At 43.7% G+C, this 144,179-nt stretch overlaps 1 protein-coding gene and 1 non-coding gene across 2 annotated transcripts; one reads left to right on the top strand and one right to left on the bottom strand.

Annotated features, from left to right (window-relative positions):
* The first annotated feature begins 36,485 nt into the window (after positions 1-36,485).
* LRRC38 (leucine rich repeat containing 38) lies at positions 36,486-87,063 on the top strand. Its single transcript, XM_038746919.1, has 2 exons — positions 36,486-37,202; positions 85,246-87,063. The coding sequence occupies exons 1-2, from the start codon at positions 36,575-36,577 to the stop codon at positions 85,497-85,499; spliced, it is 882 nt and encodes a 293-aa protein (XP_038602847.1). The 5' UTR covers positions 36,486-36,574; the 3' UTR covers positions 85,500-87,063.
* On the bottom strand, positions 56,652-56,768 carry LOC119929110. Its single transcript, XR_005451250.1, has one exon. It is a non-coding gene; the product is annotated as a U5 spliceosomal RNA (small nuclear RNA).
* Positions 87,064-144,179: the final 57,116 nt, after the last annotated feature.

Here is a 144,179-nt window from a genome sequence, read left to right as displayed (position 1 = left end):
TGTTAAGCACTTGCTGTGTGCTAGGCACTGTACTAAGCGCTGGGGTGGACACAAACAAATCAGGTTGAACACAGTCCCTGTCTCACGTGGGGCTCACAGTCTCAATCCCCATTTTACAGATGAGGTAACTGAGGCCCAGAGAAGTGAGGTGACTTGCCCAAGGCCACACAACAGACAAGTGATGAAGCAGGGATTAGAACCCATGACCTTCTGACTCCTAGGCCCGTGCTCTATCCACTTCGCCATGCCACTGCTCGATTGAATGAATAAATGAAGTTATAGTGTTATAGTATACTCTTCCAAGCATTTAGTACAGTGCTCAGCACACAATAAGTGCTCAATAAATACCACTGGCTGACTAACTGGGTAAGAGATAAAATACTGCTCTCTCTACTTCTTTCACTGGGGGCCCAATATTGGATAGGAATTATGTTTAATCTGATTTTCCTGTGTTTAGCACAGGGCTAAGCTCAGAGTAAGGGCTTAAAAATACCATCATTATTATTATCATTATGGGACAGGCAGGCGACAAGGTGGATATTTTTCCCAGTTGAGATCAGTGAGGCTTGATATATACATAAGAGCTCTTTCATTGGTGTTTTCAGAAAGTCTGCTTCATAATAATAAAGAACTAGCAACTCCATCATAGAAAAAATACTGAATGAATGCATCTCAGTGTAAGAAATGCATATTAAATTCATTTGGCTTCTTTTGAATCTCTAAATGTCCATCATGTACTTAGCCCCAAATTATATGTTTGACCCAGGTTTTTCTTAGGACTTGGAGAGGCTTGTCTCTAAGGCAGGTTAAGAAGGAAAGCAGGACCACGAAGCCAACAAAATGTGCAGTGTTTTTGCCTCCTGAGCCTGTTATTTATAGGATGGAGCTGTGTTTACCATCTAGGTTCTGAGTTGCTTAGAAACTTCTCAAGACTTTGGCATGAAAAAGTCAAGGAGAAGAGGCAGATCAACTGTAATAATAAAAATTGTGATTTCTGTTAAATGTTTACTATATGCTAAGCATTGTACTGAGTGCTGGGGTAGATAAAATGCAGCTAGATCAAACGTAGTAGCTATCCCATGTGGTGCTCCCAACTAAGGGAGGGAGAACAGGTATTTCATCTACAGATGAGGAAACTGAAGCACAGAGAAGTTATGACATGTTCCAGTTCCCACCACAGACGAGTGGTGGAGCAGGGATTGGAACGCAGATTTCCTAATGTCCAGTCTTTTGCTTTTTCCACTAAGCAAAATAGCTTTTCGGTATGTCCAAGTACCCCTGTCTTTCCAGATCAATCATTTCATTTTCTATCTCAGACCATTCCTATGAATAGGAGGAGACAGAGGTATGATCTCCACTTTACACGTGGGAAAACTAAGGCCTAGGTAGGTTTAGGATTTTTTTTTAAATGGTATTTATTGAGCACTTGCTATGTGCCAGGCATTGTACTAAGCACTGGGGTAGGAGAAGCAGCGTGGCTCAGTGGAAAGAGCCTGGGCTTGGAAGCCAGAGGTCATGGGTTCTAATCCCGGCTCTGCCACATGTCTGCTGTGTGACCTTGGGCAAGTCACTTAAGTTCTCTAAGCCTCAGTTCCCTCATCTGTAAAATGGAGATTGTGAGCCCCACGTGGGACTTCCCAAGCACTTAGTACAGTGCTCTGCACATAGTAAGCGCTCAATAAATACGATTGAATGAATGAATGAACCTGATCACCTTGTATCCTCCACAGCGCTTAGAACAGTGCTTTGCACGTAGTAAGTACAAAACCCTCTCTTGACCCCACCTCCCCTTCTAGTTATCGCCCTATCTCCCTCCTACCATTCCTTTCCAAACTCCTTGAATGAGTCGTCTACACCCGCTGCCTCGAATTCCTCAATGCCAACTCTCTCCTCATCCCCCTCCAATCTGGCTTCTGTCCCCTACATTCCACCGAAACTGCCCTCTCAAAGGTCACCAATGGCCTCCTGCTTGCCAAATCCAACGGCTCCTACTCTATCCTAATACTCCTCGACCTCTCAGCTGCCTTCAACCCCCTTCTCCTCAACACACCATCCAACCTTGGCTTCACAGAATCTGTCCTCTCCTGGTTCTCCTCTTATCTCTCCGGCTGTTCATTCTCAGTCCCTTTTGTGGGCTCCTCCTCCCCCTCCCATCCCCTTACTGTAGGGGTTCCTCAAGAGTCAGATCTTGGTCCCCTTCTGTTCTCTATCTACACTCACTCCCTTGGTGAACTCATTCGCTCCCATGGCTTCAACTATCATCTCTACGCTGATTACACCCAAATCTACAACTCTGCCCCTGCTCTCTCTCCCTCCCTTCAGGCTCATGTCTCCTCCTGCCTTCAAGACATCTCCATCTAGATGTCTGCCTGCCATCTAAAACTCAATATGTCCACGACTGAACTCCTTATCTTCCCTCCCAAACCCTGCCCTCTCCCTGAATTTCCTATCACTGTTGATGGCACAACCATCCTTCCTGTCTCACAAGCCTGCAACCTTGGTGTCATCCTTGACTCTGCTCTCTCGTTCACCCCTCACATCCAATCCATCACCAAAAACTGTTGGTCTCACCTCCGCAACAGCACCAAGATCCACCCTTTCCTCTCCAACCAAACCGCTACCCTGCTGGTTCAATCTCTCATCCATCCCGACTGGATTACTGCATTAGCCTCCTCTCTGATCTCCCATCCTCCTTTCTCTCCCCACTTCAATCTATACTTCACGCTGCTGCCAGGATCATCTTTGTGCAGAAACGCTCTGGGCATGTTACTCTCCTCCTCAAAAATCTGAGTTAACTCCCAGTACAATGCTCTACACATAGTAAGCTCTCAATAAATACTATTGATTGACTGATAAAGAACTCAGTGGCAAGGGTTGTGGTAAACGAAGTCTTGTCATGGAAAATTTAGAAGTCGGGCATTGAAGGGAGCCGGGCATTAAAGGGCACAGTTAGTAGCAGACAGGGGACAAAAGAGCTAATAACCAGCCTGTCCAGTTAAAGCTTAGATGTTCATCTCTGTGATTTGTTGACCTGGGCAGAACAGTCTAGAAGGGGGAGACAGACAACAAAACAAAACAAACATATGGACAGGTGTCAAGTCATCAGAACAAATAGAATTAAAGCTAGATGCACATCATTAACAAAATAAATAGAATAGTAAATATGTACAAGTAAAAGAAATAGAGTACTAGATCTGTACAAACATATATACATATTCCTTCTACAGCCCAGCCCGCACCCTCGGCTCCTCTGCTGCTAACCTCCTCATTGTGCCTTGTTCTCACTTATCCCACCGTCGACCCCCGGTGGACATCCTCCCCCTGGCCTGGAATGCCCTCCCTCCGCACATCTGCCAAGCTAGCTCTCTTCCTCTCTTCAAAGCCCTACTGAGAGCTCACCTCCTCCAGAAGGCCTTCCCAGACTGAGCCCCCTCCTTCCTCTCCTCCTCTTCCCCCTCCCCATCCCCCCGCCCTACCTCCTTCCCCTCCCCACAGCACCTGTATATATGTTTGTACGATTTATTACTCTATTTATTTTACTTGTACATATTTACTATTCTATTTATTTTATTTTGTTAATATGTTTTGTTTTGTTGTCTGTCTCCCCCTTCTAGACTGTAAGTCCGCTGTTGGGTAGGGACCGTCTCTATATGTTGCCAACTTGAACTTCCCAAGTGCTTACTACAGTGCTCTGCACACAGTAAGCGCTCAATAAATATGATTGAATGAATGAACAAATGCCATTAATCAGATTGGACACCGTCCATGTCCCCAGATATGGTAACTGAGGCACAGAGAAGTTAAATGACTTGTCCAAGGTCACACCACAGGCAAGTGGCCAAGCCAGGATTAGAACCAGGTCCTTCTGACTCCCAGACCTGTTCTCTATTTACTTGATGCAATGGTGGAAGACTGGAACCCAGGTCTACTGACTCCCATTTCAAGACCCTTTGTCCTGAGCTGTGACAGCTCTCAAATGTCTTATCCAGAGCTGAACTTCTCCGTCCCCACTGCACAGGTAAATATTTTCGCTGATAATCCAGGGCCACCTTCTCCTTTAATAATAATGATAATAATAATGGTATTTGGTAAGCACGTACTATGTGCCAGGCACTGTTCTAAGCGCTGGAGTAAGTTAAAAGATATCCCAATCAATCTGCGCATCAGGCAGAAACTCCTCACCCTGGGCTTCAAGGCTGTCCATCCCCTCGCCCCCTCCTACCTCACCTCCCTTCTCTCCTTCTCCAGCCCAGCCCGCACCCTCCGCTCCTCTGCCGCTAATCTTCTCACTGTGCCTCGTTCTCGCCTGTCCCGCCATCGACCCCCGGCCCACGTCATCCCCCTGGCCTGGAATGCCCTCCCTCTGCCCATCCAAGCTAGCTCTCTTCCCCGCTTCAAGGCTGTACTAAGAGCTCACCTCCTCCAGGAGGCCTTCCCAGACTAAGCCCCTTCCTTCCTCTCCCCCTCGTCCCCCTCTCCCCCTCGTCCCCCTCTCCATCCCCCCATCTTACCTCCTCCCCTTCCCCACAGCACCTGTATATATGTACATATATTTGTACATATTTATTACTCTATTTATTTATTTATTTATCTTACTTGTACATATCTATTCTATTTATTTTATTTTGTTAGTATGTCTGGTTTTGTTCTCTGTCTCCCCCTTCTAGACTGTGAGCCCGCTGTTGGATAGGGACTGTCTCTATGTGTTGCCGACTTGTACTTCCCAAACGCTTAGTACAGTGCTCTGCGCACAGTAAGCGCTCAATAAATACGATTGATTGATTGATCCCTGACCTAGATAGAGTTCGCAGCTAACTGGCAGAATTCAGAGTTATATCCCAGGTAGAGCCACAAGAGGGCGCTTTAGGCTCACAGTTCACCTCCGTGTGAAGCAGTCATTTGGTTCATTCAGTCGTATTTATTGAGCGCTTACTGTGTGCAGAGCATTGTACTAAGCGCTTGGAAAATACAATTCGGCAAAAAATAGAGGCAGTCTGGTTCCTTTCTCCACAAGACTGGATAACCCAGGTGCAGAAGCAAGAGGGGGAAACGATACAATCTTTCTTTTGTTTCCTTAATAATCTTTGTTAAGTTCTTACTATGAAGCACTGTACTAAGTGCTGAGGTAGATACAAGATAAACAAGTTGAATATTGTCTCATTCATTCAGTCGTATTTATTGAGTGCTAGAAGCAGCGTGGCTCAGTGGAAAGAGCATGGGCTTTGGAATCAGAGGTCATCAATTGTATTTATTGAGTGCTTACTATGTGCAGAGCACTGTACTAAGTGCTTAAGGTCATGGGTTCGAATCCCGGCTCTGCCACGTGTCTGCTGTGTGACCTTGGGTAAGTCACTTAACTTCTTGGATCCTCAGTTACCTCATCTGTAAAATGGGGATGATGACTGTGAGCCCCATGTGGGACAACCCAATCACCTTGTATTCCCCCCCCCAGCGCTTAGAACAGTGCTTTGCACATAGTAAGCGCTTAACAAATGCCATTATTATTATTATTATTACTAAGCACTTGGAAAGTACAATTCGGCAACACATAGAGACAATCCCTACCTAATGTCTTGTTCTCCACATGGGGCTCACAGTCTAAGAGGGAATAGGATTTCATCCCCATTTTACAGATGAGGAAACTGAAGCTCAGAGAAGTTAAGTGACTTGCCCAGATTCACAGAGCAGACAAAAATTGCCCGGCAAACAAAACTGTGGAACTAGGAGTAGAACTCAGGTTAGGCACATCTCCTCCAAGAGGCCTTCTCTGATAAAGCCCCTTTTTCTTCTTCTCTCACTCCCTTCTGCACGGCCCTAACTTATTCCCTTTGTTCATCCCACCGCCCAGCCCCATGGCACCTGTATATATAACTGTAATTTATTGATTTATACTAATGTCTGTTCCCCTCTTCCCCACCCTCTGACTGTAAGCTTGTTGTGGACAAGAAATTTGTCTGTTTATTGTTGTATTTTACTTTCCCAAGGATTTAGCATAGTGCTCTGCCCACAGTAAGAGCTCTATAAATACGATTGAATGAATCGAATGAATGAACTCAGGATTTCTGATTCCCAGGACCATGCTCTTTCCCCTATGCCATGCTGCTTCACACTGCCGAGTCAAAGTATTGAATCCCCATTTCACAATTGAGGAAACTGAGACACAGAGAAGTTAAATGACTTGCCCAAGGTCACACAGAAGGCAAGTTGCAGAGAGGGGATTAGAACCCAGGTCCTCTGACTCCTAGCCCCTTGCTCTTTCCACTAGGCCACACTGTTTCAAAGCAGTATGTGTCTGTAAAGCTTTTAAAACTATTCGTATTTCCATTAAAAAAGGGTGTCTGCCCTATCGGGGAGCAGAAATCAATCGATCAATGGCATTTAGTGAATGCTTACTGGGTGTAGAACATTGTGCTAAGCACTTGGGAGAGAGCAATACAACACAGTTGCTTGACATGTTCTTTGACAGCAGCAGGAGAAATCCAGGAATCCACAGCCACCTCTGCTTTGCCGCCAGGTCCTCATTGAAAACGGTCAAGGCCTTGGGATCACACTACAGGGGCCAGTAGGCCGGCGGACAGAGAGGGTGCTTTCCGAAACAGTCTTTTCTGGAATTTGCGTGGAAGGTGCCGTAGTAGCCAAATATCTGTTTCTGGGTCTCCATGGTAACCCAGAAGGCTGATCATGGCCTGGCCTGATTGGGAGTGTGCTGGGAGCTGGAACCCAGAACCGGGTGATTCTACCCTCGGTATTCCTTTGTCAGTCAGTCAATCGTATTTATTGAACGCTTACTGTGTGCAGAGCACTGTACTAAGCACTTGGGAGACTACAACATAACAAATGAAACAGACATATTCCCTGCCCACAACAAGTTTATAATCTTGCTCAGCCATCGGGCTGAGGACCTCAGAGATTTGGCAACACTGAATGAGGGGGATAGGAGGAGGAAAGCTAGTGAAGGTGGGATGGGAGGAGGAGGATTGAAGGGGGAGGGAGGAGAGGGGGAGGAAGGAGCAAGGGAGGGGAGGAGGGGGGTAGCCCTTTTGAGAGCAAAGACAGGAATGAAGGGGCTGTAGAACAACCAGCCATAGGGTGGTTAGAGTTAAGGTTAGGGTTAGGATTATATTTTTGTATTAAGGTTAGGATTAAATTTAGAATTAGGGTTGGGTTTAGTTTATGATTAGGGTTTGGGTTAGAGTTAGTATTAGGGTTAGGTTTGAGATAGGATTTGGGTTAAGGTTGGGGATAGGTCTAGGGTTAGGAGAAGGGTAGGGACCGTCTCTATATGTTGCCAACTTGTACTTACCAAGCGCTTAGTACAGTGCTCTGCACACAGTAAGCACTCAAGAAATATGATTGAATGAATGAATGAGAAGGGTTAGGGCTGCAGCGTGGCTCAGTGGTAAAGAGCCCAGGCTTCAGAGTCAGAGGTCATGGGTTCAAATCCCAGCTCCGCCACTTATCAGCTGTGTGACTTTGGGCAAGTCACTTAACTTCTCTGGGCCTCAGTGACCTCATCTGTAAAATGGGGATTAAGACTGTGAGCCCCACGTGTCACAACCTGATCACCTTGTAACCTTCCCAGCTCTTAGAACAGTGCTTTGCACATAGTAAGCGCTTACTTAATAAATGCCATTATTATTATTAGGGTTAAATATAGGGTTAGTGTTAGGTTTATGGTTCAGGTGAGGATTAAGGTTAGGGTTTAGATTAGGGTTAAAGCTAAGGTTAGCATTAGGGTTGGGTTTAGGGTTAGGATTCAGGTTAGGACTGGAATATTCTGCCAATTTATGCTTCCCAAGCTCTTCGTACAGTGCTCTCCACACAGTAAACACTCAATAAATATGACTGATTGATTGACTGAATGAATGAATAATGATTAGGGTTTGGGTTAATTTTAGAGACAGGGTTAGGGTTAGGGCTAGTTTTATAGTAAGTGTTGGGTTTAGGTCTAAGGTTCAGGTTAGTATTGGGATTAGGGTTTGGAAAAGTGTTAGGATTAGGTTACAGTTAGGGTTGGGATTAGGGCTAGGGTTAGGAATAGGGTTAGGTTTAGGGTTAGGGTTAGGTTTTGGTTTATGCTTCAGGTTAGGATTAGGGTTAGGTTTAGGTTTAGGGTTAAGGTTAGGGTTCAGGCGACAATTATGGTTGGGGTGGGATTAGAGATTAAGTTAGGATTAGGGTTAGGATTCAGGGTAGGATTAAGGTTGTTAGGGTTAAATTTAGGGTTGCGATTAAGGTTACTGTTAGTGTTAAAGCTATGGTTAGGGCTATGGTTAGGTTTAACACTCTCCCAAGCACTTAGTACAGTGTTCTGCACAGTAAAGCACTCAATAAATATGATTGACTGGCTGACTGATTAGGTTTAAAGTTTGGATTGGGTTTAGTGTTAGAGTTAGTGTTAGGGTGAGTTAGGATTAGAGTTAATGTTAGGGCAAGGGTTGGGGTTAAAGTTAAGATTAGGATTAGGGTTGGAGGTAGGGTTTAGCTTTAAACCTAATAAATGTTAGGATTAAGGTTAGGTTTCCAGCTAGGGTTAGGATTCAAGTTAGGATTCTCTTTGTGGTTTGGATTAGAGTTAATACTAGATTTTGGGTTTAGGGTTAGGGTTCAGGTTACAGTTAGGTTTAGGTTTAAGGTTAGGGTTAGATCACAGTGTGGGGTAGGTATAAGCACTTAGTACAGTGCTCTGCACACAGTAAGCACTCAATAAATAAGATTAAATGAGTGAATGACTAGGGTAAGGGTTTCAATTAGGTTTAGAGTTAGGGTTGTGGTTAGGGTTAGGGTTACAGCTAGGTTTAGGTTTAGGGCTGAGTTTAAATATATGGTTCAGGATAGGTTTAGAATTACCTCCTCCAAGAGGCCTTCCCAGACTGAGCCCCCTTTTTCCTCTTCTCCTCCCCATCCCCCCGCCTTATCTCCTTCCCCTCCCCACAGCACCTGTATATATATTTTTTACAGATTTATTACTCTATTTATTTTACTTGAACATATTTACTATTCTATTCATTTTGTTAATGAGGTGCATCTAGCTTTATTTCTATTTTTTCTTACGCCTTAACACCTGTCCACATGTTTTGTTTTGTTGTCTGTCTCCCCCTTCTAGACTATGAGCCCGTTGTTGGGTAGGGACTGTCTCTATATGATGCCAACCTGTACTTCCCAAGCGCTTAGTACAGTGCTCTGCTCACAGTAAGCACTCAATAAATACAATTGAGGCGTGGGTTCGTATCCCACTTCTGACACCGAAGACTGAGCTCCTTGTCTTCCCTCCCAAACCTTGTCCTCTCCCTGACTTTCCCATCTCTGTTGACGGCACTACCATCCTTCCCGTCTCACAAGCCCGCAACCTTGGTGTCATCCTCGACTCTGCTCTCTCATTCACCCCTCACATCCAAGCCGTCACCAAAACCTGCCGGTCTCAGCTCCGCAACATTGCCAAGATCCGCCCTTTCCTCTCCATCCAAACTGCTACCCTGCTCATTCAAGCTCTCATCCTATCCCGTCTGGACTACTGCACTAGCCTTCTCTCTGATCTCCCATCCTCGTGTCTCTCTCCACTTCAATCCATACTTCATGCTGCTGCCCGGATTATCTTTGTCCAGAAACGCTCTGGACATATTACTCCCCTCCTCAAAAACCTCCAATGGCTACCGATCAATCTGCGCATCAGGCAGAAACTCCTCACCCTGGGCTTCAAGGCTGTCCATCACCTCGCCCCCTCCTACCTCACCTCCCTTCTCTCCTTCTACTGCCCAGCCCGCACCCTCCGCTCCTCCACCACTAATCTCCTCACTGTACCTCACTCTCGCCTGTCCCGCCATCGACCCCCGGCCCACGTCATCCCCCGGGCCTGGAATGCCCTCCCTCTGCCCATCCGCCAAGCTAGCTCTCTTCCTCCCTTCAAGGCCCTGCTGAGAGCTCACCTCCTCCAGGAGGCCTTCCCAGACTGAGCCCCTTCTTTCCTCTCCCCCTCGTCCCCCTCTCCATCCCCCCGTCTTACCTCCTTCCCTTCCCCACAGCACCTGTATATATGTATATATGGTTGTACATATTTATTACTCTATTTATTTATTTATTTATTTATTTTTCTTGTACATTTCTATCCTACTTATTTTATTTTGTTGGTATGTTTGGTTCTGTTCTCTGTCTCCCCCTTTTAGACTGTGAGCCCACTGTTGGGTAGGGACTGTCTCTATGTGATGCCAATTTGTACTTCCCAAGCGCTTAGTACAGTGCTCTGCACATAGTAAGCGCTCAATAAATACGATTGATTGATTGATTGATTGATTGATTGAATGAATGAATTAGGGTGATGATTAGGGTTAGGGTTAAGGATAAGGTTAGGATTAGGGTTTGGCATTAATTTAAGGTTAGGGATAAGGTTAGGATTAGGGTTTGGCATAAATTTAAGGTTAGGGATAAGGTTAGGATTAGGGTTTGGCATAAATTTAAGGTTAAGGTTAGGGTAGGTGTCAAGTGTATTATGGTTAGCATTAACATTTGGGATAAGGATGGGGTTAGGGTTAAAGCTAAGGCTGAGTTCAGGTTTAGTGTTCAGTTTCAGGTTTGGGATAAGATTAGCATTAGTTTCAGGGTTGTGATTAGGGGTAATTTTAGGGCTGGTGTGAGGATTAGCATTAGGGTTAGAATTCAGGTGAGGATTAAGGTGAGGGTTAGAATTGGGGTTAGTTTTTGGGTTAGGATTAGGGTTTGGGTAGGCATTAGATTTAGGATTAGTGTTAGTGTTATCATTTGGTTTGGGCTTAGGTTTAGGACTTAGGCTAGCATTATGGTTAGGATTAGGGTTAGGAGGGGTTGGAGTTGGGGTTGCAGTCAGGGTCGAGTTGGGGTCAGGGTCAGAGTTAGAGTTAGGGTTAAGGTTAGGGTTAGTGTTAAGGTTAGGGTTAGAATTAGGGTTAAGATTCAGGTGAGGATTAAGGTTAAGGTGAAGATTAGGGTTAAAGTTAGGGTTAGGGTTAGAGTTAGGGTTTGGATTAGGGTTAGGGATAGGATTAGGATTAGGTTTAGGGTTAGTGTTGATATTAGGGTTAGAGTTAGGTTTAGGATTAGGTTTAGGTTACAGTTAGGGTTAGGGTTCAGGTGAGATTTAGGGTTAGGGTTGGGTTGGAGTTAAGGTTCGTATCAGAGCTAAAACTAGGTTAATGTTAGTGTTATAGGACAGGTTAGATTTAGGGTTAGGGTTAGTGCTATGGCTAGGGTTAGGATTAGGTTTTTGGTAAGGGTTAGGGCACAGGATGGCTTTGTACATGACCCCTCAGCCAAACTCCCTAAATGTAGTCGTAATAGTATTTATTAAGGCCCGACTCTTTGCAGTACACGTTACTGGGAGAGAAAACACAAGTGTGAAGTAGAGATGGTCCCTTTTTCTTGGGTAGAATCTAAGAGTCTAAATGTGGGGAAGAGATTGTAAACAGATATATTGGGGGTTTTCAAACATTAAAAAACACAAACTTGTCCACAAAGTAAGTTCAAAGTCTCAGCGAGGATGGAAGGGTCAGTGAGAGTGTGGGGTCAGGAGATCATGGGTTCTAATCATTTATTCATTCAATCGTATTTATTGAGAGCTTACTGTGTGCGGAGCACTGTACTAAGCGCTTGGGAAGTACAAGTCGGCAGCATACAGAGACGGTCCCTACCCAACAACGGGCTCACAGTCTAAGAAGAAGATGGTATCACATGTGCTGTTATGGGTAAGCATATCAATTTCATGGGATCCCAGAACAATTTGGGGGGATCTCCACCCCCTACATTTGCTCCAGAGACGTTAGTGTTCCCCTCCCAGGCCCATATGAACTCCGGAAACCCATCTGAGTCACACCTGAGTTAACTCCCAGTACAATGCTCTGCACATAGTAAGCTCTCAATAAATACTATTGATTGACTGATAAAGAACTCAGTGGCAAGTGTCGTGGTAAAGGAAGTCTTGTCATGGAAAATTTAGAAGTCGGGCATTAAAGGGAGCCGGGCATTAAAGGGCACAGTTAGTAGCAGACGGGGGACAAAAGAGCTAATAACCAGCCTGTCCAGTTAAAGCTTAGATGTTCATCTCTGTGATTTGTTGACCTGGGCAGAACAGTCTAGAAGGGGAAGACAGACAACAAAACAAAACACGTGGACAGGTGTCAAGTCATCAGAACAAATAGAATTAAAGCTAGATGCACACCATTAACAAAATAAATAGAACAGTAAATATGTACAAGTAAAAGAAATAGAGTAATAGATCTGTACAAACATATATACATATTCCTTCTACAGCCCAGCCCGCACCCTCCACTCCTCTGCTGCTAACCTCCTCACTGTGCCTCGTTCTCACCTGTCCCACCGTCGACCCCCGGCGGACGTCTTCCCCCTGGCCTGGAATGCCCTCCCTCCGCACATCTGCCAAGCTAGCTCTCTTCCTCTCTTCAAAGCCCTACAGAGAGCTCACCTCCTCCAGAAGGCCTTCCCAGACTGAGCCCCCTCCTTCCTCTCCTCCTCTTTCCCCTCCCCATCCCCCCTGCCTTACCTCCTTCCCCTCCCCACAGCACCTGTATATATGTTTGTACAGATTTATTACTCTATTTTACTTGTACATATTTACTATTCTATTTATTTTATGTTGTTAATATGTTTTGTTTTGTTGTCTGTCTCCCCGTTCTAGACTGTGAGCCCACTGTTGGGTAGGGACTGTCTCTATATGTTGCCAATTTGTACTTCCCAAGCGCTTAGTACAGTGCTCTGCACACAGTAAGTGCTCAATAAATACGATTGATGATGATGATGTTGCCAACTTGTACTTCCCAAGCGCTTAGTACAGTACAGTGCTCTGCACATAGTAAGCGCTCAATAAATACGATTGATGATGACGATGATGATGCTCTGCACACAGTAAGCGCCCAATAAATATGATTGAATGAATGAATGAATGAATATACAGGTGCTGTGGGGAGGGGAAGGAGGTAGGGAGGGCCCACTCAACCACTTGTCTGCTGTGTGACCTTGGGCAAGTCACTTCAATTCTCTGGGCCTCAGTTACTTCATCTGTAAAATAGGGATTTTTTTTTTTTGTTTGATGGCATTTGGTAAGCGCTTACTATGTACAAAGCACTGTTCTAAGTGCTGATTGAGACAGTGAGCCCCAGGTGGGACAGGGACTGTGTCCAGCCTGATTTTCTTGTGTCCTCTGCAGCACTTAGTACAGTGCTGCACTCAACAAATACCATTATTATTATTATTATTATTATCACCAACAGAAAGGCCAATCTAGGCCTGGGGAAGACTGCTTCCCTGTAGACCACATGGTCAGGACAGGTCCCAGCTGCTGGTGGCTGTGCTCCTCAATCCTTCCCCACCCTCATCCCAGCTCTGACAACATATGAGAATCAGAAACTACAATCTCAAGATGGCAGCCTCAGATGTAGTCCTGTTTCTGATCAGCTTTTTGACAGTAGGAAGTGTTCTGGACCTTAGTTCCTGTCATACCTCATCTTTTCTGCTCAATTTATCTTTTATGAAAAAAAAGACCAAGCACGAGGAAATATATTTGTCATGGAAATGGAATAGATTTGACTGGTATAAACCTCCAACTGCATTATGAATTTCATTCATTCATTCATTCAATCGTATTTATTGGGTGCTTAGGTGTGCAGAGCACTGTACTAAGAGCTTGGAAAGTACAATTCAGCAACAAATAGTGACAATCCCTACGCAACAATGGGCTCACAGTCTAGAAGTGGGGAGACAGACATAAAGAGCATGGGCTTGGGAGTGAGAGGTTGTGGGTTCTAATCCCAGCTCCACCACTTGTCAGCTGTGTGACTTTGAGCAAGTTACTTAACTTCTTTGTGCCTCAGTTACCTCATCTGTAAAATGGGGATTAAAGACTGTGAGCCCCACATGGGACAACCTGATTACCTTGTATCTCCCCCAGTGCTTAGAACAGTGCTTGGCACATAGTAAGCACTTAACAAATATATAGAGAAGCAGTGTGGCTAGAGAAGCAGCATGGCTCAGTGGAAAGAGCCCGGGCTTTGGAGTCAGAGGTCATGAGTTCAAATCCCAGCTCTGCCAACTGTCAGCTGTGTGACTTTGGGCAAGTCACTTAACTTCTCTGTGCCCCAGTTCACTCATCTGTAAAATGGGGATTAAGACTGCGAGCCCCCCGGGTGGGACAACCTGATCACCTTGTAACCTCCCCAGTGCTTAGAACAGTGCTTTGCACATAGTAAGCACCTAATAAATTCCATTAAAAAGAAATCCCGGCTCCGCCAATTGTAAGCTGTGTGACTTTGGGCAAGTCACCTCACTTCTTTGGGCCTCAGTTACCTCATCTGTAAAATGGGAATGAAGACTGTGAGCCCCCTGTGGGAAAACCTGATCACTTGTAGCCTCCCCAATGCTTACAACAGTGCTTGGCATATAGTAAGTGCTTAATAAATGCCATCATTATTAAAAACAAGTAAACAGGCATCAATCAATAATGATGGTATTTGTTAAGCTCAAAGGCCCTTAAGTCCAGGAGAGGGTGATAGGTTTTTTTCCAAGGAATGACTGAGCACGTGGAAGAACAAGCCTGGAAATCTTAAGCTCTGAGCCTGGAGCTGTTTATCCTGAACTGAAGGGTGCATCTCTCACTGACTAGCGACATGTCCATCCCATGGGGATGATTTTCAGGCACCATCAGAAGTTTAGATGTTGGTGGGCTGGGGGTAAGGGTAGAGGGTAGAGAGCAGTGTGACTTAATGGAAAAAGCCTGGGCTTGGGAGTAAGAAACCTGGGTTCTAATCCTGGCTCCAACACTTGTCTGCTGTGTAACCTGACCTTGGGCAAGACACTTAACTTCTCTGAGCCTCAGTTCTCCCATCAGCAAAATGGAGATTCAATACCCATTCTCCCTCCTACTGAGACTTTGAGGCCCATATGGGACCTGATTCTCTTGTATAATAATAATAATAATGATAGCATTTATTAAGCACTTACTATGTGCAAAGCACTGTTCTAAGCGCTGGGAAGGTTACAAGGTGATCAGATTGTCCCACGGGGGGCTCCCACTCTTCATCCCCATTTTGCAGATGAGGGAACTGAGGCCCAGAGAAGTGAAGTGACTGGTCCAAGGTCACACAGTTGACAAGTGGTGGAGCTGGGATTAGAACCCATGACCTCTGACTCCAAAGCCCGGGCTCTTTCCACTGAGCCATGCTGCTTCTCATGTGTCTTGTATCTACCCCAGCGCTTAGTACAGTGCTTGACACATAGTAAGCACTTAACAAATGCCACGATTATTATTATTATTACTAAATATCAATTTAAAAGCCCCTATTGTCCCTTCTACACTGTTTATGTAGATATCCTTATACTCTGCTGCTTCCTCTAGCTGTAATTTTTTTAAAAATCTGTCTCCTTTAGGGCAGGGACTGTGTCTACCAACTCTGGTACTCTCCTAAGTGCTTAATACAGTGGTCTGAACATAGAAGACTCTCACTAAATTTGACTGATTGATTTCCAACCCAGTGAATCCTAGGTTTCTCTGCCCCTTGCCCCACAGTAAATCAGAAATAGACAAAAGATAGAAATAAGGTAAAAAGTTAGAAAAAAAGATATAAATTAAAAAAAGAAATAAAAAAGATAGAAATAGAAATCAGACTAAAGGTCCGATGCCTAGACCAGCCTACGTCCAGATCTGTGTCAGCACTTCAGCATATGTGCACAAATTAACACATGCTGGCAAGCCCAGGGTCTCAACAAAATCAGGCAGTGGGACTAAATTGCAATTAATTAGTACTATTAACTTGGGTTTTTTTAGCTGTGTTTGGGAACTTCTTAGACCGTGAACCCCATGTGGGACAGGGACTGTGTCCAACTTGATAAAAATGTATCTACCCCAGTGCTTAAACAGTGCTTGATACACAGTAAGAACTTAACAAGTATCATAATTTAAAAAATTAACAAGCCCCATAATGAATTTCCTTTCTGAATTTTGGATGTATATTTGACAAGCATCTAGAATAGGCATTTCTCCTAAAACATAGAAATTGTTTTCCTTGTTCATTTTCCTATAACATAGCATTGTGTACCTTGTGGACTACCCAGTTCTTGTTGACTGATTCATTACTTGATGGAAGCAGAAAATGACCACTCAGTTTGTACAGGTTGGAGAGTCCGGTATGGGTTATTCAAAGGTATTTATTGAGAGCTTTCTGTGTGCAGAGAATCAGCATGGCTTAGTAGATAGAGTATGGGCCTGGGAAGTCAGAAGGACCTGGGTTCTAATCCCAGTTCTGACTCATGTCTGTACCTCAGTTACATCACCTGTAAAATGGGGATTAGGAGTGTGAGCCTCATTTGGGACAGGGATTGTTTCCAACCTGATTAACTTGCCAGTGCTTGGCACGTAGTAAGTGCTTAACAAGTACCATTATTATTGCAGAGCACTGTACTGAGCACTTGGGAAAGTATGATACAACAGAGCAGGTATGATGTCGCTAATCCTGCCAGAAGGCAAGCAGGATCAACCAGCAGCTCACTTTTGGTGGTGGCAGCTGTCTGGTGAAATCAAGGATTACAGGGAGCCAGAGGCAGTTCAGAACCATGGGGTAGTGGCAAGGGGAGGTAGATGGTTGCACAAACCACTCCCTTTTATTATAGTGCTTTTGTCCCCAAAACACTACCATTTTACATACCTCATTTGTGCCCTCACAAACAACCCTGTGAGGTAGGCTAAAAGGCAGGTATTATTATCCCTATTTTGCAGACAAGAGATAGTAATTGTTATATTTGTTAAGCACTAACTATTTGCTGAAAACTGTACTTAACGCTGGGGTAGATAATAATATAATAATAATGGCATTTATTAAACGCTTACTATGTGCAAAGCACTGTTCTAAGCGCTGGGGAGGTTACAAGGTGATCAGGTTGTCCCACCCGGGGGGCTCGCAGTCTTAATCCCCATTTTACAGATGAGGGAACTGAGGCACAGGGAAGTTAAGTGACTTGCCCAAAGTCACACAGCTGACAATTGGCAGAGCTGGGATTTGAACTCATGACCTCTGACTCCAAAGCCCGGGCTCTTTCCAAGATAATTGGGTCCCACATTGGGCACACAGTCTAAATTTAGTTTTAAATCTCAATTTTGCAAATGAGGGAACTGAGGCGCAGAGATGTTAAGTGACTTACCCAAGGTCATACAGCAGACAAGTGGCAGAACTGGGCTAGAAACTCAGGTCCTCTGATTCTCAGGCCGGTGCTCTTTCCACTAGGCCACACTGCTTCTCAGCAGAGCAATGAGGTTAAGTGACTTGCCCAAGGTCACACAGCAGGCTAGTGGTCCTCCAGCTTCTAGATTAGCACCCTTCCACTATATCATGTTGCCTGCCATTTCCAACCTCTTCCACATCTTGATTAGAGCTGCCTTCCAGAGACCCATGTTGGAAATCAGGGTAGCAGAAGCTGTCCTTAGCTGCTGTTTATTTCATAGTCTAACAACATTTGCTTGTTTCCATATTGAGCATGTTCATGTGTGTATGTGTGAGAGAATGTTTGCATGTGTGTCTCTCTCTATTTGTCTCTCTGTCACTGACTTCCTGTCTTTATCATTCACAAGACTGCAAGTTCCTCACTAATTGTAAGCTACCTGAGGACAGGTATCACATCCACCAATTCTATTGTGCCTCAGTTCTCTCATAATAATAATAATGATGGCATTTATTAAGTGCTTACTGTATGCAAAGCACTGTTCTAAGCACTGGGGAGGTTACAAGGCGATCAGGTTGTCCCACGGGGGCTCACAGTCTTAATCCCCATTTTACAGATGAGGGAACTGAGGCACAGAGAGGTGAAGTGACTTGCCCAAAGTCACACAGCTGACAACTGGCGGAGCCAGGATTTGAACCCATGACCTCTGACTCTAAAGCCCGGGCTCTTTCCACTGAGCCATACTGCTTCTCTCATCTGAAAAATGTGGATTAAGACTGTGAGCCCTATGTTAGGCAAAGATTGCGCCCAACCCGATCATCTTGTATCTAACCCAGCAAGTAGAATGGTGCCTGGCACATAGTAAGCGCTTAACAATTACCACAGTTATTATTATTATTGTTATTATTATTGTTATTATTATTATTATTATATTGTACACTCCCAAGCAGTTAGTACAGTGCTCCTAACGCAGTAAGCACTTAATAAATACCATTGACTGGGTCACTATTTTTGTCTGCATTATTGCATTCCCACCCATTTCTCTCCCTTAGCCATGTTTGGATTTTGGGCCCCTTCTCTAGTAATCCCACATCCCACGAGGGAGGAGCTGTTTATTTTTCCAGGCCTGTCATTTTATTAATGCTTTCTTCCAATCCATCCTGGAAAACGGGTGAAAAATTTGCCAGTCTACTCTTCCAGCAAGAGACACACAGGAAGCAAAATCACTGACCTCAGTGTCCTTGACTACTCTCCTGGGAAAACGATTTGCACCCAGAAAAGATATGCATAAACTCCTACTATGGGCCAAGCGCTGGGATAAGTCCATCAATCCATCAGTCAATGGTATTGAGCATTTCTGCCAACGTTCCCAGCCCATATGCAAGCTAATCAGATCGGTGGCAGTACCTGTTCCCCACAGGATTTGCATTCCAAGTGATACAAAAAGGAGGTAAGGAAACAGTGTAGCCTAGGGGGAAGAGCACAGGACTGGGAATCAGGAAACCTGGGTTCTTATCCCGGCTCTTCCATTTGCCTACCTTGTGACCTTGGGTATGTGACTTCACTTCTCTGTCCCTAAGTTCCCTGATCTGTAAAATGGGGGGATTCAATGCCTGTTTTCCCTTCCCCTTAGACTGTGAGCCCCTGTAGAACAAAGACTGTGTCTGATCTAATAATAATAATAATGATGATGGCATTTGTTAAGCATTTACTATGTGCAAAGCACTGTTCTAAGTGCTGGGGAGGATACAAGGTGATCAGGTTGTCCCACATGGGACTCACAGTCTTAATCCCCATTTTACAGATGAGGGAACTGAGGCACAAAGAAGTTAAGTGACATGCCCAAAGTCACACAGCTGACAATTGGAGGAGCTGGGATTTGAACCCATGATCTCTGACTCCCAAGCCCATGCTCTATCCACTGAGCCACGCTGCTTCTATCGTACCTACTCCAGTGCTTAGTTCAGTGCTTTGCACAGATTAAATCCAATCCCTCCTATTAAGACTGTGAGCCCCATGTGGGACAGGGGCTGTGTCCAATCTGATTAGCTTGTATCTATCCCAGTGCTTAGTACAGTTGGTACAGTGCCTGGTGCATAGTAAGCACTTAACAAGTTCCATTAAAAAAAGCACTTAAAAATGCCACAATTATCAATATTATTTACAATTGTCATACACTTTTTACAGATGAAGAAACTGAGGCACGGAGAGATTAAGTATCTTTTTCATTCATTCATTTAATCATATTTATTGAGCACTTACTGTGTGCAGAGCACTGTTCTAAGCACCCACGTCATTCTGCATTCCCACGTCATTCTGCAGACCAGGTCCAGGGCTGAGATTAGACTCTGCACTCCCTGGCTCCCAGGTCCATCTCTTTCCACTAATCACGCTGCCTCCTTCTTTCTCCTCTAGAGTCCTTCAGAAGAAAGAGAGTCATCCCCCCAATGGTGGGTTCCACTGGGCAATGCTAAGCAGTCGTGAGGAGGAGTGACCTAGAATGGTAATCAACCGGAGCTCTGAAGCATGACAGAGGAGGTCTTGATAATTTCTTACCTCTTCGTGAATCTGCAGATGCTCATTCAGAGCCGGAAGGTGGGGCAAGATGTCCAATCAAAGAGATTTGCATCCCGACTGAGTGCTCAGCAGTTTTAAGCAAGTTGTCAGGCTTAGTTATAGAAGTCCTATCACAAGTTAAAATGATGTTTCTGAGAGGCAACGCAAAGGGAATAAACTCAGCAGCCGAAATGAACCATAAATGTTTGTACATTGATAACTGATGAATGTTTTTTTCCTAACACCTCCATTTCCCACCCATGGCTTTAATTCAAATATTTTAACTGTTTTTACGTCTGTCTCCTATATATATATACATATGTATATATATATGTATACAGTTATATACATATATAATCTCCTTGTGGGCAGGAAATGTATCTCGTGCTTCTGTTTCAAATTCCCAAATACCTAGTACAGTGCACTGCATCCAGTGACCATTTAAGTCGTTACTACCACTAGTTTTACTACTACTACAACTACTAGTATTAATGGGAATTCCAAAATCATAAAGTAACTGACTTTATTAGAATTATAAACTATCTTGAACTGTTTCCTTGCAAACCTCTTCAGTGTTTCTGGTATATCATTTGTTAAGTGCTTACTTTGTGCCAAGCTTACACTAAACATAAAGAAAAGACACAAGATGATGGATCTGAACAAAATCCTGGCCCTAAGGGTAGGGAAGGATGGTATGTCACAGTATATAAAACTGTAGGAAAAGAGACATATAGAGAAAGACTCTTCTGTTCATTTTACATGGGGGTGATTTTCCATATTTTGGTCAATCGATCAATTGTATTTATTGAGCACCTACTGTGTGCAGAGTACTGTACTAAGTGCTTGGGAGAATACAGTATAACAGAGTTGGTAGGCACATTCCTTGCCCACAATCAGCTCACATTTATTGAGTGCTTACTATGAGCAGGGCACCATACTAAGCACTTGAGAAAGAACAATACAGTAGAGTTAGTAGACAAAATTCCTGCTCACAAGGGGCTTACAGTCTACGGGGGGGACAAACACTAAAGTAGATTGAGTGCTTACTGTGAGCAGGGCACCATACTAAGCACTTGAGAAAGAACAATACAGTAAAATTAGTAGACAAAATTCCTGCTCACAAGGGGCTTACAGTCTCCGGGGGGGGGGGGGGGGGGGGGCAAACACTAAAGTAGATTAAGGATTGGGGAAATAGTAGGGTATATAGATATATACATAAGTGCTGTAGTGTTGGGGTAAGTATCAAATTGCTTAAGGAGTCTTGTCTTGTTTTATGCTCTCGAGTCATCTTTGACCCATAGCGATGCCATGGACACATCTCTCCCAGAATGCCCCATCTCCGTCTGCAATTCTTCTGGTAGTGTATCCATAGAGTGTTCTTGGTAAAAATACAAAAGTGGTGTACCACTGCCTCCTTCCATGCAGTAAACTTGAGTCTTCACCCTTGATTCTCTCCCATGTCGCTGCTGCCCAGCAAAGGTAAGTTTTAATGTGTAGTTGGCCTTCCACTCACTAGCCACTGCCCAAGCTAGGAATGGAATGGATAGGCCTCTGCCCGACCCTTCCTCCCGTAGTTGAGACTGATAGAGTACTGGGAACTCTCCAGGTGTGACCCTGAGAAGGGGCTTAAGGAGTACACAGTCAAATGTAGTCAATACAGAGGGGAGGGCAGATACGGGGAAAGAAGGTTTAGTCAGGAAAGCACTCTTGGAAGAAATGTGATTTTAAGAGAGTTTTGAAGGTGGAGAGAGTACTTCAGACCTCTGGGTCTCAGAGCCTGGAATCTACATGTCACATGTGCTGCCATTTATGAGACACACCTCCTATTTTCAATACAACAGTTTGGGCTTTGGTCTTGTAAAATGTAAAACATCTCTTTTTGAGCATGATGCTCTCTCTCCTTAAGCCTTACAATGTGGAAAACTTCCAGGTTTCAATGGCAGGCATCACTTCCAGTTAGCACTAAAATAAAAAATCACTATGGTTAATCATGACCTCATGTGTGATTCATATAATAGTCTGTGCTTCTATGTGTGGGAGAGTCGGTTTCTTTCTATGTGTGTGGCTAGATGTGTGCACACTGGGAAATAGGAAATAAAAAAAGCAAAAACTTTGCATGTCATAAAATCACTTCCTGTGAACAATTGCACTGTGCCATTCTCATAAAGAGGAGCTCTTGAAATTTCACCTTTGCTGAAGTCATCTGGAACAAAAGAGAGGAAAATTAGGCTCAGTTCAGGTAGTTGGAGAATTTCCAGATTCAACTGTTCCCAATCAGATTTGAGTGTCTCTGCTTAGCTGCTTTTTCTAGGTCCACAAATCTAAAAGTTTGACTTTACGTGCCAAAGTTACTGAGTTCAAGGTCAACCCAGAACAGGACTCTATGGTACCTTGAATACAGGATTCTCAACCTCTATATCTGAGCATAGTAGTAATGGTATTTATTGAGTGCCTATTGAGTGACGAACATCATACTAAGCACTTAGAAGGTACAATAGATGCATAAGGGAGCCACCTTCAGAGAACATGTCCTTCAGTGAACTGCAAATAGAAAAGCTAGGGACAGGTGTAGAATTCTGAAAGGGTAAGAATGGAAATTTCCTTTTTATTAACAGTCATAAAAATCATGACTATGAATAATAATCATATTGTATTTTTATACTTCATATGCAGAATAGGGGCCAGTAGGCTGAATTATATAAGGGGTGTTTACCCTCATTGGTGTGCTGCTTTTCCACAAGAGGGTGCCTCATATGAGAGTAGTAGCCGAAGCAGTAATAGTATTTATTAAGTACTTAGCTGAGGTGGAAGAAGGCTGGGTGCTTAAAGTAATACTGCACTTAAAGCTGTCCTTGTGCTGTAGTTAGGTTGGGCAGGGAGGGGGAAAGAGGGGAACAGGCCAGCTGAAAATTACCAGAGGCCCAGGTGGGCAGAAGCTGAGCTTCCCTCTCAAGACTGTAAGCTCCTTGTGGACAGGGAATGTGTCTACTAACTCTGTTGCATTATATTCTTCTGAATGCTTAGTATGGCACTCTACACACAGCAAGCACCCAGTAAATACTGTTGATTGATTACTCTGTGCGCAGGGCACTGTCAGGAGAGCAGAAATTGAGCCTAACAATCTGCAATGGGCCTTGAAGAGCCTGGTTTCATTTACACACAAAATGATGCTTGATGTTGATGAAAGACCCCCAGGAGAAAGGAGAGGGCAGTTGCCCATCCAATTGATGGCATGCGAGTACTCTTGCCTGAAGCTCCTCATTTATTTCCATCTGCCAGGTGAGCATCCTTCATTCCTCCCTCTACTGGGGAGGAGACTATTATTCCCATTAAAATGATCTCACCTCACAGAGCCAAAGCTGGGGATCTGGGATGTTTGGAGTTAAATAATAATCAGTAAATCAAGCAGCACCTTGGTGGCGGCCGAAAGGAGCAAAATCAAATCAAAAGACCTTGGAGTTCCATTAAACACAATGCCCTTGTGTGCCAGTGAAGGAAAATATTTTAACTGGGTATATCATTTGGCACCAATTGCGTAAAAGGGCCAGTATAATATATCCTCTCCTTCAAGCGCCAAAGGGCATTCGATCCATTTAATCTACCATATTAGAGAGTGAAAATAAGCTAACAGAAGAAATTAGCAGTATCTAACTTTCCTGTTTTTATGCTTAGGGGTAGCCCAGGGTATCACTATGTTCAGAAAAATGAACTTCTATGAATAGATTTTTAAGAACTGAAACAGATGCCAAAAACAAGATTTACATTTTGCTCTTTTGGAGCAGAAATCCACAAGATCCATTCATATATATAGGGAGAACCCTTGATGTGCTTAATAATAATAATAGTGGTATTTGTTAAGCACTTACTATGTGTCAAGCGCTGTACTAAGTGCTGGGGTGGATACCAGAAAATCAGGTTGGACACAGTTCCTGTCCCACGTGGGGCTCACAATCTCAATCCCCATTTTACAGATGAGATAACTGAGGCACAGAGAAGTTAAGTGACTTGCCCAAGGTCACACAGCAGACAAATGGCAGAGCTAGGATTAGAACCCATGACCTCCTGACTCCCAGGCCCATGCTCTATCCACTTCGCCATGCTGCTCCCCATGCTGCTTAACAAAGCATAGAGCATGCAAGAGACAAATTCTTTCAATGACGGACTTCTATTCCACCTCGGCTGGGTCTCCTTCAAACAGTGGGGAGGACTTGAGGGAAGAATAGGGAAAGAGTCCAGAGGGGATGGCCCCTTCCCAGCCCACACAACAAGCCGGAAAAAGACCTGGCCTCTCAATGAACCAGTTGCCTCCTAACTCCCTTCTCTCCCTGCCATTCCTTCCTAAAATGCCTCTGGGCCAACTGGGCAGATGGCTTTCACTCACTTCATCTGCTCTCTCCCTCTTATCTACTCTCCTCACACCACTTTAATACAATCACTCATCCTATCCTCCCTGGTTTACTGCAACAGCCTCCTCGCTGACCTCCAAGCCTCCTGTCTCTCCCCACCCCAGTCCATACTTCACTCTGCTGCCTGGATAATTTTTCTACAAAAATGCTTAGGACATGTTTCCCCACTCCTCAAGAAACTCCAGTGGTTGCCCACCTACTTCCACAATAAACAAAAACTACTCACCTTTGGCTTTTAAACACTCAATCATCTTGACCCCTCCTACCTCACCTCACTACTCTTCTACTACAACCCAGCCAGTGCACTTCACTCCTCTAGTGCTAACTTTCTCACTTAGCCTCCATCTCGTCTATCTTGCCATCAACCCCTCACCTACTTCCTGCCTCTGGCCTTGGAACACCCTCCCTCTTCATATTCAACAGACAATTACTCTCCCCCTCTTCAAAGCCTTGTTGAGGGCACATCTCCTCCAAAAGGTCTTCCCTTACTAAGCCCCTCTTTTCTCTTCTCCCATTCCCTCCTCCATCACCCTGCCTTTCTCCCTTTTTTCATCTGCCCTCCCAGCCCCACAGAACTTATGTACATATCTGTAATTTATTTATTTATATTAATGTCTGTCTCTCTCCTCTAGACTGTAAGCTCATTGTGGGCAGGGAATGTGTCTTGTTTATTGTTGTACTGTACTCACCCAAGTGCTTAGTACAGTGCTCTGCACACAGTGAGCACTCAACAAATATGAATGAATGAATGAACTTTGTCCCAGTTTTAATCTTCATCCCTCTCAAATTAACCTGCTCATCAAAACTCTTTCTCATCTCTCCCTCCTCTAACTCTTTTGCTCACACCATTCCCCTTGCCCGGAACTCCCTTTCTATTTAAATCTGCCATATCACTATGCTCTCTCCATCTTCAAAGCCCTTCTGAAATTTCATCTCATCCAGGAGACCTTTCTCAATTCTTCTTTCTTTTTCCCAGGTTATATCCTCTCAATTATTTTCGCGCTGATCTCTCCAGCTAAATTGTAAGCTCCTTGATAGCAGGTATCATATCTACTTATTCTACTGTACTCTCCCAAGTGCTTAGTGTCTGCCGCTCCCACAAGATTGTAAGATCCTTGAAGGCACAAATCACATCTAGTAACTCTATGGAACTTTCCCAAACACTTGCTTTGCACTAATACATGCTCGGTAAGCTCACAGTTGGCAGGGAATATGTCTGTTATAGGGTTATATTGTACTCTCCCAAGTGCTTCACCCAGGACACCCAGAACACACTTAATAAATATGAGAAATTATCAATTGATTGATTGATTGCCCTGCTCATAGGCATTCAGTGTGATAGGATACTTTGGTTCACACTCTGTACTTTTGTCACCTTTGCACTCAAAACCACCCATATTGCTTCTATACATCTCTCTGTTATTCAAGCACTTTCTTAGCCACATAGCCATCTTTTCTTTTTCTTCTCCTTCCTAGCTATAAATTATTTTGTGAATATTTCCCCCACTGAACAGTAAGCTCTTTGAGGACAGCAATTTTATTTTCTAAATCTATTGGACTCTCCAAAGATCATAGTACAGAACTCTAATCATGTAGGTGCTTAATAAACATTATTGATTAATTGATTGCCTTGCTTGGTTGAAAACTTCTGATGTCTTCCCTGGAGTTTCTGATAGCCAGCCAACATCTTTGTTGTGCTAATTGAGCAGATAGATAGTTCCGTGGAATTATTATTTTCTTTGTACTTTAAGACCATTAGGTTGGAATGTTCTACCTTTCCTTCACCCTGCTTAAACAAAATTAGAGGTTAGTTCTGGGTATTAAATAATAGGAGGAGAAGAAGGGGGGTGGAATAAGAGGAGGCAGGAGGAGGAGGAGTAGTCATAGTGTTTACTAATCTTCTAATGTGTGCAAAGCACTGCACTAAGTACTGGGAAAAACATATACTGATAAGAATTAGACATGATCCCCAGCCCTCAGGGGGCTTACAAGAAAGAATAGGAGTGGGCCTGGTGACAGGCACATAAGGGAAGGTAAAACAAGTAAAGACTTTAATTTCCCCAATCTGTCCTCCTCTCTGCATCAACTATGAACACGGTGGTATACCCTTTAAGCACTTTGGTACTCACCCCAGCCCCACAGCACTTACATAAATTTTCTTATACTTTTCCATTTCCCCTATCCCTAATCTACTTTTATCTCTTTCTGCTCCTGTAGACTGTGAGATCCTTTTGGGCAGGGATCAAGCAGGGAGGAGCAGCATGGTTCCATCCCCTACATTCCACGGAATCTGCCCACTCAAAGGTCACCAATGACCTCCTTGCCAAATCCAACGGCTCATACTCTATCCTAATCCTCCTCGACCGCTCAGCTGCCTTCAACACTGTGGACCACCCGCTTCTCCTCAACACACTATCCAATCTTGGCTTCACAGACTCCGTCTTCTCCTGGTTCTCCTCTTATCTCTCCGGTTGTTCATTCTCAGTCTCTTTTGCAGGCTCCTCCTCCCCCTCCCAGCCCCTTACTGTGGGGGTTCCCCAAGGTTCAGTTCTTGGTCCCCTTCTGTTCTCGATCTACACTCACTCCTTTGGTGACCTCATTCGCTCCCACGGCTTCAACTATCATCTCTACGCTGATGACACCCAGATCTACATCTCTGCCCCTGCTCTCTCCCCCTCCCTCCAGGCTCACATCTCCTCCTGCCTTCAGGACATCTCCATCTGGATGTCTGCTCGCCACCTAAAACTCAACATGTCCAAGACTGAACTCCTTTTCTTCCCTCCCAAACCCTGTCCTCTCCCTGACTTTCCCATCACTGTTGACGGCACTACCATCCTTCCCGTCTCACAAGCCCGCAACCTTGGTGTCATCCTCAACTCCGCTCTCTCATTCACCCCTCACATCCAAGTCATCACCAAAACCTGCCGGTCTCAGCTCCGCAACATTGCCAAGATCCGCCCGTTCCTCTCCATCCAAACCGCTACCCTGCTCATTCAAGCTCTCATCCTATCCCGTCTGGACTACTGCATCAGCCTTCTCTCTGATCTCCCATCCTCGTGTCTCTCCCCACTTCAATCCATACTTCATGCTGCTGCCCGGATTGTCTTTGTCCAGAAACGCTCTGGGCATGTTACTCCCCTCCTCAAAAATCACCAGTGGCTACCAATCAATCTGCACATCAGGCACAAACTCCTCACCCTCGGCTTCAAGGCTCTCCATCACCTTGTCCCCTCCTACCTCACCTCCCTTCTCTCCTTCTACAGCCCAGCCCACACCCTCCGCTCCTCTGCTGCTAATCTCCTCACCGTGCCTCGTTCTCACCTGTCCCACCGTCGACCCCCGGCCCACGTCCTCCCCCTGGCCTGGAATGCCCACCCTCTGCCCATCCACCAAGCTAGCTCTCTTCCTCCCTTCAAGGCCCTACTGAGAGCTCACCTCCTCCAGGAGGCCTTCCCAGACTGAGTCCCTTCCTTCCTCTCCCCCTTGTCCCCCTCTCCATCCCCCCGTCTTACCTCCTTCCATTCCCCACAGCACCTGTATATATGTATATATGTTTGTACATATTTATTACTCTATTTATTTATTTATTTATTTTACTTGCACATATCCATTTTATTTTGTTAATATGTTTGGTTTTGTTCTCTGTCTCCCTCTTCTAGAGTGTGAGCCCACTGTTGGGTAGGGACTGTCTCTATATGTTGCCACCTTGTACTTCCCACGCACTTAGTACAGTGCTCTGCACACAGTAAGTGCTCAATAAATACGATTGATTGATTGATTGATTGAAAGAGCCCGGGCTTTGGAGTCAGAGGTCATGGTTCAAATCCCAGCTCTGCCAATTGTCATCTGTGTGATGTTGGGCAAGTCACTTAACTTCTCTATAGCTCAGTTACCTCATCTGGAAAATGGGGATGAAGACTGTGAGCCCCTCAGGGGACAATCTGATCACTTTGTAACCTCCCCAGTGCTTAGAACAATGCTTTGCACATAGCAAGCACTTAATAAAATGCCATTATTATTATTATCACAACTACCAACTTTGTTGTTCTGTGTTTTCCCAAGTGCTTAGTACAGTGCTCTGCCCACAGTAACAACTCAATAAATGCTAATGATTCATTGAACATAAAAACAAGCACAAAGAGAAATTAAAAATATGAAAACAAAATGATCACTACTGTAGGTAGTGGAGCAGAGTTTCAATAGTGATCTTTATTCTTTGTGCCTCTGTTTCCCCATCTCTAAAACAGGGATTTCTCTTTTTCCCTCATAAAGAAGACCCAGGACTTAACTCATGTTAGTAAAAAGAGATTTTGGGTGAAAAATGGGGACCAGGGAACATCGCCCTGGTTAGAGTAGAGGAAAAATGGGTGACCCGAGAAGATTTAGATAGCCCAAATGCTCTGAAGACGATGAGCAAAAAGATGTTTTATTTTTCAAGAATTAACTTTAAAAGCAATCAGGTAGCATATTGGTATGCTACGCTTATGGCCGAATGGGGAGAATGAGAAAGCAATATGACCTGGTGGAAAGAGCATGGGCCTAGGAATCAGAGTAATAATAATAATAATAATGGCATTTATTAAGTGCTTACTATGTGCAAAGCGCTGTTCTAAACACTGGACTGTTCTAAGTCTGCTACTTACCTGCTGTGTAACCATGGGCAAGTCACTTAACTTTTCTGCACCTCAATTTCCTCATCTGTAAAATGGGAATTCAATACCTGTTCTCCCTCCCACTTAGTCTTTGAGCCCCATGTGGCACAGGGACTATGTCTCACCTGATTATCTTGCATCTAACCCAACACTCAGTTCAGTGCTTGGCACATAATAAGTGCTTAACAAATGCCATTATCATTATTTATGACAAAGGGACATAATTCTATCACATTATTAATGGCTCATTTCTTGAAATATTGCAAAGCTCAGATTTTTATACTTTGATTTGGAAATAGGTGGGTGACTTGGAGATTTGTTTCTCACTTAGATTCACTCACTCTGATAAAGAGGAAGTGAGAACTTGAAATGCTCCTGGAAGCCCCTAGGCTGCTCCTGAAATATTAGACTCACTTGACTGGTTGCTTCTGAAAGGTGTGATTGTCTGAAACCCATTTTTAAAGTGAATAGGATCAGGTGAAGGGTACCAGCACTCCTGACTGTCCTGGCTAAAATGATAAACTCAGACAGCGTTTTAGAATCCCTCAGAATTCTATAAATCTAACAAGAGTCTGTTGGTACTGTTAAGCAGATTTGCAGATAAATACTAACATACAGCTGGCCACAGGCATCCTTCCCAGCTCACACTGCGCCATGAAGAATTTGCTATCAAGATCAATTAAATCAACTTTTTCTTCCCCTGAATCAGCACAAACAGCTCTTAGATGAAGCTACATTTCAAATAACCAGTCTATCAATCAATTGTGTTTATTGAGTACCTATTGTGTACAGAGCACTGTACTAGATGCTTGGGAGAGTTGGTTGATACGTTTCATACCCACTGTAGAGGGAGAAACATACATTAACATGAATACATTAATACTGGATATATACATAAGTGCTTTGGGGCTGAGGGAAGGAGTGAATAAAAGGTGTAAATCCAAGTGCAAGTATGACACAGAAGGGAGTGAGAGAAAAGGAAATGAGGGGTTAGGTGGAGAAGACCTCACGGAGGACAGCTGCTTTTAATAAGGTTTTGAAGGCAGGGATGGTGATGGTCTGTTCAATAAGTAGAGGGAGAGTGTTCCAGGCCAGAGACAGGATGTGGGGGAGGTAAAGTGAGTAGGCTGGGATTAGAGGAGCCAAGTGTGAGAGCTGAGTTGTAGTAGGAATTCAGGGAAGTGAGGTAGGAGGAGGCAAGGTGATTGAGCACTTCAAAGCTTATGGTAAGGAGTTTCTGGTTGATGCAGAGGTGAATAGGCAACCGCTGGAGGTTCTTGAAGACTGGGGAAACATAGACTAATTTTTTTTTTAGAAAAATGATCTGGGCAGCAAAGTACAGACTAAAGTGGGAGAGACAGGAGGCGGGGAGGTCAGCAAGGAAGCTGAATCAGTAATCAAGGTAGGATAGGATAAAGATAAGGATTAATGTGGTAGCAGTCTGGATGGAGATGAAAGGGCTGATTTTAGTTACTTTGTGAAAGTTGAACTGACAGGATTTGGTGACAGACTATATGGGTTGGATGAGTGAGAGGAGTTGAGGATTCATTCATTCAATTGTATTTATTGAGCACTTACTGTGTGCAGAGCACTGTACTAAGTGCTTGGGAAGTGGCAACATATAGAGACAGTCCATACCCAACAATGGGCTCAAACCTCAAGAAGATGGTGTTGCCATCTACAGAGATGAGAAAGTCAAGGGAGGATAGAGTTTGGGTGAGAATATGAGGCATTCTACTTTGGACATGTTAAATTTGAGGAGTCAGTGGGAGATCCAAGTAGAAATGTCCTGAAAGTAGGAGAAAATACAGGACTGCAGATCAGGGCTGGAGATGTAGCTTTGGGAATCATCTGCATAGTGAAGGTAGTTAAAGCCATGGGAAAGGATGAATTCTCTAAGACAGTGTGTGTAGATGGACAATAGACAGGGACTCAGAATTGAGCCTTGTAGGATTCCCACAGTTAGTGGGAGGGATGGATAGAAGGATCCCGTGAAAGAGTCTGAGAAGGAGCTGTCAGAGAGATAGGAAGAAAACCAGGAGAGGACAGTGCCAGTTAAGCCAAGGTTGGATAATGTTTCCAGAAGAGGATGGTCAGCAGTGTCTAAGACAGCTGAGAGGTCAAGGAGGATTAGGATGGAGTCGAGTAGGTTTGTGGAGTAGATTTGGCAAGAAGATTATTGATGACTTTTGAGAGTACAGTTTCTGTGGAGTGAAGGGGGCAGGAGCCAGTTTGGAAGGGGTCAAGGGGAGAATTTGAGGAGAGGAAGTAGAGGCAATGGGGATAATAATGATAATAATAATAATAATTGTGGTATTTTTTAAACATTTACCATGTTCCAGGCACTGTACTAAGTGCTGGGGTGGATACAAGCAAATCAGGTTGGATACAGTCTCTGTCCCATGTGGGGCTCACAGTTTCAATTCCCACTTTACAGATGAGGTAACTGAGGCTCAGAGAAGTGAAGTGACTTACCCAAGGTCACACAGCAGATAAGTGGCAGAGCTGGGATTAGAACTCATGACCTTCCAGCTCTCAGATCCGTGCTCTATGCACTACGCCTCACTCAAGGAATTTGGAGAGGAATGGTTGGAGGGAGATGGGGCGCTAACTGGAGGGAGTTGAGGGTTTTATTAAGAAAGGGGAGATATAAGCATGTGTGAAAGCAGTGGGGGAGAAGCTATTGGAGAGTGAACAGTTGAAGATGGTGGTCAGGAAGGGAAGAAGAGAAGGGTCAAGTACTTTGATAAGGTGTGAAGATATAGGGTCTGAGGCACAGGTGTAGGGGTTGGATTTGGAGAGGAGATGGAGCTCTCCTTTTGAGATACTACTGGGAAAGTTGGAAAAGTTGAAAGAGTGGAAGTTAAAAGATGGAAAAGATGGAAGAGGTGAAGGTGAAGGTAAGTGCATTTCTACAAGAATTCAATGGATGGAAAAGATCAAAAATCAGTTAAATTCATTCATTCAATCATATTTATTGAACACTTACTGTGTGCAGAGCACTGTACTAAGCACTTGGAAAGTACAATACAGCAATAAAGAGGGACAATCCCTGCCCGCTTCAAGGTCATTAAATGCTCAAACACAATGGACTGATTGACTGGATAGGAATTTGAGAACATAGGAGATTTTTACCCTATACATTTGCTGGTGGAGTGCTCACCTTCACCTCATTGCCCTTTCTAAACTTCAGGATGGAAAACTGGGAATTCTTGCCCAGGAACTATTGCTCTTCCCTCCATTTCTGAGCCTGAAAATCCAAGTCCCAACAGAGGGGTGAGTATGTGAGTAAATACGGTAATATGGTAAGGAAGCAGCTACAGGATCCTTTCCCTCACCCCACCCCACATTCCTTGTGCTTGGAAAGTTTTTCTTCTGCCACCCAAGAGTTACAGTGGAACAGTTAACTTTCCTAGGAGGGAGTGTAGTGACATAAGCCGTGCCCTGGGAGATAGGATTCCTGTGTTCTATTTGCAGCACCCATTCCTGACTCACAGTGTGACCTTGAACAGATCACTGGCCTGTGAGAAGCGGGAAGTGGGAGGGTGGGGAAGGCAAACAATAGAAGTTTGCCAGCCCTCTGCTTAGTGGGCAACTGGAATAATAATCTTTTCCTAGTGAGCTTGAGGTCAATGACCTCTCTGAGCTCCAAAAGGTTTTGGAGAAACTTGAGGGATAAGAGAGATAATAATGATAATAATAATAATGGTATTTGTTAAGTGCTTCCTATGTGTCAAGCACTGCTCTAAGCACTGGGGTAGGTACAAGATCATCAGGTTGGACACAGTCCTTGTCCCACGTGGGGCTCACAGTCTTAATCCCCATTTTACAGATGATGTCACTGAGACACAGAGAAGTGAAGTGACTTGCCCACGGTCACACAGCAGCCAAGTGGCGGAACCAAGGTTAGAACCCAGGTCCTTCTGAATCCCCGGTCTGAGCTCTATCCACTATTCCATGCTGCTTTCTTTTATGATTGATTCTTCATGTGATCAATCAATCAGTGGTATTTATTGAGCACTTACGGTGTGCAGAGCACTGTACAGAGTTGGTAGTTTAATCTTCCATTAGATTATAAGCTCCTCAAGGGCAGCGATCAGGTCATCTACCTCTATGATACTCAAGCGCTTAATAAATGCCATCATTATTATATCCAAATGCTTAGTATGTGGCTTGGCACCAGGAGGTATTCAATACATATGATCGATTGATTGGTTGATTGACACCAAGTGAAATTGACTGAGCTGGGAGAGGGCTTCAGGTCCAAAAGAAGAGGGATCAGGTGGATAAAAGATGGTGAACCTGTTAGGGAATCATGCCAGCCGTGATTTGGGACCAGCTGGGATGGGGTAGGGTTAGGGGGTTTCCCTCCCACCTCTAGTAGAGAGTTGCACTTACAGAGGCTAGAAGAGCAAAAACTGGTATAGGGGATCATGCTGAGGGACCCTAGTGGAGCAGCATCAGTGAGAGACCTGTTCAACTTGTCACCTGCTGGCATTTAGTCTGACTCCTAATTAATACCCTCATCTACATCCAAAAATAGCCCCCCCCCCCCCCCGCCTCCCCAATTCTGTTCCCATTTTCAGACACCTCCACCCATTGTCTTCCAGGATCTTTGTACTTTCAGCAGCCCTTGCCTGATTGTGCAGAGCTGGGCTTAGAGGGAGCTGATGCTTTTAGGATTTGAACCCAGAACTAATAATAATAATTGAGGTATTTGTTAAACATTTTCTATGTGCCAGGCACTGTACTAAGCACTGGGCTAGATACAAGGATCCCCCCTCAGGATTGCACCTGGAGAGCTTCCAGAACTCTTCCAGTCTCGGCTATAATAATAATAATAATAATGGCATTTTTAAGCGCTTACTATGTGCAAAGCACTGTTCTAAGTGCTGGGGAGGTTACAAGGTGATCAGGTTGTCTCACGTGGGGCTCACAGTATTAATCCCCATTTTTACAGATAGGGAACTGAGGCACAGAGAAGTTAAGTGACTTGCACAAAGTCACACAACTGACAATTGGCAGAGCAGGGATTCAAGCCCATGACCTCTGACTCCAAAGCCCGTGCTCTTTCAGAGTCAAGCAGAGGCATACCCATTCCATTCCTAGCTTGGCCAGTGGCTAGCGAGTGGAAGGCAGTCTGCTACAAATCAAAACTCACCTGTGCTGAGCAGCAGCAGCGTGGGAGAGAGCCAAGGGTGGAGATTCAAGTTTACCGTGTGGAAGAAGGCAATGGTAAACCACTTCAGTATTTTTACCAAGAAAACTCTTTGGGTACGCTACCAGAATGAATGCAGATGGAGGAGGGGAGCTCTCAGAGAGAAGTGTTCATGGAATCGCTATAGGTCGGAGAAGAATCAGCAGCAGATACAAGATAATCAGGTTGGACACAGTCCCTGTCCTACATAGGGATCACAGTCTTAATCCCGTCTTCCAGATGATGAAACTGAGGCCAAAAAAGTGAAATGACTTGACCAACGTCACACAGCAGATGAATGGTGGAGCCGGGATTAGAAGTCAGGTCCTTCTCACTCCCAGGTCTGTGCTCTATCCACTAGGCCAGGTTGCTTCTCAAGTGAAGCCAGCCTGTAGGAGATGAACTGGGATACCTGAGAGGGGAGGGGTCTTGCTCCTAGACATTTTGGAAGACATCCCTTCCAGAGATTCCCTTTGGCTTCATCCAGAAGAGGCTGTCCGGGCTCAGAGCTCCAAACCGTTGAAAGTACCAAACCAGGCTGGGTTTAGAAGTGCCCTTGTTAAATTTTCTTGTTTAAGAATCTGGTCCTCGTTGAAACAAGAGTTCTCAGACCCTGCTTCTCCTTCTCAAGAGTTGTGAGGATGGGTGGGGCTGGTCCCGGGGGATCCTCAGTCAGACAACTTTTCCATGGTTTATTTCTGTCCTTCAGGAACAATTAAATTCCCGGTGTTTGGTCCAAAATAGCTGACAGCATCACAGCTTTCAGTAGGCACTGATAGGGCTTCCCAAAATAGGATTTTCAGAGCTGGGGGGAGGAGGAGGCTGAAGGGGAGTGGTGGGAGGGAGAAGGTGGGGGTGGGAAGGGGGAGAAGGGAGGGTAGTCTCCCTAGTAAAGGGAGCTTAGACCAGCTGTTTGAGGTTGCAGCCTCTTGCCTTGCCTCCCCTGCTCAGCTTTATAGCATTGTGCCCTTTAAAATAAAGCTCTTGGGGTGAGGGAAGGGTACCCCTACCCTCTGTTTTGGGGAGGGGAGGGTTAGGCCTAGAAGGAAGAGAAGACAAAATTAAACACAAATCTGCCCAGTTGCAAACATTTGCGCCACAAGATCAACCCCTGGAGTTGCTAGAGCGGAGAAGTCTCTGAGGCTCCCACCTTCCACAACTGTTTGTAAAATGACCCAGGTGGATTCTGGGGCAACTGAAAGTTTGACCCAACCTGTTCCTCTTGGGAGAAGAGACCATCAGGCTGAGGTACCCTGCTGCTTCCACTGAACAAGGGAGTAACTGGGAAAGTCAAGTATCTCTGCCATCCCCTGGGGGTAAAGTCAGTCGGTCAGTCAGTCAGTTGTATTTATTGAACACTTACCGTGTGCAGAACTGTACTAAGCACTTGGGAGAGTACAATAAAATATAACAGAAGCATTCCCTGCCCACAGTGAGCTTACAGTCTAGAGGGGGGGACAGATATTAATATAAATAAAGGAAGAATAGGAAGCAAAGAGGAGCATGGGGGAAGCTGCATTGCCCCGTGAATAGAGCCTGGTAGCCAGAAGGACCTGGGTTCTAATCCTGGCTCTGCCACTTGTCAGCTGTGTGACCTCAGTCAAGTCACTTCAATTCTCTGTGCCTCAATTACCTCAGCTGTAAAATGGGGATTAAGACTGTGAGTCCCATGTGGGACGGGGACTGTGTCCAACCTGATTAGCTTGTATCTACCCCAGCACTTAGAACAGTGCCAGACACATGATAAGTGCTTAACAAATACCATCATCATCACCATCATCAGGAGGATGCCTTGAATTAGCCCATCCCAAGACCATACCAGTGTGGATTACACTTCAGCATACTAATAAGATGTTTGAGTAACAAGGCAGCAGTTTATGTTTATGGCCCAGTTTACGTGGTTTTGGAATTGCTTTTAGGGATGTTTAATGGAGGGAATGAAGATAAGACTCAGCAATGTCTCTTCATCCTCTCAGTGAACAACCAATAATATGGATATATTGGAGCTCAAACTCCAGAGTGCCTCAGAAAATAAATAATTGTTGTATGTATAATGAATGCCCAGTAATGAACACTTAGGACATTAGGGTTCATTTCGTTAACTACTACGGAATCCTAAATTGCTCTTGGCCAAACTATGGGAATAGAGACTAATTGACTTTTACAGAAAAAAAATAGATGGAGAGGGGAGAATGCATTGCCGCTTTCTGCCAATTCAGGGAATTCACTTGTTTAATCCACTCCATTTATCCCCTTACAGCTCTTCCCCTTACATTTCCCAGCAGAATAATTTCCTGTCTGAAAATACCCACAACTGCCCTCCTCCTCCTCCTTCTGCTTTGCCTCCCTCTCCCTCCCCCTTTCCTCACGGCCCTACCTCCTCTCCAAGTCGACTGCTATCTGATCTGTGATGATATGTGATCTCTTGGATACAACCATACACGCGCAGCACGCGCGCGCTCGTGCGCACACACACACACACACACACACACACAACTAGGCACTGCTGCTCAGCTGAGCAAAATGTTTCTCCCTTAGTGTGCTTCATCTTTGCCCAGAAATCTCTTAAAATGAAGCTATGCTTTCCTCTCTGCTTTCTGCCTTCCTTTCTCTTTTCCTGCCTGCTCCTCCTGCCCCAGGGACAGTTCTGTCCATCTGCCTGTGTCTGCGTGGACTATCACACCGTAGACTGCAGAGACCAAGGACTCCCCAGCGTCCCAAATCCATTTCCTCTGGATGTAAGGAAACTTCTTGTGGCTGACAACAACATCCAGACCATCCCAGCGGATTTCTTCATATTTTATGGAGATCTGATTTACCTGGACTTCAGGAATAACTCTCTGACCACATTAGAAGAGGGAACATTCAGTGGCTCGAACAAGCTGGCGTTTTTGGACTTAAGCTACAATAACCTGACGCAGCTTGACGCGGGAATATTCAAATCGGCGGGCAAGCTGATCAGATTGAGCCTGGGGAACAACAACCTAGCAGATGTGGACGAGGCTGCCTTTGAGACCCTGGACTCTCTCCAAGTGTTGGAACTGAATGACAATAATTTGCAGAGCCTCAATGTGGCTGTACTGGATGCCCTGCCATCGCTCCGGACCGTCCGCTTAGAGGGTAACCCGTGGCTGTGCGACTGTGAATTTGCCAATCTTTTCTTCTGGATCCAGGAAAATGCCTCCAAGCTGCAGAAAGGTGAGCTTCCGGCTGACTGGGGGGGGCAAGAGTCTGGCTTGCTCTTTTATTTTTACTTTAATGGCATTTGTTAAGCACTTTCTATGTGCCAGGAATGTCCTAAGCGATGGGGTAGATAAAAGAATACAAGGTAGATGCAAGATACAAGATACAAGGTATGTCACTGTCCCACTTGGGGCTCACGGTCTTAATCCCCATTTTACAGGTGCGGTAACTGAGGTTCAGAGAAGTTAAGTGTCCTGCCCAAGGTCACACAATAGACAAGTGGTGGGGCCGGGATTAGAACCCAGATCCTTCTGACTCACAGGCCTGTGCTCTAACCACTAGGCCACGCTGCTCCTGTTGATCTGAATGTGTATGGGCTTCTGGATGGGACTGGTGGTGTTTTAGCAGGTGCTTCTCAGGATGTCTTTGAGGCAGAGAGGGTTCCTTCTGAACAGATATTCCAATCGGGGCGGCATGCAGAGTTTCTCTTTCGGGGCCCCAGCCTCTGAGAACATTTACCAGAGAATAGAAATTCAATGTAAAAGAGAAACAACCATGAATCATAGCCAGATAGGCTTGCTTTTGGTCATTGAATAACAAAATAACCTCTTTAGAAGTACTGCACTGGCTAGACTTCTTTTCCACACTGGTCTTGGAGAGGGCCCTCCCACTGATCTCTGCTCTTTGTCAAGAGCTGCAGTTGTTAACCCATTCCTAAGATTGTTCTACTTCCTAAGTAATGGTGGCATTTGTTGAACACTTAGTATGTGCCAAGCAATGTACTAAGTGCTAGTGTAGATTCAAGATTTTACATATTTACTATTCTATTTATTTTGTTAATGATGTGCATCTAGTTTTACTTCTATTTATTCTGATGACTTGACAACTGTCCACATTTTTTGTTTTGTTGTCTGTCTCCCCCTTCTAGACTATGAGCCCGTTGTTGGTTAGGGACCATCTTTATATGTTGCCAACTTGTACTTCCCAAGCACTTAGTACAGTGCTCTGCACACAGTAAGTGCTCAATAAATATGATTGAATGAATGAATGAATGGATGGGTGGACTCGGTCCCTGTCCCTCTTCAGGTACGCAGTCTAAATAGGAGGGAGTAGGACAATCCCCATTTTACAGATGAGGAAACTGAGGCCCAGAAAAGTTAAGTGACTTGCCCAAGGTCACACAGCATGTAAGTGGCAGAGCCAGGATTAAATCCAGGTCCTCTGACTCCCAGGTCCATAATCTTTCCACTGGGCCACTCTGCTTCACAAGTCTGAGGTCCCTGACCATTCTTCCCATCTTCACCCTTTCAAAGTTTTGAGGGGTACAGATTTTAAATCTAGTTTTGTACAACTGCAGGCATTAAAAACCTGAGCTACAGCCTAAATGCATTTCTTCCTTTTCATCTTTCCCAGTCTCTCAGAAACTGAAGGAATTACAATACCAGCACTTTGCTTTTAGAGAGTTGCTCTCAATCAGAAATCTCAGAGCACTTTGCAAACTGGAACTCTGAAATCCTCCCAGCATCACTCTAAGATGCTGGGGAGCTATATGCAGCAAGGATTTGAAAATGACCTCTGCTGTGAGTAATGATAACAATAATATTTGTTAAACGCTTACTTTGCAAGCAGCGTGGCCTAGTGGAAAGAACATGGACTTGGGTTCTAATCCCAGCTCCACCAATTGCTTCACTTCTCTGTGCCTCAGTTCTCCTGTTCTCCCTCCTTCTTAGACTGTGAACCCCAGGCTGGACAGGGACTGTGTCCAACCTAATTAACTTGTACTTACCTCAGTATATAGAATGGTGACACATAGATAGCGCTTAACAAATACCATTAAAAAACCGCTCTATGCTAAGCACTGGGGTAGATACAAGATAATAAGATCGAACACAGGAAGGGGCTCACAATAGGCAGTGGCTTCATACCTAATTTTCTGGGGATCCTGGACTAGGTTCTTGACTTCTCTGTGTCTCATTTTACTCATCTGTACAGTGAGGATTACAGGCTGGTGGTTTGGATGCATTGCTAACCTACAAATTCTTTATTATCCTTGAAAACAGTGTAGGCTTGCCAAAAATTATTTGAAAACATTGTTCCAGTCCAAAACTACTTTTACCCTGCATAAGAGGTCCTGGGGTCAGTTAGCCATTGGTGGTGGGTCAGGAATAAACAAATATTGATTTTTTTTCCTTTTTTTTAAATTACCTGGATAGTGACTACTACTGCGAATTCCTGGATGACAGGGATCGTGTCTTCAACATCTACCCTATTTCCCCAAGTGCTTAATGCAATGTTCTGCACTCAGTGCATGCTATTAATTGATTGATTATGAAAGGCAGGGTGTTATAGATAGTTGCGGGCTGATACACTTTTATTTAATACCTATCTGAGAGGCTGCTCTGATAACAACCATGATGAACATTCCATGCATTAGAACTTCCAAGGAACAGTAACAATCCCATTTATCTGGTGGGAAAATTCAGGCCCAGAGAACCAAAATGGCTATCCCTGGCACAAAGTAAGGAAGGGGAGAACTTGGTGTGAAAGCCAGGACTGTTGATTAATAGGTTCCAATCATTAGTAGTGTTTCTGCTCTCTGCTAATGGTCATGGTTATTATTATTATTATGGTATTTGTTGAGAACTTACTATGTTCCAGGCACTGTACTAAGCACTGCAGTGGTTACAAGCAATTAACAAGAGCTTAGTACAGTGTGAGAACTTAGTATAGTGCTCTGCACACAGTAAGTCCTCAATAAATGCAAATAAATGAATTCATTGAGCATCTACTGAGTGTAACACACTGTACTGGGCACTTGGGAAAGTGCAAAAGAAGCAAAAGACACATTTCTTTCAATAATAATAATAATAATAATAATAATAATGATAATATTAGTCAAGTGTTTACTTTGTGCCAAGCACTGTACTAAACACTGGGGCAGATACAAAATAATCAAGTCCCACATGGGATGCACAAAGTAGGAGAGAGACAGATATTGAATCCCCATTTTGCAGATGAGGGAACTGAGGCCCAGAGAAGTTGGTGACTTGCCTAAGTTCACACAGCAGACAAGTGATGGGGCTGGGATTAGAACTCATGTCCTGTGACTCCCAGACCTGTGCTCTATCCTGTAGGGCACACTACTTCCCTATAGCAACTGTCCAGTGGAACTTACAGTGTAATTACAAATATACAAGGCACATACATTTGGATGTAACACAGCATGTACTCTTTGTGGATTTTTTTCCTTCCATTGCTTTGAAAATAGTATGAGTCTCTTTGTTACACTGTCTATGACGAATGAGTCTCCTGATCACGAGCAATTCAGAGATCTTGTGACTCTGAGCAGTAACACGGCCAGCCAGAAGTTTCCTTAGCTGTTGGCAATTAACTGGTGGTCTCTGCTAAATGGAGTTAACAGTCGGTGCACATAATTTTGGGAAAGCGGGAAAGGAGGGGGAAAGGAGGGAAGAAGGAGCAAGTAGAGATAGGCCAGACCTATGTGTCAGAGAGATTCATGAAGTAAAGAGCACTTCCATAACCTAACAGGTAGAAAACTGGACTAGAGATAGAGATACTTGGGTTCTAGTTCTGGCTAAGATGCTGTGTGACCTTGAGAAAGTCACTGAACTACTCTGAGCCTAATATTTTCATCTACCATCTATTTCTCCCTACCTAAAAAGGATGCAGTAAGGATCTCTGGAACTGTACGTGTCAAAATATTTTGGGTTCTTTGGAAACTGCTATGGAAATTCAACAATAAGGAGAGAAAGCAAGTGAGATATGAAAGCTGTTCAATGTTTCTTTGTCTCCCTGTTGTCAATTTCCAGACCCCTTCTTTCTTTTCCCCTCACCCCTCTTTCTTTCCCATCTGCGATCCTCCGACTTTATCTGAGGTCTCCCTTTGACTTTGAGTGGTTCATTTAGCTTTGCAAATTTGTGCTTGTTTGACAGATCAGGTTTCCCGTGTCAAATCTGATTATCTTATGCCTACCCCAGCACTAATTACAGTGCTTGGCACATTGTGCGGACTTACAAATACCATTAATCAACCCTTCTCTCCTTTAGGGAGAAGAGACGAAGCATTGTTCCTCTATTTTAATTTGTCTAGCACTTGCACACCATGGTGATTATTTTCCAAAACACCTTCACATTTATTGATATTATCCTCACACATTCCTGTGAAGTAGGAGGGATCACTATTTATTATCCACATTTTACAAATAAGGACACTAAGGTCCAGGTTAGTTTAGTGCCTTTCTTCTGGTCACAGAGCAAGCTAGAGCTGGAACCAGGAGCCCAAACCAGAACCCAGTTCTTCTGATTCTTGAGACCTGCACTCTTCCTCATAGAGACCCATGATAATGCTAACGAGAATTCCCAGAGAAGGCAAAACGTGTTTGCCCTTGCTGTTTTCCAACTATGTCAGAGGATGCTAGGATTTCTCTGGGATGAGCAGAATGCTAAATAAATAATAACAGCAAGGGAGCATGGCTCCCTTGCTATTGACTGCTCTATCACAACATGATGCAAAGTCACAATAATAATAATAATGACATTTATTAAGTGCTTACTATGTGCAAAGCACTGTTCTAAGTGCTGGGGAGGTTACAAGGTGATCAGGTTGTCCCACAGGGGGCTCACAGTCTTATTCCCCATTTTACAGATGAGGTAACTGAGGCACAGAGAAGCTAAGTGACTTGCCCAAAGTCACACAGCTGACAATTGGCAGAGCTAGAATTTGAACCCATGACCTCTGACTCCAAAGCCTGTGCTCTTTCCACTGAGCCATGCTGCTTCTCTAATAGGATTCAATAGGATTCAAGCAAGGTCAAGTGCCCAGGGGACAAAGCAAGGAAACAAACATTGAGTTAGACACTCCAGTGTGCTGGTTGTCAATCAATCATATCTACTGAGCACTTATTGTGTGCAGAGCATTGTACTAAGTGCTTGGGAGAGTACAACACAATAACAAACAGATACATTTCCTGCCCACAATGAGCTTTGCTTCAGTTCTTCAGGACAATCACTTAAGCACTCACTCTTGCCTCTTGGTGACTTTCTCTTTTGAACATTCAGATCAGGATCTAGCCATTCCTGCCAGTTCTTCTATTGGTCTAGAACATGATAATAATGGCATTTGTTAAGTACTTACTTTGTGTTAAAAGCTATTCTAAGCACTGGGGTAGATACAAGTTAATCAGGCCAGACACAGTCCTGGTTCCACAGGAGTATCACGGCCTAATAATAATAATAATAATTATTATTATTATAGTTGTTAAGCACTTACTGTGTGCCAAGCACTGTTCTAAGCAGTAAGATAGACACAAGGTAATCAGGTTGTCCCACGTGGAACTCACAGTGCTAATCCCCATTTTACAGATGAGGTAACTGAGGCACAGAGAAGTTAAGTGGCTTGCCCAAGGTCACACAGCAGGCAAGTTGTGGAGCCAGAATTGGAACCCACATCCTCTGACTCCCAAGCCCGTGCTCTTTCAACTAAGCCACACAGACTCCCTAATGGGGAGGGAGAACATTTATTGAATCCCCATTCCACAGATGAGGAAACTGAGGTCCAGAGAAGTTAAAGGACTTGCCTGAGGTCACCCAGCAGGCAAGTCGTGGAGCTAGGACTAGAACCCAGGTCCTCTTAACTCCCAGGCCCATACTCATTCCACTAGGCCATGCTACTCCTCTACGACCTACAAGTAGGTTTTTGGTGTCCTCTTTCACCTACTTTATTATATTTTTTATTTCTTCTCCAAGTTTCATCCATTTTTATGCCCTGCTTTGCATTTCCTCTGTTATGTCTGTATTTCTTGTTTCTCAGATAGTTTGTCACTGGTCTGCAATCACTCATCATAACCTGACTGGATTACTGCACCAGCATCATTTCTGATCTCCCAATCTCCTGTCTCTCCCCACTTCAGTCTAAACTTCTACTGCCCGATTTATCTTTTCACAGAAACTCTCTGGTCATGTCACGCCACTCCTCAAAAATCTCCAGTGGTTGCCTATCAACCTTTTTATCAAGCAAAAACTCCTCACAATTGGCTTTAAAGCTCTCCATCACCTTGACCCTCCTACCTCACCTCCCTTCTCTCCTTTTCCAGCCCAGCCTGCACACTCTGCTCCTCTGGTGCTAATTTCCTCACTGTGCCTTGTTCTCGCCTGTCCCGCCGTCAACTCCTGACCCGCGTCCTACCTCTGGCCTGGAATGCCCTACTTCCTCACACCTGCCAAACTAGCACACTTCCTCCCTTCAAAGCCCTAGTGAAAACTCGCCTCCTCCAGGAGGCCTTCCCAAACTGAGTCCCCTTTTTCCTCTGCTCCTCCTCCCCTCCCCATCACCCTGACTCCCTCCCTCTGCTCTATCCCCCCCAGCCCCACTGCACTTGTGTATATATGTACATACTTATTACTCTATTTTATTAATGATGTGTATATATCTATAATTCTATTTATATTGATGTTATTGATGCCTGTCTAGTTTTGTTTTGTTGTCTGTCTCTCCCTCCTTCTAGACTGTGAGCACATTGTTGGGTAAAGATTATCTCTATCTGTTGCCAAATTGTACTTTCCAAGTGCTTAGTACAGTGCTCTTCACACAGTAAGCACTCAATAAATACAATTCAATGAATGAATGAATGGTCTGGGGGTCGTGTCAGATGGTGGTGGGAATTCTGGAGGGAGGGGGCAAGAGAAAGGAAGGAGTCACAGTGGCAGTAGAGAGAGAAGCATCTGGGAGAAATGGATCCCAGGAGAGAAAGAAGGGTCAAGATAAATCTCTCTTGGGCCAAGTTAGTTTTTTTGGCTTCTCCTAGGCCTCTCTCTGTGTGTCCCACTTTGATCTCCAGAAACTGGTCCTCCCCTAAGCTCCCCCAAGTTAGCTCTCTACCTGGCCTCTGGAAGGATGTTGGTCAGAAGCTTCTGGAGCAGATAGAAGATCATCTGATAGGCGATAGCCACCTTGATTGCATTAACACAGGAAATTTAATCATCCTAGGAATTGCTAAGCAGATCCTTGTATATACGGTTTTCTCAGCAGCTTCAAAGCAGTTTATATACCTGCATCCTCCTTCACCCCAAAAGGGGGAAGAAGAACAGGGAGGCTGGAATGGGGTGGGTACAATCTTGCATCCCTTTCTTTGACCCCCTCCTCCTCCTCAATGGTGTTGCCTATACTTCCTGGCTCCCAGCCACCACTGTCAATTCTGCCTCTTTTCCCATCAACCCAAATCTGCACCCCCCCGCATAGTCATGATATCTGGTAAAATGGTTAATGAGCCAGGGTGAAGGTAGAGGAATGGGGAGAAGGGATGGGAGTAAGTGGAAAAAATCTCATTTCAGTACTGGAAGAAAGCAAGTCCTCTTGTTCTCATGACCAATAAAGAGAAGATAGGGTTGAAAGTATGCAACTCTCAGAGGTAGATCTTCACATGGTAAGTGTAATCTGGGGAGAGAATTGTTCTGGAGAATCCATTGTTTAGGCCACAAATCCCCTTGGGAAAAAACATGCTCAACATGGACAAGCCCTGGGTGTGTTTGCTCCAAGGGTGTAGATCATTATAGAGAGTTGTCCTTTGGATTCGAAGGGGGTGCTAGCGGCAGTGAAGTTCCCCTATGAGTTTGCATTAGGATGAAAAGGCCAGTGTGGGATTCACAGTCCCAGCCACACCGTGCCCCCAAAACCCCTGTCCCTTGTTGTCATATGTTTAATGTTTACAGTACCTGGTCCTGTTTCCTTTTTTACTCAAACAGAGTCACTCCCTTCTTGATGGTAAGCACATCTTCATCATCATCATCAATCGTATTTATTGAGCGCTTACTATGTGCAGAGCACTGTACTAAGCGCTTGGGAAGTACAAATTGGCAACATATATCAGCAATTGACTCCCACTTTTCAGCTAGGATGTGGTGTTATCTAAGGCTTTGTTTATTTTGTCCTTAATACGATATCTGTCCTTGCCTTTGATTTCCCAATTTCAGTTCTCCATATAGCAGTCGTTTGGGTATTCTGCTATGCTTCATTTTCAATCAGTAAATCAAGAAATCAGTCTAACATAGTGAGCTTTTACTTGTGTGCAGAGCATTGTAACCAATCAATTGCATTTATTGAGCGCTTACTGCAGAGCTTAGTACAGTGTTCTGGGAGAGTACAGTACAACAGAATTAGCAGACATGTTCCCTGCCCATAATGAGTTTATATTCTAGAGGAACTTGGGAACTTGGGAGAGCACTTGGGATAGTACAATACAATAGAGTTGGCAGACACAATTCCTGCCTTCAAGAAGCTTATACTCTAGTGAGGGAGACAGACATTAAAATTAGTTACAAACAGGGGAAGCAGCAGACTATAAGGATCTGAATGTAAGTACTGTGGAGCTGGAGGTGGGTGAGTAACAAAATGTTTTAGAGGAAGAGACAAGTGCATAAGTGATGCAGAAGAGAGGGTGAATAAGGTGGGGAAATGAGAAGGCTCTTGAAGAAGGGTGAGAAGGCTTGTTAGAAGTATGATTTTAGTAGGGCTTTGAAGTTAGGGAGAGGGGTAGTCTGTCCAATATGAAAGGGGAGGGACTCCAGGCCAGAGGGAAGATGGGAGCAAGGGGTCACTGGTGAGAGATGAAACTGAGGTACAGTAACTAGGTTGGTGTTAGAGGAGCGAAATGTATGGGCTGTATTGTAGCAGGAGATGAGCAAGACTAAGTAGGTGGGGGGAGTAGATTGAGTGCTTTAAAGCCAATGGTAAGGAATTTCTGTTTGATGCAGAGATGGATGGGCAACAGTTGGAGGTTTTTGAGGAGTAACAAGATGTGTGCAGAATGATTTTTTTTTTTAGAAAAATGATCCAGGCAGAAGAGTCAAATATGGACTGCAATGGAGAAGGAGCACAGGTTAGTGGATAGATCACAGGCCTGGGAGTCAAAAAGACATGGGTTATAGTCCCAGCTCTGTCACTTGTCTGCTGAGTGAACTTGGGCAAGCCACTTCACTGGGCCTCAGTTGCCTCATCTGTGAAATGGAGATTAAGACTGTGAGCCCCATGTGGTCCAGGAGCTGTGTCCAACCTGGTTAGCTTGTATCTACCCCAGTGCTTAGAGCAATGCCTGACACACAGTAAGCACTTAGCATATATCGTAAAAAAAGACTGGAGGGAGGTCAGTAATAAGGCTGAATCATTCAGTCTCTTTAGGTGTCACAACCAGCATAGCTGTGTTAAGGTAAGCATAGCTTTGTTGTTAAGAGATTGCTTTATGTTCCAGAACTGCACTGTGCTACCAGAGTTTGTAGAACCATAGGGGCCTGACTCCAAACCCATCCCATGTTTCTTGAGGTCGTCATGTCAACTTGGCTGGCCAAGACTGGCTCAGGTGTTTTCACATCTTCAAGGTCTTCTTGTCCACCCCTACCCCCCTGCTGCCCCATTTGGTGTCAGAGTAGTGGCATGATGGCTGAGTGCTGCCACCATTTTACAGATGAGGTAACTGAGGCCCAGAGAAGTGAAGTGACTTGCCTAAGGTCACGCAGCAGACATGTGGCAGAGCTGGGATTAGAATCCATAACCTTCTGACTCCCAGCCCCGTGTTCTATCCAGTACGCCATCCTTCTTCTCTGTATTAATCATTTGGGAGAGAACAACAGACTTAGCAGACATATGCCATACCCACAGCAAGCTTAATAGCTGTCATTCCTGCAGATTCCAGAACCAATTAGGAGAGCCCCTCAAGGAGGCACCTTCCAAGCACCTGCTCCCTGGATCACTGTGGGCAAGGAATGTGTCTGTTTGTTGTTCACTCACACTCCTTTCCCCTGTAAATCCGTATTACTCCCTCACAGAGATCTCCGCTCTCTGGACCCCACCCATCTTTCGGAGCGCCTCACACCCCACCTCGCCGCCCTCTCCTCTCTACCCAGTCTTGATGATCAGATTACTGCTCTCAACTCTACCCTCTCTACTCAGCTAGACTCACTCGCTCCCCTTTCCCTTCGCCACTCTCGCACCACTAACCCACAGCCCTGGATCACTGCCACTGTCCGCCTCCTTCGCTCTTATGCTCGAGCTGCCGAACGCTGCTGGCGAAAGTCTAAACACCATGCCAACCTCGTTCACTTCAAGTTTATCCTTTCCTGCCTTAACTCAGCCCTCTCTTCTGCCAGACAAAACTATTTCTCCTCCCTTATTGACACCCATGCCCATCACCCCCGCCAGCTCTTCCGTACATTCAACTCCCTTCTCAGGCCCCCGGTTCCTCCCCCTCCTCCTTCCCTCACCCCCAACGATCTGGCCTCCTACTTCATTAACAAAATTAAATCCATCAGGTCCGACCTCCCCAAAGTCTCTTCCCCCCTTTCTCCATCCCCCCGGCTCTCAACACTCTCTGCTACTCTCCCATCCTTCCCAGCGGTATCCTCAGAGGAACTCTCCTCCCTCCTCTCAAGTGCTACTCCGGCCACCTGTGCTTCTGACCCCATTCCCTCTCATTTTATGAAATCTCTCGCTCCATCCCTTCTCCCCTCCTTAACTTCCATCTTCAACCGCTCACTCTCCACTGGTTCCTTCCCCTCTGCCTTCAAACATGCCCATGTCTCTCCCATCCTAAAAAAACCCTCTCTTGACCCCACCTCACCTTCTAGTTATCGTCCCATATCCCTCCTACCATTCCTTTCCAAACTCCTTGAACAAGTTGTCTACACGCGCTGCCTAGAATTCCTCAACAACAACTCTCTCCTCGACCCCCTCCAGTCTGGCTTCCGTCCCCTTCATTCCATGGAAACTGCCCTCTCAAAGGTCACCAATGACCTCCTGCTTGCCAAATCCAACGGCTCATATTCTGTCCTAATCCTCCTCGACCTCTCAGCTGCCTTTGACACTGTGGACCACCCCCTTCTCCTCAACACGCTATCTGACCTTGGCTTCACAGACTCCGTCCTCTCATGGTTCTCCTCTTATCTCTCTGGTCGTTCTTTCTCAGTCTCTTTTGCAGGCTCCTCCTCCCCCTCCCATCCTCTTACTGTGGGGGTTCCCCAAGGTTCAGTGCTTGGTCCCCTTCTGTTCTCAATCTACACTCACTCCCTTGGTGACCTCATTCGCTCCCACGGCTTCAACTATCATCTCTACGCTGATGACACCCAGATCTACATCTCTGCCCCTGCTCTCTCCCCCTCCCTCCAGGCTCACATCTCCTCCTGCCTTCAGGACATCTCCATCTGGATGTCCGCCCGCCACCTAAAGCTCAACATGTTGAAGACTGAGCTCCTTGTCTTCCCTCCCAAACCTTGTCCTCTCCCTGACTTTCCCATCTCTGTTGACGGCACTACCATCCTTCCCGTCTCACAAGCCCGCAACCTTGGGGTCATCCTCGACTCCGCTGTCTCATTCACCCCTCACATCCAAGCCGTCACCAAAACCTGCCGGTCTCAGCTCCGCAACATTGCCAAGATCCGCCCTTTCCTCTCCATCCAAACTGCTACCCTGCTCATTCAAGCTCTCATCCTATCCCGTCTGGACTACTGCACCAGCCTTCTCTCTGATCTCCCATCCTCGTGTCTCTCTCCACTTCAATCCATACTTCATGCTGCTGCCCGGATTATCTTTGTCCAGAAACGCTCTGGGCATATTACTCCCCTCCTCAAAAATCTCCAGTGGCTACCAATCAATCTGCGCATCAGGCAGAAACTCCTCACCCTGGGCTTCAAGACTCTCCATCACCTCGCCCCCTCCTACCTCACCTCCCTTCTCTCCTTCTACTGCCCAGCCCGCAACCTCCGCTCCTCCACCGCTAATCTCCTCACTGTACCTCGTTCTCGCCTGTCCCGCCGTCGACCCCTGGCCCACGTCATCCCCCGGGCCTGGAATGCCCTCCCTCTGCCCCTCTGCCAAGCTAGCTCTCTTCCTCCCTTCAAGGCCCTGATGAGAGCTCACCTCCTCCAGGAGGCCTTCCCAGACTGAGCCCCTTCCTTCCTCTCCCCCTCGTCCCCCTCTCCATCCCCCCATCTTACCTCCTTCCCTTCCCCACAGCACCTGTATATATGTATATATGGTTGTACATATTTATTACTCTATTTATTTATTTATTTATCTTACTTGTACATTTCTATCCTATTTATTTTATTTTGTTGGTATGTTTGGTTCTGTTCTCTGTCTCCCCCTTTTAGACTGTGAGCCCACTGTTGGGTAGGGACTGTTTCTATGTGTTGCCAATTTGTACTTCCCAAGCGCTTAGTACAGTGCTCTGCACATAGTAAGCGCTCAATAAATACGATTGATTGATTGATTGATTGATTGATATTGTGCTCTCCCAAGTGCTTAGAACAGTGCTTTGTACACAGGAAGCACTCAATAAATATGAATGAATGAATGGTTCTCTGGGGGTCCCCAGCCTGCAGTTTACCAGGCAAACTGGCCAGAAATGCAACCAGAAAAATTATGACAATCAAATCCTTTTTTTCTAGATTGCAAATAAAGTTGCCAATAGATGTGCCTTTAGGTAGAAGGTGAGATCTGCTAAGGCCCTTTTCATTTCTTTCTGTTGGCCTAGTATAAAGAGGCCCAAAAGACAGGTCAAAAATGGGTATAAGTAATTTACTGCTGAATTGTTGAAAATTGACTGGGTATGTTAAGGAAAACTTCTTAATAGATGTCCCAAACCTGTTTATCAATTAGTCAGTGGTGTTTATTGTGCACAAAGCACTGGACTAAGCACTTGGGAGAGTACAATACAGTAGAATTGGCTGGACGCAATCCCTGCTCTCAAGGAGGTTACAGTTTAGAGGGTCTTTTTCTACAAAAAGAAAGTGATGTTTCTAGATTTTAAGAAGTCTTTTTCCTTGCTCCTGAAAGCCAGCTTCAAAGTTCTGATTTGTTTTTACTGGAGGATTTTTCTATTCCCCAGGTGATGCTGAGGCTCTGTGCAGTTTCCTTTTGAGTTGCTGTCACTGACTTTGATTCACATGAACTCAGAGAGATTTGAAGTCTCTCCAGAAGCCTTCCTGTGGAGAACAAAGGACAGGCATGCTTAACAATAATCCACCGAACAGGGACTCCTGAAAAGCCCGAGATCCCCAGGACCCAGAGAGGAAATTAGGGGAAGGTCAGTGACTGCGCTGAAGATGTCTGCAACATGTATATATATAGAAACAGATTCTGTTTGCCAACAGCAGGTTACCTTAGTTCTGCTCGGGCAGAGAAGGTTTGGAATACAAGAAACAGCTCAGAATTTTTTGTTTCTTTCCTGCTTCTACTTAGTATGTGTTGCATGTGTTTGGTTTTTGAGGCAATATTGAGCTGCTCATACTGGCCATGGAGGGACAATTTGTTATTTGTTTTATTCTGTGGTGATTTGGTCTGCTTTTTCCTCTCTTAGTCTCTGCTGATGAGGGAAAGGCCCTTTTTTGGTTTATATTCCAAAGAGCAGGTTCCAGTGTTGGTGAGAGACTCAATTTAAAATTCACCCCAACGCCAATTCCACCACTTTGTGGAGGAAGAGATTTGAATAAGAGGACAGGTATTCTGGTCAAGCAGAGCTGGATTTCTGACATTAATATCAAAGTTTTCAAAAAGAGAGGGATATTGACATAAGCAGAGTCCAGCTCAGAAATTCCTAGAATTCTGTATGGGTCTAATACTGATGCAGTGATGCCTCATGGAGAGGGCAGGGACCTGGGAAACAGAAGAGCTGAGTTCTAATTCCAGCTCTGTCATTTGCATACTGTGTGGCTTTGGGCAAATCACTTAACTTCTCTGTTACCTTATTTGTAAAATGGGAATTAAATAGTCCTCCTCCTTCCCCCTTAGACTGAGAGCCCCCTGTGAGATGGGGATTATGTTTGATTCTCTTTTTTATAGTATTTGTTAAGCATTTACTATCTACTATGCAGTGTACTCTTAGAACAGTGCTTTGCACATAGTAAGCACTTAATAAATGCCATTATTATGACTTGGGTTGGTTCTTGAACATGCCAGTTTGGCATTTGGCACTTGAAAAGTAGAGTTTGCTTCAGAAAAGAACCACAAACTATTTCAGTTGGTGAATCCAGGGATTTCATTCATTCATTCCATTCAATCAATAATATTTATTGAGTGCTTACTGTGTGCAGAACACTGAACTAAGTACTTGGGAAGTACAAATAGGTAAAATACAGAGACGGTCCCTACTCAACAACGGGGTGTGTGTGTGTGTGTGTGTGTATGTGTGTGTGTATTATAGCATCTGCTGGTATGAGGGAACTTTGAAAGGCCATCAAGTCCATCCCCTTGCCTTCAGGGAAAATTGCACCAAAACCATGCCCAGAGGATGAGTAGCTGTATTTTTACAGACCTGGAGATGAACATGGTAAGCCTTCCTCAGTCACCCATTCCAATGTTGAACAACCCTCATGGCTGGAAAATCTCCTTAATCTGGATCCCTTGGCCCCACTTCAAATTTTTAAGGTCAGTTTGGCTTTTAGTGTCTGAAATAAAGGTGTATTGGGGAGGAATTTGGTTATCATATTTAGAGGTCAGATTTTAAGCACGTCAGGAAGCATTAGATACATTTTTGGTTACAGACTAGGCAAGACCCACTGCTAGTCAAATAAAACCTACCAAGCAGGGAAGGTGGAGCCAACAATTATTTTGAACAAGACAGTTTAGCAGGGGACCAAAACCCACAGCAGCCAACAGACTAGTCTGGCATGCTGTCATTAGGAAAATGGTTACCTGTCCCTGAGCTGAGACTTCAGGAAATGATCAGGACCTAGAAGCAGAATAGTAAACAAGCCAACACAGCCCTGCCAATTCCTTGGGAAAGTCCCATAATTTCTCTGTGCCTCAGCTTCCTCAACTGTAAAATGGGGATGAAATCATACTCCCTCCTACGTAGACTTGAGTCCCAAGTGGGGCAGGACTGTGTCCAATCTGATTTGCTCTTTTCTCCCCCAATACTTCGAACAGTGTTTGACACATAAGGGCTTAACAAATATAATAATAATAATCAGCATAGCAAGGAGGCAGCTTGATTTTACACACAGGGTGGAGTGGATTGTCAGTTCTGTTGGTGGCAACCTTGCACTGGGATAGTGTCACCTCGGGACTTGAAGAACAGCTGTAAATAATGAGACACAAGAGACAATGGGAATTTTCTCTGCATTGGAGTTTCTGGGATTCTTTCAAAACTACAGTGAAAACTTGTACCATTATGGGTGGAGATTTCTATTCAGAAAACTGAGGTTGATAGAGACTGTTGTAATTCCTAATCAGTGTTCTTCAGCTCATTTGTTGTCATGGTAATCCCATTGCACATGGAATCACGTAAACCAGGAAAAATGCTTCTCTGCTGTCCCCCCTAGCATGAGTGTTGGAGGTCAGGCTGCAGAGTATGAGGGAATTCCTCCAATGCAAAGTCAATCAATCAATCAGTGGTACTTATTGAGCACTTACTACATGCAGAGAACTGTACTAGGCACTTGGGAGAGTACGATAATACAGAGTTAGCAAACATGTTCCTGATGCACAGAGAGCTTACCATCTAGATGGGAGACAGACATTAATATAAGTAATTTATAATATGTAATTTAAAGATATGTACATAAGTGCTGTGGGGTTGAGAGTGGGGTGAATATCAAATGCCCAAAGTTCACAGATTCAAGTGCGTAGATGACACAGAAGGGAGAGAGAGCTGGGGAAAAGAGGGCTTAATCACAGAAGCCCTCTTGGAGGAGCTGTCATTTTAATAATGCTATGAAAATGGGGAAAGTGCTGATCTGGGGTATATGGGAGTTACAGGTTAGGGAGACGATGTGGGAAAGGGGTCAGTGACCAGATAGATGAGATCGGGGTACAGTGATTAAGCTGGTGCTGGAGGAGCAGAGGGTGAAGGCTGGACTATAGTAGGATATTAGTGAGGTGAAGTAGAATGGGGTGAGCTGATTGAGTGTTTTAAAGCCAATGGAAAGGAGTTTCTGTCTTATGTGGAGGTGGATGGGCAGCCTTTGGAGGCTCTTGAGGAATGGGGAGACTTAGCCTGAACTCTTTTTAGAAAAATGATGAGTGCAGAAGTGTGAAGTATGGACTGGAATGGGGAAAGACAGGAGACAGAGAGGTAAGGGAGGAGGCAGAGGCAGTAGTCAAGGTGGGATAGGCTCAGTGTTGGGTAGGGACTGTCTCTATATGTTGCCAATTTGTACTTCCCAAGTGCTTAGTACAGTGCTCTGCACATAGTAAGCGCTCAATAAATACGATTGATGATGATGATGATCAGTGTGGTAGCAGTTTGACGAGAGGAAAGGGTGGATTTTAGCAATGTTATGAAGGTAGAACCAATAGGATTTGGTAACAGATTGTATATATGGGTCAAATGAGAGCTATGAGTCAAGGACAATGCCAAGGTTGAGGGCTTGTGAGACAGGAAGGATGGTGATGTCTACAGCAATGGAAAAGATGAGGAGGACAGGGTTCGAGCGGGAAGATAAGGAATTCAGTTTCAGACATGTTTAGTTTGAGGTGTTAGCAGGACATCCAGGGAGAGATGTACTGAAGGCAAGAGGAAATGTGAGTTGCAGGGAAGAAGAGAAGTCAGGGCTGGAGATGTAACTTTGGGAATCATAATAATAATAATGGCATTTATTAAGTGTTTTCTATGTGCAAAGCACTATTCTAAGCACTGGGGAGGTTACAAGGTGATCAGGTTGTTCCCTGGGGGGCTCACAGTCTTAATCCCCATTTTACAGATGAGGAAACTGAGGCACATAGAAGTAAAGTGACTTGCCCAAAGTCACACAGCTGACAGTTGGCAGAGCTGGGATTGAACCCATGACCTCTGACTCCACAACCCGAGCTCTTTCCACTGAGCCATGCCACTTCTCTAATCATCTGCATAGAGATGATAGTTAAAGCCATGGGAGCAAATAAATTATTGCATGTAGATGGAGAATATAAGGGGACCTAGAATTGAGCCTTGAGGGTGGGATGCAGAGGAGCAGCCAGCAAAAGAAATTTGAGAAGGAGCTTTCAGAGAACTAGAAGGAGAATCAATTTAACTTGTGCCTACCTCAGGGTTTAGGACAGTGTTTGATATATAGTAAGCACTTAATGAACACCACACACACAAAAAAAAAACCCGAGAGGATAATATCAGTGAAGCCAAGGTTGGATAATGTTTCAAGGAGAAGGCAGTAGTCTACAGTGCTGAAGGCAGCTGAGTGGTCTGAAAGGATTAGAATAGCGCAGAGGCCATCAGATTTGGTGAAAAGTAGGTCATTGGTTAGACAGAGAGGTTTCTGTGAAGTGAAAGGCATGGAAGCCAGATTATAGGACAGCAAGTGTAAACAACTCTCAAGAAGTTTGGAGAGGAATGGTGGGAGGGAGATGGTGAGATAACTGGAGGGAGCTTAGGGGTCAAGAGGGGGTAGTTTTCTTTTTTAGTATAAAGGATATGTAAACATGTTTGAAAGCAGTGTGAAAGAAAAGCCATTGGAAAGTGAATAGTTGAAGAGGAAGTCAAGGAGGGAAAAAGAATGGGGGAATATTTTAAAAAGGTACTGAGGGATGGAATCAGAAACACAGATGGAGGGGATAGATTTAGAGAGGAGGTGAGAGATTTCCTCTTGGGTTACTACAAGGAATGAAGGGAGAATCAAAGGTGGTGGAGCTGGGTGGAGGATTGGAGAGGTGCAGGGGGGATTTTAGGGATATCACACATAATGGTTTCAGTTTTGCTGATGAAGAGTGTGGCCAGACATTTCATTAGGGGAAAGAGATGGTGGGGGAAGGGGGACAGGAAGTTTGAGGAGGGAGTTAAATGTCTGGAACAGCTGGTGGGGGTAGTGAGTAAGGGAGTGAATTAGGAGGGAGAATCTCTCCCCCGGCTCTGCAGGGGTTTGGTTCTCCACTGGGCCTAAAAGGGAACATTCTGGGGACAGAGATGGAGAGTTCACCCTTCCATAAATTATCTATGGCCTGCTTACCTTCTTGCCTGCACACCATAATCTACATTTGAAGTATGCTGGCAGGTGGCATATCTCACTAGGCTGCTGGTCCCTCCCAAGCAGCAGAGAGCATGGCTTCAAATGGGCCAGCTGAAGCTGAACCTGAGACTGGGTAAGGAGAATTGGAAATATGTACAGAGAGGCTCTGGGCTTGCCTAGGGGCCAGGAAGCCATGCCTTACACCCTAGCTCCTGGACAATAATAAATGAATCAATTTTTAAAAAAATATTATTTGTTAAGCGCTTATTACGTGCCAGGTACTGTACGAAGAGCTGAGGTGGATACAAGCTAGTCAGGGTGGACACAGTCCTTGTCCCACATGGGGCTAACAATTTGAATCCCCATTTTAACGATGATGTAACTGAGGCTCAGAGAAGTTAAGTTCATTCATTCAATCGCATTTATTGAGCACTTAACCGTGTGCAGAGCACTGCACTAAGTGTTTGGGAAGTACAAGTCAGCAACATATAGAGATGGTACCTACCCAACAATGAGCTCACAGTCTAGAAGGGGGAGACAGACAACAGAACAAAACATGTAGACAGGTGTCAAAATCGTCAGAACAAATAGAATTGAAGCTATATGCACATCATTAACAAAGTAAATAGAATAGTAAATATGTACCAGTAAAATAGAGTAATAAATCTGTACAAATATATACAGGTGCTGTGGGGAGGGGAAGGAGGTAGAGCTGGGGAGATGGGGAGGAGGAGAGGGAAAACGGGGCTCAGTCTGGGAAGGCTTCCTGGAGAAGGTGAGCTCTCAGTAGGGCTTTGAAGGGAGGAAGAGAGCTAGCTTGATGGTTGTGTGGAGGGAGGGCATTCCAGGCCAGGGGAAGGACGTGCTGGGGGGTCAATGGAGGGACAGGCGAGAATGAGGTACAGAGAAGTTAAGTGACTTGCCCAAGGTCACACAGCAGACAAATGTTGGAGCTGGGATTAGAACTCAGGTCCTTCTGACTCCAAGGCTCATGCTCTATCCTCTAGGCCATGACACTTTGGAATTTCAAAAAGGGATCTCAGACCCTTGAAATAACAAGGTCCTGAATAGCAGCTGGAAGACCCAGCTTGGGGTCCTCTCAACTTTGGAAAAGCTCAAGATCCAACAGAATCAGCATGGACAGCAGCATGGCCTAGTGGAAGAAACATGGGCTTGGGAGTCACATTCATTCATTCAATTCATTCAATCAATCGTATTTATTGAGCGCTTACTGTGTGCAGAGCACTGTACTAAGCGCTTGGGAAGTACAAGTTGGCAACATATAGAGACGGTCCCTATCCAACAGTGGGCTCACAGTCTAGAAGGGGGAGACAGACAACAAAACAAAGCATATTAACAAAATAAAATAAATAGAATAAATACATACAAATAAAATAAATAAATAGAGTAATAAATACGTACAAACATATATACATATATACAGGTGCTATGGGGAGGGGAAGGAGGTAAGGCAGGGGGATGGGGAGGGGGAGGAGGGCGATAGGAAGGAGGGGGAAAAAAAGGCTCCACCACCTGGGAGGCCTGCAAAAATTGCCTTCAGTTTCTCTGTTACTCCTCTCCATGGAAATCTTTAGTAAAAGGCAAAAGATTTGGGACCTGAGATTAGAATCCAAAGGTCACCCCAAAGCTTGTCTGCTGTGTGACCTTGGGCAAGTTGCTTAACTTCTCTGGGCCTGAATTACCTCTCCATAAAACAGAGGTTAAGTCCTCTTGCCTCTGACTTGGTCTGTGAGCCCCGAGTGAGATATGCACTGTGTTCAACCTGATCATCTAACTGGCTCTGAGTCAGTGCTTAGCACATGAAAAACAGTTAGGTACCATAAAAAAATCAATCAGTTGTATTTTTTGAACATTTACTGTGCAGAGCACTGTACTAAGTGCTTGAGGATGTGGGTGAAATCAGTCACCCTTTCACTTTGCCCCAGAAGTCCAAAGGATGCCACCCTCTTGAGCCACTGGCTTCAGGGTTATCTAGAGATTGTCCTAAAGCTTCCCAGCTTCCCCAGATCTCTTTCCTGAGGAAGAAGGACCTCATCCAGAGAAGCAGTGTGGTCCAGTGGAAAGAGCACAGGCCTGGGATTCAGAGGACCTGGGTTCTAACCCCTGTTTCACCCCTTGCCTGATGTGTGAGACTTGGGACAAATCACTTAACTTCTCTGTGCCTGAGTTACCTCATCCATAAATGGTGATTAAGTCTGTGAGCCCCACGGGGACATGGACTGTGCTCAACCTGATTATCTTGTATTTACCCCCAGTGCTTTATACAATGCCTGGAACAACAGTAAGTGCTTAACAAAAAAAAAATACAAAAAAGGGGAAAGGATGAAAGATGTTTCTTTCAGACGGCATTAGGGTCGGCTAGTTGTAATCTTCATTCACTTGATATCTCTCCTGGTTAATCTATGGGGCAGTAACCCCTCTGCATCCCCAGCCCATCAACCCAAGGAAAGTACACCATCCACAGAGTCATCAGACGTTCTCCCAGAGTCAGGGGGGTAGGACCTGGGCTGATGCCACTCCCTTCAGTATTGTTGCCATCGTATTCCCAAAGTTGACCTGGGTCATCACTCTTAAACTAACTCAGGAAGACCTACTGAAAACGGGTAAAAGAGAGACAAGATAAGGGAAAGAAGATACCTCTGCCTAAACAACTTAAACCCTAGTTAAAAGTTGTGTTAAAAATGCATTACCCATTAGAAAACAAGGTGACTCTCATAGCTTCCCTGTGTAGCACTATGGGAGGGTTAAAATAGCAAATGAGACTTCCACCGGTCTATATAGGATAATTTGGTTGCTTCTGAGATTTATTTTGGAAGAAAGATACTAAATAAACCCCTAGAATTAGTGCATTTCCAGGTCCCTGAACACACAGGTAATTGGGATTTGGCTGAAATACACTTCTTTTTGCCAAAACAGAAACAGCTTTCATTTTCACACTTTGCAAAGTTCCTAGGAGCCTTTTTCTTCACAATTGAAAGCCATCCTAAGGCGAATGTATACAAACTCAAGGTGCCAAACTGGTCAAGCTTTGCTGTCCAACTGAGAAGTCTGTGTGGGCTTAAAACTCAATACATTAGAGCCCTACAATGACACTTCCAATTTGTCTAAAGTTATTATACGAGTATCCTCATGACATCACATTCCCCATTACTATGAATTGTGATCACATTCCCTGTTACTATGAATTGTGATCTACAGGTGCTGAATTTACTGTTAAACTGAAAAAGGAAAGCATGTAGCTGAATTCCATTTCAACTCCAAAACCTGCACACTCTTTTCTTTTTATATACTTTCCAGGGATGATGTTGGGCAGGTGAGACTCACCTTTCAGGGCTAGGTGGGAATTCTGGACTCCAGCAGTCTTTGTCAGGAGGGAGAACTTCCAGGAGGGTGGGGGCCTAAGCATGCAACTTTCTCCCCCTCAGGTTTCCACCCACCCAGTTGGATAGAGGAGGTTCTCCTAGCCCATTTGGAGGACAGTCTTTTATTTTTCTTATGGTATTTGTTAAGTGCTTACTATGTGCCTGGCACTTACTAAGTGCTGGGGTAGACGCAAGCTAATCAGGTTGGACACAGTCCCTGTCCTGAATAGTGTAAACAATCTTAATCCCCATTTTACAGATTAGTTAACTGAGACACAGAAAAGTGACTTGCCCAAGATCACATAGTAAAGAGATGGTGGAGTCAGGATTAGAATCCAAGTCCATCTGACTCCCAGGCTCATCCTCTATCCACTAGGCCACGAGTGAAGCTTCCGGGGGCAGCAGCTTTTATTAAGGAGATGGAGTTGGATTTGGAGCACGAGGTAATAATGCCATGAGTAACCTGGGGGCCCCCAAACAAATATTTGTGGGCCCAAGGGAGAGTTAATCCAGTTTGACAAACATAAATTCCTTAGAACTTTCATCCTACTTACATGACTTGAATTTGGAGAAAGACGTGTCCTTAAGGAGTTCTCTGATCTTTTAAGTTGTTTGGCAAGGCATCACTAACAAGCCCAGAGAAAGAATCTTTGCTTTCACCCCTTCTGTAGTGGCACCCCCTTCTCCTATTCCTGGGTGAATGCTACAACCTATCCAATCTTGGCTTCACAGACTCCGTCCTCTCCTGGTTCTCCCTTTGTCTCTCTGGCCGTTCATTCTCAGTCTCCTTTGCAGGCTTCTCCTCCCCCTCCCATCCCCTTACTGTAGGAGTTCCTCAAGTGTCAGTTCTTGGTCCCCTTCTGTTCTCCATCTATACTCACTCCCTTGGTGAACTCATTTGCTTCCACAGCTTCAACTATCATCTCTACGCTGATGACACCCAAATCTACATCTCCACCCCTGTTTTCTCTCCCTCCCTCCAGGCTCATATCTCCTCCTGCCTTCAGGACATCTCCACCTGGATGTCTGCCTGTCATCTAAAACTCAACATGTCCAAGACTGAGCTCCTTATCTTCCCTCCCAAACCCTGTCCTCTCCCTGACATTCCTGTCACTGTAGACGGCACTACCATCCTTCCCGTCTCATAAGCCCGCAATCTTGGTGTCATTCTTGACTCCACTCTCTCATTCACCCCACATATCCAATCTGTCACCAAAACCTGCCGGCCTCACCTTCACTACATCGCCAAGATCTGCCCTTTCCTCTCCATCAATCAATCAATCAATCAATCGTATTTATTGAGCGCTTACTATGTGCAGAGCACTGTACTAAGCGCTTGGGAAGTACAAATTGGCAACACATAGAGACAGTCCCTACCCAACAGCGGGCTCACAGTCTAAAAGGGGGAGACAGAGAACAGAACCAAACATACCAACAAAATAAAATAAATAGGATAGAAATGTACAAGTAAAATAAATAAATAAATAAATAAATAGAGTAATAAATATGTACAAACATATATACATATATACAGGTGCTGTGGGGAAGGGAAGGAGGTAAGATGGGGGATGGAGAGGGGGACGAGGGGGAGAGGAGGGAAGGGGCTCAGTCTGGGAAGGCCTCCTGGAGGAGGTGAGCTCTCAGCAGGGCCTTGAAGGGAGGAAGAGAGCTAGCTTGGGGAAGGGGCAGAGGGAGGGCATTCCAGGCCCGGGGGATGACGTGGGCCGGGGGTCGACGGCGGGACAGGCGAGAACGAGGTACAGTGAGGAGATTAGCAGTGGTGGAGCGGAGGTTGCGGGCTGGGCAGTAGAAGGAGAGAAGGGAGGTGAGGTAGGAGGGGGCGAGGTGATGGAGAGCCTTGAAGCCCAGGGTGAGGAGTTTCTGCCTGATGCGCAGATTGATTGGTAGCCACTCTCTCTATCCAATCCACTACCTTGCAGGGTCAATCTCTCATCCTATCCCGACTGGATTACTGCATCAGCCTCCTTTCTGATCTCCCATCCTCCTATCTCTCCCTGCTTCAGTCTATATTTCACTGTGCTGCCCAGATTATCTTTCTACAGAAACGCTCCAGGCATGTCACCCACCTCTCCAAAAATTTCCAGTGGTTTCCTATCAACCTTCTTATCAAGCAAAAACTCCTCACTTTTGGCTTCAAAGCTCTCCATCACCTCACCCCCTCCTACCTCATCCTCCCTTCTCTCCTTCTCCAACCCATCCTGCCCACTCTGCTCCTCTGCTGCTAACCTTCTCACTGTGCCTCATTCTTGCCTGTCCTGCTGTCGACCCCTGGCCCCCATCCTGCCTCTGGCCTGGAATGCCCTCCCTCCACAGATCTGCCAAACTACCTCTCTTCCTCCCTTCATTCAATCATATTTACTGAGCACTTACTGTATGCACAGAACTGTACTAAGCACCTTCAAAGCCCTACTGAGAGCTCCCCTCCTCCAGGAGGCCTTCCCAGACTGAACCACCCCTTTTCCTCTTCTCCTCCTCCCCTCCCCATTTCCCCCTCCCTCCCTCTGCCCTACCCCACAGCACTTGTGTATATTTGTACATATTCATTACTGTATTTATTTTATTTAAAGATGTGTGTATAGCTATGATTCTATTTATTCTGCTGGTATTGACACCTGTCTACTTGTTTTGTTTTGTTGTCTGTCTCCGCCTTCTAGACTGTGAGCCCGTTGTTGGGTAGGGACTTTATATGTTGCCGATTTGCATTTCCCAAGCACTTAGTACAGTGCTCTGCACACAGTAAGCACTCAATAAATATGATTGAATGAATGAATGAACCATCAGGAACAGCCAGGAATAACTGCCCCAGCAAGCATCAGCCCTCATCTTGAGAATCCACCCCATCATTCCAGGTGAAAGTCCTGGGACTGGAGATGGGGCAGAGGGAATGAGAGGTGAGGGAAGAGGTGGGCCAGATGGCCAGCTGGGAATCAGGAGAAAGAATGAGTCTGAAGGGCAGAATGGAAGCTGGAGTACTGTGTACAATAGCTTATGAGTGGCAGAAAGCAGCTGGAGAACTGTGGCAGGAGACATTAACAATGGGGGGATTATAAACGTTCTATTTGCACTGGAAGGATTGACTATGGAAGAAGCAGACAGAGGCAGCACCCCACCAACACAAACATGCCAGGAAATGGCACATCTGCCCATTCCTTCAAAGTTACCAATCTCTGGCACAAGGGCTGGAGGCTGCCTCTTCTGCCAACCTGGGCTTCTTTTTATTTCTTGCACTACCTTCAGCCTCTCTTCTCCTGTTTCACCCTGCCACTCTCTCCTGACCATCTGCATCTCTTAGGAAGGAGTTTCACGGAGAGGTTGAGGTGGTGGGTTCAAGCACTGCCACGGTGTCTTGAGAGCACAGTTTGGTGGATGCCAAGCAGAAGCCGCAGCTTGAACAAATGTAGCAGCTGAAATTGGCTGCGCAGGAGGTGGCATGCCTTTTCTCTCCACCCCCTCCTCCCTGTAATAATAATAATAATAATAATAATAATAATAATAATAATAATAATAATAATAATAATAGCATTTGTTAAGTGCTTACTATGTGTCAAGCACTATTCTAAGTGCTGGGGGGGGGCTACAAGGTGATCAGGTTGTCCCATGTGGGGCTCACAATCTTAATACCCATTTTACAGATGAGGTAACTGAGGTTCAGAGAAGTTAAGTGACTTGCCCAAAGTCACAGAGTGGACATGTGGTGGGGCTGGGATTTGAACCCATGACCTCTGACTCCCAAGCCCAGGCTCTTGCCACTGAGCCACGTTGTTTCTCAAGACTGTGAGCCCCACATGTGACAATCTACCACTACTCTTTCAATCAATGAATCAATCATATTTTTTGAACACTTACTATAGGCAGAACATTGCACTAAGCACTTGGGAGATACAATAGAACAGAGTATTTTTATGTTATTTGTTAAGCACTTACTATGTACCGGGCATTGTTCTAAGAGCTGGGGTAGATACAAGGTAATCAGGTTGGACCTTGTCCATGTTCCACATTGAGCTCACAGTGTTAATCCCCATTTTAAAGTTGAGGTAACTGAGGTACAGAGAACTGAAGGGATTTGCTCAAGGGCATGCAACAGACAAATGGCAGAGCCAGGACTAGAACCCAGTTGAAATCCTAGTCAGCCAAGAGGAAACTTGAACAGATAGGTGAAGGGGTGAAAGTCTCAGAGGTTAGATGTGGATTTATCAAGTTATAATCAGGCATTCTCACCCATTCACTAGGGGCTTCATCCTCCTATCATAAGAGCTTTTGGGTCTGGGTGGCCCTGTTATCCAAATTGAAGATAGTTCCTCTCCCTACAAAGCCTGGATAACAAAATAGAAATAAGCACTTGAATGACCAGTTTAGTCACACCTGCCTACCTTCAGAAAGCCCAACCTTTCTGTCCTGTCTGCAGTTTGTTCGGATAATTAGCTTCCTGGTTTGTACCCTTTCTACCCAGGGCAACTTCTCTCCTAAACCAAAAAGAGCAAACCGATAGCAAACGAAATGAAATCAAAAGGGAAAAATACCTCTCCATAGCTTTGTCTTTTTAAGTTTTATTTTCTATTAAAGGAGCTTCAGTCTGGTCTGATTTTAAGCTTCTCCTTGTGACTGGGAGAATTTACATTCTACTCAGACAAACTAGAAAATGACTAACAAATTGCAAGAGATGCAAACTTCCACTGAGTTGACACTTGAGTTGATAGGAGGGAGGGCCCTGGAGAACTTGGAAGGTATAATTGGGACTGTGCGAATTTTGCAATCAAATCAAATTATGCTGGTCTTAAAATTTTCTAAAATTAAGTTCAGACAAAGGGGCAAATTTTTTATTCTGAGTGTGGGAACAGAAAGGAAGTAAGTATTTATGTTGGGGATGGGGACTGGGAAGGAACAGGCTTCAGTGAGCCAACAGGCCGGAAAATCACCATTTTTCATCTTTTCAGTCCTGATTGGAAACTTTCAGGGCGAGATCTGGGATGAATGAAGCCATTAGATAGTAAGATCCTTGAGGGCAGGGATGTGTCTATTTACTCTACCTCACTCTCTCAAGTGCTTTGTATAGTGTTCTGCACACAGTAATTGCTCAATAAATACCAGCCCAGCTCAAAAGAGAAGCAGCGTGGCTCAGTGCAAAGAGCACCGGCTTTGGAGTCAGAGGTAATGGGTTCGAATCCCGACTCCGCCGCACGTCAGCTGTGTGACCTTGGGCAAGTCATTTAACTTCTCTGAGCCTCAGTTACCTCATCTATAAAATGGGGATTAAGACTGTGAACCCCACGTGGGACAACTTGATCACCTTGCATCCCCCCCAGCGCTTAGAACAGTGCTCTGCACATAGTAAGTGCTTAACAAATGTCATTATTATTATTATTATTATTATTATTGTTAATAAAAAAGGTAATGGGGACAATTGCCCCATTGCCCCTATGGAGTTGGTGCTAGTTTTTCATTTTGAGCATAAGGAAGAAAAGAGGGTAGAGATTTCAAATGGAGGTAGGAACTGGGATTGGGGCAGGCTTCAGAAAGCAAGCAAGGTAATCAAAGAGCAATCAAGCTACAAACTCAGGATTCTGGTTCTCTTCAGCCCTGATTGGAAACCCTCAGATCTTTATATTAGAGGCCTAAGATGAGTGAGGCTGAGAATCCATCTCTGAATTTTGTCAGGGCAATCAACCCAACGAGTCCCCTTTGAGTTGGCCCTTATGCTCAGCACCAGTGTCTACCAGGCTGGGCAGGCTGCTTCCTCCAGGGTACACAGAATGAAGGAGAGAGGGTCTCACCAGCTTTGTCCACACAAAAGTTCAAGACATTTCACACCAGAATAATAATAATTATAACTGTGGGATTTGTTCAGCACTTACTATGTGTCAAGCATTTTATTAAGCGCTGGGGTAGAAGCAAGATAATCATTCATTCATTCAATCATATTTATTGAGCACTTATTGTATGCAGAGCACTGTACTAAGTGCTTGGGAGAGTGCAATACAACAATAAGCAGACACATTCCCTGCCCACAATGAGCTTACAGTCTAGAGGACTGTAAGATAATCAAGGCAGTGTCCCTGTACAAACTATGGCTTGCAGTCTTCATCTCCATTTTACAGATGAGGTAACTGAGGCACAGAGATGTCAAGTGACTTGCTCAAGGTCACCCAGCAGATAAATGGTAGAGCTTGGATTAGAACCCAGGTCCTCCTGACTCCCAGTCCATCATGAGTCTGGCTAGAAGACCTAGGTCTATCTACTCTAGAGTGTATCACTTAGTTCAAGAATTCCATTGTCTACCTGTGGGATCTTGTCTTCCTTCTCTATAGTATTCTACTCTCCTAAGGGCTTAGTACAGTGCCCTACACATAGTAAACATTCAATAAATGCCATTGATTGATTGATTGATAACATAAGGTAGACCTTGGGCTTCCAGAGAGTCCTGGAGCCCACAGCACAGGACAATTTGAGGGTAGAGAAAATTGGAAAATAACTATTTTTTGAGAGGAATTAGTATAAGGAAAACCCTGGTATACCCGTTCTCTAGAGCCAGAGGAATTGTAATGGTTAAGGATTTCAGAAGCAGGGAGAGGTGGGTACAGGGACCTGGAGGCCGCTAAATAGGTGTTCTTCCATGAACATCTCCCCCATTTAAAGACCCACACAGCATTTATATTTTAGATTTAGTCAGCACTGAGAGGTGGTATAGATTCTCAAGCATGGACCTGGGAGTCAGAAGATCCTGGGTTCTAATCCCAGTTCTGCCACTTGTCTGCTGTGTGACCTTGGGAAAGTCACTTCACTGCTCTATGCCTCAGTTACCTCATCTTTAAAATGGAGTTTGAGACTGTGAGCCCTATGTGGGACAGGGACTGTGTCCAAACCGATTTGCTTCTATTCACCCCAGTATTTAGTACTACATGTGTTGCACATAGTTAGCGCTTAATAAATACTATTATTATTATTCTCTCCTTAGCTTTGTCACTGTCATTTAATGATAATAATAATAATGACATTTGTTAAGCACTTACTATGTGATGAACACTGTCCTAAGCACTGGGGTAGATACAAGGTCAACAGGTTAGCCCACGTGGGGCTCACAGTCTTAATCCCCATTTTACAGATGAGGGAACTGAGGCACAGAGAAGTGAAGTGACTGACCCAAAGTCACACAGCTGACAAGTGGCGGAGCCGGAATTTGAACCCATGACCTTCGACTCCCAAGCCCAGGCTCCTTCCACTAAGCCACTGCTTCTCACAATTTAACTTCTCTTTAACTTAACTTTAACTTCTCTGAGCCTCAGTTTTCTTACCTGCACAATGTATCATTATCACTCTGACCTGGATAGCAGAGGGAAAAAAAGGGCAGGACTGGTAGAAATATCTCCTCTAACACGCAAGTTGGTTGGTCATGTTGTTTTAGCCCTTTCTGTCAGGGATGAATTAGAGCTCAGAAATCCAGAGCAGAGCTCTACTAGGCTTTCCTTGAAACTGTGTTTAAACAGTTTCAGTGATCAGTGCCTATGTGTATGTTTCAATCAACTGAAATCTACTGTTTAAGAAGGAAGAGCCCTTCAAATAAGAAATCTAGACTTTTCACTTTCAAGAGGAGAGTGCATTGAAAAAATTCATTTTTAAACACATTCAAATATAAGTGCATTCTACTCAAATGTGGAGATTTTCATTATGCATCGGAATTGAAAGTGCACTTTTAAAAATAGAACTCAGCCAGATAATGTGTGTTGAAAAGATCAAGTGGTTATGCAGGCATTACTCCAAGTGGAGGTCTTTAAAAATAGGACAGACTCTCACCTGTTTTCACTGCGGTCCTGCCAGAAAATGAAAGAAGTTACAAGATAGGTATTGTGAGATCCCTTCCAGATTCTTTGATTTACCAGTAAAGATCCTTTCCTACTGAAGAAGCTGCATGCCCAGCCACTTGTTGACTGTCTTCTTTTCATCGTCCTCTTTGTCCCCATGCCTGTCACATGCTGAGGAGATGATTGAGTGCTTTAAAGCTTCTAAGGAGTTTCTGTCTGATGCAGAGGTGATGGGTAATCACTGGAGGTTCTTGAGGAGTGGGGAAACATGGACTGAACGGTTTTGTAGAAAAATGATCTGGGCAGCAGAGTAACATATGGACTGGAGTGGGGAGAGACAGAAGGCAGGGAGCGCAGCAAGAAGGCTGATGCAGTAATCAAGGAGGAATAGGATAAGTGCTTGGATTAACATGGTAGCAATTTGGGTGGAAAGGAGAGTGGATTTTATCAATTTTGTGAATGTTGAACCTACAGGATTTGGTGACCAATTTAATATGTGGGTTGTATGAGACAGATGAGTTAAGGATAACACCCAGTTCATAGGCTTGTGAGAAAGGAAGATGGTGGTGCTGTCTATAGTGATAGGAAATTCAGGAAAGGACAGGGTTTGCTTGGGAAGATACGAGTTCTGTTTTGATTATGTTAAGTTTGAGGTGTCAGCTGGACACCCAAGTAGAAGTGTCCTGAAGTCAGGAGGAAATGTGAGACTACATAGAAAGAGAGCGATCAAGCATGAAGATATAGATTTGGGAATCATCTGCCTTGTTGGTATCATTTGAATCAGCTGGGAGTGACTGAGCTCTTCCAGGGAGTGAGTATAGATGGAGAATAGAAGGGGACCCAGAAGTGAACCATGTGAGACTCCCACAGTTAGGGGGTGGGAGGAAGAAGAAGAGCCCATGAGTAAACCTATGTTAATAGATAAAACAACAGCACAAATTAAATATAAGCAATTTTTCTCCCAGCCAGAAATGCAGAAGTACTGAAGTTGATGAATTCTAGAATCCCAGAGTTGGAAGGAATCTTCCCAGGTCATTGAACCAGTCCCTTATTTCCAAGCAGGAAAATAATTAAGCCAGTCACCTCTTTTCAAATTTCTCTAGGGAAAGTGTATTCCATAATCCACCTTAACTGCCCCTTCTAGATTTTAAGCCCCTTGAAAGTCAAGAAGGTCTTTCTTGTATCTAATGAAATTATCTCTTCTTGCAATATAAACCTTCATTAGCATTGGATGATCAGTCGATTAATCAATAGTATTTATTAAGCACTTATTTTGTGCAGAAGAATATATTAAGTTCTTGGGGAAGGACAACACAACAGAGTTGGTAGTCACATTCCCCACTCACAAGGAGCTTCCAGCCTAGAAGGGGAGGCAGACAGTAATCTAAACACATAAATTGTAAGTATGTACATAAGTGCTGTGGGGCTGCATATAAGGTGCTTAGAGGGTACAAAGCCAAATGTATAGGCAATGCAGAATAGAGAGGGAGTAGAGGAAGAGAGGGCTTAATCGGCCCCTTGGAAGAAATGTGAATTTAGTAAGATTTTGAAGGTAGGGATGGTGGTGGTCTGTTGAATATGAAGAGGGAGGGAGTCCCAGGCCAGAAGGAAGACAATATTTGTTCTTTTTTACTAACATGAGCTGTTCCTCCAGTGAGCGAGTGGTTATTTGCAGGGCTGGCCGTGCACGCCATATTCAGTGTTGCCAGAAAGTTGTCAAAAAATTTCGTTCTTGCTTTAAAAGAGAGTGAGATTTTTAAGACCAGAGGTGTAGCATTTAGGTAAGTTGAGGTCTGAGAGAACTGTTAAAGAGGCTCCTCAGATGACCTTGGGTGAAGCCAGACAGGAGTCTCTCATTGCAATTAAGTTTATCATGAAACTGCCGCAGTGGGACTGAGTGTTCTCTCCCTTAATTTTCCAGTTGCCTTCGAACCAGCAGACAGGTGATGGCTTGTTACTATGGACAGTGTCCTCCTGTATCTCTCACATGGTTCTGAATTTCCACATGATGGATGTTTAGGTTGCATCTTAAAGTGATAAGGCCCCTAGGATATTTGTAAAATTGAACATGTGCTGACTAGAGGTTAGAAGAGAAGAGGAGAAACTAGAAGTCACAGATTCCTGTTCTTGTTTTTTCCTTCTGTTTGGCTCTCTGACCTTGGTGAAGTCATTTAGTCTCTCAGGCCCTATATCTCCCTCTGAGAAATAATAATAGCTCACCTTGTAGGGGGGTAATGATGCTTAATTAATTAATTGCTTGTGCAGTATTTTAAAATTGTTCCAAACAGAACCCACTGCATTGCTGGCAATCAATATACTTAGTACAGCAGAAGATTCAGAGGTGTATAGTGCTGTCAGAATTGAAGTTATAATTATTAGGAGATAGTAAGTCTGATTATTAGATTTGAATTCATAATGGAATTAGGTGCCCCCATTTACCTTTAATAAATTTATTCTTGAGCTTCAACTATTGACTTGAGTCTTCCACTATTCCAGTTCATGAGAAGCAGCATGGCCTAGTGGATAGAGCATGGTCCTGGGTGTCAAAAGAATTTGGGTTCTAATCCTGGCTCTGCCACTTTTTGTGACCTTGTGCGAATCACATCACTTCTCTGGGCCCCAGTTACCTCCTCTGTAAAATGGGGATTAAGACAGTGAGCCCCATGTGGGACAGGGACTGTGTCCAATCTGATTAGCTTGTATCTACCCAGTGCTTAGTACAGTTCCTGATGATGATGGTATTTGTTAAGCGCTTACTATGTATCAAACACTGTTCTAAGCACTAGGACATAATAAGCATTTAACAAATACCATAAAAAAGCAAGGGGCAGTCTCATTTAACCATTGCTGTCTGACTCCTCAGAGGTAGCTGCATTTTTCAGCTACCTCGAAATTTATGTCACTTTACCTGTAAATCTAGAAGAATGCTCAGTGTGCTGGGGGTTTCTTAAGAAGCTGAGTAAACTGAGTGATCATGATGATTAACTGGAAATGAAAAAAATTTTAACCTAATACTAGAAGTAGTATAAATATCTAGTACAATACTGTGCAGCCTTGGGGTTGTTCAACAATACTATTTGGTCAATTCTAAGCTGTGTTTTCTCTTCTAAACAGTTAGAGTCCTTCAGGTGACTGCTTATATCATCTTAGTGTGGCATGTTTTGCTGCTTGCTTCTCTCTGAAGGCATCTAGTGGGTAGGGTATACTGTTAAAAGCAAGTTGAGTCTTGGCACCTACTCTTGGAGAATAGAAGAAGCAACAGAAGAAGCAATCCAACAGAAGAAGCAGTATAGCCTAGTGGAAAGAGCATGGGACTGGCAATCAGAAGACCTGGGTTCTAATTTGGGCTCTGCCATTTGCTTGCCTGTGTGACCTTGGGGAAGTCACTTAAATTCTCTGTGCTTCAGTTTCCTCAGCTGTAAAATGGGGATTCAATACTTGATCTCCCACCTACTTAGACTGTGAGCCCCAGTTGGGACTGGGAATTGTGTCCAACCTGATAAACTTGTATCTACTCCAGGACTTAGAACTGTCCTGAATATATTATAAGCACTTAATACAATTTTTTTTTAAAAAAAGAGGGTTGAGAGGGTGATTGTCCACCAGACAGGCCAAGAAGGACTGGAACTCTGAGCCATTACAGCAGTGACCCCTTAGATGAATTGTAAGCTCCTTTTTTTAAAAATGGTGAAAGCAGCAGTATGATGTAGTGGATAGAGCATGGTCCTGGTAGTTAGAAGGTCATGGGTTCTAATTCTGGATCCTCCACTTGTCTGCTGGGTGATCTTGGACAAGTCACTTCACTTCTCTATGCCTCATTTACTTCATCTGTAAAATGGGGCTTGCTACTGTAAACCCCATGTGGGACAGAGACTGTGTCCAACCCAATTATCCTGTATCTATCCTGGAGCTTAGTACAGTGCCTGAAACCTAGTAAGTGCTTAACAAATGCCATAATTATTATTATTATGCACCAGGCACTGTACTAAGCTCCAGGATAGATACAGGCTAATCGGGTTGGACAGAGTCCATGTCTCACATGGGGCTCACAATCTTAATCCCCATTTTACAAATGAGGTAACTGAGCCCCAGAGAAGGTAAATAACTGGCCCAAGGTCACACAACAGACAAGTGGCAGAAACAGAATTAGAACCCACATCCTTCTGACTACCAGAAGGAGAAGCAGCGTGGCTCAGTGGAAAGAGCACAGGCTTTGGAGTCAGAGGTCATGGGTTTGAATCCTAGCTCCACCAATTGTCAGCTGTGTGACTTTGGGCAAGTCACTTAATAATAACAATAATAATAATAATAATGATAATAATAATGGCATTTGTTAAGTGCTTACTATGTGCCAAGCACTGTTCTAAGCACTGAGGAGGATACAGGGTGATCAGGTTGTGCCACGTGGGGCACACAGTCTTAGTCTATATTTTATAGATGAGGTAACTGAGGCACAGAGAAGTTAAGTGACTTGCCCAAGGTCACACAGCTGATAAGTGGAAGAGCCAGGATGAGAACCCATGACCTCTGATTCCTAAGCCTGTGCTCTTTCCACTGAGCTACACTACTTAACTTCTCTGGGCCTCAGTTCCCTCATCTGTAAAATGGGGATTAAGACTGTGAGCCTCCACCATGGGACAACCGGATCACTTTGTAACCTCCCCAGCACTTAGAACAGTGCTTTGCACATAGTAAGTGCTTAATAAATGCTATTATTATTATTATTATTATTACCAGGCCATTCTGTTATCCTCTATGCCAGACTGCTTCTCCTTGAGGGCAGGGAACATGTCTGCTAATCCTGTTGTGTTGTACTCTCCCAAGGATTTAGTACAGTACTCTGCAAGTAGTAAACACTCAGTAAATACCATTGATCGATTGATTGATTTCCTCAACCAGATTTCCAGCCTTTGTGCATGATTAGTTATCAGTCAATCATCAGTCAATCATGTTTATTGAGTGCTTACGGTGTGCAGAGCACAGTTCGCCTCATGCCTACTCAAAGATGACAGTCCAATTTGGGGGGAAGGGAGCGGAGTTTGGTCCTTTGGACCAAGATCCTCAGCTACCCTCCTTACAGAGGCCTGGACTTGAGCCGGCATCCGGGCATTCCTGTCCCTGACAGCAGGCAATCCTCTTTCTTGGAGCGGTTGGAGGTGAAACCACGGAGAAAATTTGCTAAGTGGATCCAGTTTGCCACAGAGCTTGGCCCAGAATCCAGGGCCTGTGGTAACGTATGCTTGCAGCCTTGGCATCTTTTGTGGAAAATCAGGGAGTCTGAGAGACTGCTGAAACAACCTAGCTCAGAAAACCCAACTGAGAAGTCCAGCTGGAGCTCCAGAGCCTTGTTTGGATCCCAAACTTTCTATTTGCTCTTCTGCTTCTCCCTGCATGCTTGATCAAGGTGCTTTCCACCCTTCAGAGAAGCAGCGTGGCTCAGTGGAAAGAGTCCGGGCTTGGGATTCAGAGGTCATCGGTTCTAATCCTGGCTTTGCCACTTATCAGCTGTGTGACCTTAGGCAAGTCACTTAATTTCTCTGTGCCTCAGTTACCTCATCTGTACAATGGGGATTAAGACTGTGAGCCCCATGTGGAACAACCTAATTACCTTGTATCTCCCCCAGTGCTTAGAACAGTGCTTGGCACGTAGTAAGCACTTAATGAATGCCATAATTATCATTATTGAAAGGTGTCAGGCTCAGAGAGTGCTCTCCTGGGCCCATGATAATAATAATGATATTTCTTAAGTGCTGGCTATGTGCCAAGCTCTGTGCTAAATGCTGGAGTAGATAGAAAATAATCAGGTTGGACACACCCCTTGTCCCAACCAGGGTTCACAACCTAATAACAGGGGAGAAAAATTATTTTAACCCCATTTTACAGAGGAGAAAACCAGAGGCACAGGAAGGTTAAACAACATGCCCAAGGTCATGTAGTGGGCAAGAGGCAGAGCTGAGACTAGAACCCAGTATCCTGACTTACTGCCCTATATTCTTTCCACCAAGCTATAGAGGAGCTAAGCCAAAGTTGGTGGAAAATGAGATCTCCTCTTCAAAGCAAGGATGTGGGGCTTTTAAAGACAGGGTCTAGGGGCTCGACTAGCAGCTAGAGCGCAATGCACTAAGGAAGCAATATGTCCTAGTGGAAAGTGCATGGAACTGGGAGTCAGAAGCCCCAGGTTCGAAATGCAGCACCACCATATCTGCTGTGTGACCTTGGGCAAGTCATTTCATTTCCCTGTGCCTCAATTTCCTCATCTGCAAAAATGGAGATTTAATACCGTTCTCCCTACTACTTAGAATAAGCAGCTTGACTAGCTGCTAATGGAAGTCAAACACAGCAACTTTCATTTCTTTAAGGTATTTGTAAAGTGCTTACTATGTTCCAGGCACCCTTCTAACCATTTTGGAACAGACAAGCTAATCAGGTTGATCACAGCTCATGTCCCACGTGGGGCTCACAGTCTTAATCCCCATTTTACAGATGAGGTAACTAAGGCACAGAGAAGTTAAGTGATTAGCCCAAGGTCACCTAGCAGACAAGTGTGAAGCTGTAGTTAGAACCCAGGTCTTCTCATTTCCAGGCCCATGCTCTTTCCAATAGGTCAACCTGCTTCACACTTCAGATTGTGAACTCAGACTGATGCTTGTATTTCTATTGGCCAGGCCTAGCTGGGCCTGACCTGAATTTTGAGAGTTGATTAGGGAATAGGAGGATGAAGAGAGAGAGTGAAATTCCAGGGCTTCCAATTCGACCCATTATAGAGTCAGAGTGATGGCTAGGGCTAACCAATATTTTGTTTTCAAACTGCAGCACCAGGATGCTTGAAAGGACAGAGTGAAATTTACTTTCTTGGACATCTTTAATAGTTACTGATCTATCTTCTAAAATATTCTTAACTTTTCCCTGTGTAGCCCTAAACTCTCCCCATGGGGTCTGTTTGGAAATATCTGTCCATGACTTTAACCAAACATCTCTTGATATTTTCTGCCTGTATGATTTTCTGTGGTAACAGATTCGCTATGCTTACTCTGTGCTGTGTGAAGTGTTTTCTTCTGTTTGCTTGTAATCTACCACTTCCAAGTTTCATCGGTGCCTATCCTGTGACTGGAATTTGGTGAACAATGATTCCGTGTTCATCCTGACTACACCGTTAATAGTTTTTCAATTTTCATAGCTAATATACACCCCTTAAAATCTCTCTGAACTCTCCTAGAAAAACTCTTATAATTAATAATAATTGTGGTATTCGTTAAGTCCTTACTATATACCAAGTACTGTAATAAGCACTGGGGTCTCATCATCAATGCTATTTATTGAGCACTTACTATGTGCAGAGCACTGTACTAAGCACGTGGGAGAGTACAATAAAGCAGAGGGGTTTTGTCGGGGGTTTTATGGTATTCGTAAAATGCTTAGTATGTACCAGGCACTGTATTAAGCACTGGGGTAGATACAAGCTAATCAGGTTGGACACAGTTCATATCCCACATAGAGTTCACAATCTTAATCCCCGTTTTAAAGATGAGGTAACTGAGGCACAGAGAAGTAAAGTGACTTACCCAAGAAAACATAGCAGCCAAGTGGCCAGAGCTAGAATTAGAACCCAGGTCCTTCTGACTCACAGCCTCATGCTCTATCCACTAGCAACTCTACTTCTTTGGTAAACAGTTTCCCTGCCTACAGTGGGTTTATAGTCTAGTGGAGAGATACAAGATAATCAGGCCCTATAAAGGATTTCCTTCTAAGCAGAAGGAAGACCAGGTATTGATTGAATCTCCATTTTTTACAGATGAGGGAATTGAGGCCCAGAGAAATGAAGTGACACAGCAGGTCACACAGGTCACACAGCAGGAAAGTGGTGGAGCCACAATTAGGATCTAGGGCTTCTGACTCCCATGCCCTTTCTGTTAGGTAATGCTGCTTTCCTAGTGCTTGCCATTCTAGTGGAACACCATCTCTCTGCTACTTTTCTTTGTTTTTCTATTTGTTTTCTAGTTGCTCTATCTCCCATTTCCCCTCTTTCTCTTCTCTCCCTTTTCTCCCTTAGTTTTGGTATTTATTAGTATGGGTACTTACTAAACATTCTCTGTGTGTCAAACTCAGTGCTATGCACTGCAGTAGATACAATTAATCAGATTGAACATAGTTCCTGTCCCAAAACAAGGTAGGGTGTGAGCCATTTTTTACCCTCATTTTTGAGAGGAGGAAATTGAGATATCAAGAGATTAAGTGACTTGCCCATGATCACAAAGCAGGCCAGAGGCAGAGCTGGGACTAGAAGTCAGATCTACCAGCGTGGCTTAATGGAAAGAGCCTGGGTTTAGGAGTCGGAATTCGTGGGTTCTAATCCTGGCTCCACCACTTATCAGCTGTGTGACCTTGGGTAAGACACTTAACTTCTCTGTGCCTCAGTTACCTCATCTGTAAAATATAGACTATGGCTATGAGCCCCATGTGGGACAAGCTGATTACTTTGTATCTACCCCAGTGCTTAGAATAGTGCTTGGCACATAGTAAGCACTTAACAAATGCCATCATCATCATCCTGACTCCTTCTTCTGCTGGTGGGTGAAATGTGAGACTTAACTTTCTTTTCCATGTGCCAATTTGTTACAACCCCAGCACAAATTGTGTGGCACCAAAGAGGGTGCTATTAACAAGAACCAACTTTTCCAAAGATAAGCAAGTGAAAACTTGCAGATTTTAAAATGGCATGCCTTTTTAAAGCTAATGACGTTTGTAGACAAAAAGATTGCTATTAAGGTTTCCTAACAAGATGTGATAATTTCTGGCTCTAGAGGTGCTCAGAGTGGCACTTCAGTTTTATGTAGAATGTCTATTCCAAGAACAGTACCAGAAGGACCTTGCTCATGTGAGCTCTTAGCTTCTCAGTGAAGCAGGAAGGGGCATAGCTTATCACCTCTGTTTTGTAGGTGAAGAAACTGAGACACAGAGATCACCTGCCCATAGCTGTCCCTAGTAGAAAGGGTTTAGTCCAGTGCTCTGCACACAGTAAACACTCAATAAATACAATTGAATAAATTGAATGAATGAACACGGGCCTAGGAATTAGAGGACCTAGGTTCTACTTCCAGCTCTTCCATGTGCCTGTTGTTTGGTTAAGTCACTTAATTTCTCTGTGCCTCAGCTCTCTCATCTGTAAAATGGGGATTCAATATATTCCTACTAAGACTGTGAGCTATGTATGAGGCAGGGGCTGTTTCCAACCTGATTATCTTGTATCTTCCCCAGAGCTTAGAACAGTGCTTGATATATAATAATAATGATGATATGTGTTAAGCACTTATTATGTCCCAAGCACTGTTCTATAGTAAGTGCTTAACAAATACACAAGTATTATTATTATTATTATTATTATTATTATTATTATTATTATAACCCAAGACTCCTCATCCTTTATCCATTGCTCATTCCATGAGGCAAAACCTTCCTTTTTTAGCACAGTTTACGAAGCTGACTTCATTGACAGCCTTCCCCAAAGTTAATGAGCCTCTTAAAAAACACATTCTTCCATGGAGAAGTCTACTCACTCTTGTGATTGAGAAATTTGGGCTTGGTCTCAGACTCATTTCCTGCTTGTACAGTACACATCAAATCCCCCACTCTGAGAGGGGCCTTCTGGGGGTTAATAAGAAACCATGTAGGTGAAGCACCAGATCATTAGGGGTGAATGGTGAGTTGGAGATACAACTTTTATGACTCCCCAGATATTTTCCAGGGATTTTTTTCATTTCAAATGGGCCACCATGACTTCATTCTGACTCATTTCAAGGCACGTATCTTGATCTTTTCATTGTGGCTACTGCCAAGAAATAAGGGGCAAAAAGAGGTTATGATGTATTTCAGAAAGCATTGAGTCACTCAAGCTCAGGAGGAAAGTAGACTGAATCTTAACGGTCTGGCAGTTGGAATGTCCCTATAAGAACAACTTCATATTTGGGGGTTTTGGCCTCTCTCATCCCTGCCCCAGACCTGTAGCAGAAAAGTAGAATTTCAGGGTGACTTTCCCGTGTTTGAAGTTGGGGGGGAGCAGTCTGTGTCATCTCAAGGGGGATTGGTGGTACTGTCTGTCCTGCATCTTGGGTGATGTTTCTATGGGCTGTGTATCCCCCTAGGGACCATGCTCAGAAAATGTTGGCTTTAACCTCCTTTTGGAGAGACCTCTCCAGATTATTCCCATATGCCGCTTGGTAGCTCCTTGCAGAGCAATACTTCTTATGGGTGTGTGTGTGTGTGTGTGTGTGTGTGCGCGCGCGCGCGTGCGTGTGTGTGTGCGTGCGCGTGCGTGTGTGTGTGTGTGTGAGTGAAGTGGCGACTTGTCCAGTTTTATTCCAAACAGTCCAGTTTTCAGCAGTCAATTGCATTTATTGAGTGCTTAATGCTTGCAGAGCACTGTACTAAGCGGCATGGGAGAGTACAATATGATAGTACAACAGACGTATTCCCTGCCCACAAAGAGCTTACTGTCTAGAGGGGGAGACAGACAATATTATAAATAAATAAAGTTACAGATAAGTACCTAGTGCTGTGGGGCTGGGATAGGGGATGAATACAGGGAGCAAATCAAGGTGACACAGAAGGGAGTGGGAGAAGAGGAAAGCAGGGATAAGGTGGGAAGGTGGGAAGAGTAATTTTCTGTTGGATATGCAGAGGGAGGGTGTTCCAGGTCAGCAGGTCTGTCCCACCTGGTACAGCTATGGCACTAGACCCCAGACCCCTTAATGGCATGTATTTTCATTTTCAGAAAGCAGTCTGTCTCTATCTTGGCTTCTGCCAGAGTTCCATATCTCAAAAGTGGTGCCTGCCCTCGCAGGATGTTCACAGGGTAATGAACATGCTTTCTGGAGCATGTTCTGGAGCAAGCTGGGGAGTCGGGAAACTTCTGGAGAAACTTCCTAAGCAGGAACACTCGGGAAAAGTGCTGCCAATGGTGCATATGATGTCATTGCATTGCACTGTGTGCCCGGCATGTATTTTCTTGTCCTTTTTATTTGAAGGAGACACCACTGATGGGGAAATTCACCTATGAGTATGTGTCTGGCTGAAAACTTAGTCCCAATCACACTGTAGACACAAAAAGACTTCCCCTTGCTGTGCTATCTGGTTTAAAGTTTTCAGTATCTGGTGCTGTTTTCTTTTATGCTTCCTTGTCTTTTGCTTCTTGTGAAGCTTTTGCTAAAAAAGAGCTTCTGCTTTATGGATACCAATGGATCATAATAATAATGGTCACTTTTGTTAAGTGTTTACTACGTACCAAACACTATACTAGGGGCTGGGATAGATAAAGCATATGCAAATCACACAGAGTCGCTGTCCCACATTAGGGCACAACCTAAGGAGAAGGGAGAATGGATATGTAATCCCCAGTTTAAAGATGAGGAAACTGAAGCATAGGAAATTAAAGTGACTTGCCCTAGGGCACACAGCAAGTACGAGGTAGAGTTGGGATTAGAATCCAGGTCCTCTGACTCCCAGGCCCACGCTTTTTCCAATTAGCTCCTCTTGCTTTCAATCCTCACTCCATGCTGTTCTATTCTCAGCAACTCTTCCAGTTGTCCCCTGGGACTTAACATTACCTCAGGCTTTGTTTTAATAATAATAATAATAATAATAATGGCATTTATTAAGTGCTTACTATGTGCAAAGCACTGTTCTAAGCACAGGGGAGGTTACAAGGTGATCAGGTTGTCCCACAGGGGCTCACAGTCTTAATTCCCATTTTACAGATGAGGTAACTGGGGCCCAGAGAAGTTAAGTGACTTGCCCAAAGTCACAAAGCTGACAATTGGCGGAGCCGGGATTTGAACCTCTGACTCCAAAGCCCGTGCTCTTTCCACTGAGTTTTACTGTATCCTTCAAACATTTCCCCTCCCTTCCTTGCTTTTGGCTTTCCAATTTCAGCTCTCCATACAGCAGTTATTTAGATATCTTTATTTATGGTATTTGTTAAGCGCTTACTGTGTGCCAGGCACTGTTCTAAATGCTGAGGTAGATACAAGGTAATCAGTTTGGATATAGTCCCTGTTCCATATGGGACTCGCAGCCTTAATCCCCATTTTATGGATGAGGTAATTGAGGCTCAGATAAGTTAAGTCACTTGCCTAAGGTCACCCTGCAGACAAGTAGCAGAGACGGGATTAGAATCCAGGTCTTTCTGATTCATTCATTCAATTGTATTTACTGAGCGCTTACTGTGTGCAAAGCACTGTACTAAGTGCTTATTATAATAATAATAATGATGGTATTTATTAAGCACTTACTACATGCAAAGCACTGTTCTAAGCACTGGGGAGGTTACAAGGTGATCAGGTTGTCCCTCGGGGGGCTCACAATCTTAATCCCCATTTTACAGATGAGGTAACTGAAGCACAGAGAAGCTAAGTGGCTTGCCCAAAGTCACACAGCTGACGAGTGGCAGGGCCAGGATTAGAACCCATGACCTCTAACTCCCAAACCCGGGCTCTTCCCACTAAGCCACACTGATTCTTTCCCAGGTCCTTGTTCTATCCACTAGACTGCACTGCTTCCTGCTGCCACGCATTCTCCTCATCTATCCCACCCAGTTTGGCTCTGTTGACATGAGCTGAGCTCTGATGCTAAGAGACCGACTATGTTCCAGAACGTCATTGTTTGTGATCTCACCTTATCATTTGCTATCAAGCGGGACATGTAAATGGCTCTGAGGACCAACTCAGGAAACCACATGTGGCACCTATGTGAGGTCCAGGCCTCGCAGCCACAGAAAACGTTGCCTGAAACAATGCTGTGTAGATCTTTACTTTTGTCCGGAGCCTAATACCATTCTGTCGCCACACTCTGCTTGAGAGTCAGCCAAAGGACAGGTGGGCATCTCGCATTCAGTTTTCTACTTCCTTGTTTATGATTGCATCACTGGTCATTGTGCTGCCTTGGTAACAGAATTTTCGAACAGCTTTTAGGTCTGTGTTGCCCATATGAATTTTTGGGTGTGTTCTTGGCTTCTCGGGTGCAGGATGATGCGTCACCTCAGTTTTCTTTAGACTGGCTGATTCACTGAAACTGTTTACAATCTTTCGCATATGCTCTTGGGTGTGGGCCTCTAGACCTCAGTCATCTGCATGCAAAAATTCTTAGATGGCAGTTTCTAGAACTTTTGGATGATGCATAAAGTGATGTCATGTGAGATTTCACATACATTTGGGTGTAGATCCTGAATACTGGGTGCATAGAGGGCAGGGAATAAGGGAGAAGGGTTGTTTGTTGTTTGTCACTATTGCTCAATAGATTGATGTAATGTGGATGCCTGTCATTTAGTTCTTTCTAGGGGCTTTCAAGCAGGGTCGAGTCAGTCAATATTCCTTTAGCCTGGTGTTGGCTTTCAGGCCACACTCATTTATTTCTACACCTCCATTCCTGAGGAATTCAGGATCTTGAACATTTAACTTTATCAGCCTGAAAAGGGAAGATGTGGAGATTGGCGAAGAAGGATACGGAGAGGAGCCAAAACTGGTTTGTAGGATCAGTTGTGATGACAAGCAAACAACCAGGCCAACCCCTTTCATCATCATAGGTATTTGTTGAACACTTGCTATGTGCAAGGCACTGTACTAAGCACTAGGATAGATACAAGATAATCTGGTTGAATGCAGTTGCTACTCCACATGGGGCTCACAGTCTTAATGTCCATTTTAGAGATGAGTTAACAGGCCCAGAGAAGTTAAATGACTTGCCCAAAGTCACACAGCAGACAAGTGCCAGAGCTGGGATTAATCCCAGGAGAAAGACTTCCAGAACCATGTTTTAACCACAGACCACACTGCTTCTCTGGCTTGGGAGAGTATACTATAAGAGAGTTGCTGGAGATGTTCCTTGCCCACAGCAAGCTTACAGTCCAGAAGGAGAGACAGACATTAATATAAATAAATAATTTAAAGATATGTATATAGGTGCAGTCTCTCTGCCCCTAATTCAGTGTCACAGAGAGGCCAGGTCTTCTCCTGCAGATCTCCTGTCTGCTAGTCTGCCTCTGGTCAGTTTAACAATAGAAATTCCCTCAGAAGTAATGCGGACTTACATTCGCTGACTGCTCTGGTGGGCACCAGAAACCCAGAGGTAGCTGACTTTCCTCTCATTGCCCCAGGCACACAGAGTAATATACCCACTATTCTGTGGAAGTCTGCCCAAACACAAGCAAACCTAGAGTGTTTCTCAATCAATCAGTAGCATTTATTGAGTGATTACTGTGTGCAGAGCACTGTACTAAATTCTTGGGAGAAATTGGGCCTGGTAGTCAGAAAGACCTGGGTTCTAATCCTCTCTCTGTCACTTGGGCAAGTGACTTGGGCAAGTCACTTCACTTCTCTGTGCCTCAGTTACCTCGTTTGTAAAATGGGGATTAAGATTGTGAGTCCCCTGTGGGACAAGGACTGTGTCCAAACTGGTTAGCTTGTATCTACCCCAGATCTTAGTACAGTGCTTGGCATGTAGCAGCACTGTACAAATACCATTTAAAATAAATTATCTGGGCAGCAGAGTGAAGTGTGGACTGGAGTGGTGAGAGACAGGGAGATCAACGTGGAGGCTGATGTAGTCAGGGTGGGAAGGACATGCTCTTGGATCAGTGTAGTAGCAGTTTGGATGGAGAGGAAAGGGTGGATTTTACCAATATTGTGAAGGTAGAATTGACAGGATTTAATGACAGATTGAATATGTGGAGTGAGCAAGGGGGCTTGTGAGACAGAGGATGGTGGTGCTGTCTACAGTGATGGGAAAATCAGGATTGGGTTTGAGTGGTATGATGAGAAGTTCTGTTTTGGATATAATGTCCACGGGGACCTTTTCTCCAAGGATACCCCTTACCTCCTCTACTTGTCATAGTCCTCTGGACTGTAAGTTCGTCATGGGCAGGGAATGTGTCTGCTAATTCTGTTGTATTATACTCTCCCAAGAGCTTATTACAGTGGACTGCACATAATAAGTGTTCAATAAATATGATTGATTGATTGACTGAGCCTTCTCGTTCCCCTCCCAGGTCTCTGTGAACACGGGTGCAGCTTGTGAGCCATGGAATCTCTGGGCAGCAGTCATTAGAGAGGGAGACAGGGAGCTTAAATTAAAAATAAGTGCTTAGTACAGTGCTCTACACACAGTAAGCAGTCAATAAATACGGTTGAATGAATGAATAAAATACTAGACAGAAAGGCATGGGGGCGTGTATCCGTATTGGACGAGGGGCAGACTGCCTGATATAAAACTGGATGACTGACCTCCTTAATTATACCCGGTGGTGAATTGAAAAACTCTTCCCCCTCTCTCTCTCTTCCTTCTCCTCTCCCCTTCCCTCACTCCTCTATATGAGAACATTATCACTGTCCCACTACCTGGCAAGTAGAGATTTGCCTAGATGGGAATGTAGTGTATCTTAGATAGAGGACCTCTTGGGACAATTCGACCCCAGGGGCCATTAAAGAAATGTTCCACTTATAGGGATCAGAAGATCTGGGTTCTGCTAGTGAATCCCTGTGTGAGCTTGGGCACTTAGTATTCACCCCATCCTCAGCCTTTCAACACATGTATGTGTCCAGAAATTATTTATTTGTATTAATGTCTGTCTTCCCCTCTAGACTGTGGGGTAGGGAACATGTCTCCCAACGTGGTTATACTCCCCCAGGTGCTTAGTACAATGCTCTGCACACAGTAAGCACTCATAAATACCACTGATTGACTGATTGATTGAAGTCACTTCTTTTTGTTGTGGTATTTGTTAAGCTCTTACTGTGTACCAAACACTGTTCTAAGTGCTGGAGTAGATACAAGTTAATCAGGTTGGACACAGTCCCAGTCCCACACAGGGCTGACAGTCTTAATCCCCATTTTACAGATGAGGTAACTGAGGCACAGAGAAGTGAAGTGATTTAACCAAGGTCACACAGCGAACAGATGACAGAGCTGGGATTAGAACCCAGGTCCTTCTGACTCCAGGCTGTACTCTATCCACTAAGCCATGCTGTTTCTTGTTCCATGCCTCAGTTTGCCTGCTGAACTCCCCAAGAGCTGAAAACAGGCTCTGTACACAGTAACTACTCTGTAAATACCATTATTTTAATGACTGATTGATTAATAACTGCGTAGCTGAGCTCTTGAGAGGGTTATTGAGAGAAGGGTACCAGATTCTTCCTGATGGATAATCTAGGTCAAAATCTACATATACTGGGATGAACATTAGGATTTTCTGAGCTCCAAGGGGCTCCAAATACCTTGAAATAATAACAACAAATATGGTATTTATTAAGTGCTCATTAGGTGCCATGTCCTGTGCTCAGCAGTGGGGTAGGTAACAAGATAATCACATTGGACACTGTACCTACCCAACATGGAGCTCACCATCTAAGATTTTAGGGAAGGAGATATTTTAACCCCATTTTACAGAAGTGAAAAATTTGCCCAAGGCCACGCAGCAGATTGGTGCCAAATCAGGGACTAGATCTCATGTCTCCTGGTTCTCAGTCTTAGGCTCTTCCCACTAGCCTCCCTTATGAAGCAAAAGTGAAAAGGAAATGGGGGAAGACATGTTATTGCTCCCAGAAATTCATGGCTACTACAGTAGTATAGTTTGATTTCTACAATCAATCGATTCTGTTAATTGAACACTCAGGGGTGCAGAACACTGAACTAAGCACTTGGGAGAATACAATATAACAGAGTTGGTAGATTTGTTCCTTACCCACAAGGAGCTTACAGTCTAGAGGGGAACACAAACATTAATATAAATAAATTGTGAATGTGTACCTAAGTGCTGTTGGACTGTGGGAAGGGTGAATGAAGGGTGAACATCCAAGTGCAAGGGTGATACAGAAGGGATAGGAAGAAGAAGATATGAGGGCTTAGTGAGGGAAGGTCTCTTCTAGAATTCAGGGCTGGGCTGTGACCCTACCAAATCTAAGCAGAATTGCCCCCAAATTTTCTGAATCACCCCCACCCCGAGCTCTACCCCAGAGGAGGCTGGTCAAAGTGATGCCAAAACAGGGTAGTTCTTGCATGTCCAAAACAAAACAGCAGAACAGGCATCTGCTCAAAGCACAGTTCACAACTCACCACCACAGATCCTGGAGCCAAGAGCTTTCCAGGACCAATGACCTTCCAGGTCGTCATGCTGATTAGCAGAGGAAGTCAGTTGCATATCAGAGATCAGTGGCCACATTCAGGACATTCATATCCATTTCTCGAATGTCCCCACCTCATTCATGGGCTTCAGAGCCATGTCCAATCCATCTTACTTCCAGCCCCTGGACAGCACATTGGCCAGCTACTCCCCCAGAACAGGTTCTGGCTCATGTAGCTATGGCTGATTAGGAGAGTATTTTGGCTGGTGCTCCTGCTCTTCTCAAAGTTAGGAGGAGGAGAAACTTGTATTTCGTTGCTTTCAGTACAAAAATTGGAAACTATTTCCCAGCCCTGACCCTTCTTCTATGATGTAGTAAGTTGTGGTATAGTTATATGCTACAAGGGATTGTTTGTATCCTAAGAAGATTGGCATGACTCTTCAGAGTCCTGTGATTTGAGAGCCAGCATGCCCAGATGTAATAGTGCAGACTAGATGCAATTCATTCAATCATATTTATTGAGTGCTTACTGTATACAGAGCACTGTACTTAGTGCTTGGAAGAGTACAACATAACAATAAGCAGACATGTTTCCTGCCCACAATGAGCTTCCAGTATAGTGCAGACTACATGCAAAGTTGCAGACCAGATGCCAGATGCAGTACTGCAGATCAGATGCCAAACTACAAACCAGATGCAATACTACAGACAGAGGCAACACTGCAGAGCAGTGGTGGACCCACTGGAGTGGGTGGGAGTGAGGGGATTTCAGTGTGCAGAACTGATTTCACCTCATGAAAATGTTTTGGGGACTGATTGAGGTTGATTTTCTACAACTCCATACCACCTCAGAGACAGCCCTGCACTGAAGATCTTATCACGGTAGGCTGAGGAAAAGGAGACACAGCCAACCGTGATGAAATGATGTTTTGAGATTCTCCATCATAAACCCCTTCGTTGTCAGGATTTGCAGAGGACCTGTTTGAAGCACAACCCTTTCTAGGTAACCTGTTACTTCACCAAATATTGACCATCAGCAACTAGAGTGTAGTCTGATGTAAGGAGTGAGTCAAAACAGAGTTGGACTTCTCCAACAAGAAGGTAGGAAAAGTCCCCTGGGCCCAGTAGCTTCTGCAACCTACTGGGCTTGTTCAAACTTCAAGTAATAATAATTATGGCATTGGTTATGTTCTTTATTATGTGCCAAGTACTGTTCTAAGTGCTGGGGTGCTATAAGATAATCAGGTAGGGCACATGGGGCACACAATCTAAGGGGGAGGGAGAATGAGTATTTAATCCCCATTTTACAGATGGGGAAACTGATGGCCAGAGAAGTTAAGTGACTTGCCTAAAGTCATCCAGCAGGCAAAGTGAAGAGCTAGGATTAGAACCTAGGTCCTCTGACTCCCAGGACGGCATTCTTTCCACTTGGCCACAGTGCAGAATTTTTCCCCTTTGATCTATTAAACTTCCCTTCAACCGGTCTGTAAGATCCTTATGGGCTGGAATTATCTATATGTACTCTTTCACGTTGTTCTCTCCCCAGAGCTTAGTACAGTGCTCTGCACACACTAAGCACTCAACAAATACCATCGATTGATTAATTGATTGAATAGCACTTCCAAGCATACTCTGCTAGTAGTGTGGATGACTTCCTGACCTAGTCAGCCCACTGATATTTATCTGGGATATTGTGGTTCATGAGATCCTGGTTGAACAATGATTGAAATACTTCTCTAGTCTCTTTGTCCAATTCTTCCTCCAGGCCAGGCTGGATCTAAACCATCCTCTCCCTTTGCTTCCTCCCCAGGACTCAATGAAATCCAGTGCTCACTGCCTATGGAAAACAGGAGGATATTTCTACATGAGCTGTCCGAGGCCAGTTTCAGTGAATGCAAGTTCAGCCTCTCACTAACAGACCTCTTCATCATCATCTTCTCTGGGGTCGTGGTGTCAATTGCCGCCATCATCTCCAGCTTCTTCCTTGCTACCGTGGTCCAGTGCTTCCAGAGGTGTGCTCCCAACAAGGATGAGGAGGAGGAGGATGAAGAGGAGGATGACTGAGGCTCCTCCATTCCCTCACTTTAGTTCTGAGTTTCAAAATCCATAACTGGTCCTCCCAGCTAGAGAACGGGGAGGGAAATGCTTCCTTAGGAAGGCCTCTAACCACCCCAAAGGAAACATTAACAGTTTCCTTTCTGCTTTGAATGTGTGGGTCTAGGTCTCTCTGGAGCCACTGGTGTGATGGTTCATCGTAGACATACATCATCGGCAGAAAGGGGCAGGGAAGGGCAGAGGGAATTACCCAGTTGGCAAGATTTTGGTTAAAGGATGTTTTTCTCTGGGGGTCAAGGAAGCCTAAAGAGGCATTAGCACCATTCGGTTGCTCCCAAAGAGACTCAACTCCTCAAAATTCCAGCTTGCGAGGTGGCCAGTGGCTACCTCTTCCCCAGACTGTGGGAGAAGGCTTCCCAAGTTGGTTTTCAGGGCTACAGTGGACCCCAGGGATAGACAACTTCTCATTCTTAAATCAGTACCACCACCCAAGGAATGAGTCTATTGACCTGATGAATTACTATTCCAAATTTGTTTTGGGAATCCATCAATTGTTCATATTTATTGAGTGCAGAGTACTGTACAAAGTACTTGGCAGAGTACAATATAACAGAGTGGGTAGACACATTCCCTCTCCACAATGAGCCTACAGCCTAGAGGGGGAGATTAGAATCTAGATGGAAATATGAATAAAACTATGTTCATCTGGGAATGAACCCATGGGATAAAGCCAAAAATTGGCCAAAGTGTTTTTATACTTTGGGATGAAATTATTCTGGGAGAATGAGTGATATGTAGAATGGAAGATCCTTTTATAAGGAATATAGTGCAATTCTGATTTTTCCCCTCAGAATGACTTTTGCTAAAGATACAAAGAAGTAATTATTTTCTTCCTCCAGAATAAGCCTTGATCTTAAGAATGGAGGGGTCTTATAACTGGATTTTGTATATTGCAGCATTGAACAATGTAGTGTTAAATTCTTCAACAGTGGGCTTGCCAGTATTCTAGATTCAATTAGCAGATTCCGATAACCATGACAAATATCATGTGGAATTAAAATTGGAACTTGCTCAAAACATTTCTGTGATTGTTGCTATAAAGAAATGAGATAAAGTAGAGATTAAAATGGTATTTTTCAGTATTTAGGAGATGTTTTCAGGTTTCAAAAGACATGAAAACTAAATTTATTTCTCTCAGTGGCTCAGTACTAACTGCAAACTATCTAATGATGTAGCATTATTCTATAAGAAGAAATAGGAGCTAGATTTTAGATTCAGTAATTGATACCTTTTCCTAGTGTGGTAATGGCCTAACATCTCTGCTGGCCAATACATATTGCTCTGAAACACTAAGACACACATCTTCTACTGCTCTGTAGAAACTCATAAAAGTGAATAACACTCACTGGTGAAGATGCTTAGGAAAATGAAAATTGATTATCAGAGATTTCTGGAATTGCCTCAGATAGTTTTCAAGAACAAATCTGGTGTTTGAATTGCAGTAAAATGAAAATGTGCCCAAGGTGCCTGTAGAATGCTTAAAACAGAAATGTTCTAAAGTGCAGATGACAAGTGAAAACAGTCTCAGAGAAAGGGATGATTTGAAAATGTCAGCCCCTTGGTATATATAAATGAACAAGGTGATCCTTATTTGCACATTGTATAAATATCCTGATGTGTGTGTGTATATATTTTAGCTGCAGTTAGCCACAATCTTCACAGCTGTAATGCCTGCTGGTGAGCATGAGATTTGAATTTAGTGAAGGTGTTAGGAAAACTGGCAGTGTGGATTGTACAACCAGCATCAGTTTCCTTTCTGAAATATCACCTCTAAATATTTAAGTTGCTAAAATGTTTCTAATACAACTATTTTTGCAAAATTGCTAAAACAAGTTGTAAATCTTGGGTATAGGAAGACCATTTCCAATGTGTACTCAACCACTTAAGACAATCAAAGTTACATTGTTTTCACTCTGTGTTGCCATGTAGAAAGATAACAAAAATACATTTATTATTATGATATGGCTTTTGTTGTTGCTTTTGAACAAGAGAAAGGAGGAAAATGATGGGAAAACTTTAATGCAATAGGAGAACTAAAAAGTATGTTAATTCTTTACCCGCTAAGAAATCAACTCAAGTGATGCTGTGCTGTGTCATACTTTAGCACACCTCATAGCAAAATGCAGAGAGAAGAAAGTATCTATTTAATTTGGAGCCATTCATTTACTTTGGCTTGGATTTTACCTGTACACTCCAGATGAAAAAATGTGTCAGGGGTTGGGGAGGGCTAAGGAGGAGAAGAGTCGACCACATGTCAACCCTTAATTACCAACTTACATAATTGCCTTGCTTTTGCATAATTTTTGTGACAGAACTGAAGTGGGATCATGACAATAAGGGGATCAGGAGAAAAAGGGGAGAGGAAAGGAGAGAAGGAAGAGAAAGGCAAGAGGGTACTTGAGATTGTATCTCTTACTTCTATTTCCTCTCTTCCAAGTGCTGTATACAATGGCACTAGATGAATGAATACCCCTTTCCTTCTTTTCTTTCTACCCCAGAGCAAGCTCATCCCAATAAAGAAACTCCCCACCGCTTAGTGGAATCTTCTGTTCTGTTATCATGTTCTGACCCTTCTCTTTCTAATCTGGTATACACTGCTTACCACCACTTACCTTTATGTGGTACCAAAAAATCATCTTTTACCTCCTTCTCTAAAATTGAGGTGGATAGTTATGTGGTGGAGACAGTTATGTAAGTAAGGTATTTATAGTTTTTTCCTATCAACTTCAGTTTTCCCTTATTTATTACAAAAAAGTATTTACAAAAAGGAGGCTCAGCTCAAATGTGTCCAGCATTAATTAACACTTACAGGGTACCTGCTAGCACATACTCACAGAAAGACATTTTGTAGATTTTCTCAGGTCAGACAGAAAATAGAAGCGGTTGTAATTAGTTGTGTTAGGGCAAAGTAGGAGTCCAAACCTCATTTTACTTCATTCAGCTATGTTGAAGAGAGGAGGTGAGATGGGCCAAAGGGAGGGATGTGGCTAAATAGGTGGAAAGAAGTGAGGTTGGTATAAACAGGAAAACATGGTATTTACTTGACTGGAAGCAATTCATTCAATCAATTATATTTCTTGAGCACTTACTGTGTGCAGAGAACTGTACTAAGCACTTGGAAAGTACAATTCGACAACAGATAGAGACAATCCCTACCCAACAACGGGCTCACAGTCTGGAATGGGGAGACAGACAACAAAACAAAATAAGTAGACAGGTGTCAATACTATCAGAATAGATAAATAGAATTATAGATATATACACATCATTGATAAAATAGAGTAATAAATATGTACAAATTTACACAAGTGCTGTGGGGAGAGGAAGGGGGAGGGCAGATGGAGGGGTGGCGATGGGGAGGGGAGGAGGAGCAGAGGAAAAGGGGGGCTTAGTCTGGGAAGGCCTCCTAGAGGAGGTGAGCTCTCAGTAGGGCTTTGAAAGAAGGAAGAGAGCTAGTTTGGCGGATGTGTGGAGGGAGGGCATTCCAGGCCAGGGGTAGGGTGTGGGCCAGGGGTCGATGGCGGGACAGGTGAGAATGAGGCACAGTGAGGAGGTTAGTGGCAGAGGAGAGGGTGGGTGGGCTGGGCTGGAGAAGGAGAGAAGGGAGGAGAGGTAGGAGGGGGCAAGGTGATGGAGAGCTGACACAAATTCTGGGAAGGCAGTTATGTTACAGCTCCCACCTATACAAGCAGCAAAACATTCCTGGTTTCACGTCTGTTATTTTGCAAGCAACAAAACATTCCTGGTTTCACGTCTGTTATTTTGCACCCTTAACATTTCACCTTACTTCACTATTCTGAAGCATATACAAGTTCTGTTGTGAAATTGCATGGGACAATGGGGTTGTAAACATGCAAAATAGAAACACATAAAAAAAATGGAGATTATCACTACATTTTAATTTGAAGCACCTTTGCCTTGGGTCCCTGAATTTACACACCTTTGAAAATAGGAGCCAATCAAGCTATTGAATCAGTTCAGGAACCCTGGTATAAGTGTGATCTAGTTATTAGGGCCTGAAAGTTCTCATGGGATGTTTCTGGTCCTATTGAATGGGGACATGGCATTAAACTGGGCGATTAACATTCTGGTGGTGGACAAGTCCATCAGGAATCCTGAAATATGGCTAGCTAATGTGGCCAACCAAGACTGCAGCAGCTACCAAGGCAACCACGTGCTGGGTCATTTTGTCCATAAATGGGCTTTGAACTTAAAAAAAAAGAACATTTTAGATATACATCATGTCACAAAGTGCTGCACTTCTTCCCCACCAGCTAATGATAATAATAATATAATATTAGTTAGGTGCTATGTGCCAAAAACTGTACTAAACAATGGAGTAGATACAAATTCTCCCTTAGCCCTGAAATCAATTTCTTCATTCAGGTTCTCAGTCCCAGGGCTTCAGGGCTCATCATGTTATATTGTACCATATTATTATATCGTACTCTCCCAAGCACCTAGTACTGTGCTCTGCACACAGTCAGCACCCAGTAAATATGATTGACTGACTGACTGACTGACAATGGGAGATCCCATCATCATCATCTTATAACCCAATCCATAAAACAGTATTCACATAAGGATCAGGCTCAAGAGATTTGAATAAGGATCTATTTAACATGGGCCAAGTGCTCTGAATCCTTTGGCTTGGCCAATTGCCAATAGTTATTATAAAATACAGTCTGTTTCCTACAATAGTGGACAACATTAACTGAAACCACTGAACTTAATCACGATCATAAGTTGGTTCTTGTAATCTGGGGGAAATTGCCCCTAAAGACAGACATGAATCCTTAATTTTCATAACATGATTTTATTACTCATTTCATGATTGTTGATTAATTAATTTTATTCCCTTAAATTGAAATAGTTCATTCTAATAATTTGGCTTGTGTGATTTCTTAATCGAGTGACATGCAGACAGTCAGCAAGTATTTACAGGGATGTAATGCAACTGTTTTCAGTCCAGTTATTAAGTTTACATGCATTCATGCCAGAAATTCCAGAGTAAACAGACATTTCAAGGAAGAGGAACTGCACTAAATTCAGCCTGTAAATATTGTCTGTTTTGCCTGAGTATAAAACCTCTTCAATATCAAAAATGCAGGTTATGTAAGGAAACTGTGAAAAGAACGTATTGATTTTTGAGAATCATTTAGTAGCAAACAATGACTAATTGAATAGAAACTAATATAGACCTGGTTTGGCCTTCCCTCCAATTCTCTCTCCTTCCCACTCACCCACCTCCATCATACTTAAAAGTCCAGGAGCATAGTAATAAGAGTAATAAGAGTAATAATAATAGTGCTTGTTTAATGCTTACTCTATGCCAAGTACTGTTCTAAACACTGTGCTAGATAAAAGGTTATCAGTTTGGGCACAGTACCTGTCCCACGTGGGACTCATAGTCTAGATAGGAAGGAATAAAATTTTATTCCCCATTTTACACATGAGGAAGCAGAGGCCTAGGCAAGTGAAGTCTCTTGCCCGAGGTCACTCAGCAGAAAAGCTTATAATCTTAGGTAAGGATTACATTGTTGAAGAAAAAAGTGTCTTAGTGGAAAGCGGAATCAGAGGACCTGGATTTTAATTCTGGCTCTGACAATTAATTAATTAATTAATTAATTTAGGTATTTGTTAAGCCCATATAATGTGCCAAGCACTGCTCTAAGCACTGAGGTAGATTCAAGGTTATCAGGTTGTCCCATGTGGGGCTCCCAGTCGTGGCTCAGTGGAAAGAGCACGGGCTTTGGAGTCAGAGGTCATGGGTTCAAATCCCAGATCTGCCAATTGTCAGCTGTGTGACTTTGGGCAAGTCACTTAACTTCTCTGTGCCTCAGTTACCTCATCTGTAAAATGGGGATTAAGACCGTGAGCCCCCTGGGGGACAACCTGATCAACTTCCCCAGCACTTAGAACAGTGCTTTGCACATAGTAAGCACTTAATAAATGTCATCATTATTATTATTATTAATTTCCATTTTATAGATGAGGCCCTGAGAAGCTAAGTGGCTTGCCCAAGGTCACACACCAGACAATTGGCTGAGTTAGGATTAGAACCCATGACCTCTGATTCCCAATCCCATGCTCTTTCCATTAAACCATGCAGCTACTCACGCTGCTGTTGTGTGACCTTTGGAAAGTCACAACTTTTCTGGGCCTCAGTTTCCTCACCTGTAAAATGGGGATTAAATACCTGTTTTCCCTCCTTACTCGGACTGTTAGCCCCAGGTGGAATAGAGACTGTGTTTAATCTGTTTGTATTTTATCAGTCTGATTAGTACAGTGCTTGGCACATAGTAAGTGCTTAATGAATATCTCAATTATTAATCTTTGTCCATTTATCTGGATCCACCCACTGCATATTTCCAGTCTCTTAACCCTCATCTGACCAAACATATCCGAGTCTAAAAAATGGTGTTACATGCTCCCTAGTGACGGAAACCCCAGAGCTTGAAAAGTTCTAGGCTTGAGGTCTATCTCTGAGGACTGGGGCCTCTTGGCTGTAAGAAATGAAGACTCATATTTGAGCCTCCAACCAGGTTCGGTATCCGAGTAAGTCTTGGTTCATCTTCAAAGTAAATCCTACAGATCCGCATTTCTGGAAAGCTTCACTCCACAGTTGAAATCTTGCTACTTTATTTCAAAGAAATACCTTGTCATGGAGAGGGGCTGAGGAGAATAGGGGGGTCGTGATCCCTGTGGTCCTCATCAGCATCAGCATCAGCATCCAGGTTACATTTGTCAGACAATTAGGAGCACAGTAGTTTAAATTCGCGGACTATTACTGTAGGCAAATATTAGGCATATTGCGTGTCCTAAAATCCAAACCATATGAGAAGACCTCAATTAAGGCATCCTGCATTCTGCCCCTTGTTTCCAGAAGTTGTTTGAAGAGGCCTCTATTGGTCTTATCACAGTTGGGCTGTTTGGTTGTGTGTGTTTTTTCTAACTTATAGCCTTCACCATTTGGGGACTTGACAAGGAAAACTACTGAATTGAATAGGCCTTTGTGCCTATAGTTACAAATTGCATTTTCCTTTTTAAAAATCCAGCCTTCACACGTGCTGTTTTGACACAAAGTGAGTTTCCATTTTAAAAAAATATATATTTGGACCTTGCTCAAACTTGCTGCCACTGGGCTCACTGTTTGCTTTTGGTGATCTGCTGGGGGCATGTGTCTGTGCATCTCCTTTGCTGAAATTTTCAGAAACTTCCCCTGACCCACCACAAAATAAATTAAATTAAATTCACACCAATATTGGTCATACAATGTAAAACACCTCAGATAGCATGAGATTGGAAGAGAACTGCAAACTGCTTTTCCATGAATAATTGTTTCATTCAATGTTTGAAACTAAGAAATATCACCATAAAGTACAATTTCTAGTGATTTATTAAACACCTGTGCCTAAGCCACCTATTCTAGACTCTCTGAAAGCATCCCTCTAGAAGCCTTGGAGAATCATCATAGAGAATTAAAAGTTTAAGGAAGCCATGGAAATAGGGTGAAAAGCCAGCAGGCTAAAGAAATATTTACCAGCCCACCACATGTCCACTAGCCCTTCTAATTGAATATAGCAACATCAAGAAATAAAGCCCTGTGTAGAGAAGAGGTCTCATTTCTCCTTTGATTTTACCCGCAGCCTAATTATTTAAATTCCTCAGGCTTGGGCTAATTTACCTGGACAGTTGAGGGCAGGATAAAAGAAGGGAAGGAGATAATAGAGTAACGGGAGGAAGTTAAAGCAAAAAAGCCTGATGAACTTGGTTCATCCAGAGTCAAACAGGGAGCTTTTGGCATTCAACTGAGCAACTGTTCAGTACAAAGAACTGCAAATCGCCCATGGATTCTGCACTGACCACTCAGAATAGCAGAGATGAAGTTGAGAGTCAGTCATCATCTGTTTAAATGTAGAGGGATTCTAGATGGCCTTTTTTTCACGCTACCAGAAAAGTCAGATGATCTTGGAGGAGGTGGCTGGGCTTGCTCATAAACAAGCAGCAAATAATGAAAATAGATAATACTAATCAAGCATGACCAACTTTGTTAACCTTTCACTCAGTTGTGTGGCATTGGAAGTGTGCACACTGCTGAAAAGAGATCAGGGGGGAGGATTTGGAAAATGTCAGTCAAGGTAAAGCCTCAGCTGAATACTTCTCATCCTGGAAAGAGCAAGGGACTGGTAGTCAGGAGCTCTGGATTCCAATCCCAGCTCTGCCCTGACCTGCTGTGTGATCTTGGGCAAATTCATTTATCTGGCCTGAGTCGCCTCATCTGTAAAATGGGGATTTAATACCTGTTCTCCCACCCTCTTAGATTGTGAACCCTATTAGGAACAGAAACATTGTCTGCTCTGATTGCATTGTATCTACCCCAGTGTTTAGTACACTGCTTAGCACATAGTAAACACTTGATGAAGATCACAATTATTATTATTATTGCCCAAAGTCACACAGCAGGCCAGCCACAGAGCTGGGATTAGAATTTGGATCTCCTGACTCCTATCCCTGTGCTCTAGCTACCCGACCCCATATTCCAGGATTCTAGTTCAGCACTTCTGCCATCAGGATGAGGATCAGCATGTTATGAATGTGTATGGCATTCCCCAGGAAAGGGTACAAAACAATTATTCATTCATTCATTCAATCGTATTTATTGAGCGCTTACTGTGTGCAGAGCACTGTACTAAGCACTTGGGAAATACAAGTTGGCAACGTACAGAGACGGTCCCTACCCAACAGCGGGCTCACAATCTAGAAGGGGTAGACAGGCAACAAAACAAAACATAGTAACAAATTAAAATAAATAGAATAGTAAATATGTACAAGTAAAATAAATAGAGTAATGAATATGTACAAACATATACAGGTGCTGTGGGGAGGGGAAGGAGGTAGGGCCGGGGGGACGGGGAGGGGAAGAAGAAGGAGGAGGCTCAGTCTGGGAAGGCCTCCTGGAGGAGGTGAGCTCTCAGTAGGGCTTTGAAGAGAGGAAGAGAGCTAGCTTGGCAGATGTGCAGAGGGAGGGCACTCCAGGCCAGGGGGAGGACTTGGTTTGGGGGTCGATGGAGGGACAGCGAGAACGAGGCACAGTGAGGAGGTTAGCGGCAGAGGAGTGGAGGGTGCGGGCTGGGCTGCAGAAGGAAAGAAGGGAGGTGAGGTAGGAGGGGGCGAGGGGATAGAGAACCTTGAATCCAAGAGTGAGGAGTTTTTGCCTGATGCATAGGTTGATTGGTAGCTACTGGAGATTTTTGAGGAGGGCAGTAACATGCCCAGAGCGTTTCTGCACAATGATGATCCGGGCAGCAGCATGATGTATAGAGTGAAGTGGGGAGAGACAGGGGGTTGGGAGACCAGAGAGGAGGCTGATGCAGTAAGGGAGAGTTCTCTCTCCCATTCTTTTTCCCCCTGGTTTTCCTTGCTCTGTCAATTAATCAATCAATGGCATTTATTGAGTGCCTACTATGTGCAGAGCACTGTACTAAGCACTCGGGAGAGTACAATACTACAGAATAAACAGACATGTTCCCTCCCATAATGAGTTTATAGTCTAGAGCAAACAATAATAGTATTTGTTAAACACTTACTATATGTCAAGCACTGCTCAGAGCTCTGAGGTAGATACCAGATAGTCAGGTTGGATACAGTCCCTGTCCCACATGGGACTCACAGTCTGAATCCCCATTTTACAGATTAGATAATTGAGGCACAGAGAAGTGAAGTGACTTGCTCAAGGTCACACAGAAAACAAGTGGCACAGCCGGAAATGAATCAGAGCCTCAGTGCGAATATCATCTTGGCATATTGAGAAATTTAGTTTTGTTCTGTAGTACCAGTGACCATGTAGAACACACACTCCTGGAAGCATTTCCATTTTAAAGTAAACAGATGGCAGAGTGTTGGGCCATTGAAGGCCATACTTCCCCAGTCAAAGGGAAAACAAAACATCTGAATGTAGTACTGTATACATGGCCCATATATATAATTATTTTGTAAGTGAATTATGAACAGAGTAAGTACAGTAAATCCATTAGATCAATCATTCTATCATATTTATTGAATACTTACTTGTGCAGAATACTGGCTAAGTGCTTGGGAGAGTACAATATGAAAGAGTTGTTAGTCACATTCCCTGCCCACAAGGAGCTTACAGTCTACAGGGGGAGACTGACATTACCATGTACAAATAAATTATGCGTATGTACATAAGTGCTGTGCGGCTGAGGGTGGGAAGAATAAAGTGTGCAAATCCAAGTGCAAGGGTGATGTAGAAGGGAGTGGGAGAAGAGGAAAAGAGGACCTAGTCAAGGAAAGCCTCTTGAAGGAGATATGTTTCTATTAAGCCTTTGAAGGTGGGGACAGTGATGGTCTGTCAGATATGAAAGGGGAAGGAATTCTAGGCCTGAGGCAGGATGTGGACAAGGAGTCAGTGGTGAGATAGATGAGATAAAGATCAAAATCAAGACTGTAAGCTCCTCAAGGGCAGGTATTATGTCTAATAACTCTATTTACTTTACCAAGAAATTAGGGCAGTGCACTGCACACAGTAAGCACTCAATAAATACCACTGATAGTTCCATATGCTATAGACAAATGAACTTCACTTAAGTTTTGTGGAGATTCAGGTATGTTAAGAAGATCCTACTTTTCCCTTCACAATCACATGTGTACCATAACTCTGATAACATAACATGGATTATAGGCTCAATATTTGTAAACCCACACCAGCTCAGAATCTACCTTCTGCCCACCTTCTTCCATAGTGTGGTCCCTGGAGTCTACAACAATGGTTCAGACAGGTACCAGTGTTCCAGGGCCTCCTCTCCCTGTCAGCCAAGCCATACTCCTCTTTCTACCCAGACAGGTAGCTGTATTATCAGTTATTCGAGGCTTAGTTCATAGAGCATAGGCCTGGGAGTCAAAAGGACCTGGGTTCTAATCCTTGCTCTGTCACATTTCTGCTTTGTGATCTTGGACAAGTCACTTATCTTCTCTGGGCCTCGGTTCCCTCATCTGTAAAATGGTAGTGAAGACTGTGAGTACCATGTGGGACATGGACTGTGTAACCTGACTAACTTGTATCTACTCCAGCACTTAGAACAGTGCTTGGCATATGGTAAGTGCTTAATAAGTACCATTATTATTATTATAATTATTCCCTCATTATGGACAATCAAGAGTTTAATTTAGTGTGCTTCCTCTGAAAAGTTACATAGTACTGAGCAATAGGGTAATCACCCTGAGTTTTCATTTATCCATCTTTCCTGGTCATTTTTGAAAATTTATTTTTTAACCATCAATGACTGAGGGAGTAAATGATTTTCAGTTTTGACCATATGAACCACAATCATTTCACTTAATTAGGTGGACCTGCTGTCGTGAGAATGTTTGTTTATTTTGTATTAATGCCTACAGGCAACATGAAAAGGACATTCTTCCTGTGCCCTTGCTTCTGAATTAGATTCCTTGAGAAGATAATAACATACTTGGGGTTCAGGCTATTCCATTTCTTAAATATTTGCTGTCTATGAGATTATACACTGAGGGGATAAATTCTGATTTTTTTTGCTTTATTTAAAACACATCTCCTAGAAGAGGCCTTCCCAAGTCCTCATTTCCTCTTCTCCCACTCCCTTCTGCGTCACCTTGCACCCTTTTATTCACCCTTCCCTCAGCCCCACTGTACTTAAGTACATATCTGTAATTTAATTTATTTATTCATATAAATATCTGTCTTCCCCTAGACTGTAAATGTCTTCCTCATGTTTACCAATTCTGTTATATTGTACTCTCCCAAACATTTAGTACAGTGCTCTGCACACAGTAAGTGCTCAATAAAGGATTGATTGATTGATTGATTCCACTCATGACACTTTGCATCCTGGCCTTTATCTTGAGTCTTTTAAAATGAAATATTAGGTATTTATGGTGAAAAAATGATATCCTAGAAGCACAGAGAAGGACTAGTTTGAAAGGAAAGATATGATAATGCCACAAAACTTACTGATCATTATCATCAACATTCTGGGGATTCTAGGAATGCACAAAGTGCTATAATATGTAATATGCTCTTAATCAATACCATATTAATGTAAGAAACACAGATCTGAGCTCAGCATCACAGATAAAAATGTTTTTTCCCTTCATGTACAAAAATGTCCACTTGATGATTTATGAAAATAACCTACATCTGTGGAAAAACAGCTGGTCACATTCCTACTCTCTAGCAACTGGAATTCTAAAAATCCCACCTTCTGACCTAGCAGTATTGTCCTTTCCTGAACTGCATCTCACTTTAAGATGAGCCAACTTTGATCTTTCATTTACCTGAAGTTAGAGTGGAAGTTTCTTTTTTTCAAAGAGGAATTAGACTATCTGGGGAAAAGATCTTGGGTCCTAGGACCAAGCCAGGCCTGGGAGTCAGAGGAGTAATCCCAGCTCTGCCACTTGTTTGCTGTGTGACCTTGGGCAAATCACTTAACTTCTCTGTGCCTCAGTTTCTCAACTGTAAAATGAGGATTGAATGCCTGTTCTCCCTCCTGTTCAGCCTGTCAGCCCCATGTGGGGCAGGGACTGTGTCTGGCCTGATTACCATGTATCTACCCCAACACTAGTATGCACTTCATTTATTTATTCTTTCATTCAGTCATATTTATTGAGCTCTTATTGTGTGCAAAGCATCTTACTAAACATTTGGGAAAGTACAATAGAACAATAAACAGTGACATTTCTTGCCCACAAAGAGGTCACATTCTGGGGAGGTGGGAGGGGGGTTAATAAATAAATACCTTATTATCATCATCATTGTAGGAGAGGCCCAAAAGATTGTGAGTCCCTTGAAGGACAGAGTCTGTATCTAATTCCCACACATGTACCCTTTCCCAGTGCTTAGTAATAATGGTAATAATAATCATAATGGTGGTATTTGTTAAGCACTTACTATGTGCCAAGCACTTTTCTAAGTGCTGAGGTAAATACAGGTAATCAGGTTGTCCCACATCGGGCTCACACTTTCAATCCACATTTTACAGATGAGGTAACTGAGGTACAGAGAAGTGGAGTGACTTGCCTGAGGTCAAACAGCATACAAGTGGCAGAGCTGGGATTAGAACCCACGTCCTCTGACTCCCAAGCCCGTGCTCTTTCCACTAAGCCATACTGCTTAGTCCAGTGCTTTGCCCATGTTATACACTTACTAAATATTGAAGGGTAAATTTCCCAAATCCAAACACTTCACAGCCCTGGAGCCATCTTCTCTCTGGTTCTGGCTAGCTAGTGAGAGCTGGGTCTGACAACCTGGCACTCAAAATTCAAGGGTCCCACTCAATGGGAAAAGGCCCAGTCTCTGCTGAACCAATCAAAGAGAAAATTATTTCCAGGCTCCCTATCATCTTGCCCTTATGCTTCCAACAGATGGCTTCTTGTGTGCTAGAATTCAACTCAGAGGATGTTGATTGCTTGTGTTTAACAAAACAGTTAAATTCAGACTCACCTCCAGGATCAGAAATGTTTATTCTCTAAGCAGGATGATTATGTATCTTGGCAAAAAGAACATCTCTTTAATTGAAATTAGTGGGAGAGGAAATGTCAGGCAGGCTCTTCTGGAGAAGGGCTTAAATGTCTCATAGCAGTGGCAGATGGATTAATTTGGTTTATTTCTTTAAAATGCATCCTCTCTTTCATCTGTGAATACAGAGAGCAGCCCTCACATAACTTTGAAAGCCACCAAGTTGAAATTCAAAATACAAACAGGGAATTCTTTCAGCAAAGGAAGCTCCCTTCTATCAATTACACATGCACGTGTGCACGCACACACACACACACACACACACGTACATACATACAGATATAATAATAATTATGGGATTTGTTAAGCACTTTTTCTGTGCCAAGCACTGTACTAAATATGGGAGTAAATATAAAATAATCAGGTTGGACACAGTCCATGTCCTACATGGGAGTAGAATTTAATCCCCACTTTACAGATGTGGAAACTGAGGGATGAGAGGTTAAATGACTTGTCCGAGATCGCACAGTGGCAGAGCCAGGATAAAAACCCAGATCCTCTGACTCCCAGGCCAATGCTCTTTCCACTAGGTCACCTTGCTTATGTATATCCATGTCTCTTAGGGTTGTGGTCTTGTAAAATATGATGATAAGGAAAACTCACATTTTGGTATTCACCCAGTATCCAATGCCTCAAGCTACTCTCCCTAATTCCCAATAATATTCTAGCCAAAATGGATAGTTAAAACATAGGGCATGGCAGAAATGAGTCCACCTACAGGTAAGAGACAGGCCAAGATTTAAAGCTGAAGTTTCCTGATTTCCACCAGATGTTCGAGTTCTGATTTTTCACAGTGGGGTGAGGAGTTTCAACCTCACAGAACCTCCAGGCCTCAGGAAGCCTCCATGAGATCAATATTCCGAGGTTCTTTAGTAACTGGAAACCACACAGCAAATCAACTGGTTGAGCTGAGAATAGGACCCATGACAGCTGACTCCCAGGTTACTTCTCCAAGGAGTCTCTGTAACTGCCACTGATCTCAGGCTATAGTTCTATGGGTGCATGAGAGACAGAGACAGAACAGATCCAGAGGCAGAGACAGAATAAATATTCCTGCAATAGTGTGGAAAATAGATATACTTAGTAATTCCTTGCACCAAAATTAGTCCCTTCTCTAGTAGATGCTTACAGCCTCTGGTTTACAATTTCTTTCTTCCTTCTTCAGGGACAGATTTTTGAATATTTCAAATTCTATGCATTCCTGAAAAGCACAGGCCTAAAATTGGAGTCCGTCTGCTACTGTCACTAATCATTATTGATAGAATCTCCTCCCCTCATCTGATCACGGATCCTTCTCTCAGTTCTCTCCTTGTTGTCTTGTTACCTCTCTAGTATTCTTCTCAGTCTATTTCACTGGTTCTTCCTCTGCCTTCCATATCCTAACTGAGGGTGTCCCTCAAGTAACTTCCTTGGGGCTTCCATAGCTTCAACTACCAAAATAATAGTAATAATGATAGTAGTATTTATTAAGTGATTGTTATGTGCCAGGCACTATACTAACTGCTCGGGTAGATACAAACAAATCAGGTTGGAAACAGTCCCTAGTCCCTGTCCCACATGGAGTTTACAGTCTTAATCCCTATTTTACAGATAAGGGAACTCAGGCACAGAGAAGTGAAATGGCTTTCTCAGCTTGACTATTGCATCAACCTCCCCACTAGTCTCCAGCCTACAGTCTCTCCCAATCAATCAATCAATCAATCAATCAATCATTTTTATTGAGCCATTATTGTGTAAAGAGCACTCTACTAAGCATTTAAGGAGGGTACAATATAACAGAGTTGGTAGATATTTTCCCTTTCTACAACAAGATTACAATCTTGAGTATAATTGTAAGTCCATCCTTCAGTCTGCTGCCCAGATAAATTTTCTAAACATGATTCTGCACTCATCTCCCCACTCCTCGAAAACCTCCAATGATTGCCCAATCTCCTCTACATCAAGCAGAAACTCCTTACCATCAGTTTTAAAGCACTCAGTCAACTCTCTCCCTCCTATTTAACCGTTCTTTTCTTGGGCTCTACTCCAGCTCACAAACTTTGTTCAACTTTAACTAATTGTTCACTGTGCTTCATCCTTGTCTCACCCTGTCCCCACTTCTTGGTCATACCCTCCATCTTGCCTGTAGCCCCCTACCCCTTGATATCCAGCAGATCATGATGCTCTCCATCTTCAAAGCCTTTCTGAAATCATATATCTCCCAGGAGTCCTTCCCAATTAATTTATAATCTCCCATTCAATCTATTAATGGTATTTATTGAGCAGAGAAGCAGAGTGGCATAGTGGAAAGAGCATGGGGTGGGGAGTCACAGATCTTGGGTTCTAATTCCAGATCCACCACTTATCAGCTGTGTGACCTTGGGCGTGTCACTTAACTTCTCTGTGCCTCAGTTACCTCATCTGTAAAATGGGGATTAAGACTGTGAGCCCCACATGGGACAATCTGATTACCTTGTAACTACCCCAGCGCTTAGAACAGTGTTTGACACACAGTAAGTACTTAAATACCAATATTATTATTATTGTTATTATTATTATTATTATTATTGAGCACTTACTGTGTGGAGAGCATTGAGCTGAGCACTTGGGAGAGCACAACAGAGTTGCTAGAATCAATGCCTTCCCATGAGGAGCTTACAGTCTAGAAAGGGACATTTCAATGACAGTTGTATCCCCAACTGCCACTTCAGTGCTCTACATCACCTAAACATCTAAGTACTCACAATTCCCCAGAGCATTTGTATAGATATCTGTATCATTTTCTCCTATCTGTAATTTACTCTAGTGTCTTTCTCCCCCAACTAGATGGTAAGCTCCTTGTGGGCAGGGATTATGTCTCCCAACTTTATTGTATTGTACTTTCCCAAGCTCTTAGCACAGAGCTCTGCACACGGTAAACACTCTATAAATACTACTGATTAATTAATAGGGCACTTTATTTTGAGGATGGATTTGTGTTGAATGCTCCTTTTCTCCTCACCTAAGCTAGTCATCTGTTGTGTCCATGTGGTTGACCTATCAGAGGAGGCTGTCTTCAAAATATCTTAGAAAACCACGACTAACTCTACTGCTCCTTCAAGTATAATCATTCACTGCCTTCAGAATGGTTTCCTATTTATTAAAAGCCACAGTATTTAGATTGTACTCTCAAAGATTGTTCACATTTGCCAAAAATTTAATATTCAAAAATAAGCAGCTGAAGACATTAGCACTTTAGAGTTTTTGCCACCAACTTCTCATCTGATTCAATAAATGCAACTGAATGAATCTGATGTACACTAACTGCATGAAGAGGTTTAAAAGTTCCCTAACAGTCAGTCAAGGATTCAGTGACATTTTTAACACCCTCTGATTGAGTTTTCCAAGAGTATAAGAAGTTCCATTTCTGATGCAATCACTAGGAAATTTCCCATGGTAGAGTATGTCTCCATTTTTATGGTTGAGTTGAGAGCCATCTGGTTGAGTTCATGAAAAGAGGTTTGGCCAAAGGTTTGCGTCTCCCTGATACAGAAGTCCCGTAGATTGCCAGATGCAGCCTGAGGATGCTGGTAGCTCTATACTGCTTTTCATCCTGCTACCAACCCGGTGGGGTTCTGGGGAGTGACTTGAGGGCTCCCTTCTTTTTCTTTTTTTAAATGGTATTTGTTAAGTGCTTACCATGGGCCAGGCATGGTACTAAGTACTGGGGTAGATACAAGATAATCAGGTTTGATGCATTCCCTGTCCCACATAGGACTCAAAGTCTCAATTCCCATTTTATAGATGAAGTAACTGAAACACAGAGAAATTAAGTGACTAGCCCAAGGTCACGAGGTACGTAATTGTCAAAGCCAGGATTAGAACCCAGGTACTCTGGCTCCCAGACCTTTCTCTTGCCACTAGGCCGAAAGGAGCATGGCCCTTCTGGGTTTGGAACCACAGGAAGATGGGAGCACAAGTCTGAGGTCTGGAAAAATCCCATACTCTGCATACCAGTGGGAAGTACAAGCATAAGGATTCACAGAACAAACCTCCAAAGCCATTTTCCAAGTCTGGACAACAATATCCCTGCAGACGTTTGTTTGGTGCAGAAGGCTTTTTTTGTTGTTCTATTGAGATTACGATCAAAAATAGGCATTGACAAGTTAAGTAGTAAGGAAGGCTGATATTGTCTACATCATTTATCAGTGAATGCCACCTCTACGGGGGGAAAAGTGAGTGGGGGACTTTAAGAGTAATGCAGTAAGATCAGCATAATGTAACAGCGCATCCCTCAAAAAAATGAGATCCGGCCTTCTCCAGGGGCCTGTTTAGCTTCCCCTGACTTGTAGGGAATGAAAAAAAGTTTACCAGTATGAACAGGCATCAACTTTTTTATCCATCTAAAGATTATGACTGTTGCAGCTAGCATTCCTTCCCATTAATCCTTTCTTTTGCCCAACCTTCCAATTTCTCCCCAACCAGTTTTGCTGCAATTTCAAGGCCAGGGCACCAGATTCCACCCACCATCATAGACCAACCCTACTCCCTACTCTGGGTCCATAGCCCCACTACCTGATTTCTGGACAATTGCTGAAAAAGTGATTTTGATTCATTCAGTTGTATTTATTGAGTGCTCACTGTGTGCAGAACACTGCACTAAGCACTTGGGAGAGTACAACATAACAATAAACCGACATATTCCCTGCCCACAACATGCTTCCAGTCTTGAGAGCAAATTAGGTTGGACACAGACCCTGTCCACACAGGGCTCACAGTCTTGATCTCCATTTTACGGATGAGGAAACTGAGGCACAGAGAAGTGAAGAGACTTGCCCAAGATCACAAGGCAGGCAAGTGGAGGAGCCAGGATTAGAGCCCAAGACTTTCTGACTTCCAGGCCTGTGCTCTATCCACTTCACCATGTTGGAGTATGACTTAAGCCATGTTGCTAAGGCACAGCTTTGAGATCACACAAACTCAAATGTATTTATTGAGGCCTTATTGTAAAGTGCTTTCCTCTAGACTGTAAGCTCCTTGTGGACAGGGATCATGTCTATTAACTCTGTTTAGAGTACTCTCCTAAGTGATTAGTACAGTGGTCTGCACACAGTAAGTGCTCAATATATACCATTGACTGATTAATTGTAATAATAATAACAATAATAATAATAATAATGGCATTTGTTAAGTGCTAACAATGTGCCAAGCACTGTTCTAAGCTCTGGGATAGATACAAGGTAATCAGGTTGTCCCACGTGGGGCTCACAGTCTTAATCCCCGTTTTAGAGATGAGGTAACCGAGGCACAGAGAAGTCAAGTGACTTGCCCAATGTCACACAGCTGATCAGTGGTAGATCTGAGATTAGAACCCACAATCTCTGACTCCCAAGCCCATGCTCTTTCCACTACCCTACTCTGCCTCTCTTGTAGAGCACTGTGCTAAGCATTTGGGAAACAACAATACAATAGAGTTGGTAGACATGATCCCTGCCCTCAAGAAGCTTTTAATCTACTGGGGGAAATAGACACTGAAACAAATTACAGATAAGGTAAGTAAGATTGAAGAGAGGAAAAGGCAGAGTCTAGAGACGTTGAGATGGTAGAATTGTTGGGATTTGGTGACAGACTGAATATGAATGAGAGATCAGTCAAGGATAATGCCCATTTATGGGCTTGTGATATGGGGAAGTTGGTGTTGTCTATAGTGATTGGAAAGTCTTGTGGAAGACAGGGTTTGGGTGGGAAGATGAGTTTTGTTTAAAACAACATGTTAAGTTTGAGCTGAGTAAACCACAACCTGTAATATTGGCATTATCCTCTACTCTTCTCTCTCATTCAACCCACATATTAAGTCTGTCACCAAAAATCGTCACAACATCACAAATCCACCCTTTCCTCTCCATCTAAACTGCTACCACATTAACACAAGCACTTATCCTATCCAGCCCAGATTGCTGCATCCTCCTCCTTGCTAACCTCCCCACCTTCTTTCTCTCTCCCCACTTCAGTCCTTACTTCACGCTGCTGCCCAGATCATTTTTCTACAGAACCATTCAGTTCGTGTTTCTCCATTCCTCAAGAATCTCTACTGGCTATTCATCCACCTCCACATCAAACTGCTTTAAAACATTTACTTTAAAGCACTCAATCACCTTGCCCATCCTACCTTACCTCAGTGATTTTCTACTACAGCCCAGCCCACACACTTTACTCTTCTAATGCCAGACTACACTCTGTACCTCAATCAAATCTATCTCACCAACGACCTCTCGCCCATGTCCCGCCTCTGGCCAGGAAACCCCTCCCTCTTCATATCTGACAGGGAAGATATCCTTCCTGACAAAGAAGACTCCTCGTCTTCCCTCCCAAACCCTGCCCTCTCCCTGACTTTCCCATCACTATTGACTGCACTACCATCCTTCCCGTCTCACAAGCCCGCATCCTTGGTGTCACCCTTGACTCCGCTCTCTCGTTCACCCCTCACATCCAAGCCGTCACCGAAACCTGCCGGTCTCATCTCCGCAACATTGCCAAGATCCGCCGTTTCCTCTCCATCCAAACCGCTACCCTGCTCGTTCAAGCTCTCATCCTATCCCGTCTAGATTACTGTATCAGCTTCCTCTCCGAACTCCCATCCTCCTGTCTCTCTCCACTTGAATCCATACTTCATGCCACTGCCCAGATTGTCTTTGTCCAGAAACACTCTGGGCATGTTACTCCCCTCCTCAAAAATCTCCAGTGGCTACCAATCAACCTACACATCAGACAGAAACTCCTCACCCTCGGCTTCAAGGCTCTCCGTCACCTCTCCACCTCCTACCTCACCTCCCTTCTCTCCTTCTACAGCCCAGCCTGCACCCTCCACTCCTCTGCTGCTAATCTCCTCACCGTGCCTCGTTCTCACCTGTCCTGCCATCGACCCCCGACCCACATCATCCCCCTGGCCTGGAATGTCCTCCCTCCCCACATCCGCCAAGCTAGCTCTCTTTCTCCCTTCAAGGCCCTACTGAGAGCTCACCTCTTCCAGGAGGCCTTCCCAGACTGAGCCTCCTCCTTCCTCTCCCCCTCCTCCCCCTCTCCACCCCCCGCCTTACCTCCATCCCTTCCCCTCAGCACCTGTATATATGTATATATGTTTGTATGTATTTATTACTCTATTTATTGATTTATTCTACTTGTACATATTTATTCTATTTATTTTATTCTGTTAATATGTTTTGTTTTGTTCTCTGTCTCCCCCTTCTAGACTGTGAGCCCACTGTTGGGTAGCAACCATCTCTATATGTTGCCAACTTGCACTTCCCATCGCTTAGTACAGTGTTCTGCACACAGTAAGTGCTCAATAAATATGATTGAATGAATGAATGAATGAATGACAGATGATCACTCTCCCCACCTTCAAAACCTTATTAAAAGCACACCTCAGTCAGTCAGTCATATTTATTGAACACTTACTGTGTGCAGAGTACTGTACTCAGCGCTTGGGAAAGTAAAGAATAACAATAAAACAGATACATTCCAAGCCCACAGCAAACTTGCAGTTTAGAAGGTGAGGCAGACATTAATATAAATGAATGAGTGCTATGGGGCTGGAAGGGAGGATGAATAAAGAGAGGAAGTCAGGGTGACGCAGAAGAGAGCTGAAGAAAAGGAAAATAGGGCTCAGTCAGAGAAGATCTCTTGGAGGAGATGTGTCTCCCATAAGGTGTTGAAGGTGGGGAGAGTAATGGTCTGTAGGATGTGGAGGGAGGGTGTTCCAGATCAGAGGCAAGATGTAGGTAAGAGGTCAGCAGTGAGATAGACAAGACTGAGGTACAGTGATCACGTTAGCTCTAGAGGAGAGAAGTTTGTGGGCTGGGTTGTAGTAGAAGAGTAGCAACATGAGGTAGGAAGGGGCAAGGTGATTCTGTGCTTTAAAGCCAATGGTGAGGAGTTTTTGTTTGATGCAGAGATGGATAAGCAACCACTGGAGATTCTTGAGGAGTGGGGAAACATGGATGGAATGTTTTTGTAGAAAAATGATCCGGGCAGCAGAGAGAAATATGGATTGGAGTGGGGAGAGACAGGAGGCAAGGAGATCAGCAAGGAGGCTGATACAGTAATCAAGGTGTGATAGGATAAATGATTGGATTAATGTGGTAGCAGTTTGGATGGGTAGGTAATGGCAGATTTTAGAGATACTGTGAAGGTTGAACCAACAGGATTTAGTGATGGATTGAATATTTGGGTTGAATGAGAAAGAGGAGTCAAGAAAAATGCCAAAGTTACCTGCTTGTGAGACAGAAAGAATGGTGGTGCCATCTACAGTGATGGGAAAGTTAGTGGTAGGACAGGGTTCAGGTGGGAAGATAAGGAGTTTTGTTTTAGATATTTTAAGTTTGAGGTGAGGAAAGGTGGTAGTTGAAGCCACGTGAGCAAATGAGTTCTCCAAGGGAGTGGATGTAGATGTATGATACAAAGAGACCAGGAACTGAACCTTGAGGGATACCCACAGTTAGGGGGTGAGAGGTAGAGGAGGAGACCATGAAAGAGTCTGAGAATGAGCTGCCAGAGTGGTAGGAGGAGAACCAGAAAAGGACAGTGTCAGTGAAGCCTCAATTGGATAGTGATTTCAGGAGCAGGGGTGGTTGACAGTGGCAAAGGTAACTGAGAGGTCAAAGAGGATTAGGATGGAGTAGAGTCCATTTAATTTGTCCAGAAGGAGGGCATTAGTGAGCTTAAAGAGGGCAGTTTCCAAGGAGTGGAGGGTGTGGAAACCAGATTGCCAGGGGATCAATCAATCAATCAGTTTTCAAGCACTTACCGTGTGCAGAGCACTGTACTAAGCACTTGGAAGAGTGCAAATGACAGAGTTGGTAGAGATGTTCCCTGCCTACAATGAGTTCATAGTCTAGAGGATCAAGGAAAGAATTGAAGGATGGGAAGTGGAAGCAGAGAGTGTAAGCAACTCACTCAAGGAGTTTGGAAAAGAATAATAATGATGGTATTTGTTAAGCATTTACTATATGCCAAGCACTGTTCGGAGCATTGATAAAGGAATGATTTGAGGGAGACGGAGCAATAACTGGAGGGTGCTGTGGGTTCTGTGGAAGACATTTTTAGGAGAGGGGATTTATGGGCACGGTTGAAAACAGTGGGGAAAACCCATTGGCGATACGTGGTTGAAAATACTTGTCAGAGTGGGAAGAACAGAAGGTACAACTGTTTTAATAAGTGTGAGATATTGTGGTTAGAGAGGCAGGTAGAGGAGATAGGTTTTAAGAAGAGGTGGGAAATCTCTTGAGACACTTTTGGGAAGGATGGAAAATCAAAGTGGATGGCAGGGTGGGTCTGGAGGGGATCAGGGAAGATTTTAGGGAGATCATGCCTGATGGGTTTAGTAAGTGCTTAACAACACTATAATATTAAAAAGACATAGGTGGAGGCTGGAGGGAATCCTATTTTAAAAAATGAATGATTGACATGCATCAGATAACAAATAGCTGTTACTCTAGTCTTAGCTCTACTTAGGGCAAAATTTTGGTTTTAACAACAGGGAAAATGGCTAAAAAAGATTTATTATTGAATGTCTGTACCAAACTTCAGAGTGACTGACTCCCAGCTAGATTACACAAAGCCTGGTAAGCCTGAAAGATGGTTAATAACAGACACCATCTTCCAAGTTTTCTGAAGCAAGGAGGACAAGGATTTCATCTAGTGTAAGAGATGGATTTTTGAAGATTAAAGGAAAAAAACAACAGAAAATGATGTCCCTGACCTGAGCTTTGAGAAAGAAAGCCGGGTTCTGCACCATGCCTCTGAGGTAAAGGAGGGTGGATAGACTTTTTAAAAAAAAATAATTTCCATGAAAAGTCCAGTAATTGATTACATCTCCTCCAGGAGGCCTTCCCTGACAAAGCCCTCAGTTTTCTTATTTGCCCTCCCTTCTGTGTCATCTATACACTTGGATCTTTACCCCTTAAGCCCTCAATATCCATCCCACCCCTAGACCCACAGCACTTAATATGTGACCACATATTCTCCCATTTCCTCTACCTGTAATTTATTTTAATTTCAGTCTCCCCCTCTAGACTGCAAGCTCCTTGCACGCAGGGATCATGTCCACCAATTCTATTGTATCGTACCCACCCAAGTATTTAATACAGTACTACACACAGAGTATACACTAAATAATCACCATTGACTGATATACTTTTTTCTCTCTATGACCAGCCTTTATAGGATGAATCAATTGCAAGGAACAGTTTTGGTTCACGAGAAGGACTTCATCTAGTTAAATACAATTTTCTTTAAAAGGAAACTTCAAATTCAATAATTTATGGACTTTAATCATTAACAATGGTATTAACTGAGCGTACACTGTGTAGTGATTACAATACAACAGTTGGTAGACACAGTCTGTGCCTGCAGCGAGCTTTAATAGTGATAAAAAGAATGAGCTACTCTGTCCTGTATGCCCACTGAAAGCCACAAAAAACCCTATATACATGCATATATCCGCATATATATGCATACACACACACACACATATATACATACACATATATACACATATATACATATATATGTGTGCACACCTGATATTTATGATTTCTCCATTACAAAGATGCTTTCTAAGTACCATGGGCTCTGGGTGCTAACACTAGCTCTAACCGAGTCATACTATCTGGAATCAAGGAAATCAACCTCTCTGAGTCTTACTTATTCATTTTTAAGAAGCAGCTACTTACTTCAATCAATCAATTAATCGATCAATGATATTTGCCAAGCACTGTACTAAAGGACTTCATATAATGCTAGGGAAACATACCTGTTGAGGGAAATATGGGAATATACAGATTCAGAACTCAGTCTGTCTCTGATCAACTATTCAGTCAGTCAACAAGCATTTATTAATAATAATAATAATTTTATTATGGTATTTTTAAGTGCTTACTATACGCCAAGTACTGTTCTAAGCGCTGGGGTAGATACAAGGTAATCAGGTTGTCCCACGTGGGGCTCACAGTCTTAATCCCCATTTTACAGATGAGGTAACTGAGGCACAGAGAAGTTAAGTGACTTGCCCAAGGTCACACACCAGACAAGTGGCAGATTCGGGACTAGAACCCACGTCCTCTGACTCCCAAGCCCGGGATCTTTCCACTAAGCCACGCTGCTTCTCATAAATTATTTAATTATTTAAATTATTGAGCACCCACATGTGTATAGCCAGGGCCTATGAAGGGTACTTACTGTACCTTTCCTTGACATTTACTGAATTAGATGTTAGGTTTTATCCCTTCTAGAAGCTCAATTGCCCTCTGGTGGTCAAATAAATTATGTACTTAGTCACATTTTCAGTTCATTCGGCCGGTCATTAAGGACCATTTAATGCACAGCAGCTTCAGGAAATGGACGAAATTTGGAAGAAATTCTGTCTCAGGGCCATGGCCTTCACACTGAACCTAGTTCCACCCACCTCGGGGAGGGTACAAACTATGGAGTTGAAGAGGATGCCAACCACTTCTTCAGATCAGCACATCCTTTGCAGAGAACAATAATAACTATTAATTATTATTACCCATTATGGGCCAGGAACATGTCTGTTAATTTTGTTGTATTGAACTCTCCCAAGTGCTTAATACAGTATCTGCACATAGTAAGTGCTCAGTAAACGCCAGTGATTGATTGATTATTATTATTGTTATTACTGCTACTACTACTATTATTACTACTAATGATATTTGTTAAGCACTTACTATGTGCCAAGCACTGTTCTAAGCAGTGGGGATAGATACAAGGTAATCAAGTTGTACAACGTGGGGCTCACAGTCTTAATCCCCATTTTACAGATGAAGTAACTGAGGCACAGAGAAGTTAAGTGACTTGTCCAAGGTCACACAGCAGATGAGTGGTGGAGCCAAAATTAGAACCCACATCCTCTGACTCCCAAACCCATGCTCTTGCCACATTTATTAAGTGCTTATTATGTGCCATATACTAATCAAAGCACTGGGGTAGTTACAAGGTCATCAGGTTGGACACAGTCCCTGTCCCACATGAGGCTCACAGTCTAAGTCAGAGGGAGACCAGGTATTGCATTTCCATTTTACAGCTGAGGAAGTTCAGGCACAGACAAGTTAAGTGACGTGGTATTAGTTTAACACTTACCATGTGCCAGTCCTAATATACTAAGCACTAATAAGGCAACTGGCTTTGACAGACTTCCTATTGAGATGTCTCAGGCAGCTGTAGAGGAACTGGTTAAAGTCCTTACCAAATTATGTCAATGGGCATGACTAACCACTCAATAGCCATCTGATTGGAAGAGATCAGTTTATGTTCCAATACTGAAGAAAGGAGATACAACTAAATGTGACAATTATTGTACAGTTTCCTTGATCTCACATGCCAGCAACATATTGATAAAAGTTTTATATTAGGAAGCAGCATGGCTTAGTGGCAAGAGCCCAGGCTTGGGAGTCAGAGGTCGTGGGTTCTAATCCCGGCTCTGCCCTGTGTCTGCTGTGTGACCTAGGACAAGTCACTTAATTTCTCTGTGTCTCAGTGACCTCATCTGTCAAATGGGGATGAAGACTGTGAGCTCCCCGTGGGACAACCTGATTACCTTGTATGTCCCCCAGCGCTTGGAACAGTGCTTGGCACACAATAAGTGCTTAACAAATACCAGCATTATTATTATTATTATTATTATTATTATTATTATACAGATTGGAGATTTACATGGAAAGTGAATTGCCCGATGTTCAATCAGGATTCCAGGAAGGACAAGGGACGCGAGATATTATTGCTGATGTCCATTGGATAATTGAAGGGCAAAAGAATATCAAAAGGAAGTCAGCATAGTAAGGCCTTTGCATGGATCATGAGACACTCTGGAGCACATTAAGGAAAATGAGCATGCTGGACCATTTAATTGCATTAATATGGAATCTGTATGCCAGACAGGAGGCTACAATAAGAACAGAATGTGGAGAAACTGATTGGTTTCCCATTAGTAAGGATGTAAGACAAGAATGTATCATCACTTCATCTGTTCTTCCTTTACGCAGAATATATAATGAGAGAAGCTGGATTGGGTGAAGACAAACGGGGAGTAAAGATTGGAGGAAGGAATGTAAACAACCTTCGTTATGCTAATGATACTACCCGACTAACAGAAAGTGAGAAAGATTTGAAGGGCTTATTGTTAAAAGTTAAGGAGCAGAGGAAAAAAGATGGGCCTGCATTTGAATGTCAAGAAAACGAAGATCATGAGAACTGGAAGTTTTAGTGCATTTATAGTGGTTGGAAAGAAGATTGAAATAGTTGACAATTTTTTTCTCCTGGGGTCGATCATCAATTATAAAGGAACTGGTAGTCAAGAATACGCCAAAGATTATTGTTAGGAAGACTTGCTAAGAAGAACCTGGAAAAAGTCATGAAACGTGCTGATGTAATGATTGCCATAAAAATCCAATTGTCAGTTCTATGGTGTTTCCAGTGACAAAGTATGGATTCAAAAGCTGTACAGTGAAAAAACAGGATAGAAAGAGCATCTATTCTTCTGAAATATGGTGTTGGAGAAGGCTTTTGTGAATACCACGGGCTGCCCAAAAAGCAAACAAATAGGTTTTGGAACAAATTAAGCCAATGTGGTCTTCAGAAGACCAAATGACTCAGATTAGCATATTTTGGAAACATCATCAGGAGGACTAATTCTTTGGAGAAGATACTGATGCTAGGAAAAGTCCAGGGAAAATGTGGAAGAGGCAGATCAGCAGCTAGATGGATAGAGCCCATAAAAAATGATAACAGAAAAACTGTTAGCAAGGTTATGAATTTTGGCAGAAGGCAGAACATTCTGGAAAAAATATAGCCATAGAGTTGCTATGAATAGGAAATGACTCGACAGCATTTGATAATAATAATAGATATGAGATACTTAGGCCAAGTACCATTCCTATCCCACATGGGGCTCTGAGGGCTCGCAATTACTCCTAGCCTGACACTAACATCTCTAGAAAAGATGAAGGAAGCAATTTAAACTGCAGTCCTGCTTGCTTCTGAAAGAGGGGGAACACAGTTTGCATAATTTGTGAACCAACACAAAGGAGACACTCACCTGATGACCTCACCTAAAGCTCAGCCAGTTCAAAGAAAGAAATTGAGGTAGACGTGGGAGGGGAAGTCCAGGGCAAGAAAGGTATTGAAAAGCTCTGAGGAGAAGAAGCCAGGCTCTCTCTTGCCCTCTGCTCTCATCGGGAACAAGTGTGCACCTTGGATTTCACTGAGTCAAAAAGAAGCCGTGTGGCAGGCTTGAAGCATATAGGAACAACTCAGTAATTTATTAATTCATTCGTTCATTCATTCATTCATTTAATTGTATTTATTGAGCACTTACTGTGTTTAAAGCACTGTACTAAGCACTTGCAAGAGTACAATACAACAACAGATACATTCCCTACCCACAAAGAGCTCTCAATCTAGATTTAGACTGTAAATTGAGAGAACAAAGAACCTTGGATCAAGATAAAGAAAATTGTGTAAGACTAAGGAAAGCCTTGCTGTTTGTACCAGGATTTACTTTCTTTTCCTTTGGACCATTTACTGTGACAATTCTGTATTCATTCATTCATTCAATCGTATTTATTGAGCGCTTACTGTGTGCAAAGCACTGTACTAAGCTCTTGGGAAGTACAAGTTGGCAACATATAGAGACAGTTCCTACCCAACAACGGGCTCACAATCAATCAATCAATCAATTGTATTTATTGAGCGCTTACTGTGTGCAGAGCACTGTACTAAGCACTTGGGAAGTACAAGTTGGCAACATATAGAGACAGTCCCTGCCCAACAGTGGGCTCACAGTCTAGATGGGGGAGACAGACAACAAAACAAAACATGTAGACAGGTGTCAAAATTGTCAGAACAAATAGAATTAAAGCTATATGCACATCATTAACAAAATAAATAGAATAGTAAATATGTACAAGTAAAATAAATAGAGTAATAAATCTATACAAATGTATATACAAGTGCTGTGGGGAGGGGAAGGAACTAGGTGGGGGGATAAGGAGGAGGAGAGGAAAGAGGGGGCTCAGTCTGGGAAGGCCTCCTGGAGGAGGTGAGCTCTCAGTAGGGTTTTGAAGGGAGGAAGAGAGCTAGTTTGGTGGATGTGTGGAGGGAGGGCATTCCAGGCCAGGGGAAGGATGTGGGCTGGGGGTCGACGGTGGGACAGGCGAGAATGAGGTACAATGAGGAGGTTAGGGGCAGAGGAGTGGAGGGTGTGGGCTGGGCTGTAGAAGGAGAGAAGGGAGGTGAGATAAGAGGGGGCGAGGTGATGGAGAACCTTGAAGCCAAGAGTGAGGAGTTTTTGCTTGATTCGTAGGTTGACAGGAAGCCAGTGGAGATTTTTGAGGAGGGGAGTAACATGCCCAGAGCGTTTCTGCACAAAGATGATCTGGGAGCAGAGTTAAATATAGAATGAAGTGGAGAGAGACAGGAGGCTCACTATGAACTAGTTCTGATTCTCCTTTAACATCTATTAGTACGGTAATCACATTTCTGTAAATAACGCTCTTTACCTCTTCCATTTACAAAGAAGGGTGCTGGTGGGTTTGTATGCTGTGAACTTGTGCTTTCTCAGGCCACACCATCTTGGGATATGGGCTAGACATTAGGAATCCCCTCCAAACCTTAAATGCCAACCTCCCTACATGCAGGATTAGTTAGTGGAACCCTGAGAGATCCTTGGGCCTTAGTTGGGGAGGGTTTTAAGGCATGGGATGGTGGCAGCAATTTACCTGGAACTCTTGGGGCATATTAGCTGAAGCATTCTGTAACATATGTGTGTGGAAGAAGAGAAGTTCCAACGTAGTGTCTTTGAACTTTCAGAGTTTGGGAAATGTCCCAGTGAGTCTGCCCCAGGAAGATGAAGTAAGCCAGGTAATAATAATAATTTTAATAATGATATTTGTTAAGCACTTACTATGTGTCAAGCACTGTTCTAAGTATTGGGGTAGATACAAGGTAATCAGGTTGTCCCACGTGGGGCTCGCAGTCCTAATCCCCATTTTACGGATGAGGTAACTGAGGCACCAAGAAATTAACTGACTTGTCCAAGGTCACACAGCTGACAAGTAGCAGAGTTGGGATTAGAACCCACGTCTTCTGACTCCCAAACCCGTGCTTTTCCCACTAAGCCATGCTGCCTCAAAAGTACTCTGGGCAAAGCAACCCAGCTGTGCCCTGATCTGCTCCAAGGGGAATGGAGTAGAAGTCATTCTGTGCCACTCAGCCCTCAGCAACCTATGAACGGTCAGGTGGAGTTTAAAAGCTTGGATCCATCTCTCAGAGTGGCTGACCACCCAACTCCTTGCTTCTCCTAGAGCTGAACCCAGAGCTACTCAACTCAACATTGCTTCTAAAAAGGGGTCCAGTTTGCCACGTACTCAGGGCTTGGTTCTGAAACTAAAATACCTATAGACACTCCCCTGAACAAAATGAATAATGGTGTTTGTTAAGTACTTACTCTGGACTGAACACTATGATAAGTGCTGGGGTATGGATTGTAAGATCAGACACAGTCCCTGTCCCATATTCATTCAATCATATTTATTGAGCGCTTGCTGTGTACAGAGCACTGTATTAAGCACTTGGGAGTGTCCCATATGGAGCTCACAACAAAAGTAGGAGGGAGAACAGGTTTTTAATCCCCATTTTATAGATGAGGAAACTAAGTCACAGGGAAGCTAAGTGACTTGCTCAAACTCACACAGCAGGCAAGTCACAGAGATGAGATTAGAACCCTGGTCCCCCAACTCCCAGGCCCATGTTCTTTTGAGTCTGTAAAGTGGTACAATTTGCTTAAGAGGTGTTTGGTTGGCTTACTAATTTGTCCAAACATGCTATCAATTCTTTCAGTCCTGAAGTGAAGAGGTGGAACTATGATCCAAAATGGGTTTGCCTTCCCCTGCTGATCACATGATTCATTCATTCATACATTCAATCACATTTATTGAGTGCTTACTGTGTGCAGAGCACTGTACTAAGCACTTGAGAAGTACAAGTTAGCAACATATAGAGACGGTCCCTACCCAACAGTGGTCTCTTGCAATCTGATGCCGACCTGGTACCTGTCTCCTTCATGGGACTGGTGCGGACATCAGGCCACGGGGGTGAGTCACGGGCCCATTTGGGAAATGGAAAAGAAATGTCAAATCCAGGCTTATTTTTCATCTTTTTTTTAAATGAAGAAGAAAACAAGCACAAGGGGCGAGTGAGCCCAGCATTCCTGCTTTTTCCCCTCTCTGAATGCCACTCCAGAGTCTGGTATGAGTTGGGAAATGGACCTTGGGTGCCACAAACCAACAAGGTCCAGGATCTGGTGAGGAGCAGCAAATGGTTTACTGCTTTCTCTACTTCAGCCACCACTCTGAAGCCCAGGCTGATAAGCCAGAACAGCAAAATAAAATGTGCTTTCCTGCTTTCCCAGCTTCAACTGCCCTGCAGAGAAAACAGTGCAGGTATCGCCGTTCTCAATCAATCAGTGGTATTTATTAAGCACTTCCTATGCTTAGAGCACTATACTAAGTGCTTGGGAGAGTACAATACAACAGAACTAGCAGACACGTTCCCTGTCTATAATGAATGTACAGTCTAGAGGGCTCCAAAACACGCTTTGGTTTCAAAGAAAACCTTACATGTTCTTGTGGCCCCACTGGACAGTCTGTTCCACCCATGATAATCCTTTCCTCCTTTGGAGCGTCACAGAAAGTCCCAGCACTGCTCACTGCTTGGCCTAGTAATTTAAACCTTGAGATGGTCCATCAGTAGCCATTTGAAACCTCTTGTTTGTCATGTTATCTTGAAGGACTTCTCCTCATTAATGTTTTGCAAGGCAAACTGTACCAGCTTATTATGGGACATTCTTTCCACTTAGGCCATACTGCAATAAAAACATTAATAATTGTGGTCTTTGTTAAGCACTCGCTATGTGCCAAACACTGTCCTAAGCACTAAGATAGATACAATATAATCAGGTTGGACACAGTATCTGTGCCACAAGGGACTCACAGTCTTAAATCCTCATTTTACAGATGAGGTAATTGAGTTGAAGAGAAGTTAAGTGACTTGCCTAAGGTCACAAAGCAGACGTGGCAGAGCCGGGATTAACAAATGCCACTGAGCTGCATCCAGATAACTGAATGTAAAATTCCGCTCTGAATGTCCCAGATCCCAAAGAGATCAATAAAGATCACACAACTGGCTTGCGTGTCTCTATCAGAGCTGTCCTCATTTTGGATGGTATCGCTGACTGCAAATATAAATAGAAGCTTGGCAAGCTTAATGGAGGTAGGGAGGAGAGCTATCATTGCTGCCTTAAAAAAACACCAAAATAAAATATTTTTCAAACTGAAAAAAATTGCAGTAAAAACACTTTGGGGAAGACTTGACCACACAAAACAGTAAAAGTGCCTGTGGTTAGGCTTGGGAGAGCCAATCTCTAAAAGCTGTTGTGCAAAATTTCTGTCAAGGGCTGTTTTTAAGTGAACACGATTTTAGAATCCCCAAACTGAGATCAAAACCAGAACGTGGTAGGACACTGACAACAGCCGCCCCTGTGTCTCCTGGCTGGCAGCTGGAATCAACAGTAAACACTGCCCATTTAGCTGAGTACTTCATCCAGGGCTTAGGCCTGCTCAGTGTGATGCCAAGCTCGTCCCATTAGGATGCCTAGGAAAAGAGGGGGCAGTTCAGCCCTTAGGCACCCCCTGGGACCCTCCCTCTTGCTGAACCAGTAGAAATCTTAGCTGGAATCTGCTCTCCTAGTGGATCTTTTGTGGTGTTTTTTAGCTCCCACTCTGTGCCAGGTATATCTGTGTGCCTCTGTGTTTGCATCTCTGTGTGTTTGTTTAGGGACTGTGGTGTCTGCCCATGGTTGTCTGCAAATGTTTGTTAGAGAAGCTCTTGAGACTGTGTCTGGGACTTAATAATAATAATATTAATTTTGGTATTTGTTAAGCACTTACTATGTGCCAAGCACTGTTTAAAGCACTGGGGAAGATAAAAGGTGATCAGGTTGTCCCACGTGGGGCTCACAGCCTTACTCCCCTTTTTCCAGATGAGGTAACTGAGGCACAGAGAAGTTAAGTGACTTGCCCAAAGTCACACAGCTGACAAGTGGCGGAGCTAGGATTATAACCCATGACCTTTGACTCCCAAGCCTGCACTCTTTCCACTGAGCCACGCTGCTTCTCTTCAATCATTTGTGCTTATTTTAGTGCTTACTGCGTGCAGTGCACTATAATAAGCACTTGATAGATTTGGTATACATGTTCACTGCCCACAAGGGCTTACAGCATAGAGGAAAAGAAAAGCATTAAAATAAATTATGGATATAATAATAATAAAAAAAATTATGATATTTATTAAGCCCTCACTATGTGCTATGCTCTGTACTAAGCACTGGGATAGATACAAGTTAGTCAGGTTGGACACAATCCCTGTCCCACGCTGAGCTCAAACTCTTAATCCCCATTTCTTACAGATGAAGTAACCGTGGCACAGAGAAGTTAAGTGACCTATCCAGGGTCACAGAGCAGACATGTAGCAGAGCCGGGATTAAAATCAAGGTCCTTATTACTCTTAAACCCATGTTCTACCCACTAAGCCAAGCTGCTTCTCCAGATATGTGCATAAGTGCTGTGGGGCTGAAGGAGAGGTGAATAAATGATACAGATTCAAGTGCAAGAGTGATGCAGAACGGAGTGGGAGTGGGAGAAATGAGGGTTTAATAATGAAGGAAAGCTTCTTGGAGGAGATTTTAGAAAGGCTTGAAGGTAGGGAGAGTGATAATCTGTTGGATTTGAAGGGGAAGGAAGTTCCAGGTTAGAGGCAGGTTACAGGTGAGGGGTCAATGGTGAGACAGATTAGATTGAGGTACAGTGAACAGGATGGTGTCAGAGAAGCAAAGGGACAGGACTGGGTGGAAGAAGAAAATCAGCAAGGTAAAATAGAAGGGGCAAGATAATTGAGCTCTTTAAAGCCATTGGTAAGGAGTTTCTATTTGATGCAGAGGTGGATAGGCAAACACTGAAGGTTCTTGAGGAATGGGAAAACATGGACTGAACGGCTTTTAGAAAACTGGTCTGGGCAGCAGAATGAAGTATGGACTACAGTGGGGAGAGATAGGAGGCAAGGAGGTCAGCAAGGAGGCTGATGCAGAAATCAAGACAGGATGGGATAAGTGCTCACAACAACATGGTAGAAATTTGGGTGGAGAGGAAAGAGCAGATCTTAGTGATGTTGTGAAGGTAAAACTGGCAGGATTTGATGACGGATGGAATATGTGGGTTGAATGAGAGAGCTGAGTGGAGGATAACACCAAGGTTGTGCACTTGTGAGACAGGGAAGACGGGTGCTGTCTACAGAGATGGGAAAGATAAGGGAAGGGCAGGGTTTGGGCAGGAAGATGAGGAGCTCTGTTTTGCACATGTTAAGTTAGAGGTGTCAATGGGACATCCAAGAAGAGATAACCCTGAAGGCATGAGGAAATATAAGACTGAAGAGAAGAAAAGAGAGCATGGCTGGAAATGCAGTTATGAGAAATATGTTCATAGAGACAGTGACTGAAGTCAAGGGAATGAATGAGTTCTCCAAAGGAGTGGGTAAAGGTGGAGGATAGAAGGGAACTCAGAACTGAACCTTGAGAGATTCCCACTGTTAGGGGGTGAAAGGTAGAAGAGGAACCTGTTAAAGAGCCTAAGAATGAACAGCCAGTGAAATAGGAGGAGAACCAGGGGATCAGGAAAGGACAATGTCAGTGAAGCCAAGGTTAGATCATGTTTCCAGAAGAAGGGGGTGATCAAAGTGTTGAAGGCAGCTGAGAAGTAGAAGAGGATTAGAATGGAGTAAAGGCTATTGGATTTGGCAAGAAGGAGATCAACGATGACCTTTGAGAGGGCAGTTTCAGTGCCTTCTGAAACAGGTAAAAGCCAGATTGGCAGGGGCCAAGGAGAGAATTGGAGGAGAGGAAATGGAGGCATCAGGTGTGAGCAACTCATTTAAAGTGTCTGCAGAGGAATGGATGGAGAGAGGTGGGACAATAACTGGAGGGATGAGTGGGGTCAAGGGAGGGTTACATCACATATGTTACACCATGCAGGAAGCACAGTCAGCCAGTGGTGTTTATTGAGCATTTACTCTGCACAGAGCACTGTACTAAGTACCTGGGAGAGTGCAACTCAACAGAGTGGGTAGATAGATTCCCTGCCCACCAGAAACTTACAATCTAGAGGAGGAGATGGTATGGGCCACGAGTGTGTCTGTTTTTTGTTATATTGTAATAATAATGATAATAATAATAATGGTATTTGTTGAGCACTTACTATGTGCCGAGCACTGTACTAAGCACTGGGGTGGATACAAGCAAACAGGTTGGACAAAGTCCCTGTCCCACATGGGACTCACAGCCTCAATCCCCTTTTTACAGATGAGTTAACTGAGGCACAGAGAAGTTAAGTGACTTACCCAAGGTTACTCAGCAGACTAATGTCAGAGTTGGGATTAGAACCCATGAGCTTCTGACTCCCAGACCCTTGCTCTATCCACTATACCATGTACTCTCCCAACACTTAGTACAGTGCTCTGCACACCATAAGCACTCAATAAATGCGATTGGCTGATGTTAAAATGAATTACGGATATATTCATAAGTGCTGTGGGGCTGAGGGTAGGGTGCATATCCAGAGAAGCAGTGTAGCTCAGTGGAAAGAGCACGGGCTTTGGAGTCAGAGGTCACAGGTTCAAATCCCGGCTCTGCCAATTGTCAGCTGTGTGCCTTTGGGCAAGTCACTTAACTTCTCTGTGCCTCCGTTCCTTCATCTGTAAAATGGGGATTAAGATTGTGAGCCCCACGTGGGACAACCTGATCACCTTGTATCCCCCCAGCCTTTAGAACAGTGCTTTGCACATAGTAAGTGTTTAACAAATACCATTATTATTATTATTATTATTATATCCAGTGCTTCAGGGGTTCAGGTCCAAGTGCATAGGTGACACAGAAGGGAGAGGGAGTAGGAGAGATGAGGGACTAGTCAGGGAAGGCCTTTTGGAGGAGATGTGATTTTTATAAGACTTTGAAGGTTGCGAGCGTTGGATATGAAAGGTAAGGGAGTTCCAGGTCAGAGGGAGAATGTGGGAAATGGATCAGTGGCAAGATGGATGAGCTCGAAGTACTGTGAGTAGGTTTGGTGTTAAGAGGAGTGAAGTAGCATAGGAAAGTGAGTTGAGGAAGAAGGGGGAGAACTGATTGAGTGCTTTAAAACTGATAGTAAGGAGTTTCTACTTGATGCAATCTGCCTCCTGTCCAATTCCACTGTGGCATTGGACATATGTCCTTTTTTAAAAAAAAAAAAATTCACCATTGCACCTCTCTCTATCAAGGCTTCTGCTGCAAAGTTCCTTGGCTCATTTACGGTGACAGAGTTCATGTGGACTTAAGACATGAACGTGAGACTTGGGAACAAGTAAAGAGTTCAGGAGAAACACTAGATAATAATAATAATGATGATGGTATTTGTCAAGCACTTACTATGTGCCAAGCACTGTTCTAAGCACTGGGGTAGGTACAAGGTAATCCAGTTGTCCCCCATGGGGCTCACAGGCTTTAATCCCCATTTTACAGATGAGGGAACTGAGGCACAGAGAAGTTAAGTATTTGCTGAAGATCACACAGCAGACAATTGGCAGAGCCGGTATTAGAACCACCGACTTCTGACTCCCAAGTCCGGGCTCTTTCCACTAAGCCACACTAGATTGTGCAAGATAGGTGTTCTTCCACAAAATGGCAGCTCTCATGCCATCACATTGCACTGCAGGCTCTATCTAAAGACATGGTGTCATTTGAGCCTCCTGGTCCATTATTTGACTCACCTGGTCCAGTATTTGGGAAGTGTGGAGGGGGGCCAGCAATGGCCTGCCTTAGAAATTGCACCCAAACTTTGGACTGTAGAAAATCTGATAATTTTGTGCATATGGGCAAGTAAAGATATGTTGACAGGGCTGAAAACTTCCATCTGTTCATCTGGATGGTTTTCATTCCACATTCAACAAGAACTGGGCATCCTAGCTAGTAGCATCTCCATAGCAAACACAATGTACTTTCATCGGTGACACAGACTTCCTGTGTCAGAGAGAGGGAACAGGAAGTAATGTTACACCTTCAAGGAGTCCTTCCTATGAATAATTTCTGTTAGAGCCCTAGGGTAACATTTCAGGCTTATTATCTTTGTAACATTACCACCTTCCAAGTAGGATGTTCCTTTCTTCCAGTTGTCTTAAAAAAAAAACTATAATTGTGTTTAACAGTAAAATAATTGAGTTTGTTTCAGTTTAGAGCTGGTGGTCATAGATTGCTAGTTAGGTCAACATTCAAGAGGCAACAGAAAATAGGAATTGAAACTATGTACCAGTAATTGTTAATATAAGGGATTGCAATATCCCACAAATAAATGATAACTGGTAGAAGGGTAGTAGAATGGAAGCCAGGAGACAAAGGTTTGTGACCTGAATAGGGTGGCTAATGATTCCTCTCTCAACTCCCATATAAGGAGATGAATGGGAAATCACATGTGTAATGCTGGCCACGCAATGCATGTAGCATGATGACACTGGAGACTCCATTTTCCTGAAATAGATAGTTTTCATATTGTTATATAGCTTTCCTTTTGTTTTTTTTGTGTTTTGCTTCTGTTAAGGTGCCCTTACTGGGCAGGGAATGTGTCTGCTAATTCTGTTGTATTGTTCTCTCCCAAGTGCTTAGTGCAGTGCTCTGCATATAGTAATCACTAATTAAATACCATTGATTGATTGATTGTGCTGGGGTAGATTCAAGTTAATCAGATTGGATGCACAATCTTAAACACCCCCCTTCCCCCATTATATAGATGAGGTGACTGAGGCCAGGAAGTTAAGGGACTTGCCTAAGGTCACAGAGTGGACAAGTGGCAGAGGAAGGATTAGAACCCAGATCCTTCTAACTCCCAGGCCCATGCTCTATCCACCAGACTATGCTTCCTCTCTTGGGGGATCCCTGAGTACTCACTTGTTCCTAAGCATTTTGTTCTCCTTTCAGGTTAATGTGAAGTTTATGACAGATGCTGTGATGGAGGAAAGCCGGGGGCTGAAATTTTTGAAAAGGAACAAAAAGGGCCCAGTTCCATCTTGGGAGTGGACAAGGGGACCAGTCAATTAGAAACCAGGTCTTCCCGGTTTAAACCGGTTGACTGGTTAGGCTCCTTAGTTCTGATTCTTCCACTGAATTGTTGTTTGAACAAGTACAAGTCAATCTCCCTGGGCTTTTCTCTCTGGAAAAATATGGTTAGATTACTAATTGTGACTGCAAATTCATAGGGAAAAAGAGAGGCTCCTTCCAAGGGCTCTGAGAAGGGACAGAGAGGTTGCTAAATTAATGAGGAACACAACCTTACAGAATATTTCTTAGTTTTCTGCACAATGATTAACCACATTGGGAATTGTCTGATAGACTGAAAGAAGGGTAGATGGAGATAAGGGTGGCCGATCTGATTATCAGGTTGGATTTTGATGGCTAAATTGGAAATTCAGGCTATTTGGTCTTTAAGGAAGATTAGGTTCTTGGAAGAAGGGGGATTGGAATGAGGAGAAGGGGAACAGCAGCAGTAATTGATCTGATGTTTTCATCTATATTTTTGTAAAGCACTTAGTATATGCCAAACACTGTACAAAGCACTGGAATAGATACAAAATAATTGGGTTGAGCATCATCTCTGACCCATATAGGGCTCAGTCTTAATCCCCAGGTAAATTAAGTGATCAGCCCAAGGTCACACAGCAGACAAGTGGTAGAGCCAGCATTAGAACCCAGGTCCTCGGACTCCCAGGTCTGTGCTTTTTCCACTAGGCCACACTGCTTCTCACTTACTCAGGATACTGATCCCTGCCTTGGCGGGGATAATCGAGAGAAAGATCACCATTTCTCCAGAGTGGTCCCAAAGGCAAATGATCATTTTATTAATAAGAAGAACCAGTAAGACCCCTCAGGACCAGCAGGGGTATTGCAGATGAATAGAGGGGAAGCAGCAAAATGAGTGAAAAGAATCTGATTGAGTGCAGACCTTACTATTCATATGATAGTTTGACTTTTCAAAATGATTCCTATCTTAGCATAAAATCCATCATGGTGTGGTGGAAAGAGAATGAGACTGGAAGTCAGAAGCTCCCAGATTCTAGTCCCAACTTTGCTAGTGGCCTACTGTGTGTCACTTAGGTAAGCAACTCTCGATGTGGTGCCACAGTTTCCCCATCTGGAAAATGGGGACAAGATACCAGTTCCTCATTCATTCAATCAATGGTATTTATTGTCCACCTCTGCACAAAGTACTGAATTAAGCACTGAAGTAGTGTGCAATAAAAGATGAATAAGAGTAGTTCCTGGCCCTCAAGGTACTCAAAATCTAAAAAGAGGGAGGGATCGAGAAAGTTGGCGGCAAGCTCATAAGGAAATTTTGAATTCATAAAGACAAGACAACTAAAGAACACAAAGACAGCAATGAATGCATTGCAGCTGATGACTTTTTTCCCCATTCTGTCATTATCCCATCCCTCTTTGAATCCTCTATTGGCCAGCTGTGTGACCCTGGGCAAGTTGCTTAATTTCTCTGTGCCTCAGTTTCTTCATTTGTACAATGGGGATTTGATACCTGTTCTCCCTACCCCTTAGACTGTAAGCCTCATGTGGGGCAGAGATTGACCTGATTGTCTTGTATCTATTCCAGTGCTCAGGATCACACCTAGAGAGTTTCCAGCATTCTACCAATCTCAACTATGGGACAGAGAGTCAAGCAGAGGAATACCCATTCCATTCCTAGCTTGGCCAGTGGCCTAGTGAGTGGAAGGTAATCTGCTACAAGTCAAAACTCATCTGTATTGAGCAGCAGAGGCATGGGAGAGAGTCGAGGGAGATTTAAGTTTACTGCACAGAAAAAGGCAATGGTAAGCCACTTCTGTATTTTTACCAAGAAAACTCTATCAGCATGTTTGCAGATGGTGAGTCGGGTGTTCTGGAAGAAATATATCCATGGAATCCATGGAATCGCTATGGGTCAGAGACAACTTGACAACATAAGACAAGACAAAACTCCAATGCTTTATAAAGTGCTTGGCACATAGTAAGCTCATGACAAAAACTGTTATCATTAATGGTTATTATTATTATTACTATTTATTATCTCCTTCCTTCATTAAAAGTGATAACAACTGAACACAACAGTCTGAAGATGGAGTCTCCCATCAAGAATAACAGAAGAACCTCTTATTTCCAGACTAACTGTCTAAAGGAATTGACAATAAGAATTGCACTTTCTTTGAAATAACAATAAGGGGATGATGTTTTCTTATTTACAAGTACCTTTTAAGGCGCTGTATGGGGGTGTGTGAGAGGCAGGAAATGATCCTTTCACTGAACTCTGCACTGACCAAACTCTTGTTAGAGTGATGTGCCCAGAGGTCAGTTTTCCTGTGCCTTCTCTGCCGATCCTGCTTTTTCATCAGGCTGGCTGCAGCCAGTGCAAATCCTTTGGAGAAAACAAATGGAGTCAGATTTGATCAGTAGAGACAAAGTGGAGGACTGCATTTAATTGGCGATCTCAAGTCAGTGGTGTAAATCCCATGTGATTAAGGATTGATTGCTGGTGTCTCCCTTGCTCTCCTTCCCTCTCCTTAGCTGTTTCTTTGATGCATCAAGTAGTCCCCATGACCTACCTTCCTTATTCCCCAGAAGAAAATGCTGTGTTAGCTGTCCCCCTAGGAAACACTTTCTCAAGGAAACTCTTGAAAGGGAAACCCCTTCCCAAAGGGGATTAGATGTAAAATGATCAGATTTCTGAACACTTTAGGAGGGAAAAAGGATCTGACTCTGATGGGAGCAGATATTTAAAAATGGGTCAGGGACAGAAAGGGGAGGAAGCAGAGAGGAAGAACAAGTAAAATGGAAGAGGAGAGAAATGTAAAGGGATGTGAAGGGAAAGTAAAGAAGGAGGAAAAGGGAAAGGTATACAGTGTGGAGTGCACTTTGCATCTGGTTGAATGACAAATGTCTCTGGGAGTCCTATCAAATCCTAGCAGAAGCAGTTGAATTACAACCCAACATGGCTCTGCAGTCCCTATGCTTGACATCTGTCAGTCATATGACAATCTGACATCAGCCTGACTCCTGCCCCTGGATCCACTCTTCAGTCAGCTTTTCTGGAGGGAACCATGCACCAGACACTCTGGCCCTCCTGCCATGACCATGGAGGTCAGCTCTGGAGAAAGGGATCAGGGAGAGATATAAAAGATATAATCAAAAGGAGGGTTGTTTCCTATTAATTAATTCCTAAATAATAGAGAGTGGAGTAAAAGTAGACTTCAATTATTCCTAAATTCTCTTCCTGGCATGCTCTTCCTCCATCCACTCCACCTTCAATTCACTTCCAGAAGAGCTTGCCTAGGGTCACAGAAAGTCCTGCCTTCCTCTTCCCCAGTTGTTGTCCCAAGATCAGATGACTTCACTATTTAAACTATGAAGATGATCGATCAGAAACCTATATAAAATCTCACATTTTTTGGATCAACTTGAAGGATTTTTCCTGATTAATGTGTCATAGCACAAAAGGTGCCAATCCATCATGGAACCAGAGGGAAGAGTGGAAAACAAAACAGAGAGAGCTAAAGAGGAAATGTGGATGGAGAAAGCGGGGAGAAAAAGAGAAAGGAAGATAGGGAGGAGGGAAAAAGAGGAGCAAGGTCTTCTATTTCTCCACTTCTGTTTTTCTACTCCACTTAGCTTCAGTGGTATCAAAGCAGCAGGCCTACTGGATAGAGCACTAGGAATGGGAGTCAGAAGGACTTGGGTTCTAATCCCGGCTCCACCATTTGTCTGCTGTGTGACCTTGGGCAAGTCACTTCTATTCTCTGGGCCTCAGTTACCTCATCTGTCAAATGGGGATTAAAACTGTGAGCCCCATGTGAGACAGGCACTGTATCCAACCTGACGATCTTGTGCCTACCCCTGCACTTAGAACAGTGCTTGACACATAATAAGCACTTAATGAATACCGTCATCATCATCATCATCAACAGGTAATGGGAGAAGGCAGTCAGATATCCAGAGACCAGCACCCATTATACTCCTCCAGCCATCCATCCACAACAATCTGTACTTTCCAAGCACTTAGTACAGTGCTTTGCACACATTAAGCACTCAATAAATACAAAGAATGGCTCTTTAAGCCACATTGATAGGAGTTTCAGATGCCACTGAATGGCATATTTCGGCCACACTGGAAACTCCTATTAAGAGGGTCCAGCTGCAGTAGAAGTTATTAACTCTGCCACCAACACACAACCAAGAATTTCTGTCCAGGCAACCCAGCTCTGGAAGGAGCTCTGGTGTACTCTCCCAAGTCTTATTACAAAGTTCCGCATGGAGTAAGTGCTCAATCAATTGATTATTATTCAATTCTACTGTATTGTCTTCTCTGGTACTGTACCGTGTGGTGTGTGCTGAGCAGACAGTACAGTACCAGAGAGGACAATTCAATAATGTTGGAAGGTATGATCCCTGCCCACGAGAAGCTTTCAATCAATAAATATTATTATCGATTGTTTTGAAAATACACCATTACATAGGAAAATAAATTAAATATCCAGATTTTGCTCTTCAGGTGTTCTCAGATCTATCCAGAGGCCACCGTTATTGAAAACTATTCTTTAAGCCTTTTTTATGGTGTGTGCTATACAGTCGGAGAGAAGCAGCCTTGGTCCCTGCCTTAAAGGAGTTTATTATCTGCAAGCACCGCACAGAGGAAAGATGAAGGTCATCCATAACTACTAAATTTTTCTATTGCTCTCTTTCCATCCAGCTCTTGTCCAGGAGAGAAGAAGGTGAGAATCGGGCCAGAAGGGAGGCCCAGGGCCCTGGAGAATGAAAGAGAGAAATTTTCATTAATGCATAGCAGCGATAACATCCTTTCCAAGAAATAGCATTGCAGGGCTCTGGGCAGAGATGTGGGAAGGAGACATGCAACATATCTCCTCGATCCAAACCCAGCTTGAGGCAATGTTCCATTTGCATAAGATACTTTAGTCAAAAAGTTACAGTAAGGGAGGATCTTCCATCAGTGATCCAGAGACCAGCAGCCAACTCTAGCTTCATTTTTACCAAGCTGTTTGGTAGCCTTAATCATCAACCTCCAGCTAGCCTTTCCCCACAATCTCCACCTTCCCACTGTACCCAAAGTGATTCTATCTGGCCACGGCTCTGCCTCTTCCAGTACCATTTTGAAACTCCGGCTGAGGTTGGGACCATTCTGGGAGAGACGAGGGAAACCGACTCTTTCACCCTCCAAGCCTCATGTCTTCAAAGACAGCATCTGAGTTCAGAAGAAAGATTTTTCTAGAACATCCATGGCACAGCAAATTATGCCCCATGTTTTCAGAGCTGTGAGAAGGTTCCACCTTCCCATTTGCAAGAGGGACTGGTGACCAGTCAGTCTCTGGGGAAGGAGAAGGTTAGGTAGATAATGGTTCTTTTGCTTTTTGAGAAGAGGTTTTGGAAATCCTCACATCTAGAGTGAGCTAAAGGACAGCTATATTGGCAGGCAATTCATAAAGTATTGGTGCCTCTCTAAATTTGAACAACTTTTGACATCAGTACAAGAAAAAGACACTTTACACAGACTTAGAAGCGTAATTCATGCAGTTTTACAGCATTAATAGAACCCTCCATAAGCCATGTCCTTCAAATGTGTTATTTTTATTTCAGATTCCAGCCCTACATATCAGACAATGGTGGAAGAGATAACCTGTCTGAGCAGGTTAGCTGAAAGGAAGTCACAAACAGCGGGAAGAAGAAATAAGCCTTATCTTGCAATGTCTTTATTGTGTGATTTTAGCAACCATTTAAAGTCTTTTTTTAATCAATTGGATGTCAAAAGTTACAAAAGTTAGGTGTTTCATGAGAACTTCCCAACACCCTGTCTATTGTAGAGCCAAATCTTGATTCTCCATCCTGAAACCCATTTATGTCCTCCTCGGGCTCCTTAACCTTAACTCAGAACCACTGACACAAAACAAAATGGACTAGATTTCAGTTACATCTCAGCTGTCCCATCTCTACTTCCCTCAGAAATGGTTTGAGGGAACCCTCCTAGTGGGCAGGCAGATAGGGAGAGGAGGAAGAGGAGGAAAATGAGTAGGAAGAGAAGAATAAAAAGGAGGAGGAGGAGAAAGAAGAGGAGAAGGAGCCCCCAAAGACTCAGATAATTCAAGTGAAAGTTGATTTATTTTTCTGATCTTTCAGTAAATCTGAGCAGTCAGAGAGGGATAAAATGGATAACAGAGAGCACTAAAATATTGAAATTTATTTTGCTAACCTACCCAGCTCCAGTCCCAGACAATACACTTAAAATCAAAGGGGATTATTAAGCCTCTACTTAAGCCCGTCTTGGGGTGGGTGAATGCAACTGTCAACCTGCCCCTGGATTTTGGGAGCTTGGGAAGGGATTGAGAATGCTTTAACATCCAAGCTCAGGTCACCTGGGAAAAACTCTGGGAAACAGGGTAAAATATAAAGTAATTTTGTCTACAAGGTCCTAGAGCCGCCATGGTTTCTAACCTCTGGTGAGAGGTTAGGACACATGTCTGCCAACTGTTGTAGTGTATTCTCCCAATTGCTTAGTATAGTGCTCTGCTCATAGAAGTACTCAATTAATGCCATTGATGATGATTATGAATCAACTATTCAGCGAGGTGCCTTGAGTTGAGGCCAAATGCATAGCTTTGCCACACAAAATGGGATCCCCAAAGAACTCAACTAAAGGCTTATTGAAACCCAATGTCAACAAACAATTTACCTAGTCCTTCTCCATTTTCTTTCCTCTAATACCAAAAAACTGTAACAGGACAGTGAGAGAGCACTGTTTCCCAAACAGATTTCCTAACAGAATTCCCTCTCTTGCTTCGCTGCCAAAGGCAGGAAGCAGGACCATCACAAGCTCTGGAAGCAGGAAAGGGAATCTCTCTGAGAAGGGAAAGGCAGGTGAGGGAACAGGCAGCAGAGAGGGACCACCAAAAGGTAGAAAGGTGGAAGATAATAATAATTATAATAATAATAATAATAATAGTATTGGTTAAGCGCTTACTATGTGCCAAGTACTGTTCTAAGCACTGGGCCTGGGGTCATTCATTCATTCACTCAATAATTCATTCATACATTGCAGAAGCAGCGTGGCTCAGTGGAAAGAGCATGGGCTGGGGAGTCAGAGGACATGGTTTCAAATCCCGGTTCCGCCACTTCTCAGCTGTGTGACTTTGGGCAAGTCACTTAACTTCTCTGTGCCTCAGTTACCTCATCTGTAAAATGGGGATTAAGATTGTGAGCCCCACATGGGACAACCTGATCACCTTGTATCCTCCCCAGTGCTTAGAACTGTGCTGTGCACATAGTAAGCACTTAACAAACATCAAAATTATTATTATTATTTAATCATTTTTATTGAGTGCTTATTATGTACCAAACACTGTACTAAGTACTTGGGAGAGTACAATATAACAATAAACAGACATATTCCATGCCCACAACCAGCTTACAGTCTAGAGAGGGAGACAGACATAGATATAAATAAATAAATAAATAAATACATAAATAAATAAATAAATAAATAAATAAATAAATAAATAAATAAATAAATAAATAACAGCTATTTACAGAAGTACTGTGGGGCTGAGAAGGGGGATGATCCCAATGCAAGGGGTTGGCATTCCAAGTAAAGCTAGGGGAAGACTGTGGAGGGCAAGGAGGTGGGTTTCTGAGCTCAGGTGAGTTGTTGAAAATGTATTTATGGAGCAAAGGGAGGTTGGATTGTAGCAGCTCACCAAAGAAGACCTGCAGGAAGGATTTAATCTACTTTGGGCAACATTACCTGTAGTCAACAGTGACCCTAAGGTTTGCTTATTTCCAACCAATTTTCAATGTCTCAGAAACTGACTGTTCCTCTTGTAAACTGCTCAGGCCCCAAGCCTCTGCATTCCCTGCTGCTGCCTGGTTTCCAACCCATTCCCTCCTGACTAGCACCTCCAGCAAATATGGAGGGAGAAAGAGTGAAGAATTGAAAACTTTTCAAGAATATGGAGATACTGGGGAAATCTGGTTTGGAGAAGAGAGCATGACAATTAATCAGGTGGCTGGAGAAACAAAGTGTGCCTCTGGATAATAATAATGATTGCGTTTGTTAAGCTCTTACTATGTGCAAAGCACTGTTCTAAGCGCTGGGGGGATACAAGGTGATCAAGTTGTCCCACAGGGGGCTCACAGTCCTAATCCCCATTTTACAGATGAAGTAACTAAGGCTCAGAGAAGTTAAGTGACTTGCCCAGGGTCACACAGCAGACATGTGGCAGAGCCGGGATTTGAACCCATGACCTCTGACTTCAAAGCCCATCCTTTTTCCACTGAGCCACGCTGCTCTGCGCTTGACATTGGGACTGGAAATGGTGTTTTTCTGGTTGAACTGGCAAAGTCTGGTTTCTCGAATGTTACTGGAATTGATTACTCGCCAGAAGCAATTCAACTTTCTGGAAGCATAATTGAGAAGGAAGGCTTAGCGAACATTAAATTGCAGAAACGCTCTAGGCATGTTACTCCCCTCCCCAAAAATCTCCAGTGGCTGCCTGTCAACCTACGAATCAAGCAAAATCAAGGCTCTCCATCACCTCGCCCCCTCCTACCTCACCTCCCTTCTCTCCTTCTCCAGCCCAGCCCACACACTCCACTCCTCTGCCACTATCCTCCTCACTGAGTCTCATTCTCGCCTGTCCCACCATAGACCCCTTGCCCATGTCCTTCCCCTGACCTGAAATGCCCTCCCTCCACACATCTGCCAAACTAGCTCTCTTCCTCCCTTCAAAGCCCTACTAAGAGCTCACCTCCTCCGGGAGGCCTTCCCAGACTGAGCCCCCTTTTTTTCTCCTCCTCCCCATCCCTCTCCACCCTACCTCCTTCCCCTCCCCACAGCACTTGTATATATTTGTACAGATTTATTACTCTATTTATTTTACTTGTACATATTTACTATTCTATTTATTTTGTTAATGATGCGCATATAGCTATAATTCTATTTGTTCTGACGATTTTTACACCTGTCTACATGTTTTGTTTTGTTGTCTGTCTCCCCCTTCTAGACTGTGAGCCCATTGTTGGGTAGGGCCTGTCTCTATATATTGCCTACTTGTACTTCCCAAGTGTTTAGTACAGTGCTCTGCACACAGTAAGTGCTCAATAAATACAATTGAATGAATGAATGAAGAATAGTGCTCTGCACACAGTAAGTTCTCATTAAATACAATTGAATGAATGAATGAATGAAGAAGAGTGGGAATACAAAAGTGTCCATTTTACTGCCCCTCCTCAGCTCTGGTAAAAGATTGAGGATGGAAGAAGCATGGCTTAGTGAATAAAGCACAGGCCTGGGAGTGAGAGGGTCGTTGATTCTAACCCAGGCTCCTCCATTTGTCTGCTGTGTGACCTTGGGCAAGTCACTTTACTTCTCTGTGCCTCATTTACTTCATGTGCAAAAAGGGGATTAAGACTGTGAGCCCTATGCTTGACAGGGACTGTGCCAACCCTATTTGCTTGTATCCACCCCAGCACTTAGTAATAATAATTATGGTATTTGCTAAGCATTTACTATGTGCCAAGCACTGTTCTAAGCGCTGGAATAGATACAAGGTAATCAGGTTGTCCCACGTGGGGCTCACGGTCTTAATCCCCATTTCTCAAATGAGGTAACTGAGGCACAGAGAAGTTAAGTGGCTTGCCCAAGGTCACACAGCAGACAAGACACAGAGCCAGGATTAAAACCCATGTCCTCTGACTCCCAAGCCTGTGCTCTTTCCAGTAAGTCATGCTGCTTCTAGTACAGTGCTAGGCACATAGTAAGCAATTAACAAATACCATAATTAATTATTAGTTATCAGTGGAAGAGGGTGGAAACCAAACCAGAATTTTGGATTGCCTGAAGATTTCAACTCCATCTTGGCACAGGTAAGGAGGTCCTTCTGAGGAACCCCTGTATGACAGGAGAGAGTGCCTGGGATCAATTTCCTGAAATTGGGAAGCAGCATGGCCTAGTAGATAGAGCACAGGTCTGAGAGTTAGAAGGACCTGGCTTCTAGTCTTGGCTCTGCCACTTGTCTGCTGTGTGACCTTGGGCAAGTTACTTCACTTCTCCGTTCCTTAGTTACCTCATCTGTAAAATAGGGATTAAAACTTTGAGCCCTGTATGGGACAGAGACTGTGTTTATCCTGATTAGCTTGTATTCATTCATTCATTCGTTCATATTTATTGAGCACTTACTGTGTGCAGAGCTTGGAAAGTACAAATCAGCAACATATAGAGACGGTCCTTACCTAACAACGGGCTCACAGTCTAGAAGGGGGAGACAGACAACAAAACAAAACAAGTAGACAGATGTCAATACCATCAGAATAAATAGAATTATAGCATTTACAACAGTGCCTGACACATCGTAATTGCTTAACAAATACCATAAAAAAAAAACCTTCTCCCAGAGGAGCTGTGCAGAGGGCATGCGACAAAGAAAGTCACGACAGGCAGCCACAGGAAGTCTCGCATTTCTAATCTGACCAGTGGAGGAAGATGTGTGCTTTTGGAGCCAGAGGGTTCATAGGAGGAGGCAGGTTACTGATTTCCCCCCATATAGCCCTCCTTCCCTCTAATCGTCCACTCCCATGCTGCCCAGCTATGAGCTAAACTGTGTGGCAGCAGTGAGGGCACCCAGGGATGTCCATTCTGCCTCCACCCCTTAGGTTTTCCCTCGCCAACACTGCCCTACTGTGAAAATGTGGCTGTTAGCTGTTACAGAGGGAGGGATTCAGAAAACGGTTAATGTCTCTTAAGAGTATTAAATTACATTGTACCAAGGACTCTGCTAAGCACTCAGGTAGATACAAGACAAGAACCGATCCTTGTTTCATGAGGGGCTAAGAGTTAGGGAAAGCAGGTATCTGATCTCTTCCCTATAGATGAGCAAACTGGAGCCCAGAAAGCTGAAGTGATTGCCCACAGTCACCCAGTGGGCCAGGAGCAGAGCCAGAATTAGAACACAGGCCTCCTGATTCTTGGTCTCATACTCTTTTCACTAGGCCACACTGCTTAAGTTTCACAGCTGGGTTCCACTAGGCCAGACAGCCCTAGTTCCTCCGTTCTGGTGATGGTAGGTTTGCCTTCTTTAGCAAAAGGCAGGGTGACCTGGTGGAAAGAGCAGGGGATTAGGAGTCAAGAAACCTGAGTTCTACTCCTAGCTCTAGCACTGGGCTGCCGTGTGATCCTGGGGAAGTCACTTAACTTCTACCTCAGTTTCCTCAGCTGCAAAGTGGAGATAAAATACCTGTTTCCGCTTAGACCTTGAGTCCCTTGTGAGACAGGAACTACCTTGTATCTCCTCCAACTTGCCATATTGTAAGCACAAAATAAATACCATCATTACTAAGAGCCAAATGTCAGAGAAATCCAGTCTGAAGGTTGTGCTGTCTGCCGAAGGGCCTAACCCCATATTGGACGTGTCTCTCTCCTCAATTCTTGAGCGCAGAGCTGAACAGTGATTTTCTCTTTCAGATTTGGGGAGCTAGAACAAATCCGATCCCTCAATCACAACCAAGGCCTTCTCTGGCTTCCAGGGGCCTGTGATTTTTCCCTATTAACTACCCTGGAGTTTTTCCTTAGCTGGTGCATGAAAGTGTTCTCACCTCAGCTGGCAGAGTGCCACTATTTTGATTTTTCTCATTAGTAGCTGGTGCGTAGGGAGGGGACAGGAGCCCCAAATGGGTCCTGTGTAATTACAACTTATTTTTGCCTGTTACAGCAACGGGTGATGAGGAGCTATGAGTAGCATGGCCTGTAGGACCTTATAAATGTTGGACTATAAATAGGCATGGTGGTTGTGCCTCTCTCCAAAAGCAAACTATCACACATGGGAAGCCATTAGTCAGTGTCATAGAAAGTATGAAGTAGATTTAAGAGGTAAGATGCTCGCCTTTTGTTTCAGGATTGATGCCTGGCTTCTGTTGTCATACCCCTCGTTCTGCAACTCCATTGGGTCACTGGGAACCAACTCCATCAGCTCTGACTTGTCATCATCACTGGTATTTATTGAGTGCTTACTGTGTGCAGAGTATTGTGCTAAGTGCTGGGACAGTACAATACAGCAGAGTTGGTAGACATGTTCCTTGCCCATAATAAGCTTATAGTCTAGAGGGGGAGACAGACATTAATATAAATAAATGTATAATGTATAACTTATAGATAATAATCATAATGATGGTGGTATTTATTAAGCACTTACTATGTGCAAAGCACTGTTCTAAGCGCTGGGGAGGTTACAAGGTGATCAGGTTGTCCCACAGGGGACTCACAGTTTTAATCCCCATTTTACAGATGAGGTAACTGAGGCACAGAGAAGTTAAGTGACTTGCCCAAAGTCACACAGCTGACAATTGGCGGAGCCACTTCTCCACATAAATGTTCTGGGGTTGGGGGCAGGGCAAATATCAAATGCCCAAAAGTCACGGATTCAAGTGCAAAGACGATGCAGAAGGGAGAAGAAGTTGGGGAAAAAGGGCTTTATAGGGGAAGTTATCATGGCTCAGTGGAAAGAGCATGGGCTTTGGAGTCAGAGGTCATGGGTTCAAATCCCAGCTCCACCAATTGTCAGGTGTGTGACTTTGGGCAAGTCACTTAACTTCTCTGTGCCTCAGTTACCTCATCTGTAAAATTGGGACTAAGACTGTGAGCCCCCCATGGGACAACCTGATCACCTTGTAGCCTCCCCAGCACTTAGAACAGGGCTTTGCACATAGTAAGTGCTTAGTAAATGCCATCATTACTATTATTAAGTCCTCTTGGAGGAGATATGACCTTAATAAGGTTTTGAAGGTAGGGAGAATGGTGGTCTGGTGTATATAGAGGGGGAGGGATTTCCAGGCCAGAGGGAGAACTTGGGAAAGGAGTCGGTGGCAAGATAGATGAGATGGGGGAACAGTGAATAAGCTCGCTATAGAGATAATGCCAATAGGCAGGCGGTGGTCACCCAAAACCCCAGTTCTGATCCTTGAGTCAGCCTGAGTCCCATCCAGGCATGGCCTAGCATTCTGTTGCTCATCATCTCAGGCCTAAAAATGCATTTCAGCACCCAATGTGGGCAGAGCACTGCACTAGAAACTGGGGATATTGTAAAGATATCAGTCCTGGTCTTTGCAAGGCGGGAGTTTATGATTTAAAGGAGAGGAAAGGGAGATGAGGGAAAAATTCAAAATGCTCTCTAATGATACATAGTTCAACTGCCCGACTGTTGTCACTAATGGAAGTGGAATTCCACTGGTGCAGAGAATTGTGGATCTTCTCTGTGCTCTTCAACCATCTTTCCCTGTAATGTCCATCTTGGATCACTGGGGGTGACTTTCTCATTCAACTGTATGTTCAATTGTTTATTTCAATTACTCTCTATATAAATGTATTTTATCTTTCTCCCCCATTAGATTATAAACTCCTTACAGGCAGGGAATATGTCACTTTGCTGTCACTGAGCCCCCTTTTTCCTCTCTCCTCCCCATCCCCCCACCCTACCTCCTTCCCCTCCCCACAGCACCTGTATATATGTTTGTACAGATTTATTACTCTATTTGTTTTGCATGTACATAGTTACTATTCTATTTATTTTGTCAATGATGTGCATCTAACTTTACTTCTATTTATTCTGATGACTTGACACCTGACCACATATTTTGTTTTGTTGTCTGTCTCCCCCTTCTAGACTGTGAGCTCATTGTTGGGTAAGGACTGTCTCTATATGCCAACTTGTACTTTCCAAGCGCTTAGTACAGTGCTCTGCACACAGTAAGTGCTCAATAAATACAATTGAATGAATGAATGAATGAATGTATAGCCCATGTGCTTAGTATAGTACTGCACCAAGTGGGCATTCATAGGTATCATTACTACTTGAGAAGCAGCATGGCTTAGTGGATAGGGCACAGGCCTAGGAGTCAGAAGGACCTGGGTTCTAACCCCGGATCTGCTATGTGTCTGTTGTGTGACCTTGGGAAAGTCATTTCACTTCTCTGGGCCTCAGTTACCTCATCTGCAAAATGAGGATTAAGAGTGTGAGCCCCATGTGAGACAGGGACTGTGTCTAACCTGATTAACTTGTATCTTAATCCAGTGCTTAGAACAGTCCTTGACTTGGCATATGGTAAGTGCTCAGATAGTACCATAATTATTATTAATTATTATTATTATTTTTAGCTATTGAACACTTTGGGCCAGGCTCTGCATCCAGACCCAGAATGATATGATTCCTGCCTTTGGAGAACTCCAACCCAACTCCTGGGCAGAAATCTTATCTTGGCTCCATAGTTCACAGCAGAGAGTTGTGTGGGCTTCTAAATGGATTAAGGCCCTGCCTGCCAGATTGACAACCGTTGGTCAAGGGGGCTCATGCATTTGGACTGCCCTATCACCTCCTGGCCTACCTGCTTGGACTCAGGCCTGCCCAAGACTCACCCAGAAGGCAGCAGGATGGCGAGGCTGAGGTGAGGGTTGGAAGTGTCTGAAGTTCAGTCTGTCTGATCAAGAGGGAGAGCTTGTGCTGGGGGTGGTTGGTACGTGTCTTCAAAGTCATTCATCTTGTTGGCACTGAACAACTCCCACTAATGCTGGTTTGGGATTTAGCACTCAGCTTGCAGATTTGGGGCAAAAAATCAGATTTTTCTACCAGAAAAACTTCCACCTTCTCAAATATTGTCACTTTTAGTAACAATTGTACTCTTTAGCATTTATTTTTGTCCTCATTTATTCTCAAGGAAAACCAGAAAGACTCAATCACATGTATTTGAAAGTAGGATTTGACCGCTGCAATGTCACTAGTCCTGCAGCTGCTCCGGGTGGTGGTGGGGAGGGGGTGGTAGAGGGGTGATCCTTCCTCTGGGGGACCCAGTGAGCTCATGCTGCCCTGCCCTCTCTTGGACTCTAATCTGTCTGATATGCTAACCCCCTATTTGGGTTACACCACCTGGGGTGCACTTAGAACAGTGCCTGGCACATAGTAAGCACTTAACAATGCTTAACAAATACTACTTTTCACAGCCCAATGGGGAAAGATTTCATGTGCCTTCAAATGTCGGCCCTAGGAAGTTAGTAATTCGAGTTGCATTTCTTTCTTTCTGACAACCCTCAAAACAGCCTAGGCAAATAGCACCTTAAATAGTCCTGATATGTGTTTTCAACAACCCAACCTAAATACATATTTACTCAATTGGCAGAAACCATCCAATGCCTGGAGGCACATTTAGCAAAGGCACATTTCCTGTTTGAAAGAGTCATCCATTTGGCCAGATATTCTCTTTTAGAATTTTTTTAGCCTATTTAATTAGCTTTTTATCTTCCTTACCAGGATGGTCCTCCCACTGGTGAATATGAAGAGTAGCTTTTATTAGAGCCACAGTCAATCAGATACTTCCACAGACACAGTATTTGGAGATTATAAGAGAAAGGTCCATTCACAGCTATTCTGACATATTTCTTGATTGTATCAGTTTTCTATTTTTTTCCTTTCAAATTGGGCAAAATCTCAGAGGCAATCTGGTTCAGTAGATAAAGCACCGAATTGAAAATCTGAAATGGTTTCTATTCCAAACCCTCTGGCTTAGTGCCCTTGAGCCGGCTGCTGGAGCACTCTGGGCCTCAACTTTTTTCTTTTTAATGGTACTTGTTAAGTGCTTACTAAGTTTCAGGCCCTGAACTAAGCTCTGGGATAGATACAAGATAATCAAGTTGGACACAGTCCTTGTCCCTTATGGGACTCAAAGTCTACGTTGAGAAGAGGAAGATTTAATCTCCATTTTATTGATGATGTAACAGGCACAGAGCAGTTAAAAGACTTGCAGAAGGTTCCACAGTAGGCAAGTGACAGGGCCGGGACTAGAACCTGCGTCCTCTGACTCCCAGTTTCAGATTCTTTCCAATAGACCACAGTGTCTCTTTACATATATTTTCTCTCTCCCTCAGTGACCCCATCATCACCTAACCCTTCCTTATCCACACCCTCCCTCCTTCCATATGTATATCCTTGCCACTTACCATGCAAAAATCCTTCTGGGCCCTGAAATATGGAAATGCATAAATTATCTGAAACGATGCAAATAATGAAGAAGTGGAGAGACATTCAGTGGATTTGTAGGGCTTGCTTGGATTTTTTTCCAGTCTCAGTAAAGGATTAAAGAGTCTGGAGCTGTGTAAAGAAAAAGGAAACTAAATTGCAAACCTTCAAAATATTATCCACCTTCTAGTCTCTTGCACTTTTTATTTTTTTCATTTTTATTTTTTCTGAGCTGGGGATGTGGGAAGAACGACAATATTTCTTAGAAACTCCAGATGGTTTTAGCTGTGGAACAACTCCAAGTCCAGAGGAATAGTATAGCTAAGTAGTTTCCTTATGGGACCTGGGATGGATTACAGTGTTTTGGGAGATTGAGCCATTGGTTTTGAACAACCTTAGAGAAGGTCATTTTGTAGCTGTGATCGATTTCAGTGTCAAAAACAAATATGGAATTAGTCCTCATCACAGTGAAAATCAGATAGTCAGTTTTCTATTGCTGAGTCTATGAGAGTGATGGACGTGTCCAGTGTGCTAAACCTGGCCATGCCATTAACCTGGCGAAGAAGTGTGGCCTAGTAGAGAGAACACAGACCTGGGATATGGGAGACCTGGGTTCTACCACTTGCATGCTAAGCAACCTTGGGCAAATCACTTAACTTCTCTTTGCTTCAGTTTCATCATCCATAATAATGGGGATAAAATGCCTGCTTTCCCTCCCCCTTAGCATGTGAGCCCCATATGGAGCAGGGTCTAATCTACTTGTATTGTGTCTACCTCAGTGCTTGACACTTAGCAAATAATACTATTGTTATTAGAAAGATCCCTGAGTTTTGATGGTAGAATTTGTTAATTAATTTTGCCATTTAACAACTACTATTAAATGCTGGGGGTAGATACAAGGACATCAGATTGGGCCCAATGTCTGACTCACATGGGGTTCACAATCTGTTATCCCCATTTTACAGAAGGAGAAACTGAGGCTTTAAAAGCCATGTCCAATGTCAAACGGCAGTCAATATCAGAACTAGAATCCAGGTCTCCTGCCTCCCAGGCCTGTGCTGTTTCCATAGGCCACTCTATCATTCATTCATTCATTCATTCATCATATTTATTGGGTGCTTCGTTTGTGCAGAGCACTATACTAAGTACTTGGAAAGTACAAAACAGCAACAAAGAGAAAGACAACCCTTGCCAACAATAGGCTTATAGTTTGGGCCAGAGGGGTGGGGGAGAGAGACATCAAAGCAAGTAAACAGGCATCAATATAAATAAATAGAATTATATATACATATATACATAAGTGTTGTGGGGTGGGAAGAGGGGAGAAGAGCAAAGGGAATGAGTCGTGGTGATGCGGAAGGGAGGGGGAGCTGAGGAAAAGTGGGGCTTAGTCTGGGAAGGCCTCTTGGAGGAGATATGCCTTCAGTAGGGCTTTGAAGGGGGTAAGAGTGAATGTCTGGCAGATTTGAGGAGGGAGGGCATTCCAGACCAGAGGTAGGATGTGGGCCAGTGGTCAGCAGCCACTCTGTCTCTTTATTCTTACAAATGTAAATACCCTCCTGAGTCAAAGACATTGCTTGTTTTCCTTTAAATGCCTCTCAAATCCTGACTGCATTTTTCTTTCTCTTTGTATCACTTAATCCCCCTTGCCCATCCAATCAAATTATTTGTGAACCCACCAGCCTGTCTGCTTCCCCCACCTGAGGTCCCCTGCCCAAAGATTCCAGAATCTCTGCTAAAACCTTTCATCTAGCCTGAGAGCCAACTGCCTCCTCAGAAAGGGACTTAATAATAATTATGGTATTTGTTAAGCACTTACTGTGTGCCAAGCACTGTTCTAAGTGCTGGTGTAGATGCAAGGTAATCAGGTTGTCCTGTGTGGGGCTCACAGTCTTAATCCCCATTTTACAGATGAGGTAACTGAGACACAGAGAAGTGAAGTGACTTCCCCAAGGTCACACAGCAGACAAGTGGTGGAGCTGGGATTAAAATCTACGTACTCTGACTCCAAAACCTGGGCTCTTTCCACTAAGCTATGCTGCTTCTCTAGATTTGCAGACTTGCAGGCTTCTCTAGAGTTTCAGAAGCAGTGTGGCCTAGTGAAATGAGCACAGACCTAGAGGCAGTGGCCCTTGGGTTCTATTCTCAGCTCTTCCACTTACCTGTTATGTGATCTCAGGAAAGTCACTCAAGTTTGGGGTGCCTCAGTTTTCCCAACTGCAAAATGGGGATTAAATACTTGCTCTCCCTTCTCTTTAGACTATGAGCTCCATGTGGGAGAGGCACTATGTCTGACCTGATTATCTTGTTATTTCCCCAGTGTTTAGATCAATACTTGGCATATTGTAAGCACTTAACAAATACCACAGTGATTACTTTAATGCTATTATTCATGGTGAGAGGCAGGTATCAACCCAGGGAAGATCCCATTCAGAGTCCTGGGCAGCATCACTCAGCAAGTTTTCAATCGATTATATATTTATTGAGCGCTTACTGTGTGCAGAGCACTGTACAATAAAACAGAGTTGGTAGATAGGTTCCCTGCCCACAGTGAGTTTACTATTCCTCTACAAAACCTGAAGTTTGACTTTCTAGACTAAGTTATAATTTCCCTATTCCCTGGGATAGACAGAACTATCCACTGCTTCCTCAGCCCTGGATATTCCTGGACTCACTTTCCCTTTGGAATCTCAGTGGTGATGAATGCTCTGGGCTTGCTGGCCAGGTGCCCAAACCAAAATGCAAAAGTCTCCAACCAACACTCTCCTCTCTGGTTTGACTACTGTCTCCACTACCCAATCTTGTAAACATGCCAAACTAAACTCATTCATTCATTCATTCAATCATATTTATTGAGCTCTTACTGTGTGCAGAGCACTGTACTAAGCGCTTGGGAAGTACAAGTCGGCGACATGTAGAGATGATCCCTACCCAACAATGGGCTCACAGTCTAGAAGGGGGAGACATACAACAAAATAAAACGTGTGGACAGGGAACATGTCTGCCAACTCTATTATACTGTACTCTCCCAAGCTGCTTAGTACAGTACTCTGAACACAGTAAGCGCTCAATAAAAACAATTGATTGATTGCCACCGAAGCAGCCTGAGGTGGGGGGGGGGCTGGAAGTGGGGGGGGCAGGGAGGGGCAGGGAGTATGCTAGTTTAGACACAATCCCAGTGCATGATGACACCAACCAATCCCAACCATTGGTGCGTGTGTGATCTCTGATCAAGGTGCTCTTGATTACTTCCCCAGGTTAGTGCACTTGCACCACTCAGATTTTTGTGCCATTCTGTCACTCTTCGTGCCCCAGTAATGAGTTTGTTCATGCAGTTCATTCTGTTTAAATCCATTTCTAATACTTCTGGGTTTTTGTTGTTGTTATTGCTGTTGTTGCTTTTTGCTTCTCCCAACTTTTGTTCTAGCATTAGCCACCAAAATTCAAAATCCTAACCTTGACACTGTATGAGAAAAGGTGGAAAATAGTCTCTTGTTTGGGGGTGACTTTTCTCTCTCGGACCACTAGGGGGACCATTCCACTTAGTAAATCAGTCATTCATTCGTCTACACTGGTTTTTTTGGTGCACTGCAATATTATTTATTGAGCACTTTCTGTGTGCAGAGCACTGTATTATGCGCTTTGGAAAGTACAATACAACAATAAACAGTGATATTCCCTGCCTACAGCGAGTTTACATTCCAGAGGAAAAGAATCAGAGATGGATATAGCAGGGATTGAACTTGGAGCCTCATACTTGCAAAGCATGCACTCGATCACTGTTACATCCCCAACAATTGTTGACTTGGGGTTTTTATGTTTACTCTGAAACCAAAATCTTCTTTCATGAGGTAATACTGGGATCACTTTCCACAGATCCTGCCTTGTCTCCAAACATATCCTTCAGAAACAGAAAGCCACGGCAGCAGTGGTTCAGGAGCTCTGAAGCTTTGCAACAGTGCACTCCAACTCTTCTCAGTGAGGCACAAGAGGAAGGGAATGTTGGGCTATGTCTTTTTATTATTATTATTATTAATAATAATAATAATAATAATAATAATAATTGTGGTAGTTGCTAAGTACTAACTGTGTACCAGGCACTGTACCAAGCATTGGGGTGGATACAAGCAATTTGGACAAAGTCTTTGTCCCACTTGGGGCTCATAGTCTCAATCTCCATTTTACAGATGAGATGACTGAGACACAGAGAAGTGAAATGACTTACCCAAGGTCACAAAGCTGACAAGTGGCAGAGCTGAGATTAGAACTCATGTCCTTCTGCCACCCAGGCCCATTCTCTATCCACTATACCATGCAGCTTCTTTAGAACATCCTGCAGTCAAGGAACCAGCTTTTTTGGGGGGAGGGGGACATTTGTTAAGAGCTTACTATGTGCCAGATAGGTACTAAGAACTGGGATAGATACAAGATAATAATAATAGTAATAATTCTGGTATTTGTTAAGAGTTTACTGTGTGCCAGGCCCTGTACTAAGCACTGGGGTATATATAAGCAAATTGGGTTGGACACAGTCCCTGTCCCACATAGGGCTCAAGTCTTAATTCCCACTTTACTGATGCGGAACTGAGGCACAAAGAAATGAAGTAACTTGCTCAAAGTCACACAGCAGACAAGTGGAAGAGCTGGGATAATCAGTTTGGACACAGTCTATGTCCCACATTGGGCTCACAGTCTTAATCTCCATTTTACAGATGGGGGTACCTGCGGCACAGAGAAGTTTAGTGACTTGCCCATGGTCACATAGCTGACAAGTGGCAGAGCTGGTATTGGAACCAATGTCCTTCTAACTCCCAGGTCCATGCTGTATCCACAAGGCCATGTGTCTTCTACAGTCTACA

The sequence above is a fragment of the Tachyglossus aculeatus genome, chromosome 5 (genome assembly GCF_015852505.1).
Source record: "Tachyglossus aculeatus isolate mTacAcu1 chromosome 5, mTacAcu1.pri, whole genome shotgun sequence".
NCBI classification, from domain to species: Eukaryota; Metazoa; Chordata; class Mammalia; order Monotremata; family Tachyglossidae; genus Tachyglossus; species Tachyglossus aculeatus.
Note: the sequence above shows the minus strand (reverse complement) of the source record. Positions and strands in the feature narration are given on the sequence as shown.

What these genes read in the sequence shown, in the direction of transcription:
- LRRC38 (XM_038746919.1), top strand. Translation starts at nt 36,575, where the DNA reads ATGAAGCTATGCTTTCCTCTCTGCTTTCTGCCTTCCTTTCTCTTTTCC. An exon ending in TGCCTCCAAGCTGCAGAAAG is followed by an intron (nt 37,203 to 85,245) that starts GTGAGCTTCCGG and finishes CTTCCTCCCCAG; the next exon opens with GACTCAATGAAATCCAGTGC.